The sequence below is a fragment of the Homo sapiens genome, chromosome 9 (assembly GCF_000001405.40).
Source record: "Homo sapiens chromosome 9, GRCh38.p14 Primary Assembly".
NCBI lineage: Eukaryota > Metazoa > Chordata > Mammalia > Primates > Hominidae > Homo > Homo sapiens.
Window position 1 is genome coordinate 22,896,680 of NC_000009.12, and position 144,179 is coordinate 23,040,858.

The window sequence follows — 144,179 nt, forward strand, 5'->3', positions numbered from 1 at the left end:
AATCTTCCCTTTTGAAAATCACAATTCTGTTTCTTTAGTCATTAGGAGATCTACTCGGACATCTGCGAACTAGCTTTCACCTCTTAATTCTGATTTTCTGCTGAGGTTTTTTCTTAAGTCTATATAATCTCTTTCCCTCTAGACAAGCCCTGCAGGGCTGCCAATCTCACAAGCATCCATGCTAGTCTGGTGATGTGCCACTGACAGAAGTCTGAATATTTGGTTTCTATGGCTGGAGGTATATTATGAGGTTATTGACTTTGTTCCCTTGAGGTCAATATCAAAATATATTCAAACAAGAAATGCTGCTCAAATAAATGTAATTTTGACAAGAAATGAAAATCAATACATTATATGTGAGTATGTGGGTACACATACACACTGACATCAGTTTATATGATAAAATAAAACAATTCTGAGATGACAGTGAAGTCGTCGCACCAATACATATATCTTTTATATTTTACTGGAAAAAAGCGATAATTTGATAATCTTATCTGTAAATATTTCCAGCTCACTTACTTCTTTTATTAACAAATTATAGCAGGACCTATGTCCTCATCTAAAAATTAAAACCAAGATCTTCCAAATGTCAGTAAGATAAGATTTAATCAATTATTTGTGGCATCACAAGTTAGTTTCTGTTGGACACTCATGCCTTTGAAATTGATCTTTTCTGAGACATTTCTCACATACTCTTAAGATTTCAATCGCTAGCAAGTTCTGAAATGTCCAAGGAGTAAGTAATTGACTAACAGTTTTAAACAAACAATAAGTAATCTTTAAGAACTGACGATAAGTGCCCTAGCTCTTGTTTTAACCACTTTCAAACAAGTGGTTACACTGTCACATCTCAATGCACTGAAATTAAATGAGAATTTCTGTATTTCTTCCTTGCCCTTGACCCCCAGCTATCAGAACAATACCTAGCTGTACGATGAGGCTGAGAAATGTAGGCCTACTTGGGCAGTGATGTTTCTGCCATAATTCATTTTCCTGTGAAACATGGGGAGGAGGTATCTTGTTTTCACAACTAGTGGTTTCCACTACAGAACCTGTTTTTAAAATAAACAATAATTTGATCTCTTTTCTCTAAAATGCCTTATTCCATCAAGAAGTTCCATGCAAATATACTCCCCTTGAATCTGTTTCATTGGTTCATCAAGATTTTCTAAAATAAATCACTTAGGTTCCAGGCAGTCCTCCTCCTATAAAAAGCCAATAAGAGTTAAGGAACTTGGGTGCAGAAAAGTGTGAGTCAGGGGACTTGGGTTGGTTAAGCCTCCTTGCTTTAGCATTTTGAGTTTCAATTTTCCTATCTACAATGAGGTTGTTACACTGGATAATCTCTTTGCCCCCTTTCTTTGTCTAAACTTGTAAGATTCTTAACAGAATATAAGGGGAGAATTTGCTGTGAAATGAATCAAGCCTAAAATTGAGAAAATCCTTCAGCTTATACATAAGGGAGGATACTTGCAATATTATATAGTCATAAGATTTTTCTAAACTTTGCAAAAGTAAGAAATTTTTATTGCAATCAGTAAAATAGCTGTCTCTGCCACATTTCCCCTTGTGGTGGGAGCATTGGAGAAACGAATATTTTATATTAGAATTATTTTATATTTGGATTTCTTTTTCTTAAGGGATCCTAAAATATGAGCCTCAGGTTTCACAAAAACTGGATCCACCCCTACTTATGATGTCTATACTTTCCTTCTTTGGATAGCTTAAACATAACGAGATATTAAAGTAGTTTACTGTATCATAATGGTAGTAATATAAATTAGAAAGAATAACCTTTTAAACGCCTTCCATTCCAAAAGTTCTTATTTGTGCACAGAATGTTAGTTGTTTCAGATCCTATGAATCAATATTTGTATCCAAAGAGCGTTTATAATCCTAAAAGGAACTGTAAAAATGGAGAATTGTTTTCCTTTGGTTAGTGGTCTGGGTTGCTGTATCTAGGAAAATACAGTATCCATGGCAACTTGATGTTCGACTTATAACTTTTGAACACTTTGCTTTTTTTATTTACATTGTTATGATTTATAATCACACTAACGACCTCCCAGTTAGACATTTCCTGACCATTAATGGCAGGCTTTATTAAAGGCCTCTAGTTTCACCCGAGCCTACCAATAGTTTCAATTGGTTATTAATGCCAAGAACATATCCAGTGTGAAGGTCATTATGGCTTAAATAATGCCTTAGAAAGTTATGCAAGGCTAGCAATTAGGTTGGCTTTTAAACGATTTTAGAAAGTCTATCTAAACACTACTATCAGAAAAAAATAATAATAATAAAAGCCCAGCCACTGATGAAACTGAAGAAAATGTTAAAACAATTCTTTCCAGGTTGTTGAGTTTTTAAAAATAGCTTTGAGACTTTAATGATCTGCGAGTTATATATGGTCTGGAATTATTAACTTGCTTACTCTTCCTTAGTCTCCCATTAAGATTCCACCCACTCTTTTTGGAACTGTCTGCCCCAGAATGTATTACCTGCTGTGTTAATTACCTTGCAAAGTCAAGGGTATCACTGGCCTGTTTATGTTAATTGCCCTTGGTGGTTTTACAAGTGAGAAGGAGAAGAGAGCCAAAAATTAATGTGGAAAGCTCTTGAGTTCTACTGTGAACAATCAATTGGACCCATGTTTTAAAATTTTGAGTCATTTAATTTTTTTTTTTTTTTTTACTGTACACCATGCATGCATATATTATATGTGCATACACTATAACACAAAGGGCAAGGGACGATTTAGGCCACAACATATATATTTTCCTTGTTGCTCTCATTACACCTTTTAAACCACTTCAATGCACCCTCTAATATGAACCTCACACCTTTTTCCCCAAATATAAAATGTCTATAAGTTGCTCCTTTTTTAAAAATGACAACGGTCTGTACCTTGCTCTTGTTACAGCAATTTACTCTTTTCATTCCTTCAAAAGCAAACTAAAACCACAGGCTATAATTACCATTGTCATGTAATTTCCTGCCTCATTCCTCAGTTCACTATAATATCCACCTCACCATTCCGCAACATCACTTCAACTAATGCTATCAAAGATACCCCGATTACCATATTGGATTGATGCTCTTTACTTCTTTTCTTGTATGACCTCTTGGATCCACTTTCAACCAGTCCATATAATCTCAATACTCTTCTTTATCACACAAATATATTACACATTATCATTTCCCTCTAATTACAAATTTCTGTCCTATATTATAGTTCCCCTCTTATTACAAATTCATTGTGGAATCCCATTCTGATCATCCTTTAAATGTTGGCATGTATAGGGATTTATTCTTTCTTCTCTTATTATTACACTTTTCCTAGATGATTTATCCTAATATCATGGGTTGAAATGCCACCTATCTTCTAATACACAATTTGAGCCCCTGGGACCCAGCTCTATATGTTTTTCCATTTCCCATATATGTACATTTGATTTTTAATCAACTTAGCATCCATTATCCTAAAACTGCTTTGCAAGTGTAAATTCTTCCTCATTGAATGATACTCCCATCTACCTACTCAGCAAAAATAAAACTACAGAAATTATCCTTCATTTCTCTTTTCCCACACCACTCATATACAATCTCCAAATCCTATAAATTGTCTCATTAACATTTCAAATATCCGCCCTAAGAGTCATGCCACTGATATTGCCTTAGTTCTATTTCTCATTATGCACAAAGTTTTTATCTGTATACACTAAGTCCATCTCAAATACGATAATCTTTTAAAAACATAAATCTCATCATGTTTCCCTTCTGTATAAAATATTTCAGTGACTTGACATTTGCCCATATGCTAAGTTTGAATTTATTATCATTGCTTAAAGAATAAGTTAAATGTTAGAATGTAAGCTCTATGAGAGCAAATTCCTTGTCTTTTTATTTACCATTTTATTCTCAGTTTAGATCTAACTGGATCTCACAGCAGGTGAGGCTGAACAGATGAAAAGCCTTCAAACAAGTCCACTGTTATTTCATTTGTCTACTTCACTTGTTTATCTCACCTCTTGACAAGCTCCCAATTATACCCTATTTTCCAGCTATTTTGAAGTTTCCTGAATATGCCACTTTGGATAATACTTAGGGGTTTTGCCTACTTTGCTTGGACAACTTTAAACACTGGTTCTGACTGCAAATGTTTAGTTACCTTTTAAGGTTCACTTTAAACAACACATCCTGTAAGGTCTCTGTGAAGCCATTACTCAAGTATAGTCTGCATTCCTCTAGCTAGTAATGGTGCTATTATCTTTATTACACTGTTAGACGTGTGTCTGTACAACCTATAAGAGCAGTACATTTTTTATACATTTAAATCTCTGTCTGTTTTGACAACAAAAGCACATTAGGATATTGTGATAAACATATGCTTGCTTTAAATAAAAAGGACATAATAAAAAATGCTAGAGTCTCAGTAGTCTAAGATTTTATGAGATATTTTTTCAGACATACACATGTATACAAAAGATGTATATGTGAACTGCATTGTAAAGTAAAATGTATTTCATACAATGGGCAAGGTCAAAAAGATTTTTTAAAGTCACACTAGATTAACATTTCTTTAAAAACAGAAACTGGGTCTATATACTTTTTATCTCTATCATAGAGCACTTTGCTAGATGCATACTAGTTTCTGAAAGGTATTTATTATTAAAATAATTATCCCTTTAAAAGCATGACTTCCAGAACCTCTGAGTAGTATCATAGTATGAGACTCGGGTGAGTTCTCCTTTATGGTAACAGAAAAAATGGTCCCTAAAGACGGTCACATCCTAATTCTTGGAACCTATGAATATGTTTGTTTACATGGTAAAAGGGACTTTTCAGTTGTGATTAAATAGGAATCTTGAGATGGAAAGATTTTCCTGGTTTATTAGATAAGACGAATATATAGTAATTAGAAAGCTCCTTATAAGAAGAAGAAAGAGGGTCAACGTCAGAGAGAAGCTGTGTTGCCAGAAGCAGAGATTGAAGTGATTGGCTGGAAGGTAGAGGAAGGGGCCTGAGCTAAGGAAAGCAGGTGGCCCCCATAAGCCAGGAAAGGCAAGAAAAATGGATTCTCCTCTAGGACCTCCAGAGGAGAAGGGGAGAAATCTTACATTACTATTTACTCATATCACCTAGCACTTTCTATTGAACATAAGAAACACCCATTAATGTTTCATAATCAATTCTATTCATGTGATTTTTGCCTCAAAACACATTTATATTTTCCTGGACAGTGAGTATTTATGAACCTAGATATGACCAAACCTCAGAGTTTTGAATTTTGAAATCTGATCTTTATTTTAAAAGCATTTGTATTACTATGTGCAATATTAATAGTTATCATAGTTTTAATTCAGACATATATGGTGTTTGCTCTTTTTTAGTATTTAGATTCTGATTTAGCCTATAGGCATCTTGTCTTTGTAATGCCAAGAGTATTTCAGCTCTGATCTATGTGCAGAATACTATATTAAATAAAAAGAAACACATTCATGAGATAAGCACCATTCATGAAGAAGAATGGCAATGAAATGAATACCCATAAATGGCAAGAGCCGTACATGTGGGAAAATACTGGTATAAACTTAGAATATTGATTGGCATTTCTCCAACCACATGTTATACAGGCTGATATTATCTGAGAAAGATAAAATTGTATCTAAGAAAGATAAAGTTGTATGCTTTTTCTTTATTACAAACTTTATTAACATATGCTTTGATGAACTTCAAATATCTTATAATTAAACATTTTTTATTATCTGGTTGTTTTCATTTGTGGATTTTGTTCCCTCAGTGTCCCATATCCCATAATTTTATCCAAGGTATCCACAATCTATCTCATTAGCCAGACCGTTACTGGGCTCTTGTCCCAGGACTTAAAAGTAATATTGAGAATGGGACTGGACCCCTTAACTTTGAGAAAAGAAGGTTTTTATTCTTGTCTGCAATCTCTTCCCATTAGCTAATACATTCTTTTCAAGGAACAGATCTGGAAACTTGCCATTTTGAATGTTACACTTGGGATTACAGTAATTTACAGTTTTTACTAATGTTTTGCTTACTGGTATAGGTCTATATCTATAATATGTTTATGTGATTCTTGAAAGCCTAAATGAAGTCCATTTGGTAGGATTTAAGAATGGAATTTTGACTATCTGATTTGTCTTTCCAGTAATAAAGATTTGAATCCTTGCTCTAAAATGGATATAAAGCTGAAATAATATAAGGTAACATTTGCTGAAATAAAAGCTTGGTTGACCTTTTTGACTTCATTTTAAAACTGTGTGAGCCCTCTAATTGCTCTGTTAGCATTTCTGGCGGGGGTTATATCAATGCATTATCTCAATATTATTTGTTGTACTATGCTGTCTATATTTACCACAATGTTATTTTTGACATTAATGTACCACACAAAAAATAAGTAGGAAAGAACAGGTCATTTTTGCAAATGCACAGTAATTTGTTAGCTTCTATGAATTATGTATCAGTCTGGCTGTGGTTTTTATTAGAATTTGTAGATTCAGGGAACAAATGCCTCATTAAATTTTAAAAAATGCTTTTCTGTACTTATTCTCTACAATAAGTTTTTTTAACATATAAGGCAGTGACAATAATGTAAGATTATAGACTATTTTTAAAAAACATATTTATTTAAATCATAGCCTGGTTTCATGTAAGTGCTGAACTCTGATTTAGGGGCCCTGGGTCTTAGTTTAGGCCTGTTACTAATCGTGTATCATTCATAGAATGTGTAGGTAATTCTCTTCTTGGCCTTAAGTTTGCTTATGTGAAAAGGAAAATGGTAGCTAATTTATAAGTGATGTAGTGTGCCTCAGTCCAAAACAAAGATAGGTTTTGAAGACAAATTTGTGTTTATACCTTTTTCTGGCATGTGTTACTTGCACAAACTTGAGTGAGTTTTTACTTTTTGAGTATCCATTTCCTCATCTGTAAATTTGACTAAGGTATGTCTATCATTATAAGAAATAAATCAAAATGAGACAATATCTAATTATATCCTGTATCTGATGGATTTCCATTATTCACTATTAAAATTTCTCTTATAATTCTTTCTGGCTGATACACATGTAATACTGATAACAGCAAACACAAAGAGAAATTACTATGTGCCAAGTTTAAGGTTATGTAGTTTACATACTTTACATCATTTAGTCCTCATAACAACCTAATGAAGTAGTAACTATGTGTTTTTTATTTTATTTGTAAAAATTTATGGGTACAAGTGTAATTTCGTTACATGGATAGATTGCAGATTGGGAAGTCTGAGCTTTTAGTGTATCCTAAACATCCTGAACATTGTACCCATTAAGTAATTTCTCATCATTCACTCCCTTCACATCCACTGTCCCCACTCTGTCTATTATTCTACATTCTATATCCATGTATACACATTTTTTAGCTCTGACTTATAAGTGAAACATGCAGTATTTGTCTTTCTGTATCTGACTTGTTTTACTTAAGAAAATGATCTATAGTTCCATTCGTGGTGCTGATTTTATTCCTTTATATGGCTAAATAGTATTCCACTGTGCATATATACCATATTTTCTTTATCCAGTCATCCACTGATGAGCATTTAATTGATTCCATATGTTTGCTATTGTGAATAGTGCTGCAATAAATATATGGGTGCAGGTATCTTTTGATATAATTATTAATTTTGCTGTTAGTAGATATCCAGTAGTGGAATTGTTGGATCAAATGGCAGTTCTAGTTTTAGTTCTTTAAGAAATCTCCATATTGCTTTCCACAGAGATTTTACTAATTTACAATCCCACTAACAGTGTATCAGTGTTCCCTTTACTGTGCATCTTCGCCAACATCTGTTTTTTTTTCTTTTTACTAATAGCCATTCTGACTGATGTAAGATGATCTCTCATTGTGATTTTAATTTGCATTTCACTGATGATTAGTGATGTTGAGCATTTTTTCATATGCCTGTTGGCTTGCAGTAGTAACTAACATTTAAACTTAAGTTAATTACCCAAATTTATTCAACTGGCAAGTAGCAGAGCTGGGAGTTGCACATTCAAAATCTGGATCTAGAGTCCATGCTCTTAGTTGTTACGCTGTGCTGACAACCATACACAGTCCATTTACCACATATTAACATAAACTTTGTTTCTAATTCTTAATTCTACACTTTATATTAGAAATAGGGTGTAAATAACAGTCGGGAAACCTGACTTTTGGATTTAGCCTGTCAATCACAAGCTACAACATGTAACCGCTCTGGCTGACTCTCACCATTTGGAAATCATCGTTATATTTGCCCTCTCAGCCTCAAGATTCTATTTAAAGAAAATGAGAGAGAGAAAATTAAAATAATTTTTGTGGTTGTTTTATAACACGAAAATGATTGTTACAAAATGATTGTTATAAAACAATATCAAAATGAAGAATTTGCACCTTCAGTTATGAAGTCAGTTACACAACTCGACAATAAATCAGTAAATAAATAAGTAACCCTTGTTTCCTTCTTAATTATGATAACCCTATTAGTAACACTCATACAAACAAGTTGGTTACACAATGGTGAGGGAAATGAACATTTATTTAGCAGCTAGATTTTATGGAACTTTGAGTCATATTCATAACATATTACCAGGTCTATATTCTCCCTCGAGAAACTAACTTGCTAAGTGGCTAAGTTTCATCCATTAGGAAGGGATAGACTCAGGATTTGCACTCCAATCTCTTCTATTTTTTTTTTTTCTTCTAGAGACAGGGTCTTCCCCTGTCACCCAAGCTGGAATGCAGTGGTGCCATGATAGCTCACTGCAACCTAGAACTCCTGGACTCAAGCATCTTCCCTCCTTAGCCCCTTGAGTAGCTGGTAGTACAGGTGTGCACCACCGTATTCAGCTACTTTTTTTCTTTTGTATAGGGGAAGTCTCACTATATTTCCCAGGCTGGTCTTGAACTCCTGGCCTCAAGTAATCTCCTACATTAACTTCCCCACATGCTGGAATTACAAGCGTGAGCCACTGTGCCCAGACCCCCATATCTTCTCTTTATATAAACAAACTCTGCAGCCTCTTTCAGGTAGCATCAGGAGAAGACTATGATATTAAACTTAACTTGAAGAAAACTTTTCAAGAGCAAACTGGAGTTACATTTTGCCTATCGAAGTTAGATGAACTTTTATTCTTAAAATATATTTTAGAGAAGTTGAATGTTTCTCATCTTATATCAGGATCAAAAATAAAACAAAATTCAAAGAAGAAAAGACCATTTCAAATATTTTATAACTTGTCAATATGCTTCCAATCCAGAAATTTTATGGAATTGGTTTCTGAGTTTTGCCCAACATTTATCATCTTTGTTTGACATATACCGTTAAAACTAAAGGAAGGTATAAGGGGTATTTCCAGCAATAAGGAGAAATAAAAAGAGCAGAGTAAAAATAGAAGGGAAATAAGTGAGATGACAAATATAAAGCATAATGCATAAAAGGAGAATTTTTAAGTGATCAAAAGAGGTGAAGCTTGGGCAAAACAAAATTAATTATCTTTTTTTAGGAGCTTAAAATTCTTTTAAATTTTAAAATTGACTGTGGAAGTTGCAAGGATAAAGGCAAGTTGTAAGGATAGGAACATGGTCTATATAAGATTCATTTGCCTTTTCTCCCTTATTATTAGGAAGTTTTGATGGCTTTATAAATTATCTCATTTAACTAGTGGATTTCTTGCTCAAGGATTATATTTCAAAGAATACATTAGGATGATGACTGCGTGCCAGAAATAAAAATCTGATATTACAGAAAAATAGTGATGCTTTAAAATGTATGGAATGCAGTCTCTATTTCAGTCTTATTATTATTTCTTATTTTATTTGTAATAGAACTTTCAAATCAGTGAAAAATGTTAAACAACATCTTGGATCCAATTTGTGGTTCAAGAGGCTGCCGCAAAAAATGTCCTCCTGGCTTTAAAAAATGATCATATTCATTAGTTTTGACGTAAAAAAAGTTCTGAAACACTTCTGAATCATTAGCAATGTATGATGTCTGGTATCAAGCATAATTTATAATGTAGGAAATAAGATCAAGGAAGGAAGTAAAAGGAATAAATAATTTGGCAAAATTGAAATCCAAAAGCAGTGGAGAACATGGCGCCCAGATAAGTAAAGATTGACTTGTTGGACACACATCTGCATCTGTTCACCCCAGAAATATGGTGTCCTAGGTCTTTGACACCTAGACTAATTGAAGAGTTTACTCAGCTATGGACTATATTGTTCAGGAGTACCTTGAATACTAGTAGGTTTAACCACGTGACATCACTGATATTTGACACATTTTGACCAGCAAAATAGTCAATTCTATACTGTACAGACTGGATAGAATGAAACCTGCTTATAAAAAGTATTTTTTATTCTAGCTTGAATGAAGTGGGAAAGCAGAGTCAGAAACAATCTACACCCACTCAAAATGGAAAGATGTTGATTTAGTATATTACAAGAAGACATCATATACTCAAAAAAAATGAATTACTCTCTTTCTCTATCATACAAAAGAAAACAATTCAATTTTTGGATTCTTCATAAAACAATAAACCAACAACCATGACACTTAAAACACTCTTGCTGAGGTTTCACTGAGTCTATGCCAACTGCAGCATGTTTTTGAAAAGAAATGATTAGTTATCATGGTCTATATAAATCAGTTCTGTTCTCCTTTAAAAAAATGTGCACATTCTGACTTAATTTTAGATAGCTGCCCTGTAGGAACGGAAAAAAAAAAATGTAATTGTTTGGTGGTAGCAGTAAGTGATCAGAAGTAACCATCTGCAAAAACACACTTTAGCTTAAGGAAATGTGCCTTGGGGAGATACCACAGCATATCCAATCCCATTGTAGAACTCAGCAAGAAGAGTTTGCTTTCTTTCAGAGTCTCGTCCTACTTAAAAAGTGTAATTGAAGAGACCAGCTGCTAAGTTGCAAGGCCTGATAGAATAGTAGTTACACTACTCAACCGAAATGTTTGCTAATACTAGGAATGACTTCTAGTTTTAATCCTCCAAAAGGATGCTAAAACATGGTTTACGGGAAACATGAGAAATGTAATACAAGGCAAAACATGCTACTTTGATTATCTCAGACATAATAAATGGGCTAATTTGTACTTTAAAAGCTTCCTGTAGCGCACTCTGTATTGACTACTTTGAATTTCAGCCATCTTTCCATATCAGCTTTGGAAGCTCTCAGGGCTATAGCCATTTGTTCAGATCAGGTCTGTCTTCAGTAGATAAGTCTCTCAGGTAATTTGGAGCAAAAGGGGAAAATGTAATGCTTTTTATGGTCTAAAAGTAGGAAATATCTCCTGCCCAATTAATTAATGCTATTCTTTTTTATGTATTATTTAAGATTTGTTTTATTTTCTCATATAGGTGGACTCCAATGGCAGCATCAAGATGTTCTCCCAGTTGTACTCGGAAAGATATGCTTCTGAGGGGAAAGCTATTTTTTTCCTAAATGCATATTAGGTAAAAAGTGTGTGTCAGAGATAAAAGTATGCTGATTAAGACCCTAGTCTTGGGGCAATTAGACTTGCATCACAGTCTCCCAACTCTATTTGCTAATTGTTTAATAAATTCTCTATACCGTAATTTATTATCTTGATGGATTAACAACAGTAACACCATCTTAGAATTTTTAAGAAGAATAAATGGGATTATACATATAAAATGATGAGCACACTATCAGGACCACAGATGTTTGTGTTGTTGCTTTTCTTTAGGTTTATCCACACTGTCCTCCTACCTCCATAAGGACACAGTAAAGTCTTCTGGATTAGAAGTGAAGAAAAATTAAATAGAACTTTTATTTATTGAAAATTTATCTCAAGTGTCCTGTTTCAAACTGAAATGACAGTGTTTATTTAAATCACAAGAAACTCAATTTTAGTTGGTAAACTTAAGTTTTTCCCACTAACCGCCAATGTAGAAGGGAAAAAAATAGGTGCATTATAGAGTATTAACGAGTCTTATTTTATTAGCACATCCAAGTTTGTCACTGTTAAATTTATGTCACCTCCTTTCACTTAAATGGGATATTGTCATTTATTCAGAAAATAGGTACAGACTTTTCTGCATATTTACTGGAAAATTCTATGTGCAATGAAAATTAGACTCAAATGTGATCTCTGAGTTTATGTTCTAGTTAGAGAATAAGACATACACACATTCATCCATCCAAATTAAAGTACATATGGAAAGAAAGATATAACTTTAATACAAAAGAGGCACCAACATTGAAAACCGATATCATACAAATGATCCACAGAACTAAGGTATTCATAAAAAAGTAGTTAACACTATTGTTTTGGCTAAACCTAAAAAACAAAAGTTTGTAACCAAAAATTGATGCAAGACTGGATACATAGTTACATAGTATGAAGTGCCAGTGCAAAATAAAAATAGAGAGTTCCTTGTTCAAAAATCATTTAAAATTTCAAGATGGCATTTATAATTTCAAGATGGCAACCTTCAAGAAGAAGGTTAAACCAAGTACGGACCCTTCTGAGCACAGGGCTCTAGGCGACTGCATGTTTCAGACACATAAAGTAGGTCCAGCATTGAGCAGAATTAAGATAAGGCCTTTTTAGCTAGAGAAGAAGGCAGCATGGGATATTTCAGGTAGGGAATGATATCAGTTTGGGTCCTCTGAGAAGCAGACATGGAGACAAAGTTAGATGTACAAGAGCTTTATAGATGGGAGTTAGGGGAGTGGAGGATAATGCCTGTGAAAGATAAAGTGGGAGAAATCAGTACTGAGCAGGGAACCCTTCAGATTGTGAAGAAGATCTGACATTTGTGGAAGGAAAGAAGAGAGAAAGAAAATTTGGGGAAGGAGAGGTCTGAATGTAATTCACATCTGAGAAAGTCTCAGCCAAACCAATGGAGAGTTCCAAAGTAGATGGCTCATTCAAGGGTTCCCAAGTTGCTTGAAAATGGCCAAGGCCTAGTAGCTCTTCCATGCTTACTCATTGGCTGGGGGCTTCCTGGGGGGAGGCATGACATTGACTCTAATGCTGTGACAGGTGCTGAATGTGCTGTGTAGTTGAAGGCTGCCAGCTAACAGCTCTCCTTGCAGCACAACAGCATGATCTATTATGAAAGGAAATCTGACCAGTGCATGTCTACAGGCATCACAGAGTGCAGAACTTTTCTGAGTGGGGAAGAATTAAAGAAGGAATTTCAACTTCAAACTTTGTTTCAACTTCAGTAAAAATCCCTTATATTTATCCATTACTTTATGATTTTCAAATCCTTTCACATTCATATTTCTAACTTCACCATAAAAGTATTTGTTGACAAAATGTTTAAAAGTAAATGCATTAGCTTGAGGTTGCTCTTTGACTCTATTCTACATTTTCCAGCTGACAGAATGACAATGCTGGGAGATGGTCATGTTCTATTCAGAGTACTGCTTTGCCATTTCCTTTATCAAATTATGCTATCCTGAAGATTCCTTTTACATGAATTATACATATGTGCAAATTTCAGCAAATTTCAGCAGGAAGGTAATTTAGAAATTGCCCAATCTACATTCTCAAAAAAAAGTTTTCCTCTCTCTCACCTTATAATCAAGACTAATCTTGTGGTTAAAAATAATTTTAAAGGTTACCTAATGCATTCATTCATGTAATCATTTAGTGTGCATCAGATACTGTGCTAGACACTAGAGATAAAATGATAAAAAGTAACACACAGCCCCTCACTTCTAGTACAGTGATTTTTAAACTTCAGTTTGTATAATAATTATTGCAAAATCCATTAAAAATACAGATTCCTGGGCCTCACCTTCAGAGATATTATTTAGCAAATCAAAGATCTGACTCGTGAATCTGTGATTATCAGAAACATCCCAAGGACTTTTGTAAATATAGCTCTCAGGAAATTGTTTGAATACTCTTTGTTGTTAATTGAAGGAGAAAGACATTTAAAAAGATAGCAATTTAGTTAATATTATGTGTGGTAGGCTGAACCGTGGCCCCCAAAGATGTCCATGTCCTAGTCACTGGAAGCTGTATGTCATTTTACATGACAAAGGGGACTTTACAGTTGTGATTAAATTGATCATCTCAAAATGGGAAGATTGTTCTGGCTTATCTGGATGGGCTCAATGCAACCACAAGGGTTCTGATAAGTTGGAGACAATTGTGTTAGCATCAGACAGGAAGATACAATTACAGAAGCAGAGGATCTGAGTTGAAGAGGGATTTGAAGAAACTGTTGTTGGCTTTGAAGGTGGAGAAAGGAGTCAGGAGCCCAAAATGCAGTTGGCCTCTAAACACTGGAAAAGCTAAGGAGACAGATTCTTACCCCACTATATTCCCCTAAGGCGTAGGCCTTGATAAGACCTTGATTTTGGCACAAATGAAGCCCAATTAGGACTTCTTTTTTTCTTTCCTTTTTTTTTTTTTTTTTTTAACATTTATATTGTTTTTCCTCAGGTTGAACCATTTAGCACTTCTGACATTGAGAAATATAAGATAATAAATTTGTGTTGTTTTAAGCCACTAAGATTTTGTAATTTGTTACAGCAGCAATAGGAAATCAATGCATCATATAATAGAAATACATAAAGCAGAATGTGGCTATGGAGAAGGGAATACTTGACTGATTTCAAAGAACTCAGAAAGACTGTATTTTGCATGTGTGGAATGAACAAACTTCAGAAATTTCAAAGTAAAAAAATTGAAAACATTAAATCTTGGAGGCATTGGCATCATTAGGGGGACAAAATAGTGTAAATGCAATTCCAGTTGAGGAAATGTTTATAAAGGATGGAGGAGGAGAGAATTTCCTTTTTGCCCTCTGAAGTTTTGCAAAAAAAAAAAAAAGAAAAAAAAAGGCAGATTAATTGGTTCTATAAAAGACATATAGATTTATTTTTGATCACAGTTTTATGTAATACAGGAGCCTTCAGAATGAAGACCCAATCTCCCAGTCGGGTGTAGAAGCTTATAGAGCATCTTGATGTTACAGGAAGAATGGAGGCTCAGAGCATGGCCAAAAACAGGGTTATGTCAGTAAATTAGGATTTAGTGACAACATAGGTTACAGGAGGGAGAGGAGAGGAAATTTGACTAGCAAAGGTGGTCTTGTTATGGTAAATGAAACCTCAGAGGGAGTAGATGGCAAATGTCTCCTTTAGATCTTTAAAGGTGTCAGATTCCTAGTTGTTCTTTCCTAGATCCAGACAAGGAAAGGCCTCACTACTTTAATGTAGATTCTTTACAAATACAAATTATCCCCAAAAGACAGCTTTCAAGGACCATTTCTTGTGCTGGCCCTCTGACAGCCAACTCAAAATATGTCAAATAAATATATTTTAGGGTAAAATGTTTTGATTTTTTTTCACTGGGCACTTTGGAGGTATCGTAGGTTGATTGCAGAGGCATAGAATGCATGCAAATAGGCAGGAAAAGTAGACAGGGGCCAACTTAAGAGAGATTTGAATAATGTGTTAAATATTTTGCTTTTAATTTATCTGGAAGAGAACACAATAGAAAGATTTCAAATATTAGGACAACAGGGTCATAGTTGTGCTATAATTATGGACCCTGGAAGCCATCTGGACAATGGCTGAAATAGATTAAATAATGTCGGAGCTTTCCAGGTGAAAAATGTATAGGATTAAGACACTCTTGGTGAAGATTCAGAGAAGCAGGTTTAATTTGCACTTTCAGACACTAAAAACTAAAAAGATCATGAGATGTCTTTCCCGACATGTGAGAAACAAAGTGACCCATTCTCAACTATAAGGTACAAAACATTTTTACGATGAATTTTAAATTTCTTCCTTGGTGTTCTGATTGCAAAGTTCTAGATACATTGATCAATCCCGAACTTTATTCAGTGTGTGTGAGTGTGTGTGTGTGTGTGTGTGTAAGAGACAGCATGCTTATATATGCACACACATTTATTTTTATCTGTTGCTTTAACATATTTAGTCTATTTGTTGGATTAGAGAAAATAAAAGTGTAACCAAATCATGAGCCAGTGGCTTGCAGTATGCAGGATTCAATTGCTACAGTAGTTAGCTAGTCAGACAGGAACGGGGCAGAAGAGAACCCTTACCCACAACCAGGAATGTCAGCTGACCATCAGGTGATGGTTAGGCACTTGTTAACTATCTCTCTAAAAGAATAATTGGGCACAGCTGGCACCAGGGAAGGGCCGTCTCCCAATAGATAAGAAAAACCTGAAGCTGGTGGTCATTAGCTTCCTATTAAGATCTCAGGAGCTGGGTGAGTGGGCTCACACATATGCACTGAGAGGCAAAATTATGGTGTTTCACTGGTATATGACCTCCTAAGATGTTGGGCTGCTAATGGAAGAATGCCTCAAGTGAGCATGCGTACAACTCCTGTAAACACACTGCACATGCTCCCCTCCAAAGTACTAGCAGGCCACTGTGCATGCGGACAGCACACCCCAAGGGAAGAATCAGGGGAAAAGGAATACAAGACCCTGGTAGTATGCCAACGTACAAAACCCCAAGTCAAATGGTCAAACCACACATTTAATCTCTCAAGTCTCCTGCTTGGCCCTCTTCCAAAGTGTACTTTACTCTCTTTTTCATTTCTGCTCTGAAGCTTTTTAATAAACTTTCATTCCTGCTCTAAAACTTGCCTCAGTCTCTTCTTCTGCCTTATGCCCCGCAGTCACATTCCTTCTGAGGGGGCAAGAATTGAGGTTGCTGCAGACCTGTACGGATTTGCCCCCAATCACACAATGAACATGAGTGAGGTCTGGTATACAGAAAGTAATTTATTTCCAAAGCTAGCTAAGGTGAAGACACACAAGTGTCTCACCTTTAAATATACCACTTCACCTTTAGAGCCGAAAGTGGGCATTTTTGAAAGACAGGAGAGCAAGTGACCAAGGGGTCAGGGGGTCACTTGTTAGCTCTGGTGTCTAATCTACTGAACATAGAGCTGGTGACTGCTGGTGCCTTTGATGGCAGGACTAAGCTGAAAACTCCCCACATGTGAAGGAGTTTCATAGAAACTGGCTTTTATTTCCGGCAACAACTCTCGGTGGGTGAAAGTCCCAAGGCAACCCCCTGGAGGGTGAGAGTTCCATGTTTTAGTCTGCAAACTGACTGTTAACTCTCAAAGAGAGATCTGTCTTGGAGCACGTAGATGAAATTGCCCCATAGGCAGTGTTTGGTGAAGGGGAAGCAAAAGGTTATCTTTACATTTCTAAAGGGCTAAGTAGGAAGTAGGGAATGAGAAAATAAGAGAAAGAGAAAAAAAAATGTCTTAGAAAAATGGGAGTATTCAGTTATAAAAGGAAATATTAGGAAGATAGAATGGACAGAATTGGTAAGATAGATTTCAAATGTGAGAAAGTAAAATACAGGACACAGATATTTTGATTTTCTTTTGTTTTTCTATTTTTGGAGCTCAGAAGACAATATCCTAAAATGAAGGCAGCAGCAGCAGCAGCAGCCTGGGAAACAAAAGTTCTTCTCTGATCTTCCCCTGCCTTCCGTTCTCCAACCCCTCCCTGACTGCCCCCCAATCCCTGACACAGAAACTAAAATCCCTCTTCCCCAAGCGAGAACATAGAAACCCTTTTTCCTAAAAGCCAGCCATAAAACCTAAAAATATTCTATGTAAAAACTGGCCATAACAGGAGCTCAAGGGAAGCCTGGGCAACATAGCCAGACCCCATCTCTACAAAATAAAAATTAAAAATTAGCCAAGCTCTGCATGCCTGTAGCCCTGCTACTTGGGAGGAAAAGGTGGCAGAATCTCTTATGATCAAGAGTTTGAGGCCACAAAGAGCCATGATTGTGCTTCTGCATTCCAGCCTGGGCGAGAGAGCAAGACCCTGTCTCTGAAACAAAAATTAAAGAAAACTGGTCATAAAGAAATTATCTGACCTACTTTGTTTGATTATAGGTCGTTTAGACCCCTATTCCAGAGAGGAACCTGCCCTATACTCAGAAGGAAGAATGGATGCCTAGAGAGGACAAGAAGAATCTAGACATACTAGATGTGCTGGGTTTCTCCACTCAGTCTATTAGCATTAGCTCATACTCTTCTTGTCCAATAATATTTCTACAGAGCTGTATTAGTCTGTTCTCACACTGCTAATAGAAAACATGTACATTAACATATTATAGATTACCTGTAGCCATGGGATTTACGATTTCCTTTCCAGAGAGTTATAGGACTATCTTACATAGTCTTTTTATTGAAATAATGTAAGCTTTTGATTTAGTTAGAAAATTCTAATTCTATATTGTTTATAAACTAGTAAAATAGTAATCAAAACATTCTCAAAATCAATTGTTATGAAAAGAAAAGATACATATTTGAAGTTTGTTCTTTGTAAAATTATTTCTTGAATTTTTTATGTGAAAGGTGCTAATTATTATAAATTATAAAAAAGAATTAAAAAACACTATATATATAAATATCAAATGCATGTAATATGCATATACATATATATACATGTGTTTGCTTTATTAAACAAATGTGATATTATACTATGACAGATTTACATATTTGTATATCTGTTAGAAAAACACTGGGAAAACATATGGCAAATTTAAATAAAAATTACCTATAGATAACAGAAATTTTAGTACTTCATTTTTTAAAAAATTCTGAAATTAACATGAATTACTTCTGAAATCAGAAAAATGACATTAGAAATTATACAAAAATATGTAACATGTATTTGCCCTTAAAAGAGTTTGTGAGCCCTTTCTATACTGTCATTGAAGCAGCCAATCAGATAAGTTAGGTTTTATACTAGATCTACTTTGTGTTTAAGAGGTGTTTTGACTAAAAATCCAATATGCAGAACCATGATTTGATGTTTCTATCACCATATGATGGACTATGTTTAAACAATGCAAATTATAGATTCAATTCACTGACAGCACTGATTTTTTGACCTGAAATACTTATGCCAAGAAAACATAAGTAGGAATCAAAATAAAAATTTTTTTAAAAAAAGAAATTGGGGTTTGTGGTAACAGAATGGTCTTATTTTTCTTGCATCAGTTATACAACCATCTTTATTTGCCATTTTGTAGATACTTGAAAATTGTATTTATCACAGGGCATTTTCACATTTTTAAAAAATATTTTCTGTTCCTTGTGGCCCATCCATGTGTTAAGGCTTTGACAATCCCTGGGGAGGATCCTGAGGCCTTTGTGGCTACATGAACCATAACCTACACCTTTTATCATATACAAAAATAAATCAAATAGATCATAGACCTAAATGTAAAGTCTAAGGCCATAAAACATCTAAAAAGCTTGCCACAAAGATTTCTTAGCTGTAATATAAAAAGCAAGAAACATAAAAGAGAGAAAAATGATAAATTGGACTTCACTGAAATTAAAACTAGATTTTTGAAAGGAAATATTAAGAAAATGAAGAGACAAACCACAGAATGGAGAAATGTTTGCAAAGCACCTGATAAAGGATTGATGGCACCAGACTACATAAAGAACCATTATATCTCAATAAGAAGAAGATACACAACACAATATAGAAAAGAGTAACTGATGTGAACAGATCCCTCAGATAAATGCACACAAAACGTAAATAACTACAAAAAATTGTTCATCATTACATCATTAGGGAAGTGAAAATTAAAATCATAACGAGATACCAATACATACCTATTGAATGGCTAAAATAACAATATTAATAATAATAATACCTGAAAATATCAAGTGATGACAAGGATGTGGAGCAACTAAAACTCATATACATTATTTGTAGAAATAAAAATATCATATAGCCCCTTTGGAAAACAGCTAGATAGCTTCCTATAAAGGAAAGTACATGTTTACCATATGAATCAACAATTCAGTGCCTAGGTATTTACCCGAAAGAAATGAAAGCATCTGCAATAAATTCTCCATGCAAATATGCATAGTAGCTTTATTTATAATTGCACAAATTGAAAGCAACCCAATTATCTCTCAACTAATGAATATATAAACATATGGTGTCATAGTCATAATATGGCATATAACTCAAAGTGGCAATAAAAGACTGAATGACTGTTAATGCAATGACATTATGGCTATCAAATGCAGTATAATAAGTGTAACAAGGCCCAGATCAGAAAGCAACATACTCTATAATTATATGACTTCAAAGGGGCCTTTTGAGGGTGATGAGAATGTTCTACATCTTGATTGTAGTGGTGGTTATACTATTTTGAATATTTGTCCAAATTAATAAAAGTGAACACACAAAAAGATTAAATTTTACTCCATACGAATTATACCTCAATAAACCTAATTTTAAAATACAGACTCCCAGAAAATAGATATATCACTAACTATACATGTGGTGATGATATAAATATTCAGTTTTGTTCTGTGGCTCAGTCCCACAATTTATTCTTCAATGAAATTTAGGGTTTTTCTTTAATGTTTTCATTTTTATGTTTCTTAGAAATCAGTCCTTACTTTTTTTCCTGCCACTACACCCTAATCGACTTAATAATAGCAACTTTCTTCAAGGGTCCTTTCTTGAGGAAATTAACTTCTTGGTGACTTAATTTCTTGGTGACCTCATGGATATGCTGAATTGGAATGAAGTCTACAGACCTTCTACTGGACATCTTTCAATTTCTCTGTGGTCATTTTTTAATCCAACTTCTCCAGCTACAAAAAGCTGATCTTCCATCAAAATTTCTGGAAAGTACTGCTGAAAAATCCGTGCTTACTTTCACTCATTACAGCTTATATTATTTCATGTATAAAAGTAGCTTGGAAAATCCACATTATGCTAATGTGTAGGCTGTGGATGAAATTTAATATTGTCAGACACAGTATTTTATTCTGTAAGCAAAAAATTGATTTACTCAAACATTATTTATTCCACATAGAAAATCTATATCATCATGAAGCATATTTCAGACACTTAACATTGTGGTCCCTCAAACTCATGATTTGATATTATGTGTAGCCTGTTAAAAAACACTGTCATTACATTAAAATGAAACTCCACCGCTTCCTGTCACTTAAGTAAACAAGAGATTCCAATATATTGCAATCTAAACTAAAAACATCAGTTCTTTCTTTGATATAAAATTATACCTAAAATGTACATACCACGGTGAGCATTATCTCTGATATCATTAAATCAAATAAGCTTTTTACTACAAAATCAGTTATTATATATATTGAATATATATAATGTATAAAATATAGTAATTATTATTTTTCTCATGTTATTCTGCAATTAAAAATAAAAAATAAATTTCAGCTTTCTGCTACAAAATGAAGTGATAGATTCCCATTTCTGCTTTTAGTTTGTGCATATTTTACACTGGCTTTAAATAGAACTTTCCATTTCTATTTGATGTGACATTAGGAAAGAGCAACTTGTGGGGTTATAGTATGTAGACCATTTCTCAATTTTATCCTAGGAATAATGTGAAATAGTTATTGTTATTTCATTTACATTTTTTCTGTGCCTTTTTGAAATTTTAGACCAGTTAAAAAGTAAAATGGGTTCACTTCCTAAGCATACAGTGAAATGACATGCAATCAGGTGATTTCATTCAATTTACCTTTTAATTTGCTTTTGAATTTTAGTTCTATTACTTAAAGGGATATATTAATAAGAAAAAAAATCCAGGGCAAATCAGTTTGTCTGTCTTTGAGCTTGGGATAGGGTACACACCGTTAGGTTGTATGGCCAGAAAGCATTGTAGGAAAAGATGATATTCAATTATTTACTACCAGCTGTTTCTGGTTCTGAAAATCCATAGTCTATCCTATAAGGTCCTCTTCAACTAGATGTTTTCCTTAACTATTTAGAAAAAGACAACACATAGACAGACATAACTTTTTAATTGACTTAAAAATTGTGACTTTTAATTGGAGTATTTATCATAGTCCATTAAATTAGATTTAATGTAATCCTCCATATTCTTGGAAATAGGTCTATGCTTAGGCCAGATAAAAGGCTTCTAATGTTACAAATATGTCTACCTTATAAACCAGCACCATCAAATATTAACAAATATAGACGAAATTATATATTCGAAACTAAAGGAAGAAGAAAGAAGGAAGGAAGGATACAGGAGGAAATAAATGACTGCCTAAATGAGGACATGCAATGGCTATTTATTCAGAGCTATAGCAAAGGAGTCAGCTACCATCACTTGTATTTGGCAAAGACTCAAAGGCAGGCAGAATGGTGGGAAAGCTTCACAGTGCAAAAAATAAAAGAGAAAGGCTTCAGGTATTTTCTGCTTGGAAGCTGTTGACATAGAGAAGCTGTAAGCAAGCTAGTTAGAAGTGGGCATTCTGTGTGATTGGTTAAGGGGAAAATGTTTGGCTTTCTCTGGTTGGTCCTATGGAAGGAGAGGGAGGGAACCTGGATTCTCACCTCCACTTGTCTTCCAATCTTTTCTCAGTGCCTCGCATTAACTAGACTTACCTGGAAACCAGAGAGCACAGTGAGGAGCATGAGAAATATTTGTCCCTGCAGTACAAAGCAGAGCACTGGAAGGGTGAAGGGGGAATTTAAGTACAAACAAAATAAAGGCTACACTCTGTAAATATCCGTCATTAGATATGCTAGATTGTGAATTTATATTTTAGATTTTGAATAAAATAGTCAAGTCCTAAACCAATACTCATATACAGCTGTGGTCTCCATTGACAGTCTGCATCACAGCAAATGTATGTTTGATTCTGTATTTGAAAGCTACATTTCTGAAGGTAGGCAAGAATTGTTGATAAATTGAAATACTTTAAAGTATTAGGAGTGATTATGGATTATCATGTGTGCTATAGTTATTCATTTTTGCTCTTGCTTCCTTATATTTGCTTTGCCAAGTCTCAGAATTCTACTTCCTACTCTCTTAGTTGTACTTTCACTAGTGATGTTTTTAAGTCAGTTTCTACCACAGGCATCAGTAGATATCACAGGAAATGGTCAGTTGCTTTGATTGGTTATCACGTTGCTTACAATTACTCCACCTCCTTTTCCTTATGAGACACTGAACTCCCACATATCTATCTATAATCCTTTGCTCAGAAAAATTATACTGGCCATGTTTCCAGGTTATTTCTTCTAGCATTGAACTTAAAAAAAATTGCACAATATCGGGCCTGCCAGACAGTAGAGGGCAGGAGGAGGGAGAGGAGCAGAAAAAGTACCTATTGAGTACTAAGCTTAGTACCTGGGTGATGAAATAATCTGTACATCAAATGCCCATGACAAGAGTTTCCCTATATGACAAATTTGCACATGTACCCCTGAACCTAAAATAAAAGTTAAAAAAAATCCTGCAACAAAGTGTACCTCAAAAGATACTTTTGAAACTGTGGGCCAGGTGCAATCCCAACATTTTTGGAGGCTGAGGCGGGAGAATCACTTGAGCCCAGGAGTTCAAGACCAGACCTGGCAATATATCAAGACTGTCTCTATTTAAAAAAATAAAATTTTGAAATAATAATTAGATTCCTGAGGGAAGCAAATATTATTCTCCTTGCTCCTTACTTATACCCAACCAACTTCCTGTAACATTTTTGGACACAGATTAACTCCCAGTGTCAAATGCAAGTTTGGTTACAAAATATTCATTTGCTGAGTTGTGATATAAATATGTACATACTAACACCTTATTTACAATTGAAAGATAATTTTCATGTACACATATAAAATTGTCATTTATCTTGTCTTTTCTAAAGGTGACATGTGTGGTATATGTAAAGGCACCTAATTCCACTTTTAAAGAGCAGTAACTAATTTTTTAATAATTTTGAAAAGTAAGCAACATTCTCAATGAGGTTTGAACAGTAAAGTGTTCAATGAAATCATCTCTTCAGCCTAGGAAGTCATGGCTTCAGTCTAGACTTTTCCTTCCTTCCTTTTTCATTGTCTGAATATCTTGCTGTCTTCATAGATGCCATGATATCTCCCATCAGCAATCTGGAAATACGGTCTACTAGATCATTTGAAGAATAATAAAAACTAACATAGAAAGTTATTACTATGTGGTAATTATATAGATTACCATTTAATCCTCACAATAATCCTAAAGTAGCTATAATTATCATACTTTTAAGACAAGAAATCTGAGACAAAGTGAAGTAATTAGCCCAAGTTTACACAGCTAATAAATAGCAGAGTTAGAATTGAAACCAAGAAAGTCTGGCTCCAAATTTGTGTTCTTAATTCATACATTCTACCACCCCTACCAGTCAGCATTTGTAATGTCAGTTTACATGAATCAAGGTAGAAAGAAGGACGTAGACAAAATGTTGACCATCATGAAACAACAACATGTCCATGAAGCTACAAGATGGCTTAACAATCAATAAGTGAGTCACTGTCAGAGGCAGAGAAGCACTTGCCTTCTTCTGCTTTCTTAGAAATTTGGTCAGGGGTATGTGTACATAAATACACATATTAAGAAGGAAGCTTTCCTCAAGACAGTTCAAAGAGAAACCAGAAAACCAACAATAGCCCTTGCCAAGAAGGTCTAGTATAACCAGCCAAATCATTCATGCGATCTCCCATTGGACTACTTCGCTATTCTATTTCCTCTGTCCCACTAGAACTGACGGTTCATTTTCATCTCATTACTTCCATTCCACCTAGGCCAATTTATTTTTGCTCTGAACTCACAGTACCAGATACAAACGTATAAATATAGCCTTCATAAACACATAATCACAACATCTAATCACCATGTAGTACTTTAACACATTCAAGTCACTTTTAAAACATTAATTTAAAATATCCATGAAGCCTATTGTGAAAGATGGTTTTATCCTCTGCTATTAATGCCTGAACTGGATAGTGTGATGCTTCCTCTAAAAGCTTGGGGACTCCTGAATTACTTTGGATGACTAACATTCTGAAACACATAGAGATAGGATATAACATTGCCTTCAGTTATATTTAGCCCTCTTTTGTCATTATAATTTAGCTCTTATATAAATGATTAGTCGAAGCGTAATTGCTGTTTATAGCCCTACAGCTTTTTCATGGTAACATATCTAACACCTGTCAAGAAGAGTGGCTACTGTTTTGAGAGCCTCCAGCTAAGTGTGGTCTTCAGTACCGTGGTGCTAGCAGCCCTGCCCTAATGAGAAATGAAGGGGAGCTGGACCTGGATGTTTACAGTGTGCCTTTCAGAGGACACTTCTTTTACCTGGCTTACCTGGCAGACAGCCTAAAGACTCGTTGTCTGACCTGTGACCAGAAGTCCCTCACAGGGGAAATTTGTTCATTTTGGCAGATGCCTTTGTGGCTCTTTTCTGACCTCTGTCCAGTTTATGCCTTCCTGATCGTCACTCTGGCTCTAGGAGCCTGACTTTGTGTTCTCCCTGGTATCAGGGGGAAAACCTGGGACAGCCCCTAGTTGTTCTAATGGAAGGTGCAAATTTAATTTACCACCACAGCAAGAAACAAGTTCAAAGATGTTTTACTTACAGATCCTGGGCCAGGAGAGCAGTCCTCCATCCCCAGGTGATGTGAGGCAAGAATGAAGAGTTAGGTAGAGAAAGACAGAGTAAGCACCTGCGCAACTAGCGGAATGTAAAAGGGAGTAATAGGATATGGATCCCTTTAAGTTTGCAGGCAAATGCCTGAATGGTTTAAAGGAGGTAGCAGGAAAGTGGGGAGTCCTATCTGGTAGGCAGAAGAGATGCCACTAAGTTCTTATCTCTGACCACCAGCTTAAGTCATTTGGTTGTGGTATAGAACTGGAAACTGTCTCAAAGGTGACTGAGCCTTGCTTTCGGTATGAGGAAGCTGAACTTGTATTCAAAATGGATGCCAAGGCAACAGAAAATTATAACTCACTACATTCGTTTTAAAAGTATTTGGATAACTTTAAACTGGTTCAATTCATTCTTTATGAGCATTGGACCCAGTCTCTGCTCCTTCTTGCAAATTACTGTCAGCTCAAAAACGTGATGCGATCTGCAGAAGTTAAAGAGCTAAACGTTGCATTGTTTATACACTAGAGGCCTGTTTTTCTCCAACGCCATCTGAAATTATCTATGCTTTTCTTTGCAAAACATTGAATGACATAAGAGGTTTAGATAAGAACATGACCCAAAAGCCAAAGATAGCCAGAGTTTTCAAATATATGTCAAGATATTTCAGATCAGAGCAAACATGTATCAAAAACGAGTTCATTTTATTCTTTTTCTTAACTAAGAATCTGAGAATGTTTGCCTTATTGCAAGGTAGGGAAGTTTTTTTTGTTTGTTTGTTTTTGTTTGTTTTGCCATGCAGTTTTCACAAGGTTTTGAAAGTTTTTGTCAGCTGCGCTTTTTAATTTGAATGGAAAGCTTTACTTACACACTATATGTGTGTGTGTGTGTGTGTGTGTATATATATATAAATTTATATATATTATATATTTTTTTTCCCTTTGTGTTTAGCTGCAGTCATTCAAATGTGTTTGACCACCTGGCTGTCAGGTTTTATAAGTTTATGGTGAGAGAGCTAAATCCCAATTGTTTTTGTCACTGGTATGTCAAATGTAGAGTTATGTGGCTAGTGAGATATAGCTCCTCTGGTGAGATAAGTGCTGCTGCAGACATCTCACATGCTGTAGAGCCAAGGTTAAGAAAAAGAAAAAGATACAAATCAGCTTTATTATCAAACACAGCTCTGACGATCCAAAGGGGACAGAGGACACCATATAAACATGATGCAGCCCTGTTGTGCCATCCTTTCTGTATGAAGTGAGGTGCCTAATTAAGACAGTAGGCATCAGTCCAGCTGCAAAGAGGTAGTTAAGCAGAGAAAATGCACGTGGTTGCCATCCAAGTGCTTGCCCTTACTCTAAGTGTTCAAAGACAAAGTGCTGAGGCTCAATCTTTTCAGATTCCCACAAGTTCTTCCTTCATCCTCCTTTATGAGCCCAGGCCCACACAGGGCTGCTGGTAACCAAAGACTCTAGCTGCTCCTTAGAGGGTGAGCCACTGCTGCCCTGGGTCCTCAATGTCTTTATAATTAGGTTGATGCCCAAAATGTTTGAGGACAATGTCTCTCCAAATGCCTTACTTTCCAGGATGCTTGGAGAATTCTACTCCTTCCTTTTTTTTTTTTTTTTTTTTTAAATTACATTTCTTACTATTTCCTGTCAATGGGAACAACCTCAGGTTTCCTCCTAATAAATAAAAGCCTGCCAGTGCCAGCAATTACTACAGCAGGTGACATGAAGAGCAAAGGGAAGGGCTGGTTTGATGAGGAGCTGAGCTCTTGAACATGCAAAGAAAAGTAATTCTGGCACCTTGGCAAGAGAATCTGAAGTTTTTGAAAACAAAAATAGTGACAATGGTTCCTCTCCAGTCCAGCTAGGTCCTGCTTATTAAAGCAGAGGCATGAAGGTACACAGATATATGCATACTTACAAACACATACAGAGACATGCAAAATCACTACCATCACCACCACCAAACAGCACCTGAGCCTTCATTCTGAATAATCAGAACAGATTTATAAAATGAAGACCAATAAATTGCTCACCCTCTATACCTCCTGATATGGTCTGTGTCCCTACCCAAATCTCATCTTGAGTTGTAGTTCCCATAATGGCCCCCTGTAGTGGGAAGGACCTGGTGGGAGGTAATTGAATCATGGGACTGGTTACCTCCATGCTGTTTTCATGATAGTGAGTGAGTTCTCACGAGATCTGATGGTTTTATTAGAGGCTTTTCCCCTTTGCTTGGCACTTCTCTCTCCTGCCACCCTGTGAAGAAGGAGGTATTTGCTTCCCCTTCTGCCATGATTGTAAGTTTCCTGAGGCCTCCCCAGCCCTGCAGAACTGTGAGTCAATTAAACCTCTTCCTTTATAAATTACCTAGTCTCAGACAGTTCTTCATGAGAGTATTAGAACAGACTAATACACCTCTGAATCCAATTTAGATGTATAGTTCAAACACTACAACGCAATCCTCTATGTTTAATTATCTTTTAATCTTGCCTTGCAGAAGAATTTCCAAGCATTTTTTTAAACTGTGGTGAGATAATTTAAGGATGAAAATTAATTTGGTTTTTGCTTGGAGTTTTGACTGGCTTACAGAATTCACAGATTACCTAACATTTATAAAATATGCCTTTTGAGAGAAAACACTAGAATTGGAATGGCCTTGAAGGTGAATTAAGTACCAAAAGGCTGCTTTTGTGTAAGTGAGTGTCCTTTCACTGCCATTCACCAGAGTCTCTGCTCTTCCAAACTCCTAGTTTGCGATTTTCATTGGTTTTTTAATATTACAACTCAGGCCATTAGATATAGCCTCAGTGTTCACTATAACTGCTGAGTACATGCTATTTATCCCTGACATTGCCGTAAGTCTTCATTGAGCAGCACTCTTTTCAGAAACCAAGCACTTAAATCTTCCAAGCTGTTTCAATACTTGGCATCATTACTAAAAATGTCAATGATGATGACAGCCGGTGTTTGTTGTAGTTAGAGCCATAACAAACACATTTCAATTGGCTATTAAAAATATACATATATCATTGATTTTTCTAAAGCCCTGGATGATGTCCAGCTGAGATTTTCTGCATGTGGATATTCATTTTGTTACTTTTTGAAGTCCATATTTCTTTCTCACCATGCCATTTTAAATGGTAATGTCAGCCATAGCAGCAGAAACAAGAACAACAGCAATAATACCTACCATTTACTGTATATCTACTATGTACCAGACACTAGATACTTTTGCTTACTTCAATTGCCCATTACAACAATATCATAATCAATATTAGTATTATTTTAATAACCTCTGTCACTTATAAGGTGGAATTTTGTATATTTATTGTGACCCTTCATATGAATTAATTAATAACTTATTATTTTGTGTTAAAATTATTTTCCTGGCATCCTTCTTCCTCCTTTCACCCTTCTTTTTTTCGGAATGAGAAAGTTTTCTATAATCTCTTGTATATATCTGCTCATTTGAAGGCTACCAATTTATTTCTACTTAGTGTTTTCCTTAATTTTAAAGATAGGTATTTAATTTTGAGAACAGTCTATAATTATCAGTATTTCTAACATCCTCCTGACCATTTTACAGAATATTTCAGATTTTATGCATTAATTACTGCCTTGGCTTCTACAGTCTTACCATAATTATTTCATTTTAGTTTCATTCTAATATTTAATATGCAACCTATATTACTTGTTTTGTAGTGAGTATTTTATTAATTTTTCTGGTCACCATTATAACTTGTTTCCTGTACCTTCCCCTTTGTCTTTTTTTTTTTCTAAAATGCATCTTTTTTTTTGAGTTTCAATAGGCAGTAAGATTTATCAGGCTTTGTATGTCTGAAAATGGCTCTATTTGGCCTCCACTTTTCAAGGTTTATTTGCCTGTACATAAACTTGTGGTAGTTATTTTCACTTGGTGTTTTGAGACTATTTCTCATTGTCTCTTTGCCTCAATAGTGAGTGGTGAAGAAGTATACTATCAGCCCATGTTCTTCTTTTAATCCATCTTTTTGCACTAGTAACTTTTGAAACATTTTCTCTAATTGTGAAGCTAGTCAACTGCACTGAAATAAATCTATGTACAGTGTGCATTTATTTTTATTTTCCTGTTCCGTACTTGGAGTATACGCTTTTTTTTTTTTTTTTTTTTTTTTTGAGACACAGTCTCGTTCTGTCACCCAGGCTGGAGTGCAGCGGTGCAATCTTGGCTCACTGCAACCTCCGCCTCCTGGGTTCAAGTGAATCTCCTGCCTCAGCCTCCCAAGTAGCTGGGATTACAGGCGCCCGCCACTACGCCCAGCTACTTTTTTGTATTTGTAGTAGAGATGGGGTTTCACCGTGTTAGCCAGGATGGTCACGATCTCCCGACCTCGTGATCTGCCCGCCTTGGCCTCCCAAAGTGCTGGGATAACAGGCATGAGCCACCGCACCCAGCCTGGAGTGCACTTTTAATCTGAAGACTCATGTGTTTCTCAGATTGTAGAAAGTTTGCAATCATCTTTTGATTCAAATATTGGTTTACTACCATTCACACTAGTCTTATCTATTAATACCTGTTAGATCAGACGTCAACAAACATTTTCTCAAAGAACGAGAGAGTGAATACTTTAGACTTTGAAGGTCATATGGTCTCTGTTAACAACTACTCAACTCTGCGATTGTACCATAAAAACAGTGATAAGCAATATATACATTGAATGGGCATAGTTGTGTTTAAATAAAAACTTATTTATAAAAACAGGTGGCAAGCTGGATATTGGTCTCGGCAAGTAGTTTGGCAAACCTCTGTGTTAGATGAGTGCTTAATCACTTTTTCGATACTCCATGTCTCTCAAGTACTCTTTCAACTTATCTTAATCTTTTTGCTTTTCCAGTGCATTCTTAGTGAACCCCTCTGTATCCTCTTCCTATTTGTTAATTTTCTGTTCATCTCTACTCTGTCAAATACTTATTTTGTCTACTGTTATCTTTTAACATCTGTAATTTTACTTTATTTCAAAGTTTTCTCATAAATTTTTTTGCATATTCACTTGATCTTATTTTATTTCTATATCTTTATTTTATAGTTTCTGTTCCTTCTTAGATATTTGTCTTTTGACCATCTGCAAATACTGCTGGAGTTATTGATTTTGTTGGCTGTCTTTTCAGAATTAGTTTTCCTAACATGGCTTGAATTTTCATTTGCAGGCCAATTTGCTTTTGTTTTTCTCCCTGTGAACATAATATTGTAACAGTTTTTTTTTTTGTTTTGTTTTGTTTTTTTTTACCAATCTCCTCCTAGCTCAGGGTTACTGAATCTGAGGAGATATTGGGGTTATGGCAGATCTAGTCGCAGAAACAGAATGTAATTTAGATTCATTCCTAATATTCCCAGAGTGCAAAGGCAGGAAGCATGTCTCTGATGTCCATCCCTCACACAGTAATTTTAATTCTTCTTACCCATCAATGACTGAACCTTTGGTTGTTACTGCTTACTGCCAGAGCCCAGCTAATAACTCTATCCCTCACTCTTTTATACTTGTTTCGTTTTTTCACTGCTCATAATTTTTACTTTATACTTCAGCTCAGCTGTTGTTGCTTCATTTTATTTAATTTTTTATAGGTTATAGCAAATAAGTTTTGTAGAGCCCTAACTCACTGTTCAATGCTGATCCCAAATTGGGTATTACTGTTAATATAAAAAGATAAAACTAAGGTTGAGAAATATCTGTACAATTTGCTCTTTGCCTCAAGTTATTAAGTGCCTGAGAAGTGATACAAACTACTTAGCTTTTGCTTTTCCAACTTGCTACAATAGTTACAGAGATAATCAAATCCTCTGTCTACTTCTTTATTCCTTAGCAATTCATTCACTTTTCATTGGCAAGCTCATTCCAAAGAAATACTTAGCCAATTTAAAAAGGGATGCAACATACTTCTTTATTACAGAATAACTAAAGGATATTTACCCTGGGATTCTTTCTAAGGCATTACAGCAATTCTAAGGCATGACATCCTCAGTGCAGCAATGGCTGGTGATGTGAAGCATAAGGCAAAAGACCTTGAGTTCCACGGATTTCAGGACAGGAAACAAAGTGGGACTGGCTGCTCTGCTTGCGGACCAATAATCTGTGGGTGTTACTAAAGTACCTTTATAAAATATTTTAGACATAATTTCATGAATATCTATCAAGATTTATCTGTCCCTATTTTATTTATTGATTCATTTTTGCCCTGTCACCCAGGCTGGAGTGCAGTGGCACGAGCTCAGCTCACTGCAACCTCCGCCTCCCAGGTTCAAGCAATTCTCCTGCCTCAGCCTCCCGAGTAGCTAGGATTACAGGTGCCCACCACCATGCCTGGTTAAGTTTTATTTGTTTTTTTTTTTTTTTTTTGCTTGTTTGTTTTTGTTTTTTGTATTTTTAGTAGAGACAGGGTTTCACTACGTTGGCCAGGCTGGTCTCAAACTCCTGACCTCAGGTGGTCTGCCCACCTTGGCCTCTCAAAGTGCTGTGATTACAGGCATGAGCCACCGTGCCCAGCCATCTGCTCCTATTTTAAAAGCAAACATAACTTGAGGAGTTAGAGATTCCTCACAATTTTCTACAAAACATTTTAATTACATGAAGTGAAGCTTTGGAACTGTAAGGGACTTTAACAATATTCTATGAAGTCTAGCCATCTTGTCTTATAGGTCAATAAACTGGAGTCCAGGGAGTTCAAGAAATTTACTTATAGTCACGTTGTTAGTGGCTGACCTTGAAATTGATTCTAGGATCCAGCTGCTGTTACATATTTTGAGTAAACCTGAGTTAATAAGAGGATATAACGCAATGAGTAATCTTGAGTGTATTTAGCCATTTAATTATTTTGAGCAAGGTAGGGGATTGGAGGTTATAAATGAAGTGTATTTAGGCAAAGAAGGGATAAATGTATCTTTATCTGATCTTTTGCCTAGACTCTATCATCACAAAATGTAGCACCATTAGAATGGATAAATTTTATTTAGCCTGTATATTTTTTAAAAAGACTATTTTATAGGGAGAATTACTCTTCCAAACCTCAGAATCTTGACTTTAATTCGGGTCAGGCTGAACCATTTGTCTATTTTGAACAATTCCTCAAGGGTCATTTAAATTAATTAACATTTTATGTGAAAAAAATCAGGAATAACTGAGAATGACTAATCCTTCACTATAAAATGACCTATGTGGTTTATTAAACCGTGAACTGAAACATAAATGTGTACCAAAAACATAACTAAAGTGTGGTTCCAGTTTTCATTGCAGTTATATCTAAAGAACTCTTAAAAGTTTCAGCCATATGAAGTTAATAGAATTCACTCTGTTCTGGTTCTATCGTGGGTAAGCAATTCTGCTATACTATTTTGCCTTATGTTTGTTAACCTCAGTGTCCAATGATGCAGTACATCCATTGCATTCTCAGCAGCATTGGTTCATGGAATGGTATAATATGCATTCATCCATTTATATATTCTACAAGTTGTTGAACACCAAACACATGCCAAGCAATTTATTTACTTTTTAATGTTTTTATTCTATATAGTGTGTGTGTGTGTGTGTGTGTGTGTGTGTGTATCTATCTATCCATCTATCTATATGGAGAGAGACAGAGAGAAAGGGAGAGAGGGAGTCTCTTTAAGTTGCTCAGGCTGATCGGCTGATCTTGAGCTCCTGGCCTCAGATGACCCTTCTGCTTCAGCCTTCCAAAGTCCCGGGATTAGAATTGTGAGCCTCCACACCCACCCCCAGCATTTTTTTTCAGTCATTGAGAATATGTCAGAAGATAAAATAAATTCCCTGCCTTCGTAAGACTTATGTTCTAGAGAAAAAATACAGAATATAAGTGAATAACTAAAGAAAATGCATAGTTAATCAGATGGCCATAAGTGTAATGGCTAAAGATAAGCAGAGAAAGGAGATAGGAAGTGGTTCTGTGGGTGTGTGGATGTGGGAAAGATGACTGAAGTTTTAAATATGGTTGTCAGGGAAGGCCTCACTGGGAAGGTAACATGTGGGGGGATTGAAAAGAGAAGAAGAAAGTCATGGAGAAAAGCACTGTAGGCAAAGAGAATAACCAGTGCAGATTCCTGGAGGTGAGGGTGTGCTTGAAATATTTGAGAAATAGCAAGACACCTACTTAACTTTTAGACTGTTTTAAACTTTCATTTATGATTTCAACAAACGTTAATTGAATATTCAATGTGGCCCAAACACAGTGCTAAGATCTGGGAGCACCAATATGAGTAAGTAACTATTATACTTATTTGATGCTTATGTGCATCTAGTAAGGGCTCTACTCCTAAAATGAAAAATAAATAAATAAATAAATATCTAGACACAATAATGACACAGAGTAGTTTTAGTTATTTCTCCTGGCACTGGTTTGAGGAAGGATAATAATAGTCTGTGAGAAACATTTAGAGTAGTAACTAAAATATACTTTGACTTGAAGCCACACTCTCTCTCCCCCAACACCCAAACAGAATCACTGGAAGGTTTCATTTCAACTTCCTACCAGAGCTCTGAATGGCTTAAATGCTTTTTATGGCATTTTCTAAAGCTGCCTTTCATTCGGGGACATACTGCCCCATGTTCACCATCTGGAAGTTTTTTTTACAGAAGCTATTTCTTTAATCACTACCTCCACTGCTTTCATGCTATCCCAAGCCACTGATTTTATAGCTGGGGAGACCAATGTTTAAAGTGTTATTCAATTCTTCTCTCCAGAGAAACTTAGTAAAATTTTTCTTGAACTACATTAAAGTTGATAATAGTCCTACCTTCTACAATATATCAGTGACAGTGATGTAAATGGGTTAATGTCAGTAATACATTTGTAGGGATTAGCATTGCCACAGTCAACAAGAGCCCTGTTTTTCTGTTAGAAAAAGAAACTCATTTTAGAGACTAGTGCTAAGAACCTAAAGTGATTATTTTAAAGTTATCTTGTCAAACGTATGGAATCAAGTAATTTATATTATATATCTATAGTAAATGTTGATGTAGTTACTAAAGATCATGTTTGCGAAAGTATTTAGTCATGAGTAAATATTTCTTTTAATTCTGAAGCAAAAATATGAAGAATCTAATTTGAATATTCACTATCATCCCAACCAAATAAATAATATTAATAAAAAGACAGAACAAAACCAGTAAATTGTTGATAATTGTTATTGGTAGGTAGTAATATTTAGTTTTTTAAATATTCTTCAGTTTTCCAAGTGCTGTATATGATATTTTAAATTTTTATCTTTTTAAAAATTTATTTATTTATTCGATATTCAGGAGGCTGACGCAGGAGGATTGCTTGAGCCTAGGATGCCGAGGTTGCAGTGAGCCGTGATCATGCCACTGCACTTCAGCCTCGGAAACAGGGAGAGAGAGAGTCCGTCTCAAAAAAATAAAAATAAAAAAAGCAATAGGATATTATTTTTTCCCCTAAAAACAGAAGCTGTTAGGTCTGTATTTCTAGAAAATAACAGTGAACTAGATATTCTTCATGACACACTTTTTCACCGGGTAATTTTGTAGGAGCAATATTAATCTGAAATTAGATAGGATGGTGACTTATAGATCAGTTTTCAGCACTCATTGCTGAAATTTGCTGTCACTTGAAATAGTTGATTTTGAAAAACAAGCCCAAAAGATTTGTTTTTTCTTCCCAGATAGTTTGCCTATATTGGTAAATGTTTCCATCAAATGAAGAGTGGAATATTAGTAGTGTTTACATCAAATGAAGAGTGGATCTAAAGTTTAAACATGAAGATTTCATCCGGCTATGAATGAAAGATGAGAGAGTAACGTATTTTCCTTCCTTTTTCGTTTTCATGCACAATTCATTATTATAAAAATAATTATGCACTAATACTCAATTCTGCATTTATTTTACAAGCATAGTCAAGATCCACTAAGGCTGTCCTTCTCAGATGTGACTGTCAGACCAGCAGCATCAGCATCACCAAAGTATGACCTACTCTGTCTGAAATTCTAGAGACAGAGCTCAACTCCAGGTGAATTACTTTATGCTAAAGTGTGAGAATTGCAGAATAAGGAAAACAGCTTAAATAATACAAACAACTAAACTAATATAGATACTCTTACCCTCTAAGCACAACTGTTATTAAAAACCTCTTAGTAAAGTCAACTGTTCTTTCTACTCTCAGAAAAATGATTATAGTTTTTCCCTTCAGCAGATTGAGCCATTGAAAAAAAATTCCAGGCTCTAGGTTTGTGATAAACCTTCCCCACTTAAATCTTAAGTGTGATAAAAGCCTTTACCAATGATTAAACTGAGTGAAATGTTAGGCTGTCCTTAGACTGATAGAGTCATATTTATCTGGCAAACAAAGGATTAAAGGACATCTCTCCTGGAGATGTACTATGGTACTATGGGACTATGGGAAGAAGTAAGAAGCCTAGTATGACTACTAAATTTTTAGCCTGAAAGACTAGTTGTATTTCTACCAATAATGTAAATAGAGTACTCAGGCTAAGACTTGAATTCGAGTAAATTAAACATCTTCTGTTTCAGCCTCAGTATTCTCATTACAAGTAACTAGCCTTACTTCTCAGAGTTGCCTATCCAATATCTAAGATGTTCTGAAGTGCCTTTCTCTATATCCTGTATTTCTTTATTTTTCATCATCGGTTCCAGAAACAAAAAAAGATTTTGAACAGACCATGCAGTCTTTCCTAAGTTACCTAAGCAATGGAATCGTTCACTCAATTAACTCTTCCTTCCCTTTTTTATAGGTGTTTAATCTATATTGAATTACTTGTTTCCAAGCTCAGCAGTTACGGGGGCAATTGCTACCTGATTTTCTATTATTTTATAAAAGGACAGTAATGTTACAGGACAGGGGTCCCAATCCAGACCCCAAGAGAGGGTTCTTGGATCTCACACAAGAAAGAATTCAGGGTGAGTCCACAGTGCAAAGTGAAAGCAAGTTTATTAAGAAAGTAAAGGAGTAAGAGAATGGCTACCCCATGGACAGAGCAGCCCTGAGGGCTGCTGGTTGCCCATTTTTATGGTTATTTCTTGATGATATGCCAAACAAGGGGTGGATTATCATGTCTCCCCTTTTTAGATCATATAGGGTAACTCTCTGATGTTGTCATGGGATTTGTAAACTGTCATGGCGCTGATGGGAGCGTAGTAGTGAGGAAGACCAGAGGTCACTCGTGGCTATCTTGGTTTTGGTGGGTTTTAGCCAGCTTCTTTACTGCAATCTGTTTTATCAGTGAGGTCTTTATGACCTGTATCTTGTGCAGACCTCCAATCTCATCCTGTGACTTAGAATGCCTTAACTGTTTGGGAATGCAGCCCAGTAAGTTTCAGCCTCATTTTACCCAGCTCCTATTCAAGATGGATTCACATGCCTCTGACAGTAATTTGAAATTATTAATTTTAATGGACATTGTATGAAAACCTTCCTATATATATAATCTCTATATATTTTAAGTAAAACTAGACTAGCCTTGAAACTACTTTGGTCAATCCATTTATCATTTGTGCCCTTCAGTAAAATAAAAATAAATTCATATTTTGTTGTTTTTTTTTAGAATTCTAGAAATATTCCCCAAATTGGAAAATATGTGGACTGAGATTTGTAATCAGTTTTCAACATTATCAAAGAGAAAAACATTGCACCAGACAAAATAAGCAGAGAGAAGTTGATTTCATTTCTATACTATTGTCAGCAATAGGATGCCTGAATACCCAGTCACCCACCACCCACCCTTACGCCAAAGAGCTGGAGAGTTTTTAAAAGTTGGGATAGGGGCCATCTGAGTTTGCTAATTGGCCTTACTCAAAGGAAAAATCACTTTTCTTGTATCTTCATGACTGGAGGCAATTTTACAGCTTGGAACAAAGGCAACGTTAGGCCCCCACTCTCCCACAGAAACTGAAGTGGGGGGATGAGGAGGGGTGGTTTATCTTTCTTGACAATTACACTTCGATAGAATGGCTCTCAGATCCTTCAAAAAGCCATTCTTCAGTTCTATAACGAGTTAGAAGCTTTCAAAAAATTTACGTCTCAAAGGGCCAGAGAAAGGATGTACAATTATGTGTTTTCTAGAGTAAATGTTCTAAGAAAAGGAAGGTCAGGGTCCTAGGTGAGATAAAAGCTTGTCTAAAATTTCGTGAAATCGAGTGGAACCTTAGATTGTCTTCATCAACTTTTAACTTTTTGTGGGATTATATATATAAGCATAAAAACATAGCCTTTCATGGTTTTCTATCTTAGCTCACTGGTTAAGAAAGGGGTCTTCAAAACCTTTTCGTAAAGGAGATTTTTGTCCTATTTGAGAATATTTTAACTAACAAATGATGTAAATAAAATATTTTCTCTATAGGAACAATGTTCAACTTTTAATCAAATTTAGTTAAAAAAAATTATTTTTGAGACAAGCTTGAAACTGCCATTGCAAAATTATAAATGAGAAAATTATTACAGTGAAAAAGATCTGACCTAACCAACTCCATCTTGCTTGTAATCCCCAAGCTGTTCTTGTTCACTCCTGGGTGTAGGCCAAATTAACTTTGGGAGGAATTTAGTTTATAGTTTGAAACAAAGACAATAACAGCCTTTGCAGGACTAACAAATTATCCACAAGATTAAAAATTGTGGTTTAGGAGTCATGCAGCTGGAGGCTGCCTGCGAGATTCTAAACCTCTTCAAATTACTCCTGGTGATAACATCACTATTGTAAAACCTAAGATCACTGTCTGAGATATTTTGCAGACCTGGCACTTGATGGATCAGTTGGCACCACCCAGATCGATAAAGTGGCTCCTCTGGTCTTGTTGCCCTCACTCAGGAAATGACAGCACAAGAGGTCAGCCTCAACTCCCTATGATTTCATCTCCGACCCAACCAATCAGCACTCCCGACTCACTGGCCCCTACCCACCAAATTGTCCTTAAAAACCCTGATCCCCAAGTTTTCAGGGAGACTGATTTGAGTAACAATAGAATCCTGGTCACCTGCACAGAGGTTCTATGTTAATTACTCTTTCTCTATTTCCCTGTCTTGATAAATTGACTGTCCAGTGCACTACCACACTAATTATTTTTGTGTGTATATGTGTAGACAAGGATCTTGCTATGTTGCCCAGACTGGTCTTGATCTCCTGAGCTCAAGTGATTCTCCCACCTTGGCCTACCAAAGAGCTAGGATTATAGGCATGAGCTACCAGGCCTCAAATGTAGTTTATGAAAAAATTCTTAGATTAATGAGGATCTTATAAAATGCCTTCAGGGGCTTAAGCCTCCTCCCATTTTGTCTACCTTTTGATAAAGTCCCACAGTCCTATTTGGTTTTGGTGGCCCAATAACCAAAATAGCTTGGGTCATATCAGTGGGCTCCCCATACGAATACAGCTTTAAGATAACCCTCATTCTTACTCTCTTCCTGTAAATTTTCTTACCATATTTTTTGCCCTAAGCCCTTCCTACATTAAAATTCTGGATCATCTAGAATTGTTTCATCACCACAAAGAAATGTCCTGTATTATCCCTTAATAATCACACCCTCTTTGAACTCTAACCCTCAGCAGCCAATGACCTGATATTATCACTTTGAGAATGTTTTATAAATGCTATGTATAGTAAGTAACCTTTAGACTTTATTTATTTCACTCAGTATAATGCCCTTCAAATCCCTCCATACATGTTGTTTGAATTCACCAATTCTTGATTTTACAGAGGATATGATGAATTGCTTTTTTTCTTTTTATTCTAAAACAATTTCAAACTTACAGAAAGGTTGTAATTATAGTGCAGAAAGTATTTCCCCTAAATCATTTGAAAGTTACTCAGTCACATTTTGCCTAACACCCAAATATTTTAGTGTGTGTTTCCTACAAAGACATTCCTTGATGTAATTCAATATAATTACCAAAATCAGGACATAACATTTCATTATTATCATTTAAACTGTAGTCCCAATCCAAATTGTGTCAATAGTCCCCATAATGTCCTTTTTTAGAAAAAGGATTCAATCTGAACAGGACTGGCTACTCAGTGGGGACCTGGGGCTCACTTCAGAATGAATGTGAGCCTTTTGAAATATTGTTAAGAATTGAGAGGACAACAGCAGAACATTAAATCAAACATAGGCTCTTCCAAGTACAGGGCCCTGTGCCACTACACAAACTACATGCCCATAAAGCCAGCCCTGGTTTAAGATCATATACTGCATTTAGATGCCCTGTATTTTTAATCTTCTTCAACCTCCTTCTTCTGTCTTCTTTTCTCTCATGACCTTGACACTTTTGAAGATTTTAAGCCAGTTATTTAGAGAATGCCTTTCAATTTGTGTTTCTCTGATGCTTCCTCTGATTAAATGGTTTTGGCAGGAATATCACAGAGGTAATGTTTGTGATTGCATCTTATCAGGTGGTAATGATTTGATTTGTCCCATTTTGATGATGTTAATTTTGAACATTTGATTAAGGTGGTGTCTTCTAGTTTTCACTATGGTGAAGTTACTTTTTTCCCCAACTTAATAAGTGTATTGAAGGACGATACTTTGAGACTATATAAATACTCTGTTTCTCATCAAACTTTTACCACCCACTAATGTTTTCTGCATGAATTAAATATTGGGATGATAGATGCCAATAGGCGATTTTCATCAAATCTATTATTCCTTTTATTTTATTAATTAACAAGATTTTCCCTCTGCATATGTATATGTGTATTTTTATCACAAATGCATTCCAATATTATTTCATAGGTTAAAATCTGTTGATATCATTATTTATTTAGATACACAAATTTTTCCCTATCTGACTAGTGAGAGCTCATTCAAGCTAGCTCTTTTGTTGTTGTCCTTTTGATATATCCTTATGATTATTTGAGCACTTCCTTATTTTCATGTACCACATGATGTTAATGGCTCATTTTACATTTTTTTCCCTTAGTCCTGAAATTAGCCATTGATCCAAGGAGCTATGTTTTATTTTAGTGAAAAATGACCTTCAGAAAACAAAATCTGAGGCTAGACATGCTCATTATTACATGGGTGTTGATGTCTCAAAGCCCTCTCAGTGAGCAGAGCTTGAGGAGGTAAGCATGCATACACCTGCAATACATACACACCTATATTCTTTCTGTATCCATCTATATGCATTAAAACTTTAAGTTCACACAAATATCTCCAATTCCAATCCAATACTAGTGCTAGAAGTTTTATCCTAATTTTTCTGCATTTTCTATAACTTCCTTTTTCTATAACTTCCTTTTTCAACCTGAGAAATCTTGCTCCTATTATTCCCAATATTTTTATTTATTTGATAAATCCTACCTTTACATAACCAACATTTCTTCCCCTCCACTTCACCATGTGAATGCTCTTTCCACCTCACCCAGACTTCAGCATTTCACTGTTGTTCATTGTCAACCCCCTGCTACAAAATCCTCCTCCAGGTCTGAAGTAGAAATATTCTTAATTATCTCAGGACATAGTGTCTGTGGCAGACTGTGTGGATTGTGAATGCATTCCTCACCATGTCCAGTCTCTGAGCCCCTGCAATATGGTGCTCCTACCTACAAAGAATGTGTTCTTACCCTCCTTGGGCTTTGACGCTCTGTGCCAAGTCATGGATATCATTGCTGTGCCCTATCTCCATGTGGAAGCCATCTGTGCTATGCTTGGGCTGTAACAAATTACGGTGGGACCACAACCATCCCACATGCAGACAGCCTCTTTACCTACTTGGGTTTCTGATATCTCACCAAGCTGCTTACACTGTTATATACCCCTTACATAGCTGTCCCTCTCACACTCTTGAGTATGACTACTCAGAGCTTTGCCAAAAGAATGTGCTCCTCCTCCTCTCAGGTTTCTTACACCTTTTACCCCTCACTTCCTCACCCCACCCTCAATCTAGCATCCCATTATAGTGGCTGTACCACCAGTCCATTCTCTTCCTTTACCCACCACCCACATATAAATATCTCCTGTGTCTCATTGCACAAGGCCACTGTACCTATCTCCCTTCCAGCACGTGTTTCTATCTAGCATATACTCAACCTAATATCTTTTAGGCTAAATACTCATGAAGGAGGGAAAAAAGGGAGAGAGATTCATGAATTAGTTTTAAAAATTCATAACTACGTTCTTTATAACTAGCAGATACTTTGTCAGTGTTTGGAAAAAATATTCTTTTATAAAAATAAATAGCACAAGAAACCAAGTTTTAAGATTATTTTTAAAAATTAGGTACTTCATTAGACATGTATGAATGAATCACAACAGTGAATATGAAGGCAGAATCATGCCTTCTCCCCCAAAGACGTCTGGGTCCTAATTCTCAAAGCCTATACACAGGTAACTGTAGAGGCCAAGGTCCTTGGTCCCCTGAAGCTCTGTTGAAAATGATTGATATGAGGCAGATTGATTAATAGGAAAAAAAGGCATACAAATTTATTTCACATGTATACATAGGAGCTTTCGGAATAAACACCTAATCCCCCAGTAGGGGTGAAAAAAAAAAAAAAAGAAGCTTATCTACCATCTTGAGATTACAGAAAGAATGAGGGCTCAGAGCATTGCCAAAAATAGATTATGTTGGTAAGTCAGGTTTTAGTGGCAAGACAGGTTATGAAGGGAGAGAAGAGGACGCTTGGCTAGCAAAGGTTGTCTTGTTATGTAGATCAAACCTCATAGGTAGCAGCCTTCAGAAGGGACAGATGGTAAATATTTCTGTTTCTTTTGGAATCTTTAAAGGTGCCAGACTCTTAGTTAATCTTCCCTAGATCAGGACAAGGTAAGGCCTAGTTGAATTAATGGAGATTCTCTATGGTTGCAAATTTTCCCTACAAAAGACAGTTTTGAAGGGCCACTTCAGTCTGCTGGCTCTGGGACAGCCATCTCAAAATATGGCAAACAAATATATTTTTGGATAAAATATTTTCATTTCCTTCATTACCCTAGCTGGCAAATGGGACTTCACAGATATGATTAAGGTTATGGACTTTGAGATGGGAGATCATTATGGATCACCTTGGTGGGCCAAATCTAATTATATAGGTCCTTAAAAGTGGAGAACCTGTCCTAGCTGTAGTCAGGGAGAGATGAGACCATGGAAAGAGGAGTCAAAGAAATGGAATGATGCTGACTCTGAAGATGGAGAAAGGGGACCACATGCTAATGAAAGTGGGCAGCTTCTGGAAGATGAAAAATGTAAGGAAATGTATTCTTATCTGGAACCTCTAGAAAGGAACAAAGCCTTGGCAACAAAGCCTTAGCCCAGTGAGACTTATACTGGACTTCTGACATACATAATTGTATAATAATAAATTTGTGTGTTGTAGCAAGACACATATGGTAAAAGAAACAGAAATGCTCAGAGGATATAGTAGGTGCTAGAAATATTTCAATATTTAAGAAATATTGAATATATGAATTATAAGCTGTTTTTGAAGGAGAACTGATTTTTTTCTTTCAAGTCTTTATACTTAAGCTGTCAAGATGTTTTTTTAAAAAGCCCTGCATTTTATTTCCATTCTCTTTATTTTAAATACCATAAAATTAAAGATAATTTTTAAAAATTAAAAAGCCACAATTCTACGACACTAAAATGATTTTTATAAAACAGTTTCATTCTATCCCTTCTTCTTTCAGCAGCATATATATTTAACACAATTGAAATCATATAACATTTTCAATAAGCTGCTCACTTTTTTCTTCTAAAATTTATAAAAACTATTTTCTATGTGTCTGTAACATCTTTATAATTATCATTTTATAACTGTATGACTCATTGAATTAATGTACAATAATTGATTAATTTATCCTTTTGTTGAAATTTAGTTTGTTTACAATGTTTACTATTTAAGATAATTTTTCAAAGAAACATCTTTGAGAATATAACTTTTTTCCTCTTATTTTTTTTTTTTTAGACAGAGTTGTGCTCTTATCACCCAGACTGGAGTGCAATGGCGCCATCTCGGCTCATTGCAACCTCTGCCTCCTGGGCTCAAGTGATTCTCCTGCCTCAGTCTCCCGAGCAGCTTAGTAGCTGGGACTACAGGCACCTGCCACCACACCCAGCTAATTTTTGTATTATTAGTAGAGATGGGGTTTCATTATGTTGGCCAGGCTGGCCTGGAACTTCTGACCTCAGGTGATCCACCCACCTCGGCCTCCCGAAATGCTGAGATTATAGGAGTGAGCCACCGCGTCTGGCTTTTTTCCTTATTTTCTATTTTGACTTAAGATTGTGTAAACCCAGAATAAAATCATAAGCCCCTCAAGTGACTGAATGGACCCTGCTTTGACCAAAGGCACCCCAGAGAAATCAGAAAAACTGAATTCCTGGCATATTTTGAAATGGCCCTGCAAAGCCACCTCTTGTGGGGAAAATTTGCATCTGTAGTGAATCTCCATTAATACAGCCAGGGATTCCCTTTTCAGGTCTTCCCTGGATCCAGGAGGGATTAATGAAAGTCACACCTTTAAGGTCTGAAAAAGAAATTTACCATCTATTTTCTCTGAAGGCAGCGACATGGGAACTTCATCTATATAACAAGAACCTTGGTCTCTACAACCCCCCTTATCTTAACTCAAGCATTTCTTTCTTTTTTTTTTAATTTTTAAGCTCCAGGGTATATGTGCAGGATGTGCAGGTTTGTTACATAGGTAAATGTGTGCCACGGTGATTTGCTGCACCTATCAACTCATCACCTAGGTATTAAGCTCAGTATGCATGAGGTATTTTTCCTAGTGCTATCCCTCCTCAAACTCAACCCCCTGACAGGCCCCAATGTGTGTTGCTCCCTTCCTTATGTCCATGTGATCTCATTGTTTAGCTCCCACTTGTAAGTGAGAACATACTGTGTTTGGTTTTCTTTTCCTGCATTATTTTGCTGAGGATAATGGCTTCCAGTTCCTTCCATGTCCCTACAAAGGACATGATCTTATTCCTTCTTATGGATGCATAGTATTTCATGGTGTATATGTACCACATTTTCTTTATCTAGTCTATCACTGATGGGGATTTGGGTTGATTCCATGTTGTATTAGTCTGTTTTCACACTGCTGATAAAGACACACCTGAAACTGGGAAGAAAAAGGGAATTAATTGGACTTACAGTTCCACATGGATGGGGAGGCCTCAGAATCATGGCCGGAGGCGAAAGTTACTTCTTACATGGTAACAGCAAGAGAAAAATGAGGAAGAAGCAAAAGCAGAAACCCCTGATAAACCCATCAGATCTCATGAGACTTATTCACTGTCATGAGAAGAGCAAGGGAAAAGCCAGCCCCCATGATTCCATTACCTCCCAATGGGTCCATCCCACAAAATGTGGGAATTCTGGGAGATATAATTCAAGTTGATATTTGGGTGGGGACACAGCCAACCCATACCATTCTGCCCCTGGACCCTCCAAATCTCATGTCCTCACATTTCAAAACCAATCACACCTTTCCAAGGGTCCCTCAAAGTCTTAACTCATTTCAGCATTAACCCAAAAGTCCACAGTCCAAAGTCTCATCTGAGAAAAGGCAAGTCCCTTCTGCCTATGAGCCTGCAAAATCAAAAGCAAGCTAGTTACTTCCTAGGTACAGTGGGGGTATAGGTATTTGGAAAATACAGCCATTCTCCAAATGGAAGAAATTGGCCAAAACAAAGGGGTTACAGGGCCCATGCAAGTCCAAAATCCAGCAGGGCAGTCAAATTTTAAAGCCCCAAAATGATCTCCTTTGACTCCAGGTCTCACATCCAGGTCATGCCGATGCAAGAGGTAGATTCCTAGGCACTTGGGCAGCTCTGCCCCTATGGCATTGCATGGTGCAGTCTCCCTCCCAGCTGCTTTCATGGGCTGGTGTTAAGTGTCTGCAGCTTTTCCAGGTGCACGATGGATGTAAGCTGTTGGTTAATCTACCATTCTGGGGTCTGGAGGACAGTGGCCCTCTTCTGACACCTCCACTATGCAGTGCCCCAGTAGGGACACTGTGTGGGGGCTCCAACCCCACATTTCCCTTCCACACTGCCCTAGCAAAAGTTCTCCATGAGGATCCCGCCCCTGCAGCAAACTTCTGCCTGGGCATCCAGGCATTTCCAAACATCGTCTGAAATCTATGTGGAGGTTCCCAAACCTCAATACTTGACTTCTGTGCACCCAGAGGCTCAACACCACGTGGAAGCTGCCAAGGCTTGGGGCTTCCACCCTCTGAAGCCACAGCCTGAGCTGTACGTTGACCCCTTTCAGCCATGACTGGAGCAGCTAGGACACAGGGCACTAAGTTCCTAGGCTGCACACAGCACAGGGACCCTGGGCCTAGCACACTAAACCACTTTTTTCTCCTGGGCCTCTAGGCCTGTGAAGGCAGGGGCTGCTGTGAAGGTCTCTGACATGGCCTGGAGACATTTTCCCCATGGTCTTGGGGATTAACATTAGGCTTCTTGCTACTTATGCAAATTTCTGCAGTTGGCTTGAATCTCTCCCCAGAAAATGGGGTTTTCTTTTCTATCACATAGGCTGAAATTTTCCAAACTTTTATGCTCTGCTTCCCTTGTAAAACTGAACACCTTTAACAGAACCCAAGTCACCTCTTGAATGCTTCGCTGCTTTGATGTTTCTTCTTCCAGACACCCTAAATCATCTCTCTTAAGTTCAAAGTTCCACAAATCTCTAGGGCAGGGACAAAATGCCACCAGTTTCTTTACTAAAACATAACAAGAGCCACCTTTGCTCCAGTTCCCAAGTTTCTCGTCTCCATCTGAGACCACCTCAGCCTGAATTTTATTGTTCATATCATTACCAGCATTTTGGCAAAGCCATTCAACAAGTCTTTAGGAAGTTCCAAACTTTCACACATTTTCCCTATCTCCTTTTGAGCCCTTCAAACTGTTCCAAGCTCTGCCTGCTACCCAGTTTCAAAGTTGCTTACACATTTTCAGGTATCTTTTCAGCAATGCTCCACTCTACTGGTACTGACTGGGGGAGGGAGCTCCCTTTGCGCTGCACAGCTCCCAGGCGGGCCCTCACTCCGCCCTGCTTTTCCGTGCTCTCTGTGGGTCATGTCAACCACCTAGTCTGTCCCAATGAGAAAACCTTGGTACCTCAATTGAAGATGCAGAATTCTTTTGCTGTTTTCATCCTTCTCAGTGGGAGCCACAGAGCAAAGCTATTTCTATTCAGCCATCTTAGCTGTTCCTCCCTTAACTTTTCTTCAACTATTTCTTTCTACTGACTTCAAGTCTTTACACAAAGCTTAACTCTTTCAACCAATTGCCAGTCAGAAAATCTTTGAACCTACTTATGACCTGTAACCCCCACACCTCTTCAAGAGACCTCACCTCTTTAGACTGAACCAATATACACCTTCCATATATTGATTATTTTACTTATAATTCCTGTCTCTCTAAAATGTATAGAACCAAACTGTATCCTGACCACCTTGGGCACACTTTCTCAGGACTTCTTGAGACTGTTATCCAGGCCATGGTCACCCATATTGGCTCAGAATAAGTCTCTTTAAATATTTTACAGTTTGTTTTTTCCATTTACACCCTGAAGATAAATTTGTAGAAATAAAATTACCAAAAAAATCTATGAATATTTCTAGAATCTTCCTGTGTGATCTAGCTGGCTCTTCTGTTTTTCTCAAATTATTGCATTATCACTGGTTACTCTTCATATGAAGCCAATAGTATTTGTTAGCATTATAGTACTATATATATATTCATACATGGTCGAGCCCCCTTTAATATAAAAATAATATTTATCTAAAAATTATTAAAACTGTATTTGTTCAAATAAATTATGATTCTCTGGCAAGTAAAGAGAAAGAAAAATAAAACCAGAGTTCTGACTTCAAGCAACTCATAGACCACTGAGAGAGTCAAATACAGAGGAGTACTGATAGTAGGAGAGTCAGCAGAGAGCAGTGTAGAGTAGTGCAGCAATGTAGCATAGCGGTAAAAAGCCTACTAAGAAAGTTACTAAAACAGAATGCCCAATTTTGTCAGTAACTTCAGATTTAGAGCAGGAAAAGGACTGAGGAGAGATCCAAATAATATTTCTCTTTGGTCTTTCAAAAATAACAGGCTTTCTCTTTGTTATGCAAAATTTTAACAAAAGCGTGCTGTTTCCATAACTTACTCTCCTCATTTTCTCCCATGTAGCACCAGACATCTACAATTGGAGATTTGTGTTGTTTTTCTCTCATTATCATCGTTCATTAAAATTGTGTAATCTTTTCTGCACTACCAGTCCTCTTGTTCCATTGTCCTGTCAAAGTGTTTTAGATGACCTGTACGTGTATCTTCTTGCCAACACAATATGCACAATATTGCTTTTAGCATGTTAAACTCACAATCAATTAAAGAACACAATTAATCCTGATTGCTATTTCCTACCAAAAGTAAGTTTTCATGAATTATAATGACTGCAATCATGTGAATCATTCATTTAGCACATATTTACATTTTACCTAATATCTACCAGGGCCAGAAACATACACAAAGAAAGTGGAAATAGTCCTTGCTTTCAAGTAGACTCTCAGTTTGATGAGCCAGACATGTAAACAAGTAATTGTGTTTCAGTGATAGTATAAAGTAGGAAGAAATCAATTCAAAAGTCAATTCTAACCTGGGACCAGTAAAGTCCAAAAGAGGGATTAATATTTGAACTTAATTTGAAGGTTGAATACAAGTTCTCTATGTGAATAAATCAGATAAAAGAATATCGCTAGAGGGATAGTTTATAAAAAGTCATAGGTGCATGAAACAGCCCAATCAATTTCAAAGGTTATAATAAAAACATACTCTAGTATCACGGTTACAATAGTGTTCTACATCTACAGTTCATAGTGTTACCTTCATATGCAGAATTTTCCCCAAAACTATTTCCACTTCCTCCTGGCACCTTAATTCTCAAAGTCGAATTCACATTCTGAAACTAACAATATTAACTTAACTGAATCTTTTGATAAGTTTCTCTGTGGTCATTTTCATTATATTCCCACTTTTCTTCACTTAATTCATACTGCTGCTATCATGGGGAACATTGTGAACACTTATCTTAAATGACCTGCTTCTTGCTCCAAATATTGCACACACAAGAAAATAGTTACTTAGCTCCCTTCTGTGGAAAACTACAGAAGCTTGTCCTCATAAACAGGACATTTATGACAACTCTGTTTGAAAGGTTGGATTATTTTGATATTTCAAAAGATGAAAGTCTTCTGACTGACAAAAAGTGGAGGTGTAGTTTTTTTTTTTTTCTCTTTCGAAGTTTTTTTTTTATACCAACTGTAGGTACCAACAAAAAGAATAATTTATAAACAAAATGTATCAATTATTTGCGTTTTCTGTGAAATTCTTATTGTAGAATGTTTTTATTTTATTAAAACTACAAATTCAAAATAATAAATAGTACCAACGGTTAGCATATCTTTGAAGTGTTGATCTACATCGCTTATTCATCACAATTTCTGTACAAAACAGAGAGAAAGGGCATATAAAAAAGAAAAGTTTGTCAGGACCATTTTGCAATGATCAATGTAGCAGTGTAATTAACAAACAAAAACACTAATAATTATATATATTGATATAACAATATTGTCATGGAATCTTGGCACTATGCATTATTCCAATGTAAACATTTATAAAATTGCTGTTTTCAGCTCATTAAACAGTAGTTTTCTGTTTAAATTTCATTCAATATATATGAAAAATGAACAAATATAAATGAATTGAATACAAGTTGCATTTTGATATAAGGAGAGCTAGAAACATCAACCTTCTTCATTCTGCTCCCTTGTATTAATGATACAATATGGCTATTTGGAGAAGAAGGATAAACGCATGAAAACTGAGTGGGGTAGAGCAGAATATAGAGTTTTTAAAATACAGGAAACAAGTGCAACTGAATCAAACAGAATTCGATTATTGAAAAGCCTAAAAATGAACATAAATAAATAAGCAATTCAATGAAAACATAAACAAAATAACACTTTTCTACTATTTTTCTTTATTTTAATAGAATTGAATTTCTCTGATAACTAAAACGCTAAAGGAAAAACGCTTTTACATACAAAAACAAAACATTTAGAAATACTGCAAAAAATTAGTAGGTAGTCACCAACTGTTTAGTGATGATTTTTCATTATTTTCTCCTCTGCCTGAGGCTTGCAAGTAAGAAGTTAATTAAATAGGACCAATTCTGCCTCCAACAGTTGTTTTCATGAAAGATGCTTGGTAAAAATTGTCTTTGCCACAAAGGATAATGTTTGAGATAGAGCTGCACATGTGTGCTTATGAGATAGTGACCAATCCATTGTTACATGTCCCCGAAGTATGTTAGTAATTGGACCCTGGCCCTATATGGATTCAGGGATCCTAGCAAGGCAAGAAATTCCTTCTCTTTTCCCCAAAGTTTTTACACAAGTGAAACAAAGTGAAATGAGTTGTCTGAAGCAGGCACAGCCTCAGCCGAGGGCCACATGCATACTGATGGGCCTGGTTAGTGGTCATGAGGAGGTCTGAGACCTCAGGCTAGGATAGGTTATGGGAGATGAGACTGAAATATAAATTGAAGCATCCACTGTCCTTTTATTTTATTTTATTTTTATCTCAGTTCATTAAAGCTACTTCCTTTCCCCCACTCTATGTTAGATTTGTATATGCAAAAGAAATTTGACCCTCTAGTAATCACAACTGGGCCCTTTAGACAAATGAACTTTCCATAGATTTTACCTGGAAGATAATTTAAGGAGTAATTAACAATGCCATAATGTAAACTGCTGTCACAATTTTTCCAGGCCACAGACGTATAAACTTCAGCTGATCCAGGGACAGAAATAAATGCCAGATTAGAACTGGTGTTTTTCTTTTTGTCTGTCTCTCTAAAAAACATAGATAATTGGATGAACATGCTTGCCTTGCATGAAGTTGTGTGAGTGTATAGAGGTACTGGAGAGGAGGACGGGATGGGGAAGGGAATGCTGTACAAATCCAGAACTAAAGCCATTGATCCACTCCATCATATTGGCTGCTTCTTTCATCTATTTGCATCCCTATTTCTATGGCCCACACACCAATCATCTGTAATATGTATTAATAAATCCGCGGTTTGCATTTATTAATGTTGTTCATAGATATTTGATTCTTAGCTACTTGGGGAATGTGGATGACTGAACTCCTTGATCTCCTGATTTTAGCCAACGAGTTGAGTAAAATGATGTGACAGGGTAAAGCCTTCCAGAGTTTTCTTTACTTCTAGCACAATCAGCAATGTTCAAGATGATGGCTGTTTCATTAGACTAAGTCCTTGAGTGACTTTGGTGAATGGATTCCCCCAATAACTGATGAGAGATAGAGATGAAATGTAACTCAGAAATCAGCCTTTCTGATTCTCAGTTCCAAGACTTAAGGATTGTTTGATCTCATAGCAAACAGCTATTCTAGCTAATATAATTGGCCTATGACTGTAATAGTACTTTTTATATGTTTGGGGACATCTTCATCAAAACCATCTTTAAGAGATAGGGATACAGATAAACCTTATTTCCCTATTAGCTTTTGGTTTTGAAAGTTCTTTGAAATAAATCATTAATCCTTGGTTTTCAGACTAAGTACAAATCGTGAAACTGCTAAGCTTTAAAAAGTAATATTTCTTAGGGCCAGGAGCAGTGGCTCATGCTTGTGATCCCAGTTCTTTAGGAGGCTAAGGCAGGAGGATTGCTTGAACTGAGGAGTTCAAGAACAGCCTGGGAAACATAATGAGACCTCATCCCTATTAAAAAAATTTTTAAGAAAAATAAATTTAAAAAACAAGTAATTTTTAAATTGACTTACTTAATACTCACTATGTGCCAGGGACTAATCTTATTAATTATTAGTATGAACTCATTTAATCTTCATATTTTGCAAGTGAGGAAATTTGGGCACAGAGACTAAGAAACTTTCCCAAAGTTCCCCAAGAAGTAAAATTTTATTTTGGTACTATTTACTGTGCCTCTTTTACCACCACCATGTTCTTAATACGCAAAGGTTTTATTTCTTCTTAATGGATAACATCAATGTATTTTCACTTAAGCAAATATTTTTACATTTAAGAGAAAGAATACTCATTTCAGTAGCTATTGATTTTCAGCTCTTTTGTTATAGCATACTTCACATTTTTAAAACTGTGTAGTTTTCCATGGGTATGGCCTCCATATTTGACATGCGACTGAGAAAAGAAATTCAGAAGCTTGTGCTCTGATAGTGATGAACATACAGAACTTTAGTCCCGGAACCCTAAAACTCTAATGATTACTTTGTTTGGATCAGATTTGTTTTTTTTTTGGTAAAACTGGAACATTGTCTATCAAAATGAACTTTGATCGCTTTTTCATTATTTAATCCAAACGTGATACAATTTCTCCTTCAATTTCTAACTAAGAAGGAAGTGATAAAAGCAGGTATTACTTGGATGCTAGACAACAGAAAAAGGTTTACTTTATATTCCTCCTTTGTAGAAATAGTTGAGAAACTTTTCAGAGCAGAAATATTTAGTATTTATCTTTTGCTGAAATAGCTATAAATATATTTTGAGCTAGGCACAAGGACCAATCCTTAATTACAAAGAGAGTCTGTATGAAAATCTAGGCATTTAAGATTGTAGATACCAAGCTTTTGTGTATTTATACTCATGTGTGTTCTAAGCTTACTATAAAAGGTTTTAAAAGCATTTAGAGTCACTCATTGAGTCCTTATGTATATAATTTGAAAGAATGCTTTTATCACACTACTTAAGAGTGTTTGTGTGACAATTAAGAGAAGTGAAAAAGTATTCTGTATTAAAGGATAATATGAAGGCAATGGTTATGCTTGTTTAAAATTGTATTATTATTATTATTTTCTGTGATCCTTGATGGGCATTGCACTGTTATAATCTGATGAATATAAAAGAATTGATGGGCATTGCACTGTTATAATCTGATGAATACAAAAGAACTGATGGGCATTGCACTGTTATAATCTGATGAATATAAAATGACAGGAGGTACAAAGAGTTCTCGGAGGAGAGTACTACTCTTCCTTATGTAAAAATAATACTTTCTGTCCGTAATCCCAGCACTTTGGGAGATTGAGGCAGGCAGATCACCAGGTCAGGAGTTTGAGACCAGCCTGGCCAATATGGTGAAATCCGATCTCTACTAAAAATACAATAATTACCCGGGTGTGGTGGTGCGCACATGTTGCCCCAGCTACTCGGGAGGCTGAGGCATAAGAATCACTTGAACCCAAAAGGCAGAGGTTGCAGTGAGCCAAGATCGTGCCACTGTACTCCAGCCTGGGTGACAAAGTGAGACTGTCTCAAAAAAAATAAAATAATAATAATAATAATACTTTTTATACCTTATACAAAGTAGTATTTTATTCTTTAATATAAATGCCATGTAACAAGACATTTCTGCAGTTAGTTTCTTAACAATTAATTTTCAAAACTATTCCATGAATGGTAAGAATCACTAAAGCAATCAGTAACACAGTTAACCTGGGAAAACTACAGAGGGAATGCAAATTGAAGAGTAAGATAAGAATCAGTAAATTTAAGATCTGAGAGAAACTGAAAAATTAAATTTAAAGCTAATAAAACGTGCTAATTCACATTATTATTATTCTTGGAAAACTAAGTTGCTTATGACTGAAAATTTTCCAAAGTTTCATTGATCAAGAAAATTATCTGCTAATAACAGAAACTACATTAAGACTTACAGCATCTGAATATTGGCTAAAACATGCATATTTTAAGATTCCTTTTAATGTAAGATAATAAACACAATACACTTAGGAACTTAATAATTCCTATAACCAGAACTCACCACCTTACCCTTACAAGCAGTTGTTTTTATTAACAAATATCTTTGTTTCTTTCTTCCACGTTGTTGGAGATGGCAGGATTTCACTGACACTATGCTAAGGGAAATAAGCCAGTCTCAGAAGGACAAAGACTGCATGATCTCATTTATATGAGGTATCTAAAATTGTCAAGCTCACAAAGCAAAGAGTAAAATGGTGATAACAAGGGGCTTGGGGAAGGGGAAATGAGTTGTTTAATAGGTATAATGTCCTAGTTATACAACATGAATAGGTTCTAGATGTCCGCTTTAAGACACAGTCCCTGTAGTTAAAAATACTGTATTGTACACTCAAAATTTGTTGAAAGGGCAGATCTCAAGTTAAATCTTCTTACCATAAAGTTTTAAAAGGTGGAAGTGCAGGAGGAAGCTTTTGGAGGTGATAGATATTTTTATTACCTTGATTGTGGTGATGGTTTCACAGTGTATGCATACGTTCAAACCCATCAAATTGTATGCAGTAGGTATATGCAGGTTTTATATATCAACCCCACCCAAATAAAATTGTATTTTAAAAAGCTTCTTTCTTCTATGTATCTACTGTTTGTCTTCTTATAGGCTTGACTTCTTTCTTCTAATTCAATCTTCTGGACCCAAACAAAATAGATCATATAATGCAGATGGAAACCTACCTTTCAAAACTTATTTTCTTTTTTTTTAATTTTTTTTATTATTATTATACTTTAAGTTTTAGGGTACATGTGCACTATGTGCCGGTTAGTTACATATGTATACATGTGCCATGCTGGTGCGCTGCACCCATTAACTTGTCATTTAGCATTAGGTATATCTCCCAATGCTATCCTTCCCCCTCCCCCAACCCCACAACAGTCCCCAGAGTGTGATGGTCCCCTTCCTGTGTCCATGTGTTCTCATTGTTCAATTCCCATCTATGAGTGAGAACATGCGGTGTTTCGTTTTTTGTACTTGCGATAGTTTACTGAGAATGATGACTTCCAATTTCATCCATGTCCCTACAAAGGACATGAACTCATCATTTTTTATAGCTGCATAGTATTCCATGGTGTATATGTGCCACATATTCTTAATCCAGTCTATCATTGTTGGACATTTGGGTTGGTTCCAAGTCTTTGCTATTGTGAATAGTGCCGCAATAAACATACGTGTGCATGCGTCTTTACAGCAGCATGATTTATAGTCCTTTGGGTATATACCCAGTAATGGGATGGCTGGGTCAAATGGTATTTCTAGTTCTAGATCCCTGAGGAATCGCCACACTGACTTCCACAATGGTTGAACTAGTTTACGGTCCCACCAACAGTGTAAAAGTGTTCCTATTTCTCCACATCCTCTCCAGCACCTGTTGTTTCCTGACTTTTTAATGATCACCATTCTAACTGGTGTGAGATGCTATCTCATTGTGGTTTTGATTTGCATTTCTCTGATGGCCAGTGATGATGAGCGTGCATCACCAAGTCAATCCTAAGCCAAAAGAACAAAGCTGGAGGCGTCATGCTACCTGACTTCAAACTATACTACAAGGTTACAGTAACCAAAACAGCATGGTACTGGTACCAAAACAGAGATATATATCAATGGAACAGAACAGAGCCCTCAGAAATAATGCTGCATATCTACAACTATCTGATCTTTGACAAACCTGACAAAAACAAGCAATGGGGAAAGGATTCCCTATTTAATAAATGGTGCTGGGAAAACTGGCTAGCCATATGTAGAAAGCTGAAACTGGATCCCTTCCTTACACCTTATACAAAAATTAATTCAAGATGGATTAAAGACTTAAACGTTAGACCTAAAACCATAAAAACCCTAGAAGAAAACCTAGGCATTACCATTCAGGACATAGGCATGGGCAAGGACTTCATGTCTGAAACACCAAAAGCAATGGCAACAAAAGCCAAAATTGACAAATGGGATCTAATTAAACTAAAGAACTTCTGCACAGCAAAAGAAACTACCATCAGAGTGAACAGGCAACCTACAAAATGGGAGAAAATTTTCGCAACCTACTCATCTGACAAAGGGCTAATATCCAGAATCTACCATCTGACAAAGGGCTAATATCCAGAATCTACAAAGAACTCAAACAAATTTACAAGAAAAAAACAAACAATCCCATCAAAAAGTGGGCAAAGGATATGAACAGACACTTCTCAATAGAAGACATTTATGCAGCCAAAAGACACATGAAAAAATGTTCATCAAAACTTATTTTCAAATTGTCTTGTCCTCATCTTCCCAATCATAGAGTACATCAACCTGCCCTGTACTTCCTATGTCCCTTCACTCACTGACATTTCTTTGTGAAATATACTTAGAATCCTGCGTATCTTTTAAAACTTAGTTAAAATGTCACAGCTGCAACAAAAACAAAAGTTCTCCATTCTTTCTAGCTGGAATTATCTTTCTCTGTCCACTTATCAAAAAGCAATTCATTCTTACTCCATCCATGCATTTCTTCTTTGTTTTATGTCTCTCCTCTAAGTCAAGCAATAAAGAGGTTGAACTCTTTTATTTACTTATGTCTTACAATGATTTGCAGGTAAAAGGACCTGATAGCTGGGTAAGAGGCTCACATGTGGAATCTCAGAACTCTGGGAAGTCGAGGCAGGAGGATGACTTGACCTCGGGAGTTCGAGACCAGCCTGAGTAACATAGTGACACCTACCTCTACAAATATTTAAAAATTAGCTGGGTGTGATAGTATGCATCTGTAGTCCCAGCCACTAGGGAGGCTGGATTGCTTGAGTCTGGAAGGTCAAGACTGCAGTGAGCCATGATTGAGCTACTGCACTCTAGTCTTGGTAAGAGTGAGACCTTGTCTCAATAAATAAATAAATAAATAAATAAAAGAATCATATATATATATATATAAATATACACACACATATATATAAAATATATATACGCACACATATACTTAAAAATTAATTTTGTCTTTTCAAAACTAGTAGTGGAGTCTGAGTGCTTAATCATTATTCAGTATATATATTCAGTATACATATTCTGTATATATACACATATACTGAATATATATATTCAGTATATATATTCAATATACAATATATATATTCAATATACTATACATACCTATTGTATATACATTATATATAATATATCCTATATATACATATATACAATATGCATATTCAATATACAATATACATATTCCATATACATATACACAATATACACATATACAGTATATATATTCAATATACATATTCAGTATATATGTATACATATACACACACATATACTGAATAATGGTTAAGCACTCAGACTCCACTACTTCATAACCGTGATTTTAGATATGTGCTTAACACCTTTCAGCTTTTATTTCCTCATGTATAGCATGGTGACAATAATAGTGCCCACCTTATAGGATTTTCTTGATAATTAGGTGAGATACTCAATGTAAAATCACTTGTCACAAAGCTCCGTGTCATAAAAAAAGTCTCAGTCATTCAAAGTATGTTTCTGACTACAATGGGATTAAATTAGAAAAATTAGAAGTCAATAATAAAAAGGCATGTGGGCAATACCCAAGTATTTGGAAATTAAATGAGAGATTTCTAAAACAAATGAGTCAAAGAAGAAATCAAAAGAGACATTCAAAGTATTTTGAATTAAATGTAAAAGAAAAGCCAACATATCAGAATTTGTGGTATGCCAGTTCTTAAAGGGAAATTCATAGTGCAAAATGCCTGTGTAAGAAAAGAGGAATAACAGCAAGTTAGTGATCTTATCTTCCACCTTCAGAAACCAGAAAAAGAACAAATAAAACTCCAAGTAAGAAGAGAAAAAACAATAAAGCAGAAATAAAAAATTTTGAGGCTGGCCATGGTGGCGCACACATGTAATCCCAGCACTCTGGGAGACTGCGCTAGAAGGACAGCTTAAAGCCAGGAGTTTGAAACCAACCAGGCAACAAACTGAGTTTCCATCTATAAAAAAAATAAAAAAGCTTATCTGAATGTGGTGGCATGCACCTACCTGTAGTCCCAGCTACCCAGGAGGCCAAGGCAGGAGGATCATTTGAGCCCAGGAGTTGGAGGCTACAGTAAGCTATAATTCACTGCACACCAGCCTGGGGGACAGAGCAAGTCCCCATCTCTAAAAATAAATTAATTAAATTAAATAGTAATATATATTTTAAAAAGGTTCTTTTGGGGAAGGAGGCAAAAAATTCTTTATATATAAAGCATAGATTACATATACATAAATAGACATACAATATGTCTCTGAAATTAAAATTTATTGGGGGCAATTAAGAAAAAAGTCAAAAAAGACTCATAGGGTAGTGACTGAAATAACGTTTGAGGAAAACTGTTCTACGGATATTAAAAGAACAATAATGGAATATTATGAGCAACTTAACTAGAATACATACAAAAATCTGGATGAAACAGACAAATTTCTCAAAAGACCCAAACCACCAAAGTTCACTAAAACAAAAAAATAAATAAGAAGAATAGTCCCACATATTTAAATATATATTTTTGGTAAAATCCTTCCTACCATGAAAACTTCAGTCCCAGATGCCTTCACTGGTAAATTCTACTAAATATTCAGGGAAAAATAATTATACAAATTCTATAAAAATTCCTTCAGCAAGTTGACAATATGGGAATACCTACCAGTTTTTTCTTTAAGGTCAACATTACACATTACTGAAACCAGCAAAGACATTATAAGAAAAGAAGATTACGTAATAATATCCCTCATGGACATAACAATGTTCTGATGAAAACACCAGCAAAACAACTCCAGATATATATAAAAAGATAATACCTTGTCACAAAAGTGAGGAATATACCAAGAATGTAAAGCTGGTTCAACATTCAAAAATCAGTCACTCTAATTCACCATATTAACGCACTAAAAATTAGAAATACGTAATATTATCTTTTTGAAAGACACAGAAAAGCATTTGCCAAAAATCAAACATTCATTTCTAATTAAAAACGAAAACGAACAAAACCACCTCAGCTAATTAGAAACAGAAGGGTATTTCCTCAACCTGAAAAAAAATCAATCGTTTAAAAAGCTAACACTGTACTTATTAGTGGAACACTGATAGTGTTCCCCCGAAGATAGTAAAAAGACAAGGATATTTACCCTCATCACTGCTGTTAAACATTGTACTGGATGTTCTAGCCAGTGCAAACAGAGAAAGAAGATAAAGAACTAAAAGGCATCCAAAGTAGAAAAGAAAAGGTAAAACTGTTTGATCCAGAGATGACATGATCATATATGTAGAAAATCCATTGGATATACAAAAAAGCTTCTAGAATAGATGAATTTAGCAAGACTTGCCGGATGCAAGATCACTATGCACAAATCAATTGTATTTGTTTGTATTAACAATGCACAACATAGGACTGAAATAGAAAAATACCACTTAAATTGACATAAGTATTTAAATACTGTGGGATATGCCAGGCATGGTGGCTCACACCTGTAATCCCAGCACTTTGTGACCTGAAATGGGCAGATTACCTGAGGTCAGGAGATCGAGACCAGCCTGACCAACATAGCGAAACCCTGTCTCTACTAAAAATACAAAAATTAGGCAGGAGTGGTAGCACATGCCTGTAATCCCAGCTACTTGGGAGACTGAGGCAGAAGAATCACTTGAACCAGGGAGGCGGAGATTGCAGTGAGCTGAGATCGCACCACTTCACTCCAGCTTGGGTGACAGAGTAAGACTCCATCTCAAAAAAAAAAACAATACTGTGGAATAAATCTGATATAATATGTAAAGTACTGGGACACTGAAAACTGCAAAACATTGCTGAGAAAAAAATTAAAAGCTTAAATAAATTGAAATTTTTTTTTGTTCATTGGTCAGAAGATCCAACATGCTTAAGATAACAGTTCTCCACAGGCTGAACTCTATAGTCAGTGAAATCCTTATTTTTTAAAAATAATTATTTTATAAAATATGACAAGATGATTCTAAATTTATATGAAAATAAAAAGTATACAAATAACTACAGCAAAAATATATTTGAAAAGATGAAAATTTTATAAATCTATAGTGTCTTAGTTCAGATTGCTATAAAGAAGTACAGTGGGCTGGATGACTTAAAAATAGCAAAAATTTATTTCTCACAGTTCTGGAGATTGGAGGTCTGAGATCAGGGTATCAGGATGGTCAGGTTCTGGTGAGGGCCCTCTTCTATTTTGCAGACTGCTAACGTCTCATTATATCCTCACATGGCAGAAAGAGTGTGGACTAACTCTCTGGTCTTTTCTTATAAATGCACTAATCTCATTCATAAAAGGTACTACAATTCATGAACTAATCACCTCCCAAAGGCCCTGCCTCCAAATATCACCATGGTGGAGATCAGCGTTTAACATATGAATTTTGGAAAGACAGTCAGTCGATAGCATATAGTAATCAGAACAGTGTGCTATTCATGTAAAGATAGACATATAGATCAATGGAATATGATAGAGCCCAGAAGTAGACCTTTACTGTATATGAACAATTGATTTTTGGAAAAAATGCAGTTAGTCTTTGCTGAGAAGCTCTGTGTGCATATTGGGGCATATCTTCAACACTCAGTCAGGTTTTTCTCAAATCTGCCTTTGCCTTTACTTCCTGTTTGCATAAAGCCACAAGATTATTCAGTGATGAGAATTTAGGACCTTCTTATGTCTTTCCTAAGAAGGAGAGAACACTGTCTGCCTGTGTGTGGCCTTCAAGATTCCTGGGAATACTGCTGAGTTTTTCAAAGCCTTAGGAACATCTAATTTCCAGCTTTTACTTTTAAGCTTTTTGTTTATACTATTGTTTGATAGAAATATTATCCACTGCCTTAGGACCATAAAGTTAAACAATAATTCCCTGTTGTGTTTCTTTGTTTGTTTTTACCAACTCCTCCCCTCCCCTACCTCCAGGAAAAGGCTGTTCATGCTGGGTGAGCTCTAAGTCATGTCAGTATAGATAGCTTTGCAAGTGGGGTCTTCCATGAAATTACCAGGTAAGTCAGACAACGGTAATTATTTGGGAATGAGCTCTAACCGTCTCTGTTGTCTCTAGTGCCTGCACTATTGTTGCTTTTTACTGCAAATGTGGGCTATTATTTTTCAAGGCTACCCCACAGCTGGAGAACAAGTGATGAGAATAAAGCTAAAAAGCAAAAAAAAAAAAGCCATAAGTTCTTCCTAAGATTCAGTCACTTTTCTTGAATGAATACTCCCTGAGTTACTACAAGACTTTGGTTAATTTCTAGAGTTCTCAAATAGGTGGATTCTAACTTTAAAAATATTTTTACTCATTGGTTTTGTGGAAGAAAATATTTATCTTTTAACTTTCATTTCAGGTTCATTGGTATATGTGCAGACTTTTTCTATAGGTAAATTGCTTGCTGTGGGAGTTTGGTGTACAGACTTTCATCACCCAGGTAATAAGCATTGTATTCGATAGGTAGTTTTTCTATCTCTCCCCCTTCCTTCTCCCATGCTTCACCCTCAAGTAGGCCCTGGTGTCTGCAGGTCCCTTCTTTGCGTCCATGTGTACTCAATGTTTAGCTCCCACTTATAGGTAGGAACGTGCAGTATTTGGTTTTCTATTCCTGCTTTAGTTTGCATCAGATAATGGCCTCCAGCTCCATCCATGTTGCTGCAAAGGACATGATCTCATTCTTTGTTATGGCTGCATAGTATTTATATATATATACACACACACACATATGCACACACACACACACATATATATATATATCACATTTTCGTCATCCATACCACCACTGATGGGCATTTAGATTGTTTCTATGTCTTTGCTTATTATGAATAGTGCTGCCATGAATATACGCATGCATATGTCTTTATGGTAGAATGATTTATATTCCTCTGGGTATATACCCAATAATGGGATTCCTGGATTGAATGGTAGTCCCATTTTAAGTTTTTTGAGAAATCTCCAAACTACTTTCCACAATGGCTGAACTAATTTACATTCCCATCAGCAGTGTATAAGTGCTCCTTTTTCTCTATAACCTTGCCAGCATCTATTATTTTTTGACTGTTTAATAATACCCATTCTGACTGGTCTGAGATGGTATCTTGTTGTGGTTTTAATTTTCATTTCTCTAACGATTAGTGATGTCAAGCGCTTTTTCATGTGCTTGTTGGTCATGTGTATGTCTTCTTTGGAAAACTATCTGTTCATGTCCTTTACTTACTTTTTTTTTTTTTTTTTTTTTTTTTTTTTTTTTGAGACGAGTCTTGCTCTGTCGCCCAGGCTGGAGTGAAGTGGCGTGATCTTGACTCACTGCAAGCTCTGCCTCCTGGGTTCACGCCATTCTCCTGCCTCAGCCTCCCAAGTAGCTGGGACTACAAGCGCCCGCCACCTACACCCGGCTAATTTTTTGTATTTTTTTTTTTTTTTTTTTTTTTTAGTAGAGACGGGGTTTCACCGTGTTAGCCAGGATGGTCTCGATTTCTTCACTTTGTGATCCACCCGCCTCGGCCTCCCAAAGTGCTGGGATTATAGGTGTGAGCCACCGCTCCCGGCCGTCTTTTACTTACTTTTTAATGAGACTGTTTGTTTTTTGCTTGAATATTTAAGTTTCTTAAAGATGCTAGATATTAGACCTTTGTCAGATGCATCAATTGCAAATATTTTCTCCCATTCTGTAGGCTGCCTGTTTACTCTGTTGATGGTTTCTTTTGCTGTGCAGAATCTCTTTAGTTAAATTAGATCCCGTCTGTCAACTTTTGTTTTTGTTGCAATGGCTTTTGGTGTCTTCATCATGAAGTCTTTGCCAGGGCCTATGTCCAGAATAGTATTTTCTAGGTTATCTTCCAGAGTTTTTACAGTTTTAGGTTTTACATTTAGGCATTTAATCAATCTTGAGTTGATTTTTGTATATGGTGTAATAAAGGGGTCGAGCTTCAATTTTGTGCGTATGCTACACAGTTATCCCAGCACATTATTGAATAGGTAACCCTTTCCCCATTGCTTGTTTTTGTCAACTTTGCTGAAGACCAGATGGTTGTAGGTGTGTGGCTTTATTTCCCAGCTCTCAATTCTGTTCCATTGGTCAATGTGTCTTATTTTGAACCCACATTTTCTCCCAATAATTAATTGCCTTATTTCCCCTCTGCACTTCAGCTTCCCTCTGTTTTATCTTCCTCTTCATCCTAAAATAGTGTTCCATCATTTCAGCCAGATTATACACAATAACATCAATTTTCATATTTCTTTATTTATCTGCCTCCCCATTCCAGAGCTTGCTACGGAAAACCTAAACCTAGATATTAGTATTACCATATAGATGTAATTGTCCATTCCAATGGGTTCTCAGTCAAGCCAGAAAAACTGTGTACTTTTCTTTGATTACATCCTCCTCTAATTACTTTGGTTTAGATGTTTTTCCAAATTTTTGCCACTGTTCTAAATATTTACATCCACTTCACTGTAAATATGAGCATTTCTTTATTGTTTTCAGAGAAAGGAGAAACCACCTTATGGGAATTTGTATAAGATTCCTGTACTGTATTACCCTTCAGGCAAGAATTTATCTTTATCTACTCATAATCCATATTGCTTCTTTCCATACACAAGCTATAACTTGTCTTCTTACCAACTCAAAGCCGTTTCTTTTACCTGTTCTCTAAACTCAAGGTCCTCTGTCACAAGAGTCACGTAGGATAAGTAAACACAAAGTAGTTGTGGTAAACTTATTAGAAACAAGTATTTTCATTTTGGGGAATGATTCTGGCTAGTCTCCAAATCTGCATGTGTTTAGTTGAGTACAATAATGTGGTAGGGAGAATCCATCTGCAGTTGTGCTAAAGGTCCATTGTTGTCAGAGGGTAGAGTCGGGTAGGTAATATGTAAAATAGCAAGCTCTCACTCTTTTTTACCCTCTCAGTAATCTTCCTTGCTTCTTCAAAACCTTCAATGACTATAAATGCCCTTTAAACCGGTTTCAAGCTTTTCAGTTTGGTGTTTGATTCTATGCAGCTTTAGTTGCTACTTACATTTTTCCACTGCTATTTCCTGAATATATCTCCCAAAGCTCATGTTTTGTGAACTTTATGCTCAATGAAACAGTTTGGTGGAGTGGGGCCTTTAAGATGTGATTAGGTCATTAGGGCTCTGTCCTCATGAATAGATTAATCTGTTATCCTGAAAGATGATTAGTTATCATGGGAGTGGGCTCCTGATGACAGGACATGTTCAGCCTTCTTGCTCTTCCTGCCTTGCACACTCACTAACCATGTGATGCCTTTCTATTATAGGGTAACATAGCAAGAAGGTCCTCACAAGATGTCAGCACCATGCTCTTGGACTTCCCTACTTCTAGAACTGTGACCAAATAAAACCCTATTCTTTATAAATTACCTAGCTTTTGTTATGCTGTTACAACAGCAGAAAATGGATTAAGACACCCACTCACATATATTTTCTTCTTTGTCTTTTTAATACTGTGAAACAGAATTTTTTAGTTAATTTAGTTATTCTTATATTAGACTTTTCCATTTATGAAAGAATGAGTTCTTACAATGGACCTCTTTGATACCATTGACTTGAATGTGTAATAGGAAGAACTCTAAGGCTTCTGAAATAATCCAACTGTTTATCTGCAAAACCACCTGCAGCCAGAAAGTGAGATAACAAAATCACTGAAGAAATCAAAACATGAGAGTTGAATCACAAAACCTCACTTTATCTTGATGATTTTCTATGGAAGGTATATACCTCAGCACATCGATAAAAGGACAATTTTGTGTACTAAAACAAAGGAGGTCATTATAAGGATATAAAAACCAATGGTGTTAAAAGCAGCACTAATGCTCAGCAGACTAAAACCAAGTAATCCAGTGTAATAAAATGGTTAGGTTGGAGTCTTAATAGATTGTAATTGTTAGGAGAATAAATCACAGCTAAAATATTTCTCTATCTATGAGATAAGCATTGGAAATAATTTTAAAATTCAGAGACCTCAACACTAAAGGTAGAAAATATTTCCTTTCCTATTAGAGTACTAAAAAAGAGTAACTGAAATGAATATTACTAAACTAACATTTTTTCTATTTAAGTGTTTTGCTATCACAAACTGAAAGAAAAATTAACGTTTCAGATTATTTAGGAGAATGAGCCAGGGATTGCAAATATCTCACCTCAAATATCGTTTTTGTTTTTTGTTTTTTGTTTTTTTTTTTTTGAGATGGAGTCTTGGTCTGTTGCCCAGGCTGGAGTGCAGTGGCACGATCTCAGCTCACTGCAACCTCCACCTCCCAGGTTTAAGTGATTCTCCTGCCTCAACCTCCCAAGTAGCTGGGACTACAGGCATGTGCCACCGCACCCGGCTAATGTTTTTGTATTTTTAGTAGTGACGGGGTTTCACCATGTTAGCCAGGCTGGTCTCGAACTCCTGACCTCAAGTGATCCACCCTCCTTGGCCTCCCAAAATGCTAGGATTGCAGGTGTGAGGCACCACACCCAGACACTTTGCAAATATCTTTATTATTCATTATATATAATAGATTGTTCTATAGTACAGATAGTTAAAATGGCTTAAGTAACAAAAATTAATTTTTGATTAAAATATTAGGAAGTATAAAGTAGATCAGTCAAAAAGATATGAACATAACTGAATAATTCAGCCAGCCAAATAGCACACACTGGACAAAATTGTCTATTCAAGGGTAAAAGCTGGACTGACAGTAAAGAAGAGTTCACAAAGCAAAAACTGTTGCTCAGAAAGAGTTAATCATTCTCTGAAAAATACAAATCTAGTCATAATTTCTATGCAGAAAAAGAATTGCACCCTTACAGATAAACAATACAGATAGGTTTCTGCTTTCTTGTTTTCTATCAATCTATCTGTAATTGTGTGGCATTGAGAATATGCAAAAGTAATTGCTAGAAGATGCAGAATAGTTCAGAGCACAGACTCTGGTGTCAGTAAAACTTTCCAACAGTATAATTTACTAGCAATGTCACTGTGGGCATGTCACTTAATGTTTAAACTTAATGTTTTCTGTTCTGTAGTAGTGTAGCAGCGTCACTGTGGGTATGTCACTTTATGTTTAAACTTAATGTTTTCTGTTCTGTAGTCAGGTAATAGTAATAGCTCTTATTTCATAGGATTATTTTCAGGATTGAAATGAAAAAGCCAAAATTGACAAATGGGATCGAATTAAACTAAAGAGCTTCTGCATAGCAAAAGAAACCACCATCAGAGTGAACAGGCAACCTACAGAATGGGAGAAAATTTTTGCAATCTACTCATCTGACAAAGGGCTAATATCCAGAATGTACAAACAACTCAAACAAATTTACAAGAAAAAAACAAACAACCACATCAAAAAGTGGGCGAACGATATGAACAGACACTTCTCAAAAGAAGACATTTATGCAGCCAACAGCACAGGAAAAAATGCTCATCATCACTGGCCATCAGAGAAATGCAAATCAAAACCACAATGAGATACCATCTCACACCAGTTAGAATGGTGATCATTAAAAAGTCAGGAAACAACAGATGCTGGAGAGGATGTGGAGAAATAGGAATGCTTTTACACTGTTGGTGGAAGTGGAAATTAGTTCAGCCATTGTGGAAGACAGTGTGGCGATTCCTCAAGGATCTAGAACTAGAAATACCATTTGACCCAGCCATCCCATTACTGGGGTATATACCCAAAGGATTATAAATCCTGCTGCTATAAAGACACATGCACATGTATGTTTATTGCGGCACTATTCACAATAGCAAAGACTTGGAACCAACCCAAATGTCCAACAATGATAGACTGGATTAAGAAAATGTGGCACATATACACCACGGAATACTATGCAGCCATAAAAAAGGATGAGCTCATGTCCTTTGTAGGGACATGGATGAAGCTGGAAACCACCATTCTCAGCAAACTATCGCAAGGACAAAAAACCAAACACCACGTGTTCTCACTCATAGGTGGGAATCGAACAATGAGAACACATGGACACAGGAAGGGGAACATCACACACCGGGGCCTGTTGTGGGGTGAGGGGAAGGGGGAGGGATAGCAGTAGGAGATATACCTAATGTAAATGACGAGTTAATAGGTGCAGCACACCAACGTGGCACATGTATACATATGTAACAAACCTGCACGTTGTGCACATGTACCCTAGAAATATATGAACAAATAAAAGAAATGAAATAATGCATGCAAAACATCTAGTATATAGTAAACTAACTCTTATGTAAATATTAGCTATTATTTTATTACATATAAATAAAAAGGGCTAAGACAATATAAATCTTGATGTGTTCTCAAATACAGCATTTCTTTCTAAAATGATTTTTCTTCTGAATGTCTGCTAAAATTTCTGGATTTCCTATTGAAATTCTCAGTTAATCTACTGAAACAATCTCATTCATGTACTGAAAGGACCCTTCCTCCATACCACTGATCCAGGAGAAACAGTCTGTATCAATTACCACTCTGTTCCTTCCATGCCTGCACTTTGACCCTGGCATGGCGTCTTGATTTTTCCTTAGCAGGAACAATAACAGCTTTGGTATTCTGGTGTGAATTATTTATATGCTTGCTTCTAGTTTGGTTCCTCCAGCTTTTGTCCCACTCTCAGTGAAAAGATCTAGTTGCAGACCTCAGATCCCACAAATTGAGAACAATTTTCCTGTAATTATCTGTGTATAGGGTGATCTGGTTATACTATAATGCTCATGATCTTAAAGGTTTCTGTGGCAAACAAAATATTGAGACTCTATCTTTTGAAAAGTGGGAAATAATTTAAGATGCTTTCACAGAGGAATGAAACAGCTTTAACAAATTCAGATGAGTTGAATGGACTAGAAGCAGGACTGCCCCATAGAACGCTGTTTTAATAGTCCAAAGTATAAATTTAGGAGAATGACAACTAGAAATAGAAAGGATGTGAACATCAAAAGAATTTTCAAATATCTTTGATGGAGTCATGATTTTGAAAAAATACCTTCCAGTGTCACCTTTATTCCATAGTCAGTAAATGTGTAGCATAATAACATGTAGTAATAGAATAAAATTATTTCAAAAAAAAATAAATCTAGTGGTTTTCTTTAAAGTCTTATCTGCTACTTTCTTAATTTTATTAAAGCAGACAATTAGGATTTCCCAAAGCAAAATATTGAAATTGCCAGTATCAGCTGTTGCAGAATGCTTTATTTATCTATGTTTGAGCTTGAAAATGTACTCTGATAGCATACATTTTTTTCATTTATGTTTATAATAGTTTCAGAGTACATGGAAAAATGGAAGCTTGAAGTTGGTCCTAGAAGTCCCTATTACAAGCCACTTTAGGCAAAATTCCTAGTGTATCAAACTAAACACAGAGATAATATATTGTATAAATGTATACTTCCTAGGTGCTCCAGGAAGAAAGGTTACAAATATAGTTTCCCATCTGAGAGGAGAAGGGTTATATAAATGTACTTAACTTTTAAAGGTAACTATAATTTTGACACGTAATTTATGTTTTATACTTTTAAACTCAAAGATGTTTTCTTTCTTAGAAAATGCACTCTCCATTTGATATGATACCACCAGGTAATCTTAATATAGCATGCCTATGTAAAGTTAGGTAAATTCGTTCTGTTACCGAAGCTTTTAAAATTATTGTCAACCCCTTTAAACAATCTTGTTTTGGACAGAGGAAAGTTACACAAAATTGGTTTCAAATCAAACCAGTTTCTGCCTAAACTGGCTCAGGGATTTATGCTGAATTTAACTTTCTCAACGGCTTCCCATTAATCTTGTTAAAAGTAAAACCTTACACAAATTACATTCAACAGAGTTTAATTGAGAAAAGAACAATTCACGAACCTGGCAGTCACCAAACCAGAAGTTTAGGGAGGTTCCATTGCTACCACATGGTCAAAGAAGATTTATGAACAGGAAAAGGAAAGTGACACACAAAAAAACAGAAGTGAGGTACAGAAACAACTGGATTGTTTACAGTGTGGCATTTGCCTTATTTGAACATGGTTTGAAGAGCTGGCTGCTCTTCATTGGCCAAAACTTGGTGATTGGCATAAGAGTAGGTTACAGTCTGTTCACACATCCAGTCAGGGAGCAGTTCACTATGTACAGAGAAACCTTTAAAATATATAAAAACCTTTAGGCTAAACTTAATTTAACAACTCTCTTCTTTTGGTCAAACTCTCAGTTGAAAGATAGACTAAAACTTTGGATGTCATTCTGTCACCATCATAAATGTACTTATTTGGTCTCAAATCCCACTGGAAAATAGCAGGACGATAGGTCTTGCAAAGTGAGAACAAGGACTTCAGGTTATTATTATTATTTTATATAAGGGTTAGAGTCAAAGGACCTTCTTGTTCTGGAATCTCCTGTTTTCAGGAGAAAAACCAAACTCCATCTGTTTTAGGATTTGTTTTCTTAAAGTGTCAGTTCAATTACACTGCAATTAGCATGAGTGACTTCATTTTGGTTTAGTCTGGTCTCTGGGGCCTAGACCATGAACCAGTCCAAAACAATAGGTTCCCATAATTTTGTTTAAAAATTACCCCTTTTGTTCAGGTTCTCACATAGGTGAGAGGGTGACCATGCTTATTCACCAATATCTTGGGTTTTCAGTCTCAGCATGTAATTTGTAGGTTACAGGGTCCTCATGGTCATATGTTTCTTTGTTTGTTTGTCATTCTGGTTGAAGAGTAACAATTTGACATTCTACAGATGGCTGCATGCAAACATTTAAAACTTCTGAGAGAATACAGTGCACCAAGGAAACTACCGTTAGACTACCGGCAGGGTAATACCAAGAGTTTGAAGTATGCTCCTTATCCAGGGTCCTCAAGAATCAAACCTATTAAAATCAAATAGACCACGGAATTAGCTGAAGAGTCTAGTCATTTTAACCAACCATCCTGTTATTAATTGCCTACAACTCAATCTCCATAATACCCAACCCAATGTATTCTTCCATGTCCAACTAGAAGTGTCAGCACCTGTTCATATACTTCTGTTTAGCCAATAAGTAATCTGGAGCAATCCTATTATTTAGCAAAACTTTCAAAAGATTTAAGTCTGTTGTGTAGCTGTAGTTTTTGCAGTAGAATCTGCTATACAGCCTATTATAAGAGATACATTTCTAACCATTGCTTCATTTACTCCAAACCGTGGAGAAAAAGACCTAACAAGTGGTGCCCATTCAGAAAAGTGAAAGCCTTCTGCCAATGCTCTCTTCAACCTATGCTGGCAATGTTCTCTTTAGCCTATTTTGTGGGTAAAGAGGAGTTGGACCAGTGTTCTGTTTCTGATGGATTATAAAGCAACCAAGATCCCATTAAACGTTTTTGCTTACATTGGCCCTTTATTTTTTATCTTTCAAGGCATAAGCTCATCCATATATGAGACTGGCTGTGAAATCTTCCACAAATAAAAGTATTCCCCAAGAGTGCACACAAGAGACCCCCTTTTTAGTTCTATCATTCACAGAGGCATAAGCAAGGACAAAATTGAGCGATGAGAGCCTCATGATAGCAGAGAAGTGTTGATCCGTGATCTTGCGAAAAAGTTGTTCATGTCTGGGATACCATCTGCTTCTGGAGAGAAACTTCCCTGGTTATCTTTACCTTAAGGTTTCTAAAGTGCATAAAGTTCCTAAAGTCTGGAGGGGCCCTACTAAGTTGTGAGGTTATTAACCTGAAGTTCAAGGTCCCAAAGTTTTGCTTTAGTGTGGGTGGCAAGGGCAGCTTTTCTCTAATGTTCTCAGAAGACTTAATCTCTGTATTCTATATTATGAAGAGTTTGCTTGTTTGTTCTCTGTCAGTGGATTATTAAAAGCTTTCTTCACCTAGTGAAAATACATTTTGACATAATGCATTAAAGCCTTACAACATTTAGTCCTATCAGAGTTTAGTAGCAGAATGTACATGAGGTTCTATTATTAGGTGCACAGGCCTTCCAGCGACTATTTCATAAGAGGTCAACTTATATTTTCCACTCTAAGTGGATCCGATTATCATCAATCTGCAATACCTTTGACCAAGGCAATCCAGTCAATTCAGTTAGCTTTGCAAAATGTTAATGTATCTGTAATACTGTATTTAATTATTTTACAACTTGTCCAGTGAAACAAGTACCTCTATCATTGGAGATTTCTCCAAGAATGTCCCATGAGAGAAATACATTTTCTATAACCTTTTAGCTACTGTAATATCATCAGCACTCATGCATGAGAAACTTTCTATACAAAGAGAAAACATGCACTGAATACGATAATTGAATGAAATCCTTCTACACATGTTTAAACTGCCCATCAGGTAGCAGAAATGTACCTGAAGTTTTGATTGTCTCACCAGGATTTTGGGTTTGACAAAACAAACATTGGCCATAAACGATTTTAACAATTTAGAACAGTGACCACACAATATATATATAGATATAGATATATACAGATATGTATGTAATATATAGATAGATATGTATGTTACAAATATATTTGTCTGTATATATATATATATTTGTGTATACATATATATAATATATATATAATTTGGATTATTTTATCTCTACTATGATGAGTCATTAAATGTAGAACTTTCAATAATGAAAGACTTGAGGATTCAGGAAGGACCAGATGGGTGTCCAGGCTCTCCATGAGTCCACAGTTAAATCCTCTTAAATACTAATTTTGTTTCTCCAATTCAGGTGCAGAGTACTGTTCATTAGATGGGTTACTACAGGTAATTTGACCTGAACCATGAAGTTTTCATTCAAATTGCATATCTAAATAATTTCAGCACCGGCTAATTTAGCATGAAAATCTGGCAAAATATTTTCTTGGTTTTTAATTAATTTTTGTCCTGCTTTGGTTAGCAGTTTTATAAACCAGCCAGTCTCTTCATTATGGTTCTGGGAACTGTTACCCAGTCAAAATGATATAATCATAAAGTTACTAGAAACTTGTTGTATGCAAGGATTTTTGTCAAAGTCCTTTTCATCCTTTCTAACAGTTCTCCTTGAAGACACCATAATCTAGGATTTTACTTTCTAGATTGGTTCCTTGTGAAGAGTTTTCAGAAACCATATCAGAACTAAACATTTAACTGTGGAAATGGCTTGAAATGGTCACAGTTAAAAGACAAGGAAATTTGGTTATTTCTGTGGTCTATAATAATTTAACATCATAACGATAGTTTCAGGTGATGGTATATACACAGACATCTCAGAATGTTAAGAATCCCGTACAATATTGAAACATATATTAATAACATTAATAAAAGTATAACTCGAAGATTAAACATCACTTCTTATTCAGCAATGTTTCCAGTGTAATTTAATATGTCAAATAATTCTGTTTATCATTCTTTTGGATGCTTCAGGGGCTCTCGAAGCACTGCAAAGTGAGAGGTGAAAAAATTTGGGGGTTAAAATTTGATTTTGGGATGACTGTCAAATATATCAAAAGTTTAAAACACTTCAAAATAGGATCACAGGCCACTGTAAAAAAATAGTCATTCATTTAGCTAAAGTGATAATACAAAGATTTTAAAAATCAAAAATGTTTACTTTGTCATAGAGAGGAGACTCAGTTTTGCAAATATTCAAAAGACCTGAGAATGACAGCATGAGAGAGAACCTGACTTTCCTTCATTCTTGTCTCTTTTTTAATTTTTTGCAGTTTACTAAAAAAGTGAACAAAAATATTTTCCTGTCACTTACTAATATTACACAAAATGTTTGTTCAAAAGAGAAAATCAAATTTTACTTTTGTATTAGTGTATTATCAATACTAAAGCCAATTTTAATAGAACTTTATAAATAAATCTACCAAATCTGACATTTTTAACTATACAAGATTTTTATAAACTTTTAAAAATCTACTTATTTTTAAAAATTATTTCTCTTCCCAAATTTCTGTATTTATTTAATTTTATCTCTGTTTTGTATCCCTTCAATTTATAACTACCTTTAAGTAAATTTTTAAATGGTGAAAATTATTTTTAACATACATTTTTATGCCTTTACAACTTTCCTCATTAAAAGCATATCTTGCTTGTTTCAATATTGTATGGGATTCTTAACATTCTGAGATGTCTGTGTATATACCATCACCTGAAACTATCCTTATGATGTTAAATTATTGCAGGCCACAGAAATAAGCAAATTTCCTTGTCTTTTAACTATGACCATTTCAAGCCATTTCCACAACTAATTGTTTAATTCTGACGTGGTTTCTGAAAATTCTTACATAACAAGTCATACATTTGTTTTGCCTCACTTGTCAATTTTGAAGCCATTCTTATTTTAATAACAATTCATAAACTAGCTTTATTTACCAAATGTTATCACACACACATAACACATATAGACATACAGACAAACAGACAGAAACAGATCTTATAGCTTTCATTAGGATTCTCATTTGCTGGCCTGGCTGGCTTTTAAATATTTTAAATATATTTTCCCCCCATTCAGACTATCAATTTCCCAAATATCTACTTCATTGTCCTAAGCAGCTGGCTAGGACACCCTAAATTTGCATTTCTAAAGGGACAACTCTTAGGTGAAACAAGGTAGAAAATTTGTTTCTCAAAAGCATAGAGCTAAGATGTTAGGCTTAAATATAACATTATTTGCTCAAACCAAGGAAAAAATGGTGTAAGTAAAAGTTCAGTTGAGGCAAAACAAATGTATGACTTGTTATGTAAGTTTAAAACAATGGTAAGTGTTTCCAATACAGACAGGCAGATACCCTTACAAATGAAAATGTCCTTTACAGATGTAAATCTCTTTTCCAAAGGGTTTCAGCAGAGCCAGTTATAATGTCAGAAAGGGGTATCTTAAATAGTTGGTCATTTTAATTTAGGGGCTGGTTCTTAGCTTAAATTATTGAATTCAGGGTGGAGGCCATTAAGGAATAGGACAAAGAAAGTGTTCTCCATGCCTGGACTCAGCATGGATAGATCCGAAAAACAAGCAAACCTAATTTACTTGAGGGCCTTATAAACACTTTATCTAGGATAGCTTTCTTTTTGTCTTTGGGGTGGGATAGTAACTATGCCAAAGTGTTAGCAGATTTAATTTTTCTTAACAATTGGTTGCTTAAGCTTTTCATTGGCCTTTTATAAGAAGTCAAAAAAACCTACAAATATGGAAATATTCTTAGAAGCTTCTACACATCAGTAGGCATCCCTGGATGAGACTAATTCAGGAGCCCTCACTTTCAAATGCATTTCTTAAAGTGCAGTATTGTGCGTTTGGAACATTTCATTGTCACTTAAAATTAGCTTTAGTAAAATTTTGTCATTTCTATAAGCATTTGCTGCTCCTGGACCTAATACTTATACATGTTTTGTAGGCATAGTCAGAAGGTACATTACTCAGTTCTTCAGAAATTAAGGATTCCATTGTTACCTTGAATCTTGACTTTGGCTCTTAGATTTCCTTGACCAACTTAGTCAATTATTTTTCCCTACCTATGTGTGCAAGAAAAAAGAAACAAAGAAGGTAGAACAGAAAAACCTCTGCAAACTTTTGGAAGCTGAAGTTTGCTCCCCCTGCGGTGTTACCATTACAATCGGTTTCTGTCAGACCCAGTCAAACATATGAGGCCTCTAATTGGATTCAGGCCAATTATTGGATTCGATCTGATCCTGGACCCAGTCCAGTTTCTACTGAAATTTCCAAACTCAGTTTGGAACAGAAATTTGCTCAAACTTGGATAGCTCAAAACATAAATCCGTGGAGCTTCAGAATCGGAGAGGGAGCTATGAGAGACCAATGGACACAATGGGCCCAGTAGGTACTTCCCTCGATCACTCAGGACTCCTGGCGGTTGCTGAAGCTCTACTTCAGATCCCACCTCTGATGTCACTGAAAAAAACAAAAAAGCCTTAGACAAATTAAATTTAACAGACTTTAAAGCCACCACACCTGGAGGAATTATGCTGTATTTCTGCATTCAAAAGTATACATTGTATTTTCCTTTCCTTTATAAATTCATTTTTTTGCTTTCCCTAGTCTCACATTGTCATATTTTGACTATCATTTTACATTTAATACATAATATTTTTTTCTTGTTTGATAACTTTAACATTAAGGCTATGAAATAAATTTGAAGATATATTAAGGATAGTTTTTCTAGCCATGTTTATCTGAACCATCTGACAAATTCTGGCTCCAACCCTTAGTGGAATACACTGTTCTACATTAAGTTCTGAATTTTTGGATAACTCCTTTCTGTCAATGCTTTATGATATTCACAAGTTTTACTTTATATATATGTTCCCCATGGTTTTAGGGATTGCAAAAAGCATTTACTTCTTTCACAAGTTTATTCAAAGCAGACCACTAAATAGAGCATTTTTCATTATTGTTAAGAAGAGAAAAATATGGCTTTAACTTATTGAATTACTGTAATTACCAATTTATGTTGAATATCTCCTGGTTTTTCAATCAGTCCTAAAAAAATTCAATTTTATTATATGGAAAAAATATTTCTGAGAAGCCAGATAACATAATTTTAATGAGCAAAATCCATTAGATAATCAATGTCATATATTCCTTTTTGATATACACATATTGTGACTTTTTGTTTTCATTTTTTATTTGGACAATATATAGAGTCACTGGAAGTTGCAAAACTCGTGCAGAGAAGTTTTACATGCACTTCACTCAGCTTACGCCACTGGTTACACTTTACAAACAACAAAAAAAACTCAACTAGGAAAACTTTTAATGATGATAGCAAATGTTATTCTTCTAATTATATTCTTTCCTCATTTTCTATGTGTCCCAAATGATTTTACGCCATTTTAGTGGTTGTATTAAAATAGAAAAAAGGATTGTTCCTCTAGAGTTGATTTTTCAATAACATTCTTTATTGTTATTCTATTTTTCTTTTTGTTTTAAATACCCCTGCAAATATGAAATAGTTCTTTTTCTCTGGAGTGTGAAATTTTTACACACATGATTTGATTTAATTTTAATTTATAACCTAACATTTCAGGGGAATTAACTATGTCCTACCTTTCCTTGACTTCCAAGTTGTATAACTTAAAGGCTTTTTTAAAAATAGCAAACAATTATCCACCTAGTGTCAAATAGTGGAGATGGATAATATAGCAATGTGATTTAAAAATTGATCCTGGCTCTACTCAGCTGAGCGTAAAAGAAAATATATGACCAGCTGGAGAGACATAGTAAGCCTGCAGCATATAGTACATCACTGCCAAAGCTAGAAAAGGTTTTAAAAGACCTTTCTGCTAAGGAAGTTTGCTATCTGCTATATAATCCTAGCCAGACTTTTTCCTGACCTTGAAAAAACTAAAAGTATAATCAATGATCATCTAATAGCAGTTGTTCAGGCATTGTGTATGGTGTGCACTTTCTGCTGAACCACAGATGATGTTTACACCATCTGAAGAAACCATACTGTCAGACAGTCAGTAAACAAAGATTTGTCTCTCTGGAAATGCCACAGACTGTAAATACCAAACTGGCCAACCATGGCTATTTTAGAATCCACTCACATTAAAAATACCATTATATCCTAACTATAAATTTAACCTATTTGTGATTCTGCAACCATTAGTAGGATTATGGTTTTTGAAGGAAAAAATAACCAGAACATTTGTTATATTATTTGCCAATGGAGGCATTTAAGACCATATCCAAAACTGTGTATAGCTGCCAAAAAGGTCATGCTGAAGCAAAATACCAAGTTTTATGATTCAGAAAGGCATAACCTTTTGAATGAGCTTGACTGAAGCTGAGAATAACATTTATATGCATATTGATGCTTAAGATATGTGGGGTATCATCGAATCAACTAGAAAAAGAAATCCAAAAGGTTACCTGATCCAACTGTCTGGTTTCTAGCTGGGTGATTGTAAAGCCAACAAAATGGAGGAGATATTTAATGGTGACATTTATTCATTGACTCAACACACTTTCATTGCAAACACTGATAACTTGTTAAGCACTGCATTAGGTGCCAGGAATACAGAGGAAGTCATACACTTTTTCATAATCTAGGAGGAAAAAAAGCAAGGCGCAGGAGTAATCAGAGAGTCAATTATTTCTGAACTCTTGTTTTTTTTTTTTTTTTTTTCAAGTAGTTCTCATCTAAGTAGTTGTTTTTTGTCATGAGAAAATCAGATATGTTGCTAAAAATTCACAACTATTGCAAGAAAAAATAAAAGACAATGGAGGTCAGAAAAAATTACGGGCAAGTGATACAATGTAAAGCAGCCACGAAGGGAAGACAAGCCTCCATAATCATTGTAAATCGGTCCAATAAGATAACTGCAACAGAAATAGCTGAAGTTCTAGACATACATTTGGTGAAAAAGTTTTATACACAGCGTAAACTTTGCTAAATTGCAGCCAAAGGCGAGAATGCACAAAAATAAGTGCAAATGCTATGAAACCCAGATATGATTGTTACAGCACAGATTAGGTCACGTTGTGGCCTGGGCCATAGGAATTAAAGGCACATCACAGAGCTAGATGAATGACACAGAGCAAAGAAGATCTCTGGGAGGCTTTTACCTTGGTCAAAGCTTCACCAACATATTAACTGAGAGGTATTGGAAGTTTGTTATACGTACATTTTCTTAACACATACATAATGTTTACAAAAATTTTTACTTCAGTTTTAGCTATAATAAAATATTATGTCCTCAGGCAAAGTGTGAAAATCAGAGGGATACCAGTGGAGAGGTGGGCAGAGCTCAGGCTGCCTGAGCGCTCACCCCTCCCTTCATGAGACAGGCTTCAATATCCAGGTCTCATGGGGCACTATGTGTTCAGCAATACAGTCTGCTTCCTTTTTTTTTTTTTCATGGAACGGGGGGAATAAGAACAGACAGAATGAATTGTTGCTATGATGAATCCAACTGAAACTTACGTTAACTTTCTGGTGCCCAGGTTACACAGTCTAGGGGAACAGAGGCTCTTCAACAATAATTTGCTAGCCTTTTCTTTAAAAAACAACTTATATGTGCAGCACATATCTTTATATAAATTAAGGTGTTATAGCTGTTTTTAAAAGCAGAGGATGCTTTGCCTGGCACATAAGAAAGCAGGAAATGAAATGGTAAGCAGAGCTCAAAAAGGAAAGAAACCTTTAGGGAATTACTTCAAAAGTAGGCTACACAAGAGGAGAACACTAGAAATAATGTCCTGCGTTGAGCAATTCTAAAGGCCAGGAGACTCTCAAGGCTTTCCTTTTTCGCAAAAGTTTTCTTCTTCATAGTAGGTAGGTAAGAAAAGATTGCAAAAGATGATGACAGCAACTAGAGCTGTTTAGAGTACATAGCATACCTGTATACTTTAATAATAAAACATTAAAAGATATATTTTTATTAAAAGGCTCTAAAGGGAAAAGAGAATCCCCTGATAGATAATATACAGAGTAAATAATGCACCAAATCATATGAAAATATAAAACTTAGTTAATTATGTGTAGAATCTTAAAAAGAGTATTTTATAATGCTTTTACTGTTTTAATATAGTAAAGTAGATATTACATCTATTTTTTTGTACCTCATTGACCATGCCTAGCCAGTTTTTTCTTTTCTTTCATTTTTTCTTTTTGCTCTTGTCTGTATTATTTCTTTATTGTTGTTGTAATAGTCATAATTCTAAACAAATTTAGTATCACCTTATGGTTTAAATAGAATGTTCCTTTCTGATCTCAGTCTCTTTTTGTTCTACTAATCTTATGCATTCTCCAGATTGATGTTATTAAGTTCAGCTTTATATGCATCACCTTCCCACTAAAATTGTCTTCATGCTTTTGTCATTCCTCTAATAACATTCAAAAAATTGAATGCACGGAGATAGAGAGTAGAGTGATTGTTACCAAACGCTGGGAAGTATAGTGGAGAAGGGGAGCAAAAGAGGGGGTGGTTAATTGGTACAAAAGTACAGTCAGATAGAAGAAATAGTATCTAGTGTTTAGTAGCACAATAGAGTGACTACAGTTAACAATAATTTATTGGTATTTCAAAATAACTCATAGAGTATAGTTGGAATGTTCCTAACACAAAGAAATGATAAATGCTTGAGGTGATGGATACCCCAATTATTCTGATTGGATCATTACACATTGTATGCTTGTATTAAAATATCACACCTACCCCCACAAAAATATATACCTATTATGTATCCATATAATTTACAATGAAAAATTAAAAAAACAAAAAAATGACCCAACCTATGTTTTCACGTATATTTTAGACATGGTTTATATCTGCAAAAAACCTTAACTCAACACACATTTATCATTCTATTACCTGAATTATTCAAACAAGTTAGAAAATTGGTTACTTAAATATGATTTATCAATATTTTTCATTTCTTGAAATTTTCTTAATGATACACAATATGAAAGCAAAAGAAAACCAAGTTTTTCTACTGTTCTTGTTTTTGGTTCAGTTGTACTTCTTACTGGGAGAAGAAGATACAGTGTTTTTTTTTTAATTAAACATATTGGAAATCCGGATTCTAATCAAATACAATATTGGCTCCATTGCATTGAGAAAAAAAAAGAATACCTTAGTATTTTTTTATAGAGAAATTCACGTTTCATTTATTCACTTAAAATAATGTATTGATACTTATTCTATGCCATGTTGGGAGTCAAGAACAGTGAGAGCAAGAAAATAATCCACTATATCCACAAAGTACTAACAGGTTAAAAGGGAAGATAGCATATGAACAGATGAATAAAGTACAGTGGATGTGTAGTGTTATTGGCATATGGCTAGAATACTGTGAAACATCAAGAAGGTAAATAACACTGCCTGATGAATGGTGTTGTGCTTATGTTTATGCCTCTTTATCTCAACCAAAGAGCAAAAAACTTAAAAGATTTGCAAATAATGATTGCAGATTTGTTAATTATGAGTTTTATTTTAAACGTGTTTTAAAACAAAGAGAAAAACTTCAAATCTTTTCACCTCAGTAGACTAACTTAACCTGTGGGGAGTCTAACTGTTTGGGTTACATGGTATTTTAGAACACCACAATACCCCTAGGATTTATTGTATCAACCACAAAAGACAACTAAATGAGACATTGTAAAATCCATAGTATTTTCACTGACTCATTTTTAGCCAGCTTCCTCTAGCTTTCTTCAAGCTAACAAAGGAAGAAACTTAAGACACTAATAATGATGGGCCTTACTTACTTAGATTAGAATTCCGGTCTAATCTTTTAAGCGCTTATAGCAAGTTGAGAACTGAACAACTGTATTTCCACCTAAACCTCTTCTTCGTATAATATTGGACTATCTCACACCATATTTTGTATATGGTGTTATTAGTTTCTATGCATCATAATCAAGACTTTATTAAAAAATAGATTATAGCACTAAAGTTATATGCAGGTATATACTTTAAAAAGTCTTAACATATTTTTAATAAAATTTGGATCTTTACAACAATATTTTGCTGTGAGTTAAACAAGGCAATGCAAATTTTGTGGATGCCACTTTTATGTGTGGGGAACTAAGAGACAAAGAAGTAAAGTAACTTGCTCAACGTTACAAATACTGGATACATAGCTTAACAGTACATGGCCCATTTTTGGAGGATTTTGTTTTTTCAAATTAGACATCCTTGGAATATTTGTCAAGATGTTTCATATCCTGACTAATATATGATACATGTGACTAAGCCATATCCTGGAATCAAACCACTGCTATTCTATTTCTAGTGAGGAAATTGTTTTTCCCTTATTTTCTTAATATGATAATTTACATTACTTAATTTTTAAATATTAGGCTAACCTTACTATTTCTATAGAAAACCCAATTTAATAATGATATATTTTATATCTGTCAGTGGACTATATTAGCTAATATGTGTATTTAGTATTTTGCATATCTTACATTACAGTCATGAGAGTGATTCACCTGTAATTTTTCTTTCAGTGGCCTCATCAGGTTTTGGTTTTTGTTTTATAAAGATTATGCATTGGAAAAGTGTTATTTCTGTATTTTCTAAAAGTTATGAAATTTTTAAAAATATATGTAAAATTTATTTCTTAAATTCTACATACCTAAAGTTTCCTTTTGGAAAGGTTTTTTATTTATGAACTCAAGTACTTTAACAGATATGGGACTATTCAGATTTCTATTTCTTATGTTAATTGTAATAAGCTCATTTATTTTAGGAAATTGTTCACTTCATCTAAGTTGACAAATTTGTTGTCATAAAATGCCTCATATTATTACATTATACTAAAATGCTGAGACTACTGAAAAGGTAGTCTTGAGGCAGCAGCTGAGATGAAGAGAAATTAATAGTTCAGTCTCAGTGCTCTGATATATAGATATTACATTCTGTGTAGACATCTAGTACCCAGTTTGATACTTGCTCATTACAACTTTATAATGTGTTTAATGTCTACTAAGTCAAGGACAATTTCTTTTTCCTTTTTCAGAATGCCCTTGATCATTCTTGTACATATTTATTTATTTATTTATTTTTGAGATGGAGTCTCACTCTGTCGCCCAGGCTGGAGTGCAGTGGCACTATCTCGGCTTACTACAAAGTCCACCTCCTGGGTTCACACCATTCACCTGCCTCAGCCTCCTGAGTAGCTGGCACTACAGATGTCTGCCACCACAGCTGGCTAATTTTTTTGTATTTATAGTAGAGATGGGGTTTCACCATGTTAGCCAAGATGGTCTCCACCTCCTGACCTCGTGATCTGCCTGCCTCGGCCTCCCAAAGTGTATTTATTTATTTATTTTTGTATTTTTAGTAGAGACAGGGTTTCACCATGTTGGTCAGGCTGATCTCGAACTCCTGACCTCAGGTGGTCCGCCCGCCTCAGCCTCCCGAAGGCTGGGATTACAGGCGTGAGCCACTGTGACTGGTGACATTTATATTTACTTGTGAATTTTAGAATTTGATTATTAAGTTATAGAAAATATTATTAATATTTTGTAGGTATTAGATTGCACTTTCAGAATAATTTAGAAAGACTGACATTTCAAAGAAAATTCAACATTCCTTCACATGAAAACAGATTACTAATTGATTTATCCAGATGTTCTCATATGCTGAAAAATAGTACTTATATTGGTGTTTATATCCAGCCACTTCCTTACTGATTTTAATGATTCATCATTGGAGTTAATTAGGAGAAAATCATATTGCTTGAAGAAATTAGCCATAAACACTTTATAATGTGTTTAATGTCTACTAAGTCAAGGACTTAGTAGTCCTCTAATATATAATATATAATTAAAATAACTATATATAATAATTTTATATATTTTATATATAAAGTTATTATAATATATAATTGAAATAATATATAATTAAATATATATAATATACAATTAAAATATATAATTAAAATAACTAGAATGGGGAGAAACCAAAATGAATACAAACAGTAACAGTGAATGAACAATAACAGTAATATTGATAAAACTGCTTCACTAAAGTGAGTGCCGAAGAAAAACTAATTTGTGTAACTGTCTCTGGAAATCAGTATTTTGGCTACATATTTTAAGGCTACTGACAAAAATAACTACATAGAAATATTGTACTCTATTAATGTATGTGTTTGTCACAAGAATATAAGTTAATAATTCTGAAACTGCTCTACATGTATTGTAGGACTGAATAAATATTTTAAGTACATATTTTATTTATTTGAATAAATATGTATGAATGAGAGTCAATTTTCTTTTTTTATTTCTTTTTCTTGGTAAGAGACAAGGTCTTGCTCTGTTGCCCAGGCTGGAGTACAATGGAGTGATCAGAGCCCACTGCAACCACAAACTCCTGAGTTCAAGCAATCCTCCTGCCTCAGCCTCTCACAGTACTGGGATTACAGGCACAAGCCGTAGTGCCCAGCTAAGAGTCAATCTTCTTACTTTCAAAAAAGAGATTTAGTTACCAATAAGAAAGTGGAAAGGAGAGATTTAATCCTTTAGTTTAAAATTAGAATTAGAGGTTTCATACGAACTAACGATTTTAATGATAGAAAGATGTGTTCATATATGTTTCCCAGCTCTCTGCTGAGAGGGCTAGAAGCAATGGCATCACAGTAGCAATGAGCTTAGTTCCTAGGTATTGATTTCTGTATGCTTCTTTAATAAAGTGAACCAGAACTCCTTGGAAAATGACTGATTTCAGGGATGGGCAGGGAAAGTGTGAGATGTACCTGGAAATTATTTTGGTGCCAGAAAGAGAGGAGATGCTCAAAACTGATTAAAATATGTTGAAAGAATTCAGGAGACAATAGGAAAAATCTCCCAGGTGACACATATGGGACAACTTGAGCACAATTTAAAAAATGAGGGCAACGGATTAAACCCATAGACTAAGATAAACATCTATGTCTTCCTAATAATAAATAAATGAAGGAGAGACAGAAGTTCATAGTAATAGCTGAATTAGAATAAATAAAATGGAAATAATGGAAATATGAATACAAACAATTTTCCATAGTAGTACTCCTTACAAGCAAGAATCATCAATGAATGTTAAAATTAAAGAGCAAACTTATGATGAGAAAGAAGATATATGCATAATTTTAAGATATCTTCTACATATACTTAATTCCATTGGTAAAATAGTAATTTTACACCTAAGAAATATGGCACATATCACATTACTTACATTAAGCAAGTAACCAAAGCTAAAGTCAACAAGGAAAAGAAACATAGACATAAGGTGCCTCTGATATGGGAAGCACACAGTATCACTTCTGTTGTATCATTGCCAAATATTAATAACCTGAACAAAATCATGAGAGAACATTATATAAATGAAAATTGAGAGATATTTGACATAAAAACTGTCTTGTACTCTTCAAACACATTAAGGTCATAAAAAACAATAAAAACAGAAACTGTTCCAGATCCAAAGAGACTAATTGTACATGACAATTAAATGAATTATGTGGATCTGGATCGGATCCTGGATCAGACAAAGAGCATTGGTGGATATATGCTGCAATTTAAATGCGGTCTCTATTTAATTAGTAAATTGTATCGTTAATTTTCTGGATTTGATAATTATATTATGATTTAATAAATGTTAACACTTGGGAAGATGTTTGAAGGACACAGATACTTTGCACCTTTTTGTAAAATTTGTGTAAATCTGAAACCATTTTCATATAAAATATTTAAAAAGGAAATACATGGTTTTGGTATTATACTATAGTTATGTAAGATATAATCATTGGAGGAAACTCAGTGAAGGGCAGATAGATAGAACCATCTTGAACTATGTTTTACAATTTAATGTGACTCTAGAATTATTTTAAAATAAATAGTTTTTAGAAACTCTACAATGTTCTCATGACTGTAATCCCAGCACTTTGAGAGGCAAAGACAGGCGGATCACTTGAGGGGAGGAGTTTGAGATTAGCCTGGCCAACATGGTGAAAACCCGTCTCTACTAAAAATACCAAAAAAAAGGCCGGGCGCGGTGGCTCAAGTCTGTAATCCCAGCACTTTGGGAGGCCGAGGCGAGCGGATCATGAGGTCAGGAGATCAAGACCATTCTGGCTAACACAGTGAAACCCCATCTCCACTAAAAATACAAAAAATTAGCCAGGTGTGGTGGCGGCACCTGTAGTCCCAGCTACTCGGGGGGGCTGAGGCAGGAGAATGGCGTTGAGCCCAAGAGGTGGAGCTTGCAGTGAGCCGAGATCACGCCACTGCAGTCCAGCCTGGGCGACAGAGAGAGACTTCATCTTATTAAAAAAAAAAAAAATTGTATATATATACCAAAAAAAAAAAAAAAAATTAGCTGGCCATGGTGGTGGGTGCCTGCAATCCTAGCTACTTGGGAGACTGAGGCTGGAGAATTGCTTGAACTGGGAAGGCAACCGTTGCAGTGAGTTAAGATCGCGCCACTACACTCCAGCCTGGGTGACAGAGCGAGACTCTATCAAAATAAAACCAAAAACAAACCAACAAAAACTATAAAATATGTTAAAAGCTGACTAAGAAAAAGACATACAACCTCCAGAAAAACAATGTGTAGATTGATAGCTAAGTTCTCAACAGAAAATATGAAGCCAGAAGATGATGGGTGGATATCTTCAAAGAGTTGAAAGAAAATAATAACAACATTGCATTCTATTTTCTTTGAAATTATATTTCAATTGTAAAAGTAAAATAGATATATTCAGACAAAAACTAAGAGATTTTTGTTAACTATCTGTTGTAAATGATACATTAAGAAAAATATCTACAATAAAGTTCAGAGATACAAAAATTTGTGGAATTGAAATGTAAAAACCAGTGGAATTAAAATTAGAAAGTGTAAATGAATCATAACTATAAAATGCAAATTCTTTTTATACATAATAAAATGTATGGCAATCATAGAATACACAGGAAGGTAAATAGAAATATGTTCTAAGGACACTGAATTGTCTGGGAATTTAGTAAAGTGCTGATCATTATTTCAGTAATTATGCTGTAATGAAGTAGATAGACATTAAAAGTCTCAAGTTTTAGTTTAATGGAATCATTGTGTGTCCCCTGGTAGAAATATATATTTTTTTAAAGTACAGTCTCTAAAGCGGCAGAGCCTAAAGTCACAGAAACAGAAGCAAAAATGTTTTTAACGGATCACCAGGGATAAAAATGAAAGGATCTATTTATTTACACATCTTCATGAGATTCATAAATATGAAAGAATAGCACCATAAATTGAACTCTGATTTAGTGCATACAGTAGTACATCCTGCGGACATTGTTCAAGCCCTGCAAAGTGTTACCACCTACTTGGCCCTGTATCTGGGTCTTCAGAAACAATTTCACTTTTCCATTCAGACAGTTGCTTCTAGTTCATGGGGAACATAGTGAAATCAATGAAAACCATGAGCATAAATCTATGGCCACACTTCATTTGCTGTAAAGTGAGGTCCCTGGTCGTAAGTGATGCTTCTGGGAAAAATGATAAGATATTCTGTATGTCCAAGGATGTCATAAATACCGAAAAGGCAAATCTACATCCAGAATATATGTCTAGTACAGTAAAATCAGAGAGCTGCCACTTCCATAATAGAAGTAGTCCAACTTAATCCACCAATGGGTAGATGGCTAATAACCCTGGGGAATAGTGCAGTTTGGGGGATGCAGTGTTGGTCTTTGCTCTTGGAAGACTGGACACACAAAAATAGCTGCAACTAGATGGGTGTTGACAAGTGGAAGTCCTCATTCCTGAGAATATACATAATCTCATCCCTGCTAATATGGCCACTTTGTCCATGAGATAATTGGAGAACAATAGCAGTGGCTGAGGAAGGAGACTGATTTATTTTTCCAGGATAAATCATCATGAATATTAAAATTCTCCTGTACCGAGATCCATCTGTCAAAACTCTATACAAATTATTTGGTTTCTTGGGAGTACCTTTGTTCTTCTAATGCACACCCTGGCTAAATTTCTTGATTTTCCTTAAAGTTTCCTTCCTTAGAAACTGATATCTCCTTGCAGTTACCTTACTGTCTCCCTTTTCTGTGAGGTCACTGTTGAAATGTGGATTGTTGTAAAGCCAGGGACACATTCGTTTCTTAGTAGATTATAATTAGATCTGCAGATGAAGGCCATGGGTTTGAGGGTAAAATCACTGTCTCCCTGGGAATTTAATTACCAAACACATGATAAGTTCTACTTTGCCTGCCTTACAGTAGTTTTAAGTACTATTTTTCATCGTCAGTATCTAACTAGGAAGCGTCCTCTTTGATCAGATGATTACCTTTTTTAAGAGAAGAAATGCTTGCAAAATACTACATTGCTAGTTGAATATTCCTAACGTTTTTGTCCCATAGGAAAGAATGAATTAAACAGGCCAAACAGATCAACTTTAAATTGAAAAAAAAAACACAAAAACAAACAAACAAAAAAAAACCTTATTGTTGCCAGGAAAGTAGATGCATAAATGCCACTCTGGTATCCTGGCCATCTTAAAGGGCAATTCTTCTTGATATGGAGGTAGTAAGTATAACATATTCAAATTATCTAAACGATAGGAATCATAATATTTTATGCTTTTTCTAGCAGAATTATTGGTAAAACAAGAATACTTCTAAACATACCTTCATTCCACGTGTTAGAAAGCAATATTGGGGGCCAGGCACGGTGGCTCACACCTGTAATCCCAGCACTTTGGAAGGCTGAGGCGGGTGGATCACCTGAGGTCAGGAATTGAAGACCAGCCTGGCCAACGTTGTGAAACCCCATCTCTACTAAAAATACAAAAAAAATTACCCGGGTGTGGTGGCAGGCACCTGTAATCCCAGCTACTAGGGAGATTGAGGCAGGAGAATTGCTTGAGCGAAAGAGGCGGAGGTTGCAACGAGCTAAGATGGTCCCACTGCACTCTAGCCTTGGCAACAGAGCGAGACTCCATCTCAAAAAAAAAAAAAAAAAAAAAAAAAAAGAAAGAAAAAAAGCAGTATGGGGATAGTTCTCCCACATGTCCTCCTCTAAGCTCACTCTTAAATTAAGGTCCATTCACTTCTTCCCTCATTCAAGGAATTCCCCACGAGATCTATCCACAAGTATCAATTTTCTTAATATTTTTTGATTAAGTTGTTGGAGAAGCCATGCTATTGCATTTCAAATGAAGCTTCCTTTACACTTTGATGTTCAAAATCATTGTGTACAAAAACTAAAACCTATTAGACAATATTTATTGGTACTCCCTATCCTTCTTTACTCCACAAAAGGTATGCCAGGGATTTAATAAGTAATTGGTATAGGATACATTGAGCTTAGAGAGCTGATGTGCAGTTGAAATTAAGAAAGTTTTATACTATGAATTTGTTCATATGTGTTTACACTTAAGTTCACGTAGAGCAACAATTTCAAGAGAGGTAAATCAATAGCAAAGCAGTTAACATCAGGTTCCTTAGGATTTTGAAACAAAGATTTTAGCCATCAGAGGCCAGAGTAGATAAATTTAGCAAGATCACATTAGTATAATTATTATAAAAGAAAATTTTACTTTTTCCATATGGTTAAGATTATTGGAAGGAGTTAATAAAATACATAGCATGTTTGTAATTAAGACACAAACTCTAATTAACTTAGATCCTGAATGGCTTTTGCTAAGTCTGTCTCCACAGGCTCTCAAAGAAACCTGATAACTCTGGAGTTAAATTCCCTAATAAATTATAAAAGTAATTAAGGACAAGAAAATACAGAATATTTATAAGTGACCAAATCTGCGCAGCTGGAAGAGCTAACACCAGGTCTCATAAAACATCATGTGTATCCGGCAGGGTTAGAGTTGTCAACTTTATATGGTAAAATTGAGTGGAGACGAGCAGCTTTCATAGGAAAATAGCAACCATGGTAGGCATATCTTACTTATTTTGGAAAACAAGGGAAAATTGGTATGTTTCCTGAAATATTTATTGATGATTGTGTTTCAAGCATGATAGAAGAAGACAGTTATGACAGAAAGACTAAGGACATATGGTATTTTACTTAAAGGAGCTCAGAATCTGTACAGGTAACTTCATTAATAAGTACTGTTATAAAAGGATACACAGAGAATTATTTAAGCCCAGAGAAATAGGATGTTACCCCGCCCGAAGGAAGGTTATCAGAGAACGCTTCCTGGAAGAAATGACACGTGAACTTATTCTTGAAATATGAGTAGAAGGTCTTAAAGTGAAAAAGCAGAAGACAGGAAGACAGTATCTCAAGCAGGTTTTTCAGAGTAAGCACAGATAGAATGGAGTAAAATGGCTTGGGGCGTGCAGTTTTTCAGTACACCGATTAAAATAATGAAGCCAAGAAGTGCCATGAAGAAAGGCCAGAGATGTGGGCAGGGGTCATTTTATAGAAGACATTTTATTCTAAACAAAGAAACTTGAAGCCTTTTAACAAATGAGCTCCTCGTCAGAGTTCCTTGTTTGAATGCTCACTTTGCCAATAGATCAGGACAGAGGGAAGAAAAGTTGGTTAGGGTGATAAGTAAGAGTCTGATATAGTCAGGGAGAATACAGAGAGAAGGCATGTAGATTCAATAAATATTTAGAAATTAGCATCATTAGACATTGATTTGGATGTGGGAAATGAGAGGGTAAAAATAAGAAGTCAAGGATATTTTCCAGGAGGAGAAACAGACATTTAGAGGTAGAAGAAAGGGTTTCTCACTTTACCCACTAGACTTAAAGAAGCATTACTGAGCTAAGTTTGCAAGCTACCTTGGGAAGTCTAGCCCTGTTCTGAGAAAGTACAAGAAATAATTCTGGCTTTTGAAGACTAGAGTATATAGCTAGAAGAAGGTTTTCTTGAAACTAGGCTGTTTGGGGCCAAGTAAACTAATTTTTTTAAACTGAAAATAAGTGATTCTGGAAGTTGACATTCTATCTTGTTTTTGACACTCATATATTGAGACAAGATAAAATTTCAGTAGAAAAGGACATTGACCAGTTTGTAAAAGTGATGTGAAGTAGTAGGACACTCCATCCAACTTTACCAAGTGTTCCTTTGCCCTGGTATGATCCACGGTGGTATGTAAAGTTATATATCCCATTGGTCCATAATGAAAAAAATTCACGTGAATAGGAATAAGCTACCAAAATATGAGATCTTTGAGGGAATGGGATATATTGTAGACATTTATTGACAGCGCTAGCATAGCATTGGATACACAGTAGGAGCACAAGTAATGAGGGCTAGATTTAATTGAATGACATTGAAATAAAGCTGTTAGTTACTAACTGCAGATTGAGCTCTGCAAAATGTGTTACAAAGCATTTCAGTACAGCATCTTGGTGGTTGAAATTGTTCGTAACTAGATTAAGCAGACAATTTTTATCAAATAGTAACATGTCATAAAGATAGGAGGAGAAACTAATAAAAAACATTTTTTATGTACTAGCCTAGAAGGACCATAGGCCCTAATTATCAAGGAAATAGCTCCTTCAATCATCATTGTCTCATATGTCCTAGGGAATAATGCTACAAAATTCTCTCCTGCTGTGCCATAATTGGCTTTACCATTAATGCAGTCCCTGGCTCCTTTTTCTCTTGTGGTGTTTATATGTTTCTCCCCATCATGTCAGATATTATTTTACCGCAAAACCCTTTTTTAAATTATGCAGAATGCAAAAGTATCTCAAGTAGATTTTCTACACGAAAGAAAATTAACATCTATTTTACATATGATATGTGCCACAGATTGTACCAGATATTATACATAAATTTAATTAAAATTAACAATATTTTCTACTCTGGAGGCTGAGGCAGGAGGATCACTTGAGCTCAGGAGTTCGAGGTTGTAGTAAGCTTTCATCATGCCACTGCACTCTGGCCTGGGCAACAAAGTTAGACCTAGTCTCTAAAAAAAAATAAAAATTCACAATATTTTATAGAATAAGTATTATTATTATTCATTTTATATATGTGAAAACCAATGCTTGGAGAGGTTAAGTAGCTTCTCAAGTTCCCACAGATACAGAGATGCAGATAAAATATCAATGTAGGTCTTCAGGCCTCAAAAGCCATGGCTTTCCACTGAACCATGCTGTCTATGAAGTACATATTGGAGGAACCTTCTCATTTTCCATGTATTAGGCTCCAAATAAATAAATCACCCTAGTACAATTTTTACGTTTTCAAATTCAATTTCATAAAATGGTGTTTGTCACCTATTCAGGACTTCACTGTTTGTTTTACTTTCTCGTATCCCTAAGTAGTATTGACATCCCTGTCCACTATCCTCCTAGTGGACACCAAGTGCATATCCTTCTGGCCTACTGCACTCCTAAAATGTCCTCATGATCCTTGGATCTCCCTTTTCTGTATCCTGCCCTCACCTGTAGTAACTCCTCACAATCAGCCAGTCAGTCTAAACTGAGTAATAAGATCTTTCTCCCTGCACCTTAGCCTCATCTCTTCGTGGGTTACCTCTGCCCCTTTCCTACACAGCAGCCACTCTGAAATGCGTGTAGTTCCGCAAATATGCCAGACTATTTTATCCCATTTTGACTTTGTTCATGTTATCATCTTTGCTAGGAGTATTTCATTTCTTATGGAGAACACCTGTCCATCATTCAACGTTCATTTCAAGTGAAAAGTTCTTTAAAACATACCATGACCTTTACAGAGGACAAAACACTGCAGTCCAGCCTCTGTTCATAGGTTCTATAAAGGCGTTGTTAAATATATGTGCTAGAAAAATCTTGATATGATAAACATAAGATACAGATAAGAACTTCTACTTTTTCAAGACAATGGTTCTGCTTTCAACCGACTGCATTCTTCACAGCACTGCCAATTAAGTGAAGAAGCTCTGTAGTTGTTTGTGCTTTCTCTACCCTATAACATTATTTGATGGTTAGTGTTTATGCTGTCAGATCTAACTCTGCTGACCTGATTTCAAATACAATAGAGAAAATTAATCTTAGGATTTTTCTTTTGTGTTTGCCTATCTTCCCGCACTTATTTCTCATTTGCTTTCATTTTAATGAAAGCACCATCATGTAAAGAAAAATATGTTAAAAACACACTTCACTAATTTCTTCTTTTTTAAGAAAAAATAAAAATACTGAAAGTGCCCTTGGTATCCATGAAGCCATGTGTCTGAAGGCTCAAGATGCAATGTTAGCAGTGACAGTGAGATTTATCCAGGGCTATCGCTTGCTTTGAAGATTAACTACCCAGCTGATACACTCAGCATCATTTTAGATGTAACTGGGGGTCTTCTACGGTTTTAAATTTTGTTAAAAATTCTAGCCAAGGGTGATAAACTGATTCCAATTTAGCTTCTTCTTTAAACAGAATCTAAGCCCAGAAATGAAGCCAGCCACACCTTTGAAGTGTTGTTGAACATGGCAACTGAGTGGGGGGCGGGAAGAAGCAGAGGAAGAGAGGTGAGAATCGAACTGAGTTTAAAAAGAACCACAGGCTTTGGGTTGCATTTGCTCAACCTCTGGGTTGTTCAGGTAAGGAAAAATATCATTAAAAATAGTGGGGGACCAACAAAACAGTTTAAACAACATGTATCCTGGGATTTTTTATTTTCAGGCTAGACGCTTTAGATTTAGTTTAGGTTCTACGTTAAAAACAGAAAGATCCGAAAAGTATTTCCACCTCTGACATATAAGGCATTGGATTTTTTTTAAAAAAAGATTTTACTGCCATCTACTTAGTTTACTTCTGGTTTATCTTTTGAAGTAGATTCCCAGCAGCTAGAGCTATCTAAAATATTAAGTGGTTTTATGGCATTGTCCAAGACTTCTAATACATTCTCCAGAAACACTTTCCCATCAGTGTAAAATTTCTAATGTTGGACATTATTTCAGGGGATTGAGACTTGGCATGTTCTTGATTACTTTTAAAATGTAGAGTCACATGTCTCTTAACAACACATATACATTCTGAAAAGTGTGTTATTAGGTAAATTTATCATTGTGGGGACATCATAGGCTACATGTTGGGGACATGATATAAGGACACTAAGGCTATATGGTATAGCCTATTTGCTCCAAGGCTGCAAACCTGTATAGCATGTTATTATACTGAATATTGCAGGCAATTGTAACACAACAGTAAGTATGTATGTATCTAAACATATCTAAATATAGAACAGGTACGGTAAAAAAAAAAATAGAGTATTGTAATTTTATGATACCACCATCATACATATGGTCCCTCACTGACTGAAACATAGTTAGGTGGCACATGACTGTGTGTATCTCTGAGAGGCATAATGGTAACCTTTCAACACTTTATCAGAGATTGGAAAGCAATGACTTGACAAAAGATTCAGAAGGACCAGGATGGGGGCTGATAAGTTCTGATCTATGAGGTGAGGGAAAGAAGACTGATAAGCTAAAGGTGCTATAGTGCCACAGGAGTTTTACCACAGGTCGAACAGGAGAAATCAGGAACACCTCAGATGTGTCTACATGTATGAATTCCTTTGAATGTATGGTGATAAATACTAATAGGGATAAAATGGTAAAATGAAATAGTAGCCCAAACAAATTATATTTGACTCATTCTGTAAAACTCTTTGTTTTGTAAGTTTGGGGATAGGAGCTATAACAAGTGACCCCTTAGGCTCTCAGTTTTCCCAATCTATAAAACTGGAGCATTGGACTGTTTTACTAGATCATGTTTAATCTACTTTTTAAGTTATGTGTGTGTATATATATATTTATATATACCTATATATAAAATATTAAATATATATAGCTATATATAATATATTGTTGATATACATTGATTATCTATTTATCTATCCCTATTTACCACTTTACATCTGTTTAGTAAGCTTTAAACAAAAAGACTATTGAATCAGGAATCTAGAGTACTTTTTTTCCACTCTCAGCTCTAATGATAACTTGCTGAATGACAATACGGAAATCATTTACCAGCTCTTTCCCTTAGTTTTCTCAAAAAACTAGCAAAAGAAAGAATTAGACTCAAGGACCCTAAAACTCTCTTTCAGCTCTAATCTATCATGGGCCTATGCTTTATGTAAACAGTTAAATTTTCCACATATCAACTGCAAGAGAAGCAGTAGTATTTCCCTATGTCCTACAGATTTAAAAATGATCCAATGTGGTGTCTTGGCAGTTAGGTCCCTGGATTTATCTGACACTCTAACTGTGCCTCTTTCGTCCTTCCCATCGACCTACAGAAATCATTTTACTTCCTTTTCTTAGGGCCAACTCCAACTGCATTTCTATCTACTGTAAAGGAATTTCTATCCTATCTCTCATTCCAAAGTACCTACATACAATGCTCATAGACTTATTTTTTCTTTTGTAGTCATGTCCTTGAAACATAATTTTTACTATACATTTCCATATGTAATTAAAATTCTCTTTCTGCCCTCTTTTGTTACTGAAGGAGAAATTAATAACAATTTTCTTCTTCAACATTGAACTAGTCAGTAAAGAACACTTTCTCCAAAATTAGTGCCAACCCTTTCAGCCAATACAGTTAGTGGGTATAGTAAATAGGAAACACCTGGCTACTCCATTGACTTATATCTCAAGTGGATAATTCCTTTGCCCAGGAAATTTCAGAGAGGTGACTCCCATCCCAGTGTATCTTGTGTCTTATACTGCAAAGACTCCCACTAGGGAGCAAATGTTTATAAAACAATACCATTTTTGGTACATAAAAAAATACCATTACTTATTATTGTGTTTTATCTTTCTGTACTCTAAATTAAAAACATTTCTGTCAAGAGGAGTATGTTTGTTTTCTATGTTGTATTAAAAAAAAAGCCACAATCTCAGTGGCTTACAACTTCAGTTTCTGTAGTTCAGAAGTCCAGGTGCAGTTTACCTCAGTTCTCTGCTCCAGGGTCTTGCCATATTGCAAGCTAGGTGTTTTCTAGGGTTGCCGTTTCATCAGGGCTTAACTGTGAAGAGATCTGTTTCCAACCTCACTTTAGTTGTTGGAGAATTTACCTCCTTGTGGTTGTAGGACAGAGGGTCCTTTTTTAAGATTTTTTTTTTTTTTCCTGGCTGTTGGCCAGACTGCTCTAAGCTCCTAGAGGCCATCTGCAGTTCCTTGTCACATGGCTCTTCCACAGACCCGCCCACAACATGACAGGTTACTTCTCCAAACTCAGTAATAGAGAGAGTCGCTTACTTCAGTGGAAGCCTGGCTCCACTTTGGAGAACTTTCAGCTGATTAGTTCACGCCTACCTAAGGTAATCTCCCTTTTGATTAATTCAAAATCAAGTGATTTAGAGCCTTAACTATAACTGCAAAATCCTTTAACCTTTGTCATATTCTATTCTATTGCCAGTCAAGCAGAGGAAAGTAGATAAAGACGTGAACACCAGGAAGTGGAAATTAGGGTTCACTAAGGAACACAGGGCTTATTTGGCATGAGAACTATTTTCATTTCATTTGTATGTCAGAATAGTGCCCTTTATTGGTCCATTAACAGAAGTTCTGTTGTCTCATAGAGGAAAATAACTGTAATTGTCTTAACTTGTAAAAGATTAGAGCTTGTGTGTGAAACTTAATAGAGCAAAGTGATCTTTGCTTTCTCTCCCAACGCATAAGGCTTTAGAAATAACTGAAGTACATAATTGAATTAACTGATGTCCATTTTAAATAGCATAGCTCTTTTTGTCTATATTCTGAAAGTTTCATTCTGCATAAAATTTTCTTTCAAGGTGTTTTTTATAAGTGTTTCATGTAATTCCCACTGGTAGTTTGAGTAGTTCTCCATGACTTACAGGTTTAAATGTGCATGTGTATCCTTATATACATATGTGTGAGTGTGTGTGTGTGTGTGTAATCAGTGCATGTGTGTAATTTTCTGGGTGAATGATGAGATACCTTCCTAAGTGTTCTGGGAAAAGAGTTAAGCACTTTGTGTATTAGCACATCAGAGCTATACAATAATCATTGCAGCTAAGTAATGCTATAACTAATTTTTAAGACAGAAGAACTCAAGCTTAGACGAGTTATGTAACTTGCTTATGATCATACTGAACCAAGATGTGTGTAGAATCTGGATTCAAGTTCAGAACTACCTGATGCTAGCTAGCACTTTCAATTCTTTATGAATAGACTATAGTAACTCAGAAGCATATATCATTCTCTCCATTTTATGAAGAAGGAGATCCATCTACTTGTCCAAGGTTAAAATGTCTTTCCCACCTGTTTGTGGAGTACTTTGAGGCAAGGACTCTGTCTTGGCACCTTTATATTCTTGTCCTAGCACATAATAGTCAATGTATAGCCTGAAGTTGACCTAGGTTAAGACTTCAATCCAGCTCTCCTGCTTTCAAGATCTTTCTATTTTCCCCTCCCAATCAATATCTTTCCAAACCTAGCCCTTAATGTAATAAAATGTTCTCTTGAATAACCTGTAATTTGTCCAGTGGATCAGGATTCAAATCTTTTTAATATACTTGCTCTGCAAGTATGTTAAAGGGATTAATGGGTTTCATGGAGAGAGTTTTCTGGGTGAATAAACTATTTTGTGAGCAATTTAGGAAGCACATTAGTTCCTTGGGCCTGTGTGAATAGTACTTCAGCTGAGCAAATGGTGCCCCTGTGGCCTCCAATTTAATTAACTTCCCAAATATGGCTGACTCATCTCTCTGGCAAGATCATTGATAAAATGATTTGAACCATGATGAAGGAGAATTGATAAAATGCAAACTGATCAAAATGTAAGAAAACATTCTGAACTAAAGGAAGTGACCTTCCATGAAGTTCAAGTTCTCTAAGAAAATTCAGTGATTAATCTAAGATTGCTTCACACATGATTAAGAACAAGGCACAGAACTGTCACCTAGGGCATATGATATGATTACCTTGAAAAAGACATAAAGAATGACCATTTTAGTTACTAAGATTTTAAAAAATTATTATTTTTATTATTTTCTGTTAGCTGGAATAGCTATTCATACTCAAGCAGAGAATTAAGGTATTCAATTTACTAATAATCAGAAGCAATATCCTAACGTCAGATTTACAAAGATAAACATTTTTCTATTAATTTCATATTCTAGTAGCCAGAACCAGCTAGATTTCTTTTTTTAATTTTCAACAAATTAAAAACATCCTTTTACTGGTAAAGGTCCTGAAAGCAGTGGATACTCATCTTGATAGAATTATGGCATATATCCCAACTGCTGCTCACACCTTCCCCCAGAAACTTGAACGCTGGCATTCTCTCCAATTTGCACTAAAATTAAAATTACTTAGAGCTACCTTGCACATCTCAACTGAAATTTATTTTTATTTTCATTGTCAAATCTTACCTAAATTCACCAATTTTTATATATATATATATATATATATATATGAAGCCCTGAAGCATATAAGCTTCCTTCAAATTCTTATTTAGCTACAAATGTGACTAATTTTACCCCTTCCTATTTTTATTGGTTACTTAAATAGAATAGTGCAGTATCATTGCTAGTGAATCAACATTCTGTGAGAATGAGCTGAGTCAGCATAATCATGTGCTACGCTACTTTATTGATGAGTAACCCGAGGTAAAGAGAAGCAGTGACTTTCCCAGTGTCAAACACATCAGCCAAAGGACACCTTGAAAACCCTGAGTCCGTGAATTGCCATCCAGTTGCTTAATGTGCTGAATCAAACTGTTTCTCTTTAAAATCTGAAATTAGTTTTCCTCATATATCTATATGTAACAGTAGCTGAGTTAGAACCTGCTGTGTTCTCATGGGATAGATTTTTAACATGATGATGATGACGTCGCCAGACATACTGGTGAAATCTTCTCAGAAGAAACACTTCATATGAAGTATAAAAACTTACACTCTACACTGTTTTTCTAACTTTTAGAAGGCATGAGTTTCCACATTAGGGGCTACCAAATGGTGTGAGAGAAGGAAGAGGAAGGAAAAAAAGGAGATGTGAGTAAGGGATGAGAGGTTACTATCCTGTCCTTATACCTTTTTAATGAGAGATGCTCTTAAAGCAGGTAAGGGAGTTTCCCATGGGAACTCTTTTGATAAAGAGCTCCTATGCCAAGAAAATGTTTGCAAACTACAAATGCATACTGAGCTACAATATCTTTTACCTTTTATGCTAATGTCTTGAAACTTGTATATCGTTTTTATAGATCTAGAGACTATGGGGATCAAAGGAGAATTCAGTCTGCAGATTATAATAAAAAAGATTTTGTAACAGAGGGTTTCTTATGAAAACACACAAAGCTGCTTTTAAATGTGTACTAACAGATACATTGATGACCTACACAAATTTTAAATTTGAGCAGCCAATGAAAAAGAATCCCCTAAATCTCTCTACACATTAGTATCCACCCAAGTGTGTTTCAAGAAATCAATGTTATTTAATATTTTATTTTATTTTTTGAAATCATTGTGATTAAAAGAAAACCGTAGTTATCACCCTAAATTAAAGTCATCATGCTAAAATCTGAGCCTTAGAAGATTGTAGTCATCCATTCAATCAATTCATCAATATCAAAGGAATACTTACTGAGCACTTAGTGTGGAATAAGGTGCCATTCTATACTCTAGGGAATGGACATGAACAAATTTAGAACTCCTAACTTCATAGACTTTAGATTGTCTGGAGACAGCAGGCAGAAAATTGGGAAGTGGGTAAGGCAGACACTAAACAAGCTGTCTTTATAATAACTAGGATGGTCAATAGTAGCTTCATAATCAAGGAGCATATATCAAGCAACCTTCAACAACCTTATAACAACACAAGCCTTATGAAGATGCACATCATTAGCAATAAAGGGTAGCACCTCAAAGTTGATGAGACTTGTCACGCTGGAAAGCTCTTCATCCACAGTAACCTGACCTTTACTTGCAATTACATTCTCTATACTTTTTATTCCCTCTGCCTAAGCCACTAGTTTAATTCCTTATACGCAGTATATGGTCAATGAACTTTTGTTAAATACATGAATAAATTAATTAATGTAAAAATGTGACAAAGCTTATGTCCAGTCTTTCCTAATAAGCTAATAATTTTCCCACGGTTAATTAATTAGAATAATATGTTGTCTTTTTCGTATATGCTATCAGGAAGCTTACACTGGCATTTTGATTCAACAGCTGCAATTTGCCTAATAAGACTTACAGGCTTTTTATTTTTCTCACTCCACTTACTTCTTGACATTTTTTCTTCAATCTTATATTATCCGATTTTGGCCTCAGTCTTTCTTCATGTTTTAAGTAAGTGGAATTAAATAATTGTTGAAAGGAGACAAGTTCAAATCAACAATATTATTTAGGAATCACAGAAAGTAGAAAACAAAAACTGGTACATAGTGTTTTATCCCCAAGCATGTCTTTCTTTTTCTTTGTCAGAAAATAAGTTATAAGTTTTAGGTTTGCCACCAAGGGAGGGAGAAAACATATAAATTATATACTTATACAAAAGCTTTATTTTCCTAATTATAAGAACAAAAGAAAACAGCATTATAGTGGAAACATAAGAAAAAGAAAGGAAATTAATATCTACTATTGGTAATACTTTTGGTGTATTTCTTTCTGTTATATGGAAGAAGGAAGAGATACATGTATTGAAACGTATATTGTTAATAACAGTTTGTAACTAGATAACTTTTCACCGAAGTCTGTAAAACTTTGTAAAACATTGCTCTTAGTGGTTGCACCTCATCCTAGTTTACTGAATACTCTCCCTATTATTGTCTATTTATGTTGTTTTGATCATCAAAACATGATTAAGCCTATGTACAATGATATGCCTGAATTTTGCCTGAATCTTGTTTTATTTCCTTTGGACTTCTTTTGGAATTACACGGTCAAAGTATATGGGGTTTTATGAAGACAATTTCCAGATGAAATATCTTTTCACATATCTCTTACTGTCTTATCACTCTCCTATCCTCAGAATGGATTTCCATTTATCAAGGTCTAACATCTACTGCCATGAGACATTCTTGAAATAATGAAGAGAAACATGGTGATACCCTTATTGTTTTTTGGAATACTATGCTTTAGGAAGTTCCTAGATTGTGCCAGCATTTGTTCTTACAACAACAGCATATTGATAAATCATATTTAGCTTAAGATCAATATTTCCCAACAAATGCAGAGTCCTTTTTCGTATGCATTGCCCTGTGTTTTATTGAGTACCTTCTTTCATTAGGGAGCTGGAGAATTTAAGAGTCATTCAGGAATGAATGCTTTTAAAATTTTCAGTTTTGTATGGTAGCAGCAGTTTTGTGCTTATTTCACACCCTACTTCAGAATGTCCTAGGTTGTTGTCAACTCATTCAATCACTTATTCTTCTTTTGGTCATTTAACAAATACTTATTTAACACCTAACACGTACCAGTATCTTTTCTATGTACTGGACTACAGTTGCGAAAAATAAATAAACAAACAATTATGTGAAAGAGTTTGAAAGTTTTGTATAAAACTTACTCAAATAGCAATTGTAAAATAATTATAGAAAATAACAATGCACTTTGGAGAATATTAAAAAAAAAGAATAGAATAATAGGAACAATAATAAAATTAGTGTGATTAAATATTACATCTCCTTGTCAATAACAAAGCCAGAAACAGGTCTAATTTGAAACAAAAAGATTATGAAGAGTCTATAAAGACTAGCGTATTAGTCCATTCTCATGCTATTAATAAAGACATACCCGAGACCGGGTAATTTGTAAAGGAAAAGAGGTTTAATGGTGTATTTGTCCATTTCACGCTGCTGATAAAGACATACCTGAGACTGGGCAATTTACAAAAGAAAGATGTTTAATGGACTTATAGTTTTTCGTGGCTGGGGAGGCCTCATAAGCATGGTGGAAGGCAAGGAGAAACAAGTAACCTCTTAACTTGGATGGCAGCAGGCAGAGAAAGAGCTTGTGCAGGGAAACTCCTGTTTTTAAAACCATCAGGTCTCATGAGGCACATTCACTATCACGAAAATAGCACAAGAAAGACCCACCCCCATAATTCAGTCACCTCCCATTGGGTTTCTCCCATGACTCAAAACACATGGGAATTGTGAAAGTTACAATTCAAGATGAGATTTGAGTGGGTACACAGCCAAACCATATCATTCCACCCCGGCCCCTCCCAAATATCATGTCCTCACATTTCAAAATCAATTGTGGCTTCGCAACAGTCTCCCAAAGTCTTAATTCATTTTAGCATTAACTCAAAAGTCCACAGTCCAACATCTTATCTGAGACAAGGCTAGTCCCTTCCGCCTATGAGCATGTAAAATCAAAAGCAAGTTAGTTACTTCCTAGACACAATGGCGGTACAGGCATTGGGTATATACAGCCATTCCAAATGGTAGAAATTGGCCAAAACAAAGGGGCAAAAAGCTCCATGCAAGTCGAAAATACAGCAAGGCAGTCAAATCTTAAAACTCCAAAATGATCTCCTTTGACTCCATGCCTTGCATCTTGGTCACACTGATGCAGGAGTTGGGTTCCCATGGTCTTGAGCAGCTCTGGCCCTGTGGCTTTGCTGGTTACTGCCTCCCTCCTGGCTACTTTCATGGGATGCTGTTGGGTGTCTGCAGCTTTTCCAGGCACATGGTGCAAGCTACGGTGGATCTACCATTCTGGGGTCTGGAGGATGGTGGCCCTTTTCTCGCAGCTCCACTAGGCAGTGCCCAGTATGGATTTTGTGTGGGGGCTCTGACTTCACATTTCCCTTCCTAACTGCCCTAGTAGAGGTTCTCCATGAGGGCTCCACCCCTGCAGCAAACTTCCTCCTGAGAATCCAGGTGTTTCCATACATCCTCTGAAATCTAGGTGGAGCTTCCCACACTTCCATTCTTGACTTCTGTGCACCCGCAGGCTCAGCATCATATGGAAGCTGCCAAGGTTTGGGGCTTGTATCGTCTGAAGCAACGTCCTGAGCTGTACCCAAAGCTGGAGTGGCTGGGACACAGGGCACCAAGTCCCTAGGCTGCACACAACAGCAGGGCCCTGGACCCAGTCCATGAAACTACTTTTTCCTTCTAGGCCTCCTGGCTTGTAACGGAAGGGGCTGCCATGGAGACATTTTCCTCATTTTCTTGGTGATTAACATTTGACTCCTTGTTACTTATGCAAATTTCCGCAGCCCGCTTGAATTTCTCCTCAGAAAATGGTTTTTCTTTTTTATTGCATCGTTCAGGTTGCACATTTTCTGAACTTTTATGCTCTGCTCCCCTTTTAAACATAAGTTTCAATTCCAAACCATATCTTTGTGAATGAATAAAACTGAATGCTTTTAAGAGCATGTAGGTCACCTCTTGAATGCTTTGCTGCTGAGAAATTTCTTCCACCAGATATCCTAAATAATCTCTCTCAAGTTCAAAGTTCCATAGATCTCTTGTGCCAGGGCAAAATGCTGCCAGTCTCTTTGCTAAAGTATAGCAAGAATCACCTTTGATCCAGTTCCCTATAAGTTTCTCATCACCATCTGAGACCACCTCAGCCTGGACTTTATTGTCAGCATTTTGGTAACTATCACTATCAGCATTTTGGTCAAAACCATTCAACAAGTCTCTAGGAAGTTACAAACTTTTCCACATATTCCTGTCTTCCTCAGCACTCTCCAAACAGTTCCAACCTCTGCCTCTTACTCAGTTCCAAAGTTGCTTCCACATTTTCAGGTATCCTTACAGTAGCACCCCACTCCTGGTACCAATTTACTATATTAGTTTGTTCTCACGCTGCTAATAAACACGTACCTGCGACTTGGTAATCTATAAAGGAAAAGAGGTTTAATGGACCCACAGTTCCACATGGCTGGGGAGGTCTCACAATCATGGGTGACGGTGGAGGAGCAAAGGCATGTCTTATGTGGTGGCAGGCAAGAGATTGTCTGCAGGGGAACTGCCCTTTATAAAACCATCAGATGTCATGAGATTTATTCACTATCATGAGAAAAGCACAGGAAAGACCCATCCCCATGATTCATGTATCTCCTACTGGGTCCCTCCCATGACATGTGAGGATTGTGGGAGCTAAAATTCAAGATGAGATTTGGGCGGGGACACAGCCAAACCATATCATCTAGCTTCTGGGACTATTTTAGTTGGACTAAATGAATGGGCTAAATATAGTCCATTCAGGACTAAAATTGTGAGAATAATGGCATAGTCAGTGACAACAATATTATATCTCAGATATCTCACTCATACTTGGTAAACAGACACTATAATGTTTAAAAGACCCATAATTAGTAATTGCTGCAGCTGTCTAAGGTAAATGTCTCAAACCCCATACTAGAGAGGGCAGTTCCTGAAGTACCTAAAGGGTCTTGATATACTAGAACTGCATCTCTAAGAACACACCCATTGCAGATATTAAATAGTATTACATGGATGAAATACAGCTTTCTGAATTTTATAAAAGCTTATGAATGGGCTGAAATAAATAATTCCTAATTCCACAAAATAGCATATGTAAAGCACTTTTCTGAGTGCCTGAACATGGAAGGTTATTTCAATCACTGGATAAATAATTTCCAGGTTACAGGTCCTGCCTGCAGTCAGTATTGAGGATGCAAAGATAAATGTCAGGTACAGCAAGGAAGGAATGAATACGTAGAGAAGTAACAAGACTAACATCTATGTGTGCCTAGGACAAATTATTTAGAACTGAAAGGCAGAGAAATGTAAAGGAGATTTTCATATCCCCTAAGGTTTCAAGTTTCTGTGCTTAAGGATATAGCGAGAGAGCACTACCCCACAGAAATCAAGAAACGATAACAAAAACAATACATAGTACCATCTCTGCAGATTACTAGGAAGAGACTTCCCAATTTATTCAATTTGTACAATTCCTTTACCCACAGACCTTGTTTTCCTAAAACAGAAGCACATTACAAACTAATCATTTAAATAAGTCACTCTGATGTCTTGCTGACACAGGAGAGGATTTGTATACATTTTCAAACTGTTCTTTTTTGTTTCTGATAGGGATAACATAATGTGCCAGCACTGTGTCCTGACAAAGAAATCTAAATCCATTCACAGGCATAAAAAATTTGAATGCCGGCCGGGCGCGGTGGCTCACGCCTGTAATCCCAGCACTTTGGGAGGCCGAGGCGGGCGGATCACGAGGTCAGGAGATCGAGACCATCCTGGCTAACACGGTGAAACCCCGTCTCTACTAAAAATACAAAAAATTAGCCGGGCGTGGTAGCGGGCGCCTGTAGTCCCAGCTACTCGGGAGGCTGAGGCAGGAGAATGGCGTGAACCCCAGGGGGCGGAGCCTGCAGTGAGCCGAGATTGCGCCACTGCACTCCAGCCTGGGCGACAGCGAGACTCCGTCTCAAAAAAAAAAAAAACAAAAAAAAAAAAAAAAAAAAAAAAAAATTTGAATGCCAGATCCAGAAGAGGCGCGACAGTGTTTGGTAAATCTGTGAATAGACAAAGATTTAGATTATACAATCCACTATTCAGAACTAGCTACATAAGTTGTGGGGAACAGCACAAAATGAAAATGTGGACACCTTTGTTCAAAAATGGTTAAGAATTTCAAGATGTCAATAGGAGAGCATTAAACCAAGTGCAGAGTCCTAAGCATGGAGCCATAAGCTTGGGAAGCTGCACTGCCACTCTCCTTCCCATCCATTAGTGGAAAAACCAAGTCTATTTTGTCTAAACACACGGGGACTGACACAGAATAGGTGCTCAACAAATATATGCTAAATAAATAAATATGCTGACTATAATTTATACTTTACCTATCACATCCAACTTACTAATGAAGTGGGGAGGGATGTTTACATGGTATCATCTGAATAATCAAGCCTGAATTTCCCATTATTCTTTATACTGGGGGCTTTCAAATTATCCTAGTACCAGTGTATTCTGATCTTACTTTTCTCTCCTTTTCGATCAGTATTTTGTAGCCAATTCAGAATATACCACACAATTATATGTGTATATATATTATACTTCATACATAGTCCATATGTTTTTATAAAACAGATGAACTACAAAAAAATAGAAACACTAACAACTTTAGAATTAGGACAACATAGAAGAAAATATGAGATAAGACCAGAGAAAAGGGTAATATGCAGGAATGCAGTCTGTAAGATCCAATATAGTAAATAAACTAATACATATAATTGGCTCTGAGAGTCCCACAAAGCAAAACAAAGAAAGCTATTATTAGCTAAAAACTTGTTATTGTTTATAGAAATAAAGTTGTAGTAAATGTATTAAATAAACAGAACTTGCAGGTTTACTTATAAGCAATATGTTGTTTCGTTTTGTTTTTTTTTTCTGTGAGGAAAATCATTTCCCTTCCCCTGAATGGAAATTAGGACATGTCTCATTAATTTTGAAACACTACTAGGTGATAAAAGGTCCTCCAGTCAGTAATTTAAGTGTCTAATCTCATAATTTAAATGCCTAAAGGAGTTAATATGTTAAACTTTCTTAAACTTATACCTATGCCCCTCACCAGTCTGCACAAACCATAGGCTAACCCCTTGCAGTGAGAAAGAGGTCACAGTTGCCTTCTGCTCTCTTTCTTCACCTGAATGCTGTTTTTTTCTCTTCTCAATCATGCTAGTAATGGTCACTGATTCTTCCAGACTGTGTTACCCTTAGACTCAGGTATGAGAGCTCTTACCCTTGACCCCATGCTTTGGAGAGGCTTCTGTTGGCTGTCTTCTTGTCCTGCTCTGTCATATGGGACAGAGAAATCATGCAGATCAAGGAAAAATACACCTTTTCAGAACTGTCTTCTAACCCCACTATAATTGGAATACCTAGGACCCTGGCATTCTTTGCCAAAGTGACGCCAGCCCTGATTCCATGTTCTATACAGTGCTCCTCTCTGGGGTTTGCCCTCCCAAGGATAGGGCTGCTCCGTTGGTGTGAATACCTTTGGCTTGATGGGTGGCCAAGGGCCAGCTGTTCCTGGCACTATGTATGAAACTTGGACATCACGTGGTGCCGAAGGAAACTGGAGTAAGAAAAGAAGGCAGACAGACTACAAGCTCTTCCAAGGGTCAGGAGGCCAACAGTGAGCTCTCTATATGCTGTTAATTTCCAGCATTGGACTAAAAAGGATCTAAAAATTTTAAATTCAACTCTAGCCTTGCAGATATTTAGGAAGGCATATTTGTCATGTAAGAGAATAGAACATTGTTTTTTTTAAAGAGAGAGAGAGTGTGTGCGTTGTGTGTGTGTGTGTGTGTGTGTGTGTGTTTAATTCATAGCTAAATCTTTAGACATAGGATGTTGCTTGGGTCCCCCAAACAGTAGGAGTGAGTCTGGCTCCAAAGTCAGTTGAAATAGGTGTACCAGAGAAAAGGAAAAACAACAAAGAGTTTCTTACATGACTAAAACTGTAATTTTATATTAAGTTCTGTGCTTCTTTCTCATGGGTGTTTCAAAATGACAGATTTTCTTGTGGGACAATTTGTGAGTTCTCAGAACCTTTGCATTACTGGGTAAAGGACAGATATGTGATGGACAGTATATGTATATTTCCATTCAAGAAAAAGTTGTGTTACTTTGCCCCTCTAGGTGTTCTTGGTCAATCTCTAATACAGCTCCATACTAGCTCTCTAAGTGGTCTACATCTGGTCCATAGTAAACTTTCATATATATTTTGCTCTGACAACGTCTAGATTAACATGGCCATCTCTCTGCTGTTTCATGACAGAAGAATTAGCCTTTCAGTCTCTTGTCCTTGAGATTTCCTTGGCTAGGTAAAACTCCAATAGACTTTTGCTTCCACATTTCCAGAGAAACGTTTATTTCTCCCAGAGGTCTCCTTCAAGTTTTCCTTTTTTGAATCGAGATGAAGGGAAAAGCTCACTAATGGAATAGGGTTTCTTACAACCAACTCTCTCAAAAGAATTATCCTTTAACATCTAACTTCCCAACCTGTTCACATCCTCAATGTGATGAGGGAGTTAAGAGTTGTGAAACAGGCTTTTCAAAAATTTATTTTGTAAGTCATCCCTTGTGATTTTGAACTTCAATTTAATAGGGGATATATATTGTATTGGGACTTCACTTGAAATTGGGAATGAAATAATTGCATTTAAGCTTTTTTTCTTTTAAAAATGCATAAGCCTTATTTTTCAGGAGAAACAAACTGTTTTTTTCTGGCCCTAATGTCTAAAAATAGAACATAGTTCTTCATATAAGGAACTGTACAATCAATAAAAACGACAGTGATATTAATAATAGCAGCTAACATTTAACCAAATACATCTTGCAAAAGTACAAATCAGAAGAAATATTTAGAAGTCCAAATGTATACCCTGTTGTGTAAAAAAGGGGATTATTTCATGAAAGGTGGTGGTACGGGAAGTCAGTAAAGCCCTGGAAGTTCTTCACAAATTTTGTGTATAAATGTTTATGTGTATTTTCTGAGGAAAGGGCCTTTTGCTTTGGATAAAATGGATAAAATCCCCGAATAGAAAGATGTCAGGATCAGCATTGCTTTTATAAATTATGGAGCCTCACCATAATTCTTAGCAGATGAAACAGTCATCAATAAAAATAGTCAAAAGATCAATAGACGTCAGAAGTGAATGGAGCTAAATTTCTGCCTTTTTTTGTAAAGTGAGTTTGCACTTTTGACTTACTTGTGAAAGTTATTACAACTTTGAATGCTCAGTTGCTAAGCAGAAACCCTAAATCAATATTTACCATGCCCTAGGAATCACTTCTTTCTCTCTCTCTCAGATATTCTAGTTGACTTTGATAAATAAGTAGGTTTAAGAACTACTCTTTTCGAGTCCTGTTTCTCAATTGTATAGAGTAGGTAAAAGAAAAAGCAACAGAATTATTGAAACACCAAGAGAGCTTTATGAAACTATACAGATCAATCCCTTTCCTCTACCAACAGATAAAAAAGGCACTCCAAGAAGATCAGTTAAGGGCCAATAATAAGAATTCAAATCAGAGTGTATAGGGACATACTGCACTGAGAATGGGAAAGAAAGGATGTGTATTCAAGATTTTATTTACAGTGTTATTAATCTTAGAAATTAAAATTTCATGATCTGTAACATCGCACTATATAACCCTAATACCAGAGATAATACATTCAAATTAGATAGAATATTTGAAAATAAACATGGACCTCAAAATCTCTTATGTCTGTGAATTTAAAGGGACGTTTTCAAAAGACATTAAAAAATCAGTGAAATCCTGCACTTTTCCATTTTGAAATGCCCACTTAAAGATATGTATAACATGATAATGTTTACTCTCATACATTAACTAAACAAATTTGTTATTTTGTACATTCATGAGGTATTTCAGAATTTCTGAACATTTTATATACTTTAAAACAATTATTCTTTTTATGCATTCAGATACTCCCATAAAGACATCAAATAGTTTTCCCACTAATGATTATCAATATTTCTACTTAGAGATAATAAGTGTAGTATAATTAACTTGAGTGTATTTAAAGTCTAAAATAGTACACTCAGAATAATATTGAAAATTCTCCTCCCTTGACTAAAATAACATTTTTATTCATCCCTCTTATCTTATTTCAAATTGAAGCCTTTTTCTGTTACAATAGTATTAATTCTATCAGTCACTAGAAGTCTACTCATGGTCTGCAAAGTGTAAAAAACTGTCTTTGTAAAAGATACCTCAGGATTTTACTCCTTATGTCATGGACATCTATGTGATATTTCAAATCAAGCGGTTCACAACTACCCATAAAAATCTGATTCATACAGAGATATCGTCATAAACAAGTATATGTAAGCCTGGCATTTGCCTTCTTGTTGTTTTATCACACTGAAAACTACTTAAAATGGATGATTGGAGGAATTGCATAAATTCTCCTTAGAAGAGCGATTCAATTGCCATAAAAAATAGAGGGCTAGCCAGATGAAAATGCATTTTAATAGGAGAAAAGTTCTAATAGTTCATTAGATGAATATTAAGCGCATAAAAATATGTCATTATGATATAAATTCTGAACTCCCACCAAAATTTTTCATTCTTCTATAGTCAGTCATGCTCATTCTCTTTGGACCCAGTGTTTCCTTACTAGGGATGGAAATTAGGGGTGGAGTGATGGAGTGGGAGGGGGTGAATTGTATGATCTAAGGTGTTATCCTCTCCTCTGATTCCTACACCTCATGCATATTTGGAAGCCGCAGAAACATTGTTGTGGCCCCTGAGTTGTTCTACTTGCCCTATGAAAGTGGTAGGCTTCACACAGACAACAATTTGCTTGAATGCTGAATTCCCTAGATGATAAAGCCAAAATCACAGAATGGGGATAGAATGAACCAAAAACACTTGGTTCTCTCTAGTTAAATATTTCATGCCTGATCTGTTGTAGCTTATTCTATGGAAATTAAAAAAAATATTTATTTCTATGTTGAGCTTCTTTTATTTCTGGAGAAAGCATTTCAGGTACTTGTTCCTCGACTTGTGGTATTTGAAATATGAATTCTGAATTCGTGGCTTATCAATAAAAACACATTGACTTTCACGGAGGTTGACTGGTGTATTCTAGTACAGGAGTAGAAACATTTACTTACATTGTGTTCACAGCTGATAAACTGCAGTTGCTAACAGTTTGTTAATTAAATCTTAGTTAAGCTTTGTCCTTCCTGCTTGAAAACAGGAACTCTTAACATCTGAGGCTGCAATTTGCATGCATCAGTCAACACAAATGCTGAACAAAGTGCTTGTTTAGGTAATAAGATAAGGAGGTGCCCTCTCCACATTTCAGCTCTGACCGCCTGAGAAGCAACATTTCCCAAGATTCCCAGCTGCTGCTTGTTCAGGCAGCTCTGTGGTTTGCGCTGCATATTAATTTCTGTCCGACACGGGAATTCAATTTGTACTGTACATTTCATTTCTTCACAGATTTAGATTTATTTCATGTTCTCTGCTTTTAATTAACTCTCTGGCACAGCTGCTGGACAGGATAGAAAAACTCATTGCTCTCCCTGTGTTATGAGTACACCACCAATCATTTGCCATTTAGATGGTGGTGCAGGAGCTATCAGTTTCTATGGCAACCAGAGCCGTGGTGATTGATTCCTTGCCAGTATGGCATCACCACAGGGAGTGCAGCTTGTGATTTTTGTATGCTCGCAACATCCATCTAATTAAAACAGGATTATGGAATCATCCCAGTATATGTTCAGCAACTACACTGCATTCCATTTATGTAAATGTCAACACTATTAAATACAGTGGTCAGAAGCTGTTTATAAAGAAATACTTGCCTTAGTCTTTGGTTGTGCATTGGGAAGTGAGGGCTTAACCACCTGGTTTTGGCCATTTATTCTCTTAAATGGTAGCCTTTAACCAGGCACAGTCATTTTGCATTTGAAAATCTTATGAAGCAAAGCCAAACAGTTACATTTCAACTGATGCAATGCTTGCTAGCTCTAGCATGCAATACTAAGCCTGACTTGGAAATTGGCTAATTAATTTAGTGTGTATGCTAATTATTTATTCATCAAAAGCTCTTAATTCACGTGATTGATTTCTCTTTCATTGGCCTCCCTTGAGAGCAGAACATCCTTCTGCTCTCATGATTTTCTTCTCACAGAGCATTCCTCAATTCCTTTAACAGTTGCTTGGGATTTGGGGAAAGCTTACCTACCAGGTGAGATAAAAGATGCACTTTTCACCGTTGTGCATGGAGACTCCAGATGAAAAAGGCAGCTCAGGGACTTCATGAAGGGCTAAATGAGTAGGCAAGCCCATCAGAGAATTGTGAGCTGTATATGCAAAATAAAAAAGAAGGACAGAGGGTGACAGATCAGTTAGCAATGTTGTCTTATACATCAGATTTTTTGCTGGATGAGACTGACAAAATATTCTGTTAACATGAAAAATGACAGTCTGCACTCCTAATGGCTTCATGTCCCTGTGCATTTCATTTTCTAATGTATTTCTGTTATAGAAGCTGCCACTGTGACATATATAAGTATGCACTGTATAGTATGTGTATTCGCTGTCAAAACTCTATTCATTTTACAGAATTTTTTTCCCTTGCCTTCACATATGTTATATGAAGAAATTGCACATTCAAATGATACTGTCAGAGATACTTCTGGTTAAATTTTAATTATTAGTACTATACTTCCCAAAAGTTTCATGACATTTCAAAGTTCTCATGAAATGACAGTAAAATTACTCCCAAAGCAGGAAATTCATAAAATGACAAAAATCTATAAAACATTTTGACTAGTGAAAGAAAAGGGATTCTAATATCGGCTAGGATGTGATGATTGGCTGAGACAAAACTGATGGAAAGAAGAGTGCTTCATTGAATGTAGCTTTTAAAATACATAGTTTTTCGGTTGTGGTATCACCAAGAGCATGTAACTAAATAGTGGGTGTAATTCGCGGTATTTTCTTTGTCTGGGGCACACAGTTTATATTGCATGTATGTATCTACTCTAGACATTAGCGTGTCACACTTAGAGTTACAATATATGCCATTCTGCCGGGCGTGGTGGCTCACGCCTGTAATCCCAGCACTTTGGGACGCTGAGGCTGGTGGACCACGAGGTCAAGAAATTGAGAACATCCTGGCCAACATGGTGAAACCTCGTCTCTACTAAAAATACAAAAATTAGATGGGCATGGTGGCATAGGCCTGTAGTCCCAGCTACTCAGGAGGCTGAGGCAGGAGAATCACTTGAACCCGGGAGGCGCAAGTTGCAGCGAGCCGAGATCACGCCATTGCACTCCAGCCTGGGCAACAGAGTAAGACTCCATCTCAAAAAAAAAAATTATGCCATTCATTGCTAGTTCATTAAGCAGTGAAGGTGATGAGCATGCATTTTATCTACAATGGTAACATCATTCATCCCTCATGTCTACTGTCCTTTCAGATATTTATGCTACCACCAGTACTCCCTCTGAGCCCCTCAAAAATCATTAGCTCACACAAATAAATCCAAAAATATTTTTGAATATTTCTTTTTTGAAAGGGACAAATTGTATATTACACAACGCAAGATATTTTAGGATAATTTTGAGGGATTTTTCCAAGTAATGTGACCAAGAAATTAAACTCATTAGCTAATTATTTTTGCTTATTTAACCTAAAAAATCCATGCTTCCCTTAAATTTTCCTTTTTTGAAATGAAGTAGCACGTTCTGTACTACAAAAATAAAAAGAATATTTCAGAAATTTGTATTGCTTAATTTGTAAAGATGCTAGATATCTTCAGTGAATACTTGGCTGACAAAAATATAGGGCCGGGAGCAGTGGCTCACCCATAATCCCAGCATTCTGGGAGGCCAAGGCAGGCAGATCACAAAGCCAGGAGTTCGAAACCAGCCTGGCCAGCATGGTGAAACCCTGTCTCTATTAAAAATACAAAAATTAGCAGGGCATGGTGGCACATGCCTGTAATCTCAGCTACTCGGGAGGCTGAGGCAGGAGAATTGCTTGAACCTGGGAGGCAGAGGTTATGGTGAGCTGAGATTGCACCACTGCATACCAGCCTAAGCGACAGAGCGAGACTCTTTATATATATATATATATATATATATATATATATATATATATATATACACACACACACACACACACATAAGCTAGAACCTGTAAAATTTTTGGCCTACTATCTCTTCCTCTGTACATACCTCATGTCCTCAAAAATCATATTTTATTGCAATGTTAAAATTATCAATATCTGCACTGCATGGAGGCAAAAAATGATGTTTTCCTGAGTACTTACAAAGCTTATCTACTGTATGGTTAGAATATGTTTTGTGATATTTTTAAAAACTATAGAACATGATAATGAAAATATATTTCAGGGCCTAGAATGGTCTTGAAAATATAAAATATTGACTTTCTGAAAAACATCACAAAGATTATTTAGATACCTGTTTATTTTACGCATTTTTTATGATTCATGACATCTGTGATGACATCAAATAGTTTCTAAAAATGAAAATATGTACTACTTTCAAAGAAAAATCTTTTTTGGGAGTTTAATTTTTACGGTCCTTATCACAAAAGTGGAGTAATTAAAATATTGAGTCAAGGACTTGGTTATGCTGCATTCCAGATGGCTGGAGACATATTTGATAGTGCAGGTGTCATGTTAATATGACAGCAAATTAGTGGTGTATGTGTGTGTGTGTTTAGGTTGATGGAACCTAGGGAGTCATTACCTGACTATCCACATAGAAGGAACAGCTGGCCAAATAAAGATCTATACCTTAGAAGTGCACAGACTTTATTCAAGCTTTGATGGTCTGTAAATATAAGAGGTGTGTTCTTCCCTCTTTTCTTTCTAAGTGTAACAATTGATTAAAAATGAAAATGCATGCTTTTCAATTGAAATGAATGTTATCAACACAAATTTCACTCCAGATACAGTTCAATTGAATCAAGCCAAAATAAATGTTGCCAAACTAAATTGTTTCATGTGTTTTCTGGTCTCCTTTCATATGTCTACAAATGGTGGCATTAAGCTGATGGACCATGGAAATATGAGTCTGAGAACAGCCAGTATCATCTCTTAGAAATCTGGAAAAAGTACAATAAGACATGCATAGATTAATGCTTGAGTTATAAGAGTTAAACAAGTAAATGATAAATAGGTAGATGTATAAATAATAGGTTAAAAGAGAGATTAGATAGATGATAGAAGACCATCGGTATATAATATAAAGTGTATTTTTATTACGACACTACTAAAAATGTTTGACTACCACTAATATAAATGAACAGGAAAGCATGGGTTTATATGCTGGGTATACCATCCATGACTTGACCAAACACATAATATCTATTGCTTATCGACTACATTGTGTTAGGTGCTATAAAACAGTTACATTAAACTTTTTCATTTAAATATTGCAATATCCCTGTAACATAGGTAATTTGTCTTCATTTTACAGATGAGAAAACTCAGATTTAGGGAAGTAAAGCAACGTGTTTATGGTCACACCAATAGTCCATGGCAGAGTAGGATTCATACTCTGAAGCTCTAAGTGAAAACTGTCGTTATTGTATTTCATTGCATATGAATATCTAGGATGTGCATAGACCTGGAAGCATTACAAGAGACCTGGAGTAGGCCAAGAGCCATCAACATGGTTCTAGAAAACCCTGTGACTATCTGAGAAAACATGTTTCTAGCATATTCCTCAGATATGTTAACTTGCGCTAAACCCTGCAGATGACTCATTCTTTTCAGTACTGTCCCAGACTCCAGTATCATAGCCAGGATGGTTTGAGTTTTTGGGTAGAATTCAACCCGTCAGATAAAACAGATATGGATGAAACATGAAGACAGCAACTCCTCATAAAATAGTGTTATAAACAACACTTAATCATTTATATATCTACTTCTTTATTATTATGTATATTTAAGGTATACAGCATCAGGTTTGATATACATATACAAATAAAATAACTACTGCAGGTAAGTAAATGAACCTATTCATCCCCTTCAATAGCTACCTTTTTATTTTCCTGGTAAGAGTACCTACAATCTACACATTTATCACATTTTCAATATAGAATAAAATATTATTTACTATAGTCTTCTTGCAGTGCATTAGACCTTTAGAATTATTCATCTTATGTTACTGCTAAGTTCTACCCTTTGACCTAGGTCTCTCCATTTTCTTCACCTCCCAGCCACTGGAAACCACCTTTCTATTCTCAGTTTCTAAGTATTCAACTTTCCTTTTTAGATTCCACATATATATGAGAGCATACAGTATCTTTCTGTTTCTGGTTTATTTCACTTAGCATAATGTTCTCCTGGTTCGTCCATCTTAGTGCAAGTAAAAGATTCTCCTTTTTTAAGGCTGAATAATATTGTATTGTATATGTGTGCATGTGTATGTTTGTGTATATACATATATGTCACAATTTTTAAATCCATTTATTTATTAATGGACACAGGTTGTTTCCATATCTTGGGAACTGTGAATAATGCTGCAATATACATGGGAGTACATATATCTCTATTAAGGTCCTGATTTCATTTCCTTTGGATATATACCCAGCAGAGGGACTACTGCGTCATATTTAACCAAGGAAGTGAAAGATCTGTACACTGAAATCTATAAAACATTGAAGGAAATTGAAGAAAACACAAATAAATGGAAAGATATTTCATGCTCATGGATTGGAAGAATGAGTATTGTTAAAATGTCTATTCTACTCAAAGCAATATACTGAATCAACTCAATTCCTAAAACAACCCAATGGCATTTTTCACAGAAATTAAAAAATAATTCTAAAATTCATATAGAAAAGCAAAAGACCCTGAATAGCTAAAGCAATATTAAGAAAAGAAAACACAGGTGGGGCATTACACGTCCTGATTTCAAATTATATTACAAAGCTATATTAATCAAAACAGTTACTGGCAAAAAGACAAATAGATCAATGGAACTAAATAGAGAGCCTGGAAATAAACCCAAGCATATATGATCCACTAATTTTCAAGAAAGTCATTAAAGTGACACAATGGGGAAAGAATAGTCTCTTCAATAAGTGATTTTTCCTGAAAAAAATGGGGTAGTTATATGCAAAATAATGAAATAGAACCCTTATCTTACACCATAAACAAAAACCAACTCAAAATGAATTAAGAACTTAAACATAAGACCTGAAATAATAAAATACAGAAGAAAATAGGGAGAAAGGTTCTTGATGTTGGTCTTGGTAATTATTTTTTTGGATATTACATCAAAATCTCAGGCAACAGTAGGAAAAGTAAACAAGTGGGACTATGTCAGACTAAGAAACTTCTGCACAGCAAAGGAAACAACCAATAAAATGAAAAGGCAGTCTATGGATTGAGAGCAAATCCTTTTTACCCATATATCTGATAAGGATTTAGCATCCAAAATATGTAAATTACTCACAGAAATAAATAGTAATAAAAACAAATACTCCAATTTAAAAATGAGCCTGAATAGATATTTTTCCCAAAAAGACACAAATATGGCCAACACGTATATGAAAGGGTGCTCCACATCACTAATCATCAGAGGAATGCAAATCAAAACCAAAACTAGGTACCATTTCATACCTGTTAGGATGAATATTATAAAGACAACAGGTAACAAGTGTTGCTGAGGAGTACAGAAGAAGTTAACCCTTATACACTGCTGGTGGAAATACAACTTGGTGCAACCATTATGAAAAACACTATGGAGGTTACTCAAAAAATGAAATCATATTTTTAAACACCTTATTTTGACCTGGGTCCATTTCTTATCATGTGGCTTTGTAGACTACAGCTAATAGTTCCTTAAATAAATGTACTACATATATTTGGCGATGGTCAGGAACCACATAGCTATTTTAATTAGATATGTGCTTGATGAAAAATCACTTTGGAATTTTCTAGTGGTAGGAAGAGGTAAAATTACATATGTGTATAGTATATACATATGCTGGCTGGGAATCTCCCAGCCTTTGGAGCCGTGGTTAAACTTAATGTGACTTGACATTTCACAATCTTGTAGCAGTCCAGAGTTCTACCTTGTAAATTCTGTGAATTCTAGGAAATCATTTCTATTTTTCTCTGTCTTGGTGCTCTCGCATCAATAAGCATTTGCTGCCTCTATTCCACCACAAATCAATCTGGGTGTAGATTCCAGCCTTGTCACCAATTCTCTTAAATAAATTAATTTAATAATTTCATAGAAGGATTTTTTTTTTTTTGCCCTGGGCAAAGTGGTTTTGGATATGATTATATCACATAGCTTACAGTCTTCCCCATTTCACTAATTCAATCCTCAGTTTCATTTCTATTTTCCACTTTGAATTATTGCAGAAACAAGAAAATTCTTCCCCTCTTATACCAAAAACTACGGGGTCCTACTTTCTACCACACACTTAGATTGGGATCTCCCTTTCCACTACACTTGCTTACATAAATATATTCCTTTCCTAAAAGGAATTCAGTTGACTAAGATGCTCTCCATTTAATGAGATTCTCATGTTATATTTTCCTACTTATATCTTTTATATATTTTTTTCTCTCTATTATTAAATGCTTATCAATGAAACCTCTGGACTTTCAAACATAATATACATTTATGAGAGTTTTGTTTGTATTATTGTTATATTAGCCTAAATGAATACTTTTCAATAAATTAATTTATTAAAAATTATTTAATTCATTGAAATTATTCATTTAGGCGAACATAATAGTAATACAAATAAAAATTTACATGTCTAAAACAGATAATATTATGAAAATATATCCAGTAATTGAGAATTTTTTCTCCTTAGATTTAGGCCTCTGACTTCCTTGACCAAAATAATGTAGGGGAAAAATGACAGCATGCCAAAAGCTTGATTTTTTATAAATAACTGAAGGCTCTTGTACCCATGTCTAATCTCATTATAAACATGGATGCTCAAATACTTGTGAACAGTGAAGAGACACATCCTGAGCCAGATTTAGGCTTCAGTGAAATTTATTAAATACACCCTAATGTTTGAAAGTAGCGTTGGTTTACTTTTTAAGGGCTTGAATTAACCAAAAGTTGTCTTGAATTTTTCTGTTACAGAACCAAATCCAGTAAATAAGGTAGATTTAGTAAGTAATATGGTTTTCATACAATGTCATTTGATCTTGAGTAATCAGCAAAAAGAAAAATATAGTTTCCTATTTGGCATTTTTAGTTGTAATATTTTTTGCTATTTATATTGCTTATAATGCTAATTTAGAAATTTTTTAAAAATATCAAGTAATACATTCTCATTGTAAAATGAGAACTAAGAATTCTCCAGTGAGAACTGAGGATAACTCTTCTCACTAAGGAGAATGGGGATTTTACCCTTTCCCCATCTTCTCCAAACAGAATCTCCATAAATAACAGGTGTTAAAAATCTGGTGTAGATTCTTCTAGTTATTTTTCCATATGTGCATATATAAAAACGAAACCTGGGAAAATACAATTCATATCTTGGACTTTATTAAGCATATACCTTGAATGTTGTTTTATTTATCAAATTTTATTGGGTCTAAATACCATAATTTACATATTTATTTTCATATTGAACGACGTTTCAGTTGTCTGAAATGTGTTGGTGATTTTCAGTGTACCTGCTACAAGGCATATCATGGTACAAACGCCTTTGTGTACATATATGCAAGAATTTCCATATGACTGAATCCTAGGAACAAGTTTGCTGTGTCAAAAATAATGGCCATTTAAAAATTTGGTTGCTACCACATAATTGTGTTTAAAAAAAAAAAAAAAGAGGAGAAAGTGAAATTTACAATTTAGAATTGAATTTGCCAATTTAGAGGGTTTTTGTTTACCTGTGCCTCAGGGACCTATATGGTGATTTGAGGTACTACACACTCTGATTTTGTGTCTTTTAAAAATTTTGATGTTTTATCATTGGATCTTATGCAATAATTTTTATTTTTACATTTTTTATTACAATGTAATTGATCTTGATTATTAAGGTATTACATTGATTATTATATATTATATTTATTATTCGTGTTTCTTAGTTTTATTTGCTTTTGAGTTTTATAATAATATTGATAACATTCTATGTAGTCTTCTATGAGTAACTTCATATTTTTCAATACAAATACGAATACACTAATACAATTAATCCATTTTATTGCTATAGCATTTCATTGTGTGAATAATATACCACAAATTATTTTTTCATTCTTAATGCCTAGCAAGCAGTTTTTCCCCAGGTTTTTTGCTATTATTGACAAGGCTTCTAATTATTAATGTGCATGTGCCTTTTGAAGATATGTAGCTAAGTAGACAATTTCTGAGTTATAGGGCAAATGTGCAAGAAAATTCAAATTTTTAAGATAAATTATTTTCCAATGTGACTGCACAATAATAAACATAAAGTCATAAAAACCCTAGAAGAAAACCTAGGCAATACCATTCAGGACATAGGCATGGGCAAGGACTTCATGTCTAAAACACCAAAAGCAATGGCAACAAAAGCCAAAATTGACAAATGGGATCTAATTAAACTAAAGAGCTTCTGCACAGCAGAGTGAACAGACAACCTACAGAACGGGAGAAAATTTTTGCAATCTACTCATCTGACAAAGGGCTAATATCCAGAATCTACAAAGAACTCAAACAAATTTACAAGAAAAAAAAAAACAACCCCATCAAAAAGTGGGCGAAGGATATGAACAGACACTTCTCAAAAGAAGACATTTATGCAGCCAAAAGACACATGAAAAAATGCTCATCATCAGTGGCCATCAGAGAAATGCAAATCAAAACCACAATGAGATACCATCTCACACCAGTTAGAATGGTGATCATTAAAAAGTCAGGAAACAACAGGTGCTGGAGAGGATGTGGAGAAATAGGAACACTTTTACACTGTTGGTGGGACTGTAAACTAGTTCAACCATTGTGGAAGTCAGTGTGGCGATTCCTCAGGGATCTAGAACTAGAAATACCGTTTGACCCAGTGATCCCTTTACTTGGTATATACCCAAAGGATTATAAATCATGTTGCTATAAAGACATATGCACATGTATGTTTATTGCGGCATTATTCACAATAGCAAAGACTTGGAACCAACCTAAATGTCCAACAACGATAGACTGGATTAAGAAAATGTGGCACATATACACCATGGAATACTACGCAGCCATAAAAAATGATGAATTCATGTCCTTTGTAGGGACATGGATGAAGCTGGAAACCATCATTCTCAGCAAACTATCGCAAGGACAAAAAACCAAACACCGCATGTTCTCACTCATAGGTGGGAATTGAACAATGAGAACACATGGACACAGGAAGGGGAACATCACACACCGGGGCCTGTTGTGGGGTGGGGGGAGGGGGGAGCGATAGCATTTGGAGATATACCTAATGTTAAATGACGAGTTACTGGGTGCAGCACACCAACATGGCACATGTATACATATGTAACTAACCTGCACGTTGTGCACATGTACCCTAAAACTTAAAGTATAATAATAATAAAAAAAAAGAAAGCAATTGAATGTATTCTTTTATGGTTAGTATATTTATTTTGTCTAAGTCTAGCTGTAGCATATTGCATTTCCCAAAAATAAACACAAGTCCCATCCCAAATACTCTTCTGTAATGTAGTCTCACCTCTCTTCCATCTAGAGGTGGAATATAATTCTCCTGTCCTGTAATCTAGGTTGGACTTAGTGGCTTTCTGAGCAGAAGTGACATTCTGAGACTTCTGTGGTTGGGACATAGGATGAGCTTCTTAAAATAGCTCTACTTCGGTTACTGCCTTTCAGATACTAGCCAGCAAGCAGGCTGTGAGAAGCCCAAGCTACAAAGAGAAACCATCTGTAGACATTCTGGGAGGGAAATAGCTTCAAATGAGCTCCCCAACAATACCAGACAGACTGCTATCCATGTGAGTGAGCCATCTTGGATGTCCAGCTAAGTCAAGCTTTCAGACAACTCCATCCCATTAGCTATAATTACATAAAAGGCCTCAAGTGAGGACTACCCAACTGTGAGAGATAATAATAATTTGCTACTTTAAATCACAAATTTTGGAGCAGTTTGTTATGTAGAAAAAGAGTATTAACTGAAATACAAAAATATATTTGCTTTATATTCATCGAATAGTTAACATTAAAAAAATTATATCCCATTCCTTGATCCAGCTGTAGCTGTTTTTTTTTTTCACTTTTCTTTAAATATCTTTATTTTTTAACTGACAAAAATTTGTGTATATTTCTCATGGAGCTGATTTTTGCGTATGATGAAATTACAGCCCCAATTCTATATCCTGATAAGGCTAACAACACAAAACCAAGTTTTGTCCAAAACTATGTTTTACATAGTGGTTGTTTTCCAGATCCATTAACTTAATTTTGGGCTTGTGGCTTCATTGACTTTTAGGTTTGTACAAAAAAGTAAAAGAATAACTCATAGCAAATTTCATAAAATCTAATTTGTTATACATAAAACCTATGAGATTAGTCACTATTAGTTAAATAAATACATTATTAAGGAAGCAGGGAATAAAAGTTAAATACAGGCTCATTAGGGTCAAATAAATTAGGTTTAAATCTCATGTTTGCAAATTTACTGAACTTTTTCATCTCTTTAAAGAAAGCAGTTAAACTCGTAATTCAGCATTTTCATGATAATAAAATAAAATAATCATTTAAGATTTCTTAGCATTAGAAACTGGCATAAATTAAATTATCAGCAAGTGGCACCTCTCTTGACCCACAAAAGACAGAACAGAAACTTTCTGTAATATGTGGAGAAATATGTGGGATTTGAATCTATAGAGCTTACCATCTCTGAAATGGAGCTTTGCATTTTCATGAAAGATTTAGGGTTAAAGAATATCTATCTTACTTTATGAGACTTAATGTGTTTCTAAATCATTTTTATACACAATATGTAGGATTTTTCATTCACTTTTCAATTTTGTAAATTGCCAAACTAAACCTGTTCTTCTGAAAAAAAATGCTTCACCATAAAGAACAATAATCATCCAAGAATATTGGGATGCATACTTTGAAAAGTTGTTTCCTGCTTTTCTATATTTGCAATAGTAAACAGCAAACCTTTACTTTTTTTGACAGTAGTTTGATTTACCAATATGCCTAATCTGTTCTGGTACATAAGGATGTTTATGAAAAAAATGTTTTTTCTCAGGATCTCAGAATCTCATATTCTGTTATAGACAGCTTTGGTATGTATACTTAAAGGTTGGCTGAAGTATATTTCTTTAACTTCTTAATGTGAAATTTAAGCAACTACACTAGTTTAATAGACAAAATTTTTTAGCATTTTTAGGTTTGTAGAAAAAATTGTCAAAATAGAATGTTTCCTTCACACGTGGAAACTAAAAATTAAAACAATTGAACTCATGGAGTTAGAGAGTAGAACGCTGGTTATCAGAGGCTGGGAAGACAGTGGTAGGGAAGTAGGGATAGTTAATGGGTGCAAAAATATAATTAGATAGAATATATAAGATCTAGTATTTGATAGCACAACAGTGTGACTATAGTCAACAGTAATTTATTGTACATTTTAAAACAACTAAGAGAGTAGAACTGAAATGTTCCTAAAACAAATTATAAATGCTCGAGTTAATGGACATCACAGTTACCCCAATGGGATCGTTACACATTATATGTCTGTATCAACAAATCACATGTACAACATAAATATATACCCATAGGTACCCAAATAATTTAAAATAAAAACTTTTTTAGAAAGTACAGAGAATTTACAAATCTTCCTCATTTCCCCACTACAGTTTCCCCTATTATTAACATCTTGGATTAATGTGGTACATTTGTTACAATTAATAAGGCAATATTGATACATTATAATTAACGAAAGCTTATAGTTTACATTAGGATTTACTTTGTGTTGCACATTCTGTGGGTTTGGATAAATATGTAATGACATGTATCCTCCATTATAGTGTTAACACAGAATACTTGCACTGCATTAAAAATCGCTTGCTCCGCATTTTCATCCTTCCTTCCTGACAAACCATTGGCAACCATTGATCTCTTTACTGTCTCCATAGTTCTTCCTTTCCCAGAATGTCTTACAGTTGGAACTGTATACTCTTTTCATATTGGCTTCTTTCACTTAAAAATATACATTTAATGTTCTACCAACTTTTTCATGGCTTATTAGCTCATTTATTTTTATCACTGAATAATATGTCATTGTGTAGCTGTACCAGTTTGTCTGTCCACTTGTTGAAAGACATCTTGGCTGCTTCCAAGTCTTGGCAATTCTGAATAAAGCTGCTATAAACATTCTTGTGTAGCTCTTTGTGTGAACGTAGATTTTTCATCTCATTTGGGTAAATAACAATGAGTGTAAATCCTGGATAATATGGTAAGAATATGTTTAGCTTTGTAAGAAATTGCCAAACGCCAACACAAAGTGACTGTACCATTTTGAATTCCTATCAACAATGAATAAGAGTTCTTGTTGCTCCAAATCCTAGCCAGTATTTGCTATTGTCAGTGTTTTGGATTTTAGCCACTCTAATAGCTGTGTAATGGTATATCATTGTTGTTTCAATTTACAATTCCCTAATGACATATGATGCTGAATATTTTTTCATGTACATACTTGCCATCTGTATATCTTCTTTGAGGAAGTGTTTGTTCAGATCTTTTGCTCATTTACTAATTCAGTTGTTTGTTTTCTTATTGTTATTAGTTTTTTGTAAAATTGGGATACCGGGTCTTTATCAGATATGTGTTTTTGCAAAAATTTTCTCCCTATTTTTAACTTGTGCCTTCATTATCTTAGCAGTGTATTGCACAGATAAAAAGGTTTTAATTTTTGTGAAATCCATCATCAGTTTTTTCCTTCATAGATTGAGCTTTTGGCATTAAATCCAAAAAAATCATCAACAAACCCAAATTTGTCTAGATTTTCTTCTATATTGTCTATATGAGTTCTATAGTTTGTGTTTTACATTTAGGTCTATGATCCATTTTCAGAAAACTTTTATAAAATGTGTAAAGTCTATGTTTAGATTCCTTTTTATGTGGAAGTCCAGATGTTTCAGCACATTTGTTGAAAAGTTTGTCTTTTCCCCATCAAATTGCCTTCGCTCTACTGTTAATAATCACATGACTACATTTGAGTGAATCTAATTCTGGGCTCTCTATTCGGTTTTATTTATCTATTTACCTGTTCTTTAGCCAATACTGTATCCTCCTGGCTACTGTAATGTCTTAAAGTAAAGTAATGTCAATCTTCTGATTTTGTTCTTGTCCTTCAATATTGTGTTGGCTATTATGGATCTTTTGCCTCTCTTTATGAGTTTTAGAAGTAATTGGCTGATACACATGAAATTAATACTGGGATTTTGATTAGGATTTCCTCAAATCTATAAAGTGGGAAAGAACTGACATCATTAAAATATTGACACTTTCTATCTATGTGCATTGAACATCTCTCCACTTATTTAGATGTTTTAAAAAAATTGTTAGAATTTTGTAGTTTTTCTTATATAAAATATGTAATAATTTCTTAGATTTATACTTAAGTATTTTATATTTTTGGTGCTAATTTAAATGGTATTGTGTTTTTAATTCCAAATCCCAATTGTTTACTGCTGTCATTTAAGAGAACGATTAACTTTTGTAAATTATCCATGTATCCTGCCGATTTGCTAGAATTACTTATGAGTTTCAAAAGTTTTTTGTTGTAAATTCTGAGATTTTTCAACATGAAAATTATGTCATCTATAAACAAAGACAATTTTATTGCTTCTTTTTAATCAGTATTCCATTTATTTCATTTTCTTGTCTTATTGTGTTAGCTAGGATGTCCAGCATGATGATGAAGAGGAGTGGTGAGAGGGCACATCTTTACCTTGTTCTTAATCTTAGTAGGAAGGCATCCAGTCTGTCCACTATTATGTATGATGTTAGTTGTAGGTCTGTTGTAGATATTCTTCATGAAGTTGAAAAAGTTCCTCTCTACTCCTAGTTTATAGAGCATTTTTAAAAATCATGAATGAGTGTTGAAATTTGTCAAATGCTTGTTCTGCATCTATTGGCATGCTCATATAATTTTCCTTCTTTAGTCTGTTGATGTGATGAATTACATTATTTGATTTTTGAATGGTGAACTCCCTTTGAATACCTGCAATAAATCTCACTTAGTCATGGTATATAATTTTTATAAATTGTTGGATTCAACTTGTTGATATTTCGTTGAGAATTTTTGCGTCTATGTTCATGAGCAATAATTGCTTGTAGATTTTCTTTCTTGAAATATCTTTTTCAGGTTTAAGATAATGTTGACCACATGAAATGAGTTAGGAAGTATTCTTCCTGCTTTTGTTTTTGTTTGTTTGTTTTTTGATTTTTTTTTTTTTTTTGGAAGAGTTTGCAGAGAATTGGTATAATTTCTTTGTTAAATATTTGGTACAGTTCAACAATAAACTCAATCTGGGCCTGTTGTTTCGAAAGGTTTTAGAAGGCTGTTAATTTGTAATTCATGTTTTAATAGATTTAAGACTACCAGATTTTTTATTTCTCCTTTTATGAGTTTTGGTGGATTGTGTCTTTTGCGAAAAGAACATAGAATTGTTCATAGTACTCCTTTATTTCTGTTTTAATACTTACGGAATTAAAAGCGATGATGACTCATTTATTCCTGATATTGGTAATTTGCATCTTTTTTCTTGGTTAGTCTAGTTTATCAATATTTTTTAAAAATACTTTTTTAAAACTAGCTTTTGGTCATGTTTATTCTCATTGATTTACTGTTTTTATTGATTTCTGCTCTAACTTCTATTACTTATTTCCTTCTGCTTGCTTTACACCTCTTTTTCTAGTTTCCTAAGGTGGAAACTTAGAATACTGATATTAGATTTTTCTTATTTTCTAAAATATCCATTCTATAATACAAATTTCCCTCTAAGCACCAGTTTGACTGCATTACACAAATTTTGATGAGTTGTGTATTTGTTTTCAAATATTTTAAAATTTTATCTTGAAAATATGTTGTTCCATATATAATTTAGAAGTGTTTAATCTACAGGCATTTTCTTGTTTTCCAGCTATTTTTCTGGCTATAATTTTTAATTTAATTCTATTGTGGTCTGAAAGCATAGTTTGTATGATTTCTATTCTTTTAAATGTGTTAAGGTGTGTTTGATGGCCCCAAATATGTTATATTTGGTAAATGCTCTGGGTGAGTTTCAGAAGAATATGTAATATGTATGGTTTTTGGATAAAATATCTGTTTGGTAAATGCTCTGTGTGAGCTTCAGAAGAATATGTCATATGTATGGTTTTGGATAAAGTATCCTATAAATGTTAATTAGGTCCAGTTGATTGATGGTGCTATTCAGTTCAACTATATCCTTACTTTTTCCTGCTTGCTAGATCTGTCAGTTATCAAAGAGGGATGTTAAAGTTTCCAACTGTAATAGTAAATTTGTCATATTCTCTTTGCAATTCTATAGTTTTTGCCTTACGTATTTTAATATTTTTGTGTTAGGTGTATGCACATTAATGATTGCTATATTTTCTTGAAGAATTTGGCCCTTAATGATTATATAATGCCCCATTTTTTTCTCTGATAATTTTTCTTGCTCCGAAGTCTGTACTTACTGAAATTAATATAGCTAATCTAGATTTCTTTTTATTTGTGTTAGTGTGGTATGTCTTTCTCCAACACTTTACTATCTGTCTCTTTTATTTAAAGTAGATTTTTTGTAGACAACATATAGTTGGTTCTTGTTTTTTGACTCACTTTGATAACCTCTCTTTTAATTGGTGTTTTTAGATGATTGACATTTAAAGTGATTATTAGTATAGTTAGATTAACAAATAACCGTATTTGTTAGTGTTTCCAGTTCATTGCCTTTGTGGGGTTTTTTTGTTTGTTAGTTTGCCTGTGTGTTTTATACTTTTTTTCTGCCTTCTCTGGTTTTAACTAAGCATTTTCTATAATTCTATCTCCTTTGTTAGAGTATCTATTACGTTTCTTTTTTACTATTTTTAATGATTGCTCTAGAGTTTGCAGTACTGCAGTATAAATTTGCAACTAATTTAAACCAATTTTTAAATAACACTATACTACTTCATGGGTAATGAAAGCATCTTATAACATATTATCTCTAGTTTTTTCCCTTTCTTATTTCATAACTGCCATTTCACTTCACATATTCATAGCCAAAACCACTGAGTATATGGTGCTATTATTATTTTGACAAAAATCTGTAATCTGTTAGATCAATTAAAACAAAAAAAAAAAAAGAGTCTATTATACCTTCACTTATTCCTTCTCTGATGTTTTTCATTTCTTAACATAGATCTGAGATTCTGACCTATATCATTTTTTTCCCCCTCTGAAGAATTCTAACATTTCTTGCAAGGCAGGTCTATTGGAAACAAATGCCCCTAGTTGTTTTGTGAGAAGGTTTTTGTTTCTTTTTCACTTTTGAAGGATAATTTCACAGGATACAGAATTCTATGTTGGTAATTTCTTCTTTATTTTTCTTTGGACACTGTAAGTATTTCACTCTACCCTCTTCTTGCTTGCATGCTTTCTGAAAAATTGGATGGAGTGTTTACCTTTGCTTTTCTTTAGCTAAGCTCTTTATTTCTTCTGACTTCTTTAAACATTTTTTTATCTTTGATTTCCTATAGTTTGAAAATGATAGGCCTAACTGTAGACTTTTTATATTTATCCTACTTGGTATTCTGTCATTCATTTCAGAAAATTCTCTGCCCTATGACTATGACTTCAAACATTTTCTCTATTTCTTTATCTCTTTCTTCTACTTCTGGTATTCCAATTACACATATAACTTTTGTGGTTGTCTCACAGTTTTGAAATATTTTGTTTTATCCTTTTTTTCTCTTTGCATTTCAGTTATCAAAGTTTCTATTGCATTTTCTCAAGCTTATTGATTCTTTCTTAGTCATATCCAGTCTATTGATGATTCCTTCAAATTTCTGATACAGCATCTTTTATTTCTAGCATTTTCTTTTGATTCTTTCTTGGGGTTTTTATTTATCTTCTTTCAGTTTCTGTATGTTCTTTCATATTGTTAGATTGTTTCTACTTTTTCCAATATCGCCCTTTGCATATTAATCAGAGTTGTTTTAAATTCCCATTCTGATAGTTCCAACATGGCTGCCGTACCTGAATCTCGTTCTGATGCTTAGTTTTTCCCTTCAAACACTGTTCTTAAAAATATATATATATACATACATATATATATATATGCCTTGTAATTACTCGTTGAAAGCTGGCCATAAGCTAGCAAGTAAAAGAAACTTAGGTATATATGCCTTTAGTGTGAGTGTGTATGTTTATTCAGTTAGGAGTTACCTTGTATTTACTGTTTGCTCTAGGTGTGGTGTCAGGGCTAATTTTCTCTGATGCTCTTGTTTTTGTCTTTTTTGTTGTAGTTTTCCCTAGTGACTCTTACATGATGTTTGACATTTTCAATTCCTTCATCTGTATTATCCTATTATCTTCTAGGAGCTCCATTGAGGTAATGATAGGGTGTTGGGGGAGAAAAAATGTTCTGTAAAATTATGATTAGGTCTCTTTCTTTTACCAAGCCTGTGTCCTTGGGCTGTGACCTTCACAAATGCTTCTCACTTTTACTTTCTTTTATTTTTCTATGAAGGTGAGGCCTTTTGGCCTCATCTAATTGGAGCTGGGCGTTTCCTTTTTGCCATGTAGAAGACGAGAGTGGGCAAGAGTTGTATATTTCCCTTCATACAGTTTGCTTAGGTTCTGGTAAAACACCAGTCATTTAGGCTCTGGTAAAATAGTTTCCCTTGTGGGCAGGTTTTGTTAAGGAGAACAGAATATTCTAAACATATTTTTAAATGGCTATTTTCCCTTTCCTCTGCTGGAAATACTAGGGGTTTGTTTTTTTCTTTTTCTGATTTTCACTGTGAGAACATGGTAGAGCTCCTAGAAGTAAGCTTCAGAAAAGTGTGGAGGCCTTCCTATGACTGAGTCTCCTTGGAGTTTTAACTCTTAAGCTTGTCTACCTTTATCTTCCAGCAATTCAATTACAAGTTTAAGTTTTCTTAACCCTGTGCTGGCTCCAGCAATGGTTTCTGCTCCTCAACCTTTACCCCAGTAAGCTATGATTCCCTTTAACTTCCTGTCTCTCTCTCTCCAATTTGAGGGGCAATAGATTGCTCTGTGAGCTCACATTTCTCTAAAGAATCCTAGAGGAATTGCTGATTTTCAGTTTGTTCAGCTTTTTTGTTGTTGTTGCAAAGATGGAAGTGAGGCCTTTTAAGGTCATTACATCCTTGACTAGAAATTAGAATGCCACTAAACTATTTTTCAATCATTTGAAAATTTTATTTATTTATCAACTTTTAAGTCCAGGGGTACATCTGCAGGATGTGCAGGTTGGCTACATAGGTAAACATGTGCCAAGGTGGTTTACTGCACAGATCATCCGATCACCCATGTATTAAGCCCAGCATCCATTAGCTGTTCTTCCTGATGCTCCCCAGCATCCCATCCCCCAACAGGTGTCCAGTGTGTGTTGTTTCCTGTCCCCCATGTGACCATGTGTTCTCATCAGCCAGCTCCCACTATAAGTGATGACACGCTGTGTTTGGTTTTCTGTTCCTGCATTAGTTTGCTGACTATAATGGCTTCCGCCTCCATCCATGTCACTGCAACGGACATGCTCTCATTCTTTTTTATGGCTTCATTGTATTCCACAGTGTATTGTACCACTTTTTCTTTATCCAGTCTATCATTGATGGGGCATTTAGGTTGATGCAATGACTTTGCATTGTAAATAGTGCTGCAGTAAACATATGTGTGCATGTATCTTAATAGAATGATTTATATTCCTTTGGGTGTGTACTCAGTAATGGGATTGCTCGGTCAAATTATATTTCTGCTTCCAGGTCTTTGAGAAATGGCTACACTGTGTTCTCCAATGGATGAACTAATTTACACTCCCACCAACAGTGTAAAAGTGTTCCGTTTTCTCCACAACCTTGCCCGCATTTGTTGTTTTTGACTTTTTAATAATAGCCATTCTGATTGGCATGAGATGTTATCTCATTGTGGTTTTGATTTACATTTCTCTAATGATTAGTGATGTTGAGCTTTTTATCATATGATTGTTGGTCACATGTATGTCTTCTTTTGAGAAGTGTCTGTTCATGTCCTTCGCTGACTTTTTAATGGGGTTCTTTGCTTTTTTTATATATATAAACTTGTTTAAGTTCCTTGTAGATTTTGGATATTAGACCTTTGTCAGATGGATAGACTACATTCTATAGGTTGTCTGTTCACTCTGATGATGTTTCTTCTGCTGTGCAGAAGCTCTTTAGTTTAATTAAATCTCATTTGTCAATTTTTGCTTTTGTTGCAATTGCTTTTGGCATTTTTGTCATGATATCTTTGCCTATACCTATATCCTAAAGGTATTGCCTACATTTTCTTCAAAGATTTTTATAGTTTTGGGTTTTATATTTAACTCTTTAATCCATCTTGAGTTAAATTTTGTGTATGGTTTAAGGAAGGGGTCCAGTTTCCATTTTCTGCATATGGCTAGCCAGTTCTCCCAGCACCATTTACTAAATAGGGAATCCTTTCCCCATTGTTTGTTTTTGTCCGGTTTGTCAAAGATCAGATGGCTATAGGTGTGCGGTCTTATTTCAGAGTTCTCTATTCTGTTCCATTGGTCTGTGTGTCTGTTTCTGTACTAGTACCATGCTGTGTTGGTTACTATAGCCTTGTAGTATAGTTTGAAATTGGATAGCGTGATGCCTCCAGCTTTGTTCCTTTTGCTTTTACAAAACATTTTAGCTTGAGATAATAGAAGAACACATGCAGTTATGATAAATAATGCAGAGACAGTTTGTCTACTCTTTTTCTAGCTTCCTTCAATAATAATATCTTGGAAAACTGTAGGATAATATCACCACGAGGATACTGACTTTGATACAATCCACTTATCTTGTTCAGATTTCTTCAGTTTTACTTGTACTGATTTGTATTCATGTGTATGCTTTTTCAGTTCTATGCAATTTTATCACATACATAGGTTAGTATATTCACCACTTAGTTAAGATAACAGTACTTTCAACATCAGGAGAATTCTTCCTGTTGCACTCTTATGACCACACCCATTTTCTTCTCACCTTATCCCATTCTTAACTCTACAAACCATTCATTGGTCTCCATTTCTATATGTACTACCTTTTTTTGATGCATTGAATTTGTAATATGTACCCAAGCCAAACAATATTAGAATATTGGGAAGCAAATTCTCCTTCTATATCGTGATTTTATAAACAGCAAAATTAAATTTCATTTTATATATGTATATATATATATATATATGTATATGTGTGTGTGTGTGTGTGTGTGTGTTCTGTGTATTATGTAAAAAGAAGGGACACCTACTTCAAATTGGATGCTAGTCTAACTACTCAAATATCATGAGTTAATTCTGAGATGAAAGTCAGCCATGCCAGGCGCAGTGGCTCATGCCTATAATCCCAGCACTTCAGAAGGCCAAGACAGGCAGATAACTTGAGGTCAGGAGTTCAAGACCAGCCTGAGCAACATAGTGAAACCCTGACTCTACTAAAAATACAAAAATTAGCCAGCCTGTAGTCCCAGCTACTTGGGAGGCTGAGACAGGAGAATCACTTGAACCCAGGAGGTGAAGACTGTAGTGAGTGGAGATTGTGCCACTGCACTACAACCGAGTGAGACTGTCTCACAAAAGAAAGAAAGAAAGAAAATCAGCTGGTGACATTTATTGTCATGAAATTCCTTCTCTTGTCACTGAATATAGAATTCTTATGGTAAGAGAAGATAAAAGCGAATGTCAAAATGGCCTCTCCCCATGTGTTAACAACCGAATGCCCCTCTCATATGTCTGCCAAACACAGGCGGCCACTTTCTTTAAATATGTACCAAGATGAGAGTATTTTTGAATGAGTGGCTCTAAAGCTAAAGGATTCAGAGGATACCAGTTTAGAAACGGACTATGGTGGAGGCTACAAGACACTGGTATTTTCTTTACTGCAATTTCTATTTCTTTGAGTCCATAAAATGTAATATTACTATGTGAAATTGTTACTTTTTTCATTCGTTTATGTTAATTTTTAAATTCAGGAGTGAAAACAATAAAATGGTTGGTTTTTAATTTCAAATGAGACTCTGTTTGTTCCTCCCCTGATTTTCTTCATATATTGTAAATTTATATTTTCTTATATATCATTGAAAGGTGTTTTAGAGGGCTGGGCGAGGTGGCTCACGCCTGTAATCCCAGCATTTTGGGAGGCCAAGGCGGGCAGATCACCTAAGGTCGGGAGTTCACGACCAGCCTGACCAACCTGGAGAAACCCTGTCTCTACTAAATATTCAAAATTAGCCAGGTGTGGTGGTGCATGCCTGTAATCTCAGCTACTTGGGAGGCTCAGGCAGAAGAATCGCTTGAACCTGGGAGGCGGAGGTTGCGGTGAGCCGAGATCGCGCCATTGCACTCCAGCCTGGGCAACAGGAGCGAAACTCCGTCTCAAAAGAAAAGAACAAAAAAAAAGAAGAAGGGTTTTTTAGTCTAGGTGCGGTGGCTCATGCCTGTAATCTCAGTACTTTGGGAAGCCACGGCCAGTGGATCACGAGGTCAGAAGTTGGAGACCAGCCTGGCCAACGTAGTGAAACCTCATCTCTACTAAAAATACAAAAAATTAGCCAGTGTGGTGGCATGCGCCTGTAATCCCAGCTACTCGGGAGGCTGAGGCAGGAGAATTGCTTGAACCCATGAAGCAGAGGTTGCAGGGAGCTGAGATTGCGCCACTGGACTCCAGCCTGGACGACAGAGTGAGACTTAGTCTCCAAAAAAAAAAAAAGTGTTTTTACCTTAATTGGAGACACTGAGCTAGCTTTCTGCTTTATTTTGCCAAGAAAAACCTTAGTGATCTTATGCATAGATTTAGTGCTGAATTGATATTTGTATTGATTATCCATCTCACTTTTAAATTATGCAAAACTCCAATTAAAATATAAAAACAAAAATGTGAAAGCAGGGAAGGATTAGGTCTTTGAAAAATGCAGATCAGATAAATACACTTAATTTGGGACATTCTTTCCTTCTTTTTGCATCCGTATTTTGAACATATCTGGTTATATTCCAAGAATAGACATAGATATTACAGGGAAAATCTGCTGTTAAAACATACTCAGTAACTATTCACTAATCCTTTCCTCTGAGAGCTTAGTCGGCTAAATATGATACAATGGATTCTCTTGCATGCAGTGACTGAATGCCAGAACAAGACTCTAAAGACATCGTAATTTAAATACCCAACGGTCCTGGGAGAGGAGATGATTTAATCGATATCTGTAACACAAAAGGTTTAGCAAAAAGAAAGACATTTGAACATTGTAAAATCAGTGAGGAGGATTTAAGTTTGTACAATTTTATCAATTCCAAAAATACTATATCTATATCAATTTATTTATTTACCTATCTTACTATAATGTATATATTAGAGAGAGAGAGAGATAATTCACACACACACACCTAACACAAGCATCCTAAAATCAGATGAAATTTCACGATAAGCAGTATCATTAGTAGCTTCTTGTTCATAGGACATTTTATCCTGAGAAAGCTGCCACATTTAAAACATAAGAATATGGAAAACCATTATTGCATGAATATAACTGTCCTTTAACCTCATTCACTTAGAAAAAAATGCCAGTATCAGTGGTTTATGTGTATATTTGCTTTGGAAAAAAAGATTGAGTAGCTGGCGAGAGTATTTTCCTTGTCTGATACTTCTCATCCCAATTTCAATTTTTTGAAATTTCTCTTTTATGGACTTGGGTGAGTCCACATTGGACAACCTATACATGCATTTAAAATGAAAAAAGGAAGTTCATGTAAAAAGTAAGCATGTGATGAATCTTATATCCTCTTCCCTTATTCGGATGATAGAAATAATTACTTCTAGATATATCATTGCACTGGGCACAGTTGGCACCCAGGAGTTGGCCAGGTGTTAGATGTGATAGGAAATGCACTGCCTGATTAGACAGACTAGAGTCCAAGTGCAAAAACATTCTGTCTTAAATGAGATGAGAGACAGAAATTTAAAGATGTCATTTAATTTTTCATCTGTGGCCAACACATGCCAGTGTTTCAAGATGATTTTGTTAATCACATGGGACTATTCAATGCATGTGGTAATGAAAAGATAGAAACATGTTTTTTTCAAACAAGGCAAACACTGTTCAACTCAGTTTCACTGCAATCATTTCAGTTGAGGTTTTTTTTTTTTTTTTAATCTTAGTTGATTTCTTTTTATGACTGCGTAAAGGTATTTTGCTTTGTTTGCTTTTACTCAGGTTTTTATCCCACTGTGTCTTTTTTATTGTTATAATTCAATCATACTCTGGACTCTAAGGATGCTATGGGCACAATAATACCGAGAAAGGTGCCCTGAAGCTCAGTGTTCTTAGCAAAGAAGTTGAAGATCTTTTCTAAAAATATATGTTATATACATAAGATTATCTAATTTGCATTCTTAATTTTCAACTATTTACTGATTCAATTATTTACTGATTGTTAATACATGTTAACAATCCATTGATAGCAGTAATTGCCAGCATTTACTGACAGTTTATAATAGTCAGGCACTTTGCCAAGCATTTTATATGCATCATCATAATAAATTTTTGAAATTGATACTATTGAATGTGTCAGTTTATTTCTTATATTCTACATAGTTGTTCTCAAAGTTCTTTCAGGGTGTTCATGAGGTAAAAATTATTTTCATGATAATACTGGCATTATTTATCTATTAGAATTTCACTTCCTTACAAATGTTAAGAGCACAAAAACTTATTAATAATCTATATTGTTTTAGAGTCCATATTACTTCTAACCTTTAAAAAACTACTAACAATGAGTTTTAATGCAGTATGAAAGAGGAATATTCTCAACTACCTAAAAAGATTATTAGAATACATCTCTCTTTTCCAATTACGTACATATTGAGGTCAGATTCTAGTGATATTTTTTGACCAAAATAATATATCAAAACAGACTGAAATAAAAACAGGCATGAAGCTCAGATGTAGTATAAGACATTTTCTAGATGTTTACAAAATATAAACAGTGTCACTCTTTTACTTTTTGTTTGTTTTGAAAAATTATAGTTAAATTTCACAAAAAGGTTGTTTATGTTAAAATTGAATTTATTATTTTTTACATGAAATAACAACTATATTACTTAAATACAGATAGGTTGACATTTCTAACATTAATAGACATAAACATATAAAAAGCTGGTTTTTGCTTTTTTTTTTTTTTTTTTTTTGAGACTGAGTCTTGCTCTACAACTGAGTCTGGAGTGCAGTGTCATGATTGTAGCTCACTGCAGCTGCGACCTCCCAGGCTCAAGCAATCCTCCCACCTCAGCCTCCCAAGTATTTGGGATTATAAGAATGTGCCACCATGCCTGGCTAATTTTTCTGTATTTTTTGTAGAGATGTGGTCTCACCATGATGCCTAGGCTTGTCTTGAACTCCTGGCCTCAAGTGATTCACCTGCCTTGGCCTCTCAAAGTGCTGAGACTGCAGGCATGAGCTACTGAACCCAGCCAAAAAAATCTTTCAGTAACTTTTGATAGCCTAAAAGTATTCTGACACCAAAATACTTCAGAACCATTTTTCTAACACATTTTCCAAAAGAATGTTTTTTTTTTTTTTTTTTTTTTTTTGAGATGGAGTCTTGTTGTGTCTCCCAGGCTGGAGTGCAGTGGCGCTATCTCGGCTCACTGCAAGCTCCGCCCCTGGTTCATGCCATTCTCCTGCCTCAGCCTCCCAAGTAGCTGGGACTACAGACGTCGGTCACCACGCCCGGATAATTTTTTGTTTGTTTGTTTGTTTGTTTTTAGTAAAGATGGAGTTTCACCATGTTAGCTAGGATGGTCTCGATCTCCTGACCTCACGATCCGCCTGCCTCGGCCTCCCAAAGTGCTGGGATTACAGGCGTGAGCCACCGCGCCTGGCCAGAAATTTTCTTTTACATCATGTGAAGTACATATGATTTCTACGAATGATTCAGTAGGTAAATATGTAATTTTGTTACTTTATTCATATAGCCAAACTCTATTCTTTCAACAGACAATGTGATAATGGTAATAGCCCAGTGACTTCCAAGTAAGGTGAATTTTCTTCACCAACTTAAGAATTTTAAATTATGTCTTGAAAAAAATTTTTAAAAACGTAATGCTTCCTAGGTTAGGGAACAAAATAATTATGTTTAAGAATTACAGATGTTAAAATAATTAGGTTTAAGCATTACAGATGTTGTTCAAGTTGTGTTTATGAGCAAGTTAGTGTGATAGCATACACAGGGAAGCAAAACACCTAAATAAGATCTGCCTGGAGCCAAGAGGGACTCCCCATTAGAAAGAAAAGGTAAGCTAGAGATTTCTAGCAGTTGCCATTAGCACTGGAGATACCTGTAATCCTAGTTACAGACAAGTCCCACAATTCTCACAATGGATTCAGGGACCTGCCTGAAGTCCATGCAGTTTCGTTGATCCAGAGAAGGAACACACACCGAGTCCTCCCACCACTACCACCCAACTCCCTGGGACCAAAACTGCTATGAGACAAAACCATGTTGGGAATGGAGCTACTTCTGGAGTACATGAGTACATCATAGCCTGGGGTTTAATAGCCCCTACACCTCCACAACATTTGGTCCCTGCCATCATTCCACTACATACACACAGAAGACTACATACAGCCATGACCCCAGCATCTGAGCCCACACAGTGTCTTATATTCTAGGAAACAAGAGGTCCAACATAGCAGAAGGCCTTCCCATGACCAAGGGAGCAAGTACATGTGCTCCCCACGGCCCTAGAACTGACTACCTGTGACTCTCCATCATCCCAGCTGCCACACAATGCATGTGCCTCTTCAGAAACCAAAAACCCATTATTTTGGTGTCCACCATAGGTGGCATTGCTACCACCAAACCTGGCTAAACCACTGTGCCAGGCATGTACCTCCCCAAATCCCAAAAGCCAATCCACCCAGTAGATCCCACCCTCAACAAAGCTGTGGCACTGCTTCCGTAAGCACCAACAGTACAGGCCACTAAGGCACTCAAGACACCTCTGATATTGATCAAAACTGAAGAAATCACATGGAGAACTTACTAGTGCACCCACCCAGAATGAAAACCAAAGCACACTACCCAACTGATACTATAGGACATAGCTACAATAAAAAGTATTTTTCTATGAAAGCTACTCCATACAATTGGAAGGGATAACTGTTTCACCAGATGTGAAGGTATAAGTGTAGGTACACACACACAAGAAAAAAAATTTAAAGGAAATATGATACTTCCAAAAGAATACAATATATTTTTTTCAGTACCACATTCCAAAGGAAAGGAAAACAATAAAAGCCTGAAAATTAACTTAATTTAATGATCTTGAGGAAATTCAGCAAGATACAAGGGAATACAGATAGAGAATTTAACAAAATCAAGAAAACAATTCATGATCAGAATGAGAAATTCAACAAAGAGATAGATGTCATAAAAAATTCGTGAACAATCTCGGAGCTCAAGACATCAATCAATAAAATAAAAAATGTGATTGAAAGTTTCAACAACAAACAAACTCAAGCAGAAGAAAGAATTTCTGAACTTAAAGTGAGACTTTTTAAAATAATTCAGTAAAACACTGAAATTTAAAAAATAATAAAGAAGCCTATGGGACTTATGGATCACCATTAAGAACACAGACACTTGCATTATGGGATTTTCAGATGAAGAAGAGACAAGAAAAGACATAGGAAAGCTACTTGATCAAAAATAGCTGAAAACATCTTAAGTTTTGGAGGATACATGGACATCTAGATCCAGGAAGTTCAAAAGTTACCAAATAGATTCCATTCTGAGGTTCATTATAGTAAAACCATCAAAAGTCAAAGACAAAGTGAGAATATTAAAAACACCAGTAAGAAGGAATCCAATCACATATAAGAGAGTCTCTATTAGATTAACAGCAGATTTCTTAGCAGAACTTTTACAGGCCAGGAGAAAAAGGAATCATATATTCAAAGTGCTGCAAGAAGAGAAAAAGATAACTATCAGCCAAGAATACTACTGCCAGCAAAGCTACTCTTTAGAAGAATAGCTTATACAAGCTATCCTTGTAAAAAATCAGTAGCATTTATATATACCAATAATAAACTACTTGAAAAAATGTCAAGAAGCAATTCACTTACAATAGCCACAAAATATAAAACCTAGAAAGAAACTTCAAGATGAAACTATCTCTACAATAAAAATTATAAATCTATGATGAAAAAAATTGAATAGGACACCAACACAAAAAATGAAAAGGCATTCCATGTTCATGAATTGGAAGACTTGTTATTGTTAAAATGACCATACTACCCAAAGTAATGCACAGTCAAGGTGATCTGTATCAAAAAAAATAAAATAAAATTCTTCACAGAAATAGAAAAAAATCATAAAATTTTTATGGAACCACAAAAGACCCCCAATAGTCAAAGCAATTCTAAGAGAGAAGAATAAAGCTGAAAGTATCATACTTCCTGACCTAAAAATATACTACAAAACTATAATAACCAAAAAAGCATGAGATTGGCATTAAAGCAGACATACAGACCACTGGACTGAAGACAGAACCCAGAAAAAATCCACATATTTACAGCAAATATATTTTGAATAAAGGTGTGAAGAACGTTGGGCAAAGGACAATCTCTAATAAACTGTGCTGAGAAAACTGGAAATCCACATGCGGAATAATGAATCCAGACCCCTATATCTCAGCATATAACAAAAACAACTCAAAATGGATTAAAGACTTAAACATAAGACCTGAAACTATGAAAATACTAGAAGACAACATTTGGGAAACACTCCAGAACACTGGTATTAGCAAAGATTTTTATCTATAAAACCTCAAAAGGACAGGCAGCAAAAGCAAAAATAGACAAGTGAGATTATATCAAACGAAAAAGTTTCTGCACAGCAAAACAAATAATCAACAAAGAGAAGTGATAATCTTCAGAATAGTAGAAAATATTTGTAAATTATGTATCTGATAAGATATCAATATCCAGAATATGGAAGGAACTCAAACAACTCAGCAGCAAAGAACCAAAAATATTACTTAAAATTGGTAAATGATCTGAATATACATTTCTTAAAAGAAGACATACAAATGGCCAACAAGTATATTAAAAAAGTATCCTTAATAGGGATATGTAAATCAAAACCACAATGAAATATCATCTCACTCTAGTTAGAAGGGCTATTATCAGAAAGACAAAACATAACAGATGCTAGTGAACATGTGGACAAAAGGGAACTCATAAACTGGTGGTGAGAGTGTAAATTAGTAGTTATTATAAAATGCAGTATGTAGCTTTCTCCGAAAACTAAAATGGCACTACCATATGATCCAGCAATGCCATTATGAGATATATATTCAAACAGAAAAAAGCAATATGTCAAGAGATATCTGCACTACCTCGTGTATTGTAGCACTATTAATAATAACCAAGATATGCAATCAACTTAAGTTTCCATCAACAAATGAATAAATAAAGAAAACGTTGTATATAAACATAATGAAATATTATTTAGCCATAAAGAAGAATAAAATCCTGGCATTTGTGGCAACATGAATTAACCTGGAAGACATTATGTTAAGTGAAATAATCTAGCCACAGAAAGATAAATACTACATGTTCTCACTAATACATGGAAACTAATTCAGTAGAACTCACGGAAGCAAAGAGTAGAATACTGATAACTAGAGGCTGGAAAGGATGAGGAAAATAGGGGACAGGGAGAACTTGGTTAACAGATACAAATTACAGCTGGGCAGAAGGAGAAGTTTCTGTGTTTTATAGCACTGTAGGGTGACTGTAGATAACAATGATTTATTCTATATTTTCAAAGAGTAGAATAGATGAGTTTGAATGTTCCCAACACAAAGAAATGATGAATATTATAGTGATTGATAAGTACCCCAATTTGATTCATTACACATTGTATATAGATATCAAAATATCAGACTCTTGTCATATATGACCCATCATTATGTGTCAATTAACACTAACAAAATAGATAAATAAATAAATCCTAAGCAATCTAAAAAAAAAACCTACTAAATAAACAGTATGAATGGGTAAGCCAGACTGGGACACAATACTGGCAAAGCAAACAAACTTCTTCAGAGCATAGGAAACTAATAAAAAGATACAAAATATAATACAAAAAGGGGAAGGATATGAAGGCCTTTCTCAAAGCAAGGTATGTTAATGGAAAATAAGCACATAAAATCATGCTCACATGAACATTATTGTTCATGAGGGAAAAGTGAATAAAAACAACAATAACAAACATACCCACTAGAAAGTCTAAAATTATAAAGACTGACAACAATAAATGTAGCTGAGTACCTGGAGTATCTGTAACTCTAATACTTTGTCACTGGGAATGTAAAATAGTACTTTTGCTTTGGAGAAAGTTCAGGAAATTTATTTTGAATCTAAACACACACATATTTCATGACCCACAAATTTCACTTTCTAGGATTGACCTTAGAAAAATAAAATCATATGTCCATAAAAAGACTTGTCAAAAAAATGACCATAGGAGGCTTATTTGTAATAACCTAATACTGTAAATATTCCAGGTGTACATCAAGAGTAGGATAGATAAACCCACCGTGTTAATCTATAGAATGGGATATGATCCAACAATAAAAAGATTTAAAATATTGATACACAGAAGCAGATGGAAAAATTTCAAAAGCATTATGTTCAGTGAAAGATAGCTTATACAAAAGTTTATATCTTATTATTTCATTTCTATGAAATACTAGAACAGGAAAAACTAATCTATGGTTGAAAAATTAGAATAGCATTTGCTTCAGGTGTTAGATTAGAGGCAAAGATTGGGAAAGGGCATGAGGGGGTGGTAGGAATGTTATATTTCTTGCTGGTGGCTTGGCTTACACAGGCATATACATATGCCAAAGTTCATTAAATAGTAAACTTTAAATTTGTTTCCTTGTTTGAAAATTTTACCTCAAATAAAAAAAAAAAAGAACTGTAAACAAATATTGAACCCTAGTTGATACTTTGAATGCTGAAGTGTTTAAGGAGAAAGTATATTGATGTCTGCACCTTAGTTTAACATATTCATAAAAACTATAAGACAGATTGACAAAGAGATATATAGAAGGATGAATGAGTGGAGCGCTATCTAACAAAATAAATATTGTAAAAATAATATAATTTAGGTAGTGGGTATGTGAATATTTATTATTACATTCTTTTACTTCATGAATGTTTGAAATTTTTAATAGTGTACTTTGGGGACAATGCTACCAAAAAACAATGAAGGCACCTCTGTACTGTGTAACAATAAATGTCAAACATCATAAGCTATACCAAACATAGCAAGAAAACTTTTACTTTATTTTTTTAATTTAAGACATTAGTCAAATCTGTAAACATGTGACATTTAAGAAGAACTATACAAAGTGCTTTTAAAAGTTTAGGTGAATAATCTTAATGGGATATGATATTTGTAATTAGTTTTCTTGCACATTTAATGTACGTATCTTTGTTGTTACGCAATGTGCATTTCCTCGCTAAGTAAAAAAGTTACCTGGCCTCTCACAGTCGGAAAGCAGAGTTAGAATGAGAGAATCTTCAGTTTTAAACTGATTTTAGCCCTAGAAGTTATAATTAAAAGTTTCTTAATTTAACACTAGAATACAAAGTGACTTGCCTCAGGCCTTTTGCTTGGGTGATAGAGTGAGACAAGGACTCATGTTGTCTGACTCCTAGCAAACTGCTCTTCCTAATACACTATACTATCTTTTATTGAGCAGCCAAGTTTAAATTTGTATTAAAAAATCATATAAGACTCTATGTAAATGTTTTAATCATTTCCAAACTGCTCATATTTTTGTTCTTTAATTGAAACATAAATTCAGAAACAGGATATTAATTTTGTTTTCATTTTTCTACACGATGTTCTATAAACATTATAAATTATTCTCTAATAATATTACATTATATATGTGTGTATACACACACATATGTATATTTCCTAGAATTAGGAGTGTTGAAACAAGTCCCTTAATTTCCAGTGAGATTATTAGTTAACACAATAGCTAAAAAAATACATACATACCTTTCAAATTGTGGAAATCATTCTATAATAGAGTTTTATATTCAAATTACTTATTCAAGAAAGATACTTTTAAAAAATGTTATCAGACGCAATATAATTACATTTCCAAATAAAAGGACACCTTCTTGAAGATGCTCTTAAGATTCCGATAGGTCATTTTTTTTAAACTTCTGAAGATCTTAATTGCTTTCTATTGTTTGGATGATAAATGAATATGGCAAAAAGTTTAACAACTCTTTTAGCTCTCCATTTTCTCTTGTCAACTTGGCTTACTAAAGGAAACACTGAGAGAAGCAAATTCCTGTGAGTGAGATCAGAGAGTTCAGTTTATTCCTACAAAGGATTATTACTGGCACATGATAAGATCCCCCATTAGGTATTGAACATTATGTTCTTAAATTTCACAACATTTTACTATAAAATCTTTTTGTTGAGATTTCTTGGAATATAGAAAGAGTAGAATTTCTGTTTTTTTGTCAACTTGGTAAACCTTTGAATGAATTATATCCCCAGAGAAAAAATCATTTAGTATATTCCATGTTCTTAAAGAAGAGATTTTTTTTCTCAGATTCCACTGTGCAGTAGAGTTACTGGGGGCAAGTTCAGAAGGTTTTTTTAGCTTGAGCTTAAGAAATTTTGATTTGTAGAAGCACCCCTTAGATGATTTTGAGATCAGTGTTCCCAGGTCTAAATTGCTTTAACAATCCCTACAATTTTTAGAATTGATCATATAGGATCAATCAAGTATTATCTGCATAGTCTGTATGGCCACAACCCTAGTGATTCTAGAAGAACATTTTGGTCTAATCTCAAATCTTAGGAGAAGAATTTGTTGAAAATCAAATCTGTGAAAATCCAAGGAACTAAATGCCCTGGATCCCCTCATAGTCCTTAACACCGAATCCAGGCCAAATGCTATTGATGATCATTGCCTAGCTGACTGGATTTGAGCTTTTGTCATTAGTTGGAGGCTGGATCACTGTGACTCTGCTCCTACCTTGAACCTTCCTCACTAATTACAGAATCAGCCTGAACTTGTACTTCTAAAAATATGTCAAGTGGGTTTAGTCTTTTCACCCAGAATTAGCACTGAGGGCTCTTGCTGTCATGGAGTATCACCAAAGACCGAATTATAGAACTATGTTGCAGAGAGCCTATTTTCAAGGAAGCTTGAGAGAGCAGGAGAAACAAAATTTAGCATTACTGATGAACATATTCAGCAATATAAAAACTCAAAGACAGGGGAAAAATTAATGACATCTTTTTGGTAACAGTGGTGAAAAGCAAGATTTTAGAAAATAGCTACCATTCATTCTCTGGAAAGAACAAACGACAACATTGTTTCCATGGCACAAAAACAGATAGAGACTTTTTTATTTATGGAACAAAAATGATATGATCATCAGTAAAATGCTGTGTAGTGAAGCCAACCCTGAAGAAATCTAGGTCAGTGAAACAGAAAATAAACTCAAGGTGTATATTCTTGAGTCTAATGTGTGTATGTGCATAAATTTTGAAGCTTGGAGACATCAAATAACTTGCCTGTGGTCAAATGGTTAGTAAGGGGCAGGCAGAGTTACAATTCAAATTAAGGTACTGCTGACCTCATAGGCTGGGTTCTAGATTCTAAGTTTGTGTTTTTCCATCGTGCTATTCTTCTGTAGTCAATATATATACATACTTACATATATATACACACAATACATATATATGTACATACAAGGTAGATATATATGTATGTTTATATACATATATGTACATATATGTATGTGTATGCGTATATGCACAATATTTTTACCTTGTATGTTTGTGTATGTATATATATGTATGTATATAGGTAAATATATATATGTATGTCTTTAGCTATTGTGTTAACATGTATATACATATATGTCTGCCCTGTATGTATATATATATGTGTGTGTATATATATATGCATGTATATATATATATTTACTACAGAAGAATAGCATGATGGTAAAATATAAATTTAGAATCTAGAACCCAGCCTATGAGGTCAGCTGTACCCTAATTTGAGTTCTAACTCTGCCCCTTACTAACCATTTGACCACAGGCAAGTTATCTGATGTCTCCAAGTCTCAAAATTTCCTTTCTCAGTAAAATTAAAATTAAAACCTACTTGACATGGTCATAGGGAAAATGCAACTAAAAATTTATGCAAAATGCCTAGTATCTGGCTCATGGAAATCCAATAAATGACAAAAGATTACAAACACATAGGAGAGAACATTAAAATTCATCATGCATTTATAGTAAATTGCTAAAGAGAAGTGGCAAGAAACAGAAAAAACTATAATAACAAAAAGTAATAAACAGTTAAATTACTTACCATCCTAAGTGTCTTACATATATTAGCTCATTTAATTCTAACAAACCTGTAAAGTAAGTGCAACATCATCATTTTACAGATAAGGGTATTGAGTAATAAAAATAATTGGAACTTAGAGGAGGAGTCACAGTGTGATATTTTGGAAAGGGGCTATAACAGTCTAGGAAAAACTGATAATTTATGTCTTTTAAGAAAAAAGTTCTAGTGAAATTCTACAATTTAAGAAAATAATTGTTATGTAAGTCTCTAAATAAGAGAGAAGAAATGCTACCACCACCAAAAACAACAAAACATTATTTCTGCAGCTGCTAACATCAGAATGGCTTTGGAAATCTACATGACCAAAAAATTGTTGCAAATAATCAAGCTAGAATTCATGTACAAAGTGGAAAGAGAAACATTCATACACTTCCAAATAATTAAAAAATATAGCCCTTCTGCGAGAGCACTGGAGAGACTGCAGGTGGAAAATTCACTACTGGTGTAATTTATAAAATCAAGCTCTCATAGAAATAAATAAAAAACATCAACAAAAATAAAAGATTGTTTTGATAAAGAAATAATAATATGGACAACTATTATATGGTGCCACTGAGAGTTGGCACATAAGCAACTCCTCATCAGTATATTAAAAATTGTTCTACTTGTTCCTGCATAGGTAATGCCAACCTCGCGATAGCAATAAAAGGGAGAATCTGAAACAGTGTTTTCTTCTTGGAAATACATACTTACTGTACAGATCCCTTTGTACACTAAACATTCATTGAAATAGCCTTGTTTTCTACTTGTGTTTCCTATACTTTGTACATTGAATGGCCAAGTTTCAAAATGGTTTGGTTCAAAGTTGTGATCTACCAGAACTGCTTCTCAATCCTTGAAAAGAGTCAGTAGACTGTGGTTATACTGCAAGGAAGAGGCAGTAGGCTGTAGTTATGCTTCTGTGATATTTGTCAGGCTCTGCAGAAGACTTTTTTAAAACAGGCTTGTTTATTTGTCAATAAAAATGCACCATCTCATGTTGTTTTGACATCCTTTACAAATACACAATTATCTTCTTTTCTATAAGGTTAAATTCCATTCAGGTACATGATGATGCTTTCCCAATTTAAATTTGCAAATGAGGTAGCATAGTAAGATTAATTATGCAGTACCCTTGGTATTTAGGGGTTCACATTCAAAGTGTGTGTAGGAAGACCATGAGCTGGTGCAAAGATTAACTCTGACATTATCACTGTTTTTAGATCTGCCGGGTAACAGTTTTCATTTTATTTATGAGCCTCATATTTTAAATTGACGTTTATGCTGGGCAATGTGTGAAATTATTTGA

The 144,179-nt window shown here is 35.2% G+C and overlaps 3 long non-coding RNA genes across 3 annotated transcripts, besides 1 other annotated feature; 1 reads left to right on the forward strand and 2 right to left on the reverse strand.

Moving 5' to 3' along the window:
* Positions 1-20,405: 20,405 nt before the first annotated feature.
* Positions 20,406-43,330, reverse strand: LOC105375990 (uncharacterized). Its single transcript, XR_929515.2, has 2 exons — positions 38,254-43,330; positions 20,406-20,825 (listed from the first exon to the last, which is right to left on the reverse strand). It is a non-coding gene; the product is annotated as an uncharacterized LOC105375990 (long non-coding RNA).
* A 5,513-nt stretch (positions 43,331-48,843) lies between these two features.
* LOC124902131 (uncharacterized) lies at positions 48,844-51,177 on the reverse strand. Its single transcript, XR_007061437.1, has 2 exons — positions 50,223-51,177; positions 48,844-48,958 (listed from the first exon to the last, which is right to left on the reverse strand). It is a non-coding gene; the product is annotated as an uncharacterized LOC124902131 (long non-coding RNA).
* Positions 51,178-60,273: 9,096 nt separating this feature from the next.
* Positions 60,274-65,554, forward strand: LOC124902132 (uncharacterized). The gene is made up of 3 exons (XR_007061438.1): positions 60,274-60,351; positions 60,694-60,774; positions 65,472-65,554. It is a non-coding gene; the product is annotated as an uncharacterized LOC124902132 (long non-coding RNA).
* Positions 108,052-109,111: an enhancer, noted in NCBI's record as "VISTA enhancer hs643". NCBI's record gives its function as "enhancer in: hindbrain (rhombencephalon)[9/12] | forebrain[10/12]" and the evidence as "EXISTENCE:transgenic organism evidence [ECO:0001131][PMID:17130149]".